We start from the raw sequence: 144,179 nt of genomic DNA, 5'->3' as shown, positions 1-144,179 counted from the left end.
TCCTTTGTGGGGGGTTTTGACGCAGTTAGCGTCAGGGGGGTGTCCAAAGGGTGCAGGGTGGTTCCCGCAACATTGCACCCCAAAACCCTAATTCTGCACTTTTTTCCGCCAGGTATTCATAGGCAAAACTTTTTTGCCTATTACATTGCATTGCGTTATTGCGCCGGCGAAAAGACGCTACAATCGAATACAGTGATAAGTTGAAACCGCTGTAAATTACGTCATCGGCGAAAAAGTATCACCGCAACGGCTTTTCGCTTCTAATTGCATACGGCCCTTAGCCTGTCTTGCAGCTTGATGGTACCGTAATAAGCTCAAACAACATGTCTAATTTGCTACACTCCTCTGGAATTGTTCTTATCACTGTGCATACTGACCAGATATAACTGTGTCACAGCAGGCTTATACTGTATAACACCAATATATTTATCCGCTGTGTTCTCCATTCACTGTTCCCATGATTTTGGCTATACATTGTCATTAACAGTCGCGACCGTAACATTGTTCATTTAAGTGCATTGCTTATATTCTCTTTTATACTACGATTTTATTAGGTGGTATGAATACCCCTAAATTGCTAGAGAGAAATAATTGCTTTCCAGGCTTTGATTGTGGTTGCGAAGCACAAAAAGTTATTTTTGCAACAAAAAGTAAGTTACATGCTTTGATATATCACAATTAGCGCAAAGACAATTAAATACAAAAAGTACAGCTTGATACATACGCATGCGCACCGGTCCCAGTATACAGTCGTCAATCCTGAGGTCTGTGGTCATCCAAGAGAATGGCTACTGACTGGGACCGATGCGCAGGTTATATACCCTACAGATCATTATAACAACAATGTCGACAGACAAACGTAATTCCATTGGTTCTTGCTCTTGGTCTTTGTAGTACGTGGAAATTCATAGAACAGTTCATATGTTGTCACTAGGGGTGGAATGGGTATGATATACCCCCTTCCCCGCTGCCTAAACCTAAGTCCCACGGGGGGGTGCCTAACCCTAAGTCCCCCCCGGGGGTGCCTAACCCTAACCCTCCCTCCCCCTAGCCTAACCCTAACCCTCCCAGGGGGGTGCCTAATCCTAAGTCCCCCCTGGGGGTGCCTAACCCTAACCCTCCCTCCCCCTAGCCTAACCCTAACCCTCCCGGGGGGGTGCCTAACCCTAAGTCCCCCCCCGGGAGCCCTAAACCTTACCCTCCCCCCCACGGCTGTCCGCTCGCGGTGCCCGGCATCACCACGATTGTGATGCCGGACGCCGGTCTCCTGGCATTGGGGAAATGCGGGCGTCTACATCCAGATGCCCGGCATTTCACCCTTGCCGGGATAAGACAGTCGGGAAGCCGGTTGCCGGTATATAGGCAGTCGGCTTCCCGATTGCTTCCCCTAGGGGTATGTCCCAATTCTCCAACAATGTTTTGAGGTTACATTGTCTTTCTTTAACTGGTTTAAGACACTACATACAGAGTATACATTCTAACCAATAATTTCCTATAATCCATAACCATTGAACACAAGATGCGACTCCCTCGCTGATAGATTAGAACATCTGGAAATAAACAGGGTGTCAGTATAGTACCAAACATGACATGTCTACCATGTTGTATACCTTAAATATCATATATGCACACTTTATACCATAATGATTGTCTAATAAAACCTTTTCTATATGTGGTTGCATAAGTAATAGTGAGATATTTACAGAAATACATAAGTATGCGTTGTGCGTCTGAGCACAGCGCAAATGTTGCGGTGCGTGTATGTATTGTGCACAACGCAATTATGCCCTGTGTGTTTGCGCATTTTATCTTACATACGCTAATGTGCATTGTGCGTCTTCATATTAAAATAGTTACAGGGTATGTTCGTAGGTATGTGCGTAAGCATAAGAGCGTCTATGTGTTCGCATTGTGGATACACATGCGATTGTCTATGTGTATGCATGTGTGTGCAAATGTGCATCAGTGTTTGTGTCATGGATTAAAATTAAATATATATATATATATATATATATATACATATATAGCTTTATCCAGTAACTGGTATTTTTGAATGTATATCTGTCTGAATCTAATTACAAAAGGTCATATAAAATTAAGTTTGTTCTGCTCACAGGTGGGGCAAGCCTTGGCCTTAGTCAAGAAGTCTGAAAACTTTAACAAAGGCTTTCTTATGCTTATTTGGAATACAATTGTCAGTACTTCTTAACCACATCACCATTAGACACAAGGCATACAATTGCTAATGATAGTCAACTTCTGACAATTGTTTCTAATTCTACATTCAGAACACTTCCTCTGAGCATATCAGTGTCTGTGTTACACTTCAATTGCCACAGACATACTGTATCTGTATGCGGAGCTTCTCAATATATATGCAAACACTCACAGGACCTCATTCAGAGTCGGTCGTTGCGGCCGCACGGTCGTACGCCACCGATGTTCGCTAAACTGCGCATGCATAAAGTTTGCAATGCGCGTGCGCAAACTAGCTGCTACGATCAGAAATTTCTCTCTCCTTGAACACAGCCAGGTCGGTAGTTTGAGTGACAGAATGAGGTGCTTGTGGGTGGTAACAGGGGAAGGTGCTTGAAAACAGGAGAGTGGAGATCCGAACACAGGCGTGCCTAATTACGCGAACAGCGTTTTATGGGAGTGCATAATTAACAAAGTAATGTCATGGCACACATGAGACATGGGTGGTTTGTACACTGACCTGATCGTAGTGCTTAAGAGAGGGTATGGTCAACCTAAAGCTCTACGACCAGTTCCGATGGTTACTGATGGTCTCGATTAATCCTTATATGGCCGGAGATGACGTGTAATGCGTACGAGAAGGGGGCGTATTTTTTGTCTTATGGCCGCATCCTCCCCTTAGTCGGCCAGCTAACAGTCCGATCTTAAGGACGCAACTTGAGAGTGCATCATTTGAATATCCGGCCCCTTTTCCCTTATGACCGTGCGGCCGCAACGACCGACTCTGAATGAGGTCCTCAGTATCTTTGTGTATTTTTAATTATTTGTCACAGACATACTCCCACTTGACTAAATCTTGAATGACATATATATACGAATTTGTGTGCATCGGCTTGCTTCTGACGCAGAGTAGCGTCCGATTTACTCTTTATCAGCCTATAAATGACTAGATCGCCAGATAATAATTATAAATGATCATAACCAATTATTTGACTCGACAGTCCACCCTTTGATAGCAAACAATATGCTATCACACTCTGATATAAACCTTTTGTAGTCATGCATAATAATGTATTATTCAAGGTTATAAACAGTGCGACACAAGTAGGTCACTGAACCGTTAATAATGCATTTCAAGAGGGTAGAACAACCCTTATATGGCATCTGTGGATCTATAGGGATCATTGGTGGGACGTGGGATCTCATCAAACCTATAAAGGAAGTTTGGGGGGATTGAAACTACATTATCTAGGATGTTTAAAAATAACATTAATAATACATCTATGGATGACCACACAATTTTATATTTCATTATCTGATGGTACACTCTAATTCAGGGTTTAATACAGTTCTTCCTTGACCTTGGTATCCATAATATCATTGCTTACCACCATCATAATCTCTGTTTCTCTGTTTGCTCTTGTACAATTTCCACACTTCAAGACATTAGGAACACACCTGACACATAAGCCAATTACTAGGATGACAATAAGTATGAGGATCAGGAGCTTACCCACAATAGCAACCAGTTCCTGGACCCACTCTCCTAGACCGGAGAACCATCTCACAGGGTTCAACCAAGAGAACCACTCTTCTACCTTTTCCTCTACTTCAGCCAGTGAAGCATTATGGTTCTTTCGAAATTCCCATTTTAGCTGCAGAATTTCATCCATCTTCCGATCTATCACCTCCTTGGAGTCACTAGTATTATTGGTGATGTACGTGCAACACTTGACACCAAATTGGGTGACTAGAGTCACACAGTATCCGCCAATAACAGCTGTTAAATAATTTAACACTAACCTATGTTGCACAAGTTCTTTCTTATAAGCCTGTAACTCCTTACCTGTATACCTGAACGAGTCATCATACATCTCGGTGATATTATCTATTAATTTAGCAAGATCTTGGATGTATCTAAAATTTAAAGTACCCCGAGTGGTCCTGGTGGGATCTAGTGCTACCAAAATTTGGAATCCAGTTGTTTCGCTAATCAACAGTGTGGCTGTATGTATTTCACCTGGTATCATGTTTCTTTTGTCACGGTGTTCAGAATGCATATGGAGATATGGGGATGGTATGTCTTTATGGATACCAAGCATTTCACCATGTATAAGGGTCATAATCTCTGGGAGTACCCTTCCCAGGTAAAATAAACCTTCAGAACTTGGAGAGAGCCACTTATACGCTTTCCTTCCACATATAAAATACACATCGTCTGAGAGTACATAAGCAATAGTATGCATCATTATCATCTGGCACAATTCTCTGACAAATAATCCTACCCCAGATTTTCCCATTTGACTGATACACATTTTAGGTTGTACAATAACTGCACAGTACCCTTCTGGTACTCTGCCAACCATTACCTTGGTAGAACTAAGTGTATGCTTATACCAGGAAGTATCTTCCACTGGTAATGTCATGTATAAATCCACCATCTACTGGTGCATTATCAGCTCTGTGTGAAAAGGTCATTGTCTGATTGTTCCCGGACACCTCCCAATTTCCTGGTTTATTGGAATTGGTGATGTTTAAACATAACAGGGATCTATCCACCTGGTACTGGTGGAGCTTAAAATTTGGAGGCTTTGACATAATAAATTTCCCATCCAGCATCTTCCCCTTATGTAATCCAAGGACCTCAGAGACATTTAACGGGAGTGGTACTAGTCCTACATTACGTTGTCCCAGAGGCACGTGAGAGCACACCCAACATTCAGTCTGATTTAAGACTTTGCCTACCAAGGCATGATAATCCTCTAAAGGATGCCCACCCCAATACTGGTTATACTTGGGCTGGCACCGTTGGAGACATCTCTCATTGATTTGGGACCCACAATATTCACAAATACAGTATTCCTCAGACAATAACCCCTCACACTGTCTCCGAGTTTCTGGGATAACAGATCTCTTAGCAATTACTGTACTGAGTATGGTCAGATACTGCCCTTGTGAATGTATTGCTCCTTCTCCCGACTCCTCTCCATCGATATCACCATCAACCTCTCCCTCCATCATCTGACCTCCATTACAGAAACAGAACATACCGAAACAAACAAGGATGATGAGAACCCTGGATTGAAACAGAAACGCAACCCCAGCCTGCCACTCCATTGCTGAAATAGTGGACTGAAAATTTCCCTAGCTCAGGTATCTCACTGTAGTCTTTAACTCTCCCGGATCAAGCTCGCAATTGACAGGTGTACGTTATCTTCCTCGCCTTGTATCTCCACCGGTTGATTGACTTTTCTGCAGTGAGTGGAATGGACCCAGCTATCTCTCTCTGCCACTTTCAAGGATGTTGTACTTATCAGCAACACTTGATACAGACCTTCCCACTGATCTGTCAGACAACCTAAATGTAAGAAATTTCTGATCATAACAAATTCTCCAGGTTCAACATCATGACAGTTTGTTTCTGGCATATCAGGTGACAACAATTTCAATTTCTACTGCTGCTGTTTCAACTGTTTACTCATTGTTATAAGATACTTTATAGTAACCTTGTTGTTACTCTTCAAGTCTTCCTGTGGACTTACAATAAGATGAGGTTGTCTCCCAAACAGTATCTCAAAGGGGGACAAATTAAGAGGGGGTCTAGGAGTTGTCCTGATGCTATGAAGGACTAGCGGTAAGGCTTCTGGCCAACCTAATCCAGTTTCAGTCATGATCTTACTCAGTTTGTTCTTAATAGTACCGTTCACCCTCTCCACCTTGGCACTGGCTTGCGGTCGATAGGGGGTGTGAAGTCTATTATTAATACCCATCAACTTACACATGTTCTGGAAGACATCACCAGTGAAATGAGTACCCCTATCACTTTCTATGATTCTAGGGATACCGTACCTGCATACAAATTCCTGAACAATCTATTTAGCAGTAAACGCAGCAGTATTAGTGGCAGCTGGATATGCCTCTACCCAATTAGAAAACACATCGGTACAAACTAATACATACTTGAGATTCCTGCAAGGTGGTACTTGGATGAAATCAATTTGTATTACCTGAAAAGGTCTGTCTGTCAGAGGATGTGGGATGGCTTGGTTGGTATTGTTTTTCCAATGTTTTTCCTCAAGCAAGTCAAGCAGGACATTGCCCTCTTTTTAGCTCAGAAAGAGAAGCCCGGTGCACACCAATACGCTCTGACCAACTTGCACATACCTTGCTTTCCCAGGTGAGTCAGACCATGCGCTGCTTCAGCCAAGCTTGGGTAGTATGCCTTTAGTGCCACCGGCTTACCATGTCCATCTCTCCAGAGTCCAGAGGACTCTTGTCCACATCCCTTTGATCTCCAGATTGCCTTTTCCTGAATGGAACACAAATTTTGCATCTCAATTAATTTCTGCGTATCAATTGTCTGAAAAACCATCATTTTAGTAACTGGCATGTTAATTCTTAACCCTTCTGCCCATTTGGCAGCTTCATCTGCCCTGTTATTGCCCAGTGACACAGGGTCTTCTTCACATGTATGGCTTTACATTTGATGATGACTACTTCTTTTGGTAGCTGAATTGCTGTTAACAGTCCTTTTATGTGGTGTGAGTGTGCGACTGGTGTACCTGCTGTCGTCATAAAATTTCTAAGACGCCATAGAGCCCCAAAATCATGTACTACCTCGGAGGCGTACTTGGAGTCAGTGTAGATGTTAGCTGACTTACCTTCCACCAGTTCAGCTACTTGTGCTGAGTGAGGTGGACCAAGTGGTTCAGCTTCTACAACATCATAATCATTTACAACGGCATAACCTGTGCATAATTCTCCTATGTCAGTTTGTCTATGACAACTCCCATCCATGTAAAACGTCAAATCTGCATTTACTAGTGGTGTATCACGTATATCTGGTCTAGCAGTAAAGGTCTGATTTAAATACTCCATACAATCATGTGTGTCACTATACCTGCAGAACTGACCTTCAATCAGCAACTCACCTCTCTCCACCCTTTGTGCATCTCTAGGCACATATGGCAAGTATGTTGCGGGATTTAACGTATTACACCGTTTAATGGTAATATTTGCAGGTGCCATTAGAGCTAGTTCCCATTTTGTGAACCTAGTTGATGAAACATGTCGAGTTTGAGCAGAATTCAGCAGTGCAGACACAGCATGTGGTGTATAAACAATCATATCATAACCTAATATTACTTCCTCACTCTTATCAACCAGAAGAGCTGTTGCTGCTACACTTCTTAAACATGTTGAGAGTGATCTTGCCACAGTGTCCAATTGGGCACTGTAGTATGCTACAGCTCTCCTAGCATCACCATGTTTTTGTGTGAGGACACCTGCTGCGCAACCATCAGCTTCCGTACAATATAACTCAAAAGGTTTTTCATAATTTGGTATTCCCAGGGCAGGTGCTCTTGACAGACTATCCTTAAGTTTAAGGAAAGCTTGCTCTGTTTACTCAGTATGTATGAAATGGTCGGGCTTTGAGGATGACACCAATTCCTGCAATGGTAATGTCAAAATAGAAAAACCTGGGATCCATGATCTGCAGTATCCACACATGCCCAAGAAGTTACGGATTTGCTGTTGGTTTTGCGGCAGTGTCACAGTCTGTATGGCCTGTGTTCTGTCAATTGTCAAATGTTGTAGCCCCTGGGTTAGACAGTGTCCCAAGTACTTAACCTTAGTCTGGCATGGCTGTAATTTGTCCTTTGCAACCTTGAGAGATGAAGCAACAATAGTTTAGTATCATTCAAACATGACATAAATGAATCAGAGCACAACAATAAATTGCCTACATATTGAATTAGAACAGATCCATTGGTGGGTTGAAAAGATTGCAAACAGTTGTGTAGGGCCTGGGAGAAAATACTGGGGCTGTCTATGAAGCCCTGGGGCAATCGTGTCCAAGTGTATTGTACTCCTCTGTATGTAAATGCAAATAGGTACTGACAGTCAGGGTGAAGAGGGACAGAAAAGAATGAAGAACACAGGTCAATGACAGTGAAGTGGGTTGCAGATGGTGGGATTTGCATAAGGATGACAGCTGGATTTGGCACTATGGAGAATTGGCTCTCAACAACTTTGTTTACAACCCTAAGGTCCTGTACTAACCTATAGCCCCTCCCTCCAGCCTTCTTTACTGGAAAAATTGGACTATTGGCTGGGCTAGCTGTATGAATTAAAATCCCCTGTTGTAACAACCTCTCAATTATGGGATAAACCCTTAACTCTACCTCTGGTTTTAATGGGTACTGAGGGATTTTTGGAGCTTGCCTACCACTTTTTGGATTTACAACTACAGGAGATACATTTGCCATCAATCCAGTGTCCTGTCCATCCTTGGTCCAAAGTGAACCCGGTATTTGGGATAACATTTCTTTAACTTGGGATGGGCTTTGTTCTGAAATGATAGAGTGAAGCATTAACCTTTGGGGAGTGTCCAATATATCCCTTACCTCGTGCGCAACCTTCTCTGGGATATCTAGGAATATACTATCAGGGGTACAGTAAATGACACATCCCATTTTACATAACAAATCCCTTCCCAGTAAGTTAGTAGGAGCTGCCGCTGCCAGGAGAAAAGAATGCCTGGTATGCAGCGGCCCGATAGTAACCTGTGCAGATTTGGTTAAAGGATACTGCTGTACTTTACCCGTTACTCCCATTGCTGGTACTGTCTTGTTGGTCACCTGTAAATTTGATGGAGAATTTAGAACAGATCTGGTCGCCCCTGTGTCTACAAGAAAAGTGTGTTTAGTACCAGCTACATCTACTGTCACTGTAGGCTCTTCCCTAGTACTCTCTGTTAACCTGACTGGCTGTAGACTACAGGTATGACCTGACCCCTAGAGCTGACTATCATTCTCCAGTAAAGTATTCACGGCCACTATGTGAGCAGGTGACTGCTTAAAATCTCCTACATTCTGTTGGTATTCTTTTGGTGTGAATTTGTGTATTTTCTTATTATTTGTCCCCCAATTCCTCTCTTGACAGTGTCTACTTATGTGTCTTCTCTGGTTACATGTGTAACATCTTACATTGGAAAGTTGTCGCTGTGTAGGTTATTGTGCGTGGAGAGTTTGTGGTTGTGGGTGGTGTGGGGTTTGTGGCTGAGCATGTTGATATGTGTTTTGTTGTTGTGGTTGGTATGGGTGTTGTGGCTGTGTGTACAATCCTTCTAAAGTTTGAATGCTAAGAGCCATTAGCTTCTCACTTTGTGTTTCTCTCTTCCTGAGGATGTTTTTATCGTGTTCTATAGCTGATTCCCTGAGGGCATCTACAGTAATCCCCCTCCAGTTAGGCTGAGAGGTTTGAACCCTGGTCTTTAGATTGTCTTTAAGACCGTCCATGAGTACCGTGATAGCTACTTCCTATGATGGGTGTTATCTTTTATATCTTCTATACCTGTATATTGGGTGATAGTCAGCAGGTGAAATAATTTGCTGCAGACTCACTCTCTTTCTGTCTAATGGTAAAAATTTTACTCCAGTTCACTACAACTGGTAAATATATGGCTAATTGGGTGACTATATGGGTGATGTTACTTTGATTATTGTCATCAGTTAAAGGACCATCTCCAGCCAATACACAATCTGTGATAAACTTTTTCACGTCGGTATTGGATGGAAGACATGCACGTAATACCACTCGCCAATCTTTGTGGGTTGGCTCATGAGCATTACCTAAATCTTTTACACATTTTTGGCACTTAGCTAATTCTTTTCTAGGGTCAGAAAACTCTGTCATTATTGAATGTAGCTCTGCTCTTGTCCATTGACAATGCATTGCTACATCCCTTGTGGGTACTACACCATGTCCGTCCGGATTCCCATTGGGAACTGTTATTGTCCGGACAGGATGCATACCTTCCGCTTTGCTATTTTTAAGGTTACTTATGGGAACTTTTACCTTGGTACTCTGGGGGTTCAATCTGTTACTAAAACGCACTATATTACCTTCACCAGTTTCCACTGCTGATACAGCTTGTGGAATCATTCCTGTTACTAGATTTGGTGGGGTCACTACTGCTGATACAGTTGGTTCACTTTCTAGGTTTAGTGCTGTCTCTAACAGATTTACTGCATCTACAATGGCTGACATTTCAACAGGTTCATCATCTATACACACATTTTCCTTATGGTTGCTCAGGATAGGGTACAAATTACTTGTTACATTTTTATAATTTTTGGTATCGGCTGTACCGTTGCTTCCACCGCATAGGGCAGTGGGGGCGCGCATGCACTAATGCCTATACCTTGGGCACCGCTACCTTGCGGTGCGTGCACGCTCCCTTGAGGCGCGCACCCGACGCTAACCAGCACCTCGGGCGCACCTCCCTGTGGTGCATCCGCAACGCTGTCTTGCATTGCATGCACGCTCTTTTGCATCGTGCTTGCGACGCTACTTAGCGGCGCGAGCACTCCACTTAACCACGTTTTCCCCTCATGCTGCCACAATTTTAAACAGTCATTATACTTTTTTAGAGATTTCACCATACAGATGCTATCTCTAACATTATTCAACACCTCCACATCAAAACTGCCAATTTTAGGAAAACATTTCACACATTCCTTGGTCATCTTAACCCATACATCATAGTACGTAGTTGCATACGCACCATATTTTGTATACATTATATACATTATATGCCTTGCCGAATCTGTCGGCCCTTCCAAATGCAGCACATCAACTCCCAGTTTCAACCTGGCACCCATCTGGGAAAACACTAAGCACTTTTCACTAGTGAATGTGAACCGGTGAATGATTCCAATAGAGCTATGTTCACGCACTTCTACCCCGTTGTGCACAACCAGCCCGCTAACCGTTATGGACAGCTTGCACAACGAGGTGCACAACGAGGCGTTATTCTTGCACAACGAGGTGCAGAATAACATCTTATACGATTAAACTGTCTTTCTGGACACTTTTCAGCCCTTGTCCGGTAGCTTACCCTTTGTGAGTACTCTCCCCTGTTAGAATTTAAGTGTTCCAATAACATTTACCCTTTTCAGTGATTTCCTCCACTATCCCCCAAGCCACAATCACAGACTGCCCAACTGTGTGGTCCGGTCACAGTGTCCAGAGAACCTAACTGATCAAAGGGCTCTGTGACTACAGTTGGGGGCCAATTTCGAAAAACCCCTTATTTTCGTCAAGGTACAAAATCCCTGTCCTTGCTGCAATACACCTGCTATGTGTACATACTCAGTAGCTTTCTGCCTCGTCAGACACCTACTGAGTCTTTTAGGCCCGACACACGGTACCTCGTCTATAGGTCTGACACACAGTCCCTATCTTTCACTTTACAAGCACACGTCTGCTCACACACACTTTTAGTTTTCTACGCAGAAAATAAACTTTTCACTTGTATGGCAGTATGATACAGAGGTTTTAAACAATGTAATCGCTATCAATATGACAATACTATCAGAACGATTGTTTGTAACTCGTGGCAACAATATCGGAAATACGTATACGCTATTATGCGGATCACACTTTAGCGTCAAGACAGATGATGAAAGAAACAAACTTTTCTCTCCTGCCCCAGGTTCTAGCCAGCGCACTTTGAAAACACACTATAGCGGACACTGAATGGTGCAGGTTTTGAACACAGTGCGTTCTTTCCTGCATATGGAGCCTTCCACCCTTTGTTGCGAAATCGAGATCTGGTCGCTGTCGTGCGACTTCTCGGTAGCTTGCCTCCAAACTATGAGCCCCCAACTATGAATACCCCTAAATCGCTAGAGAGAAATAATTGCTTTCCAGACTTTGATTGTGGTCCCAAAGCACAAAAAGTTATTTTTGCAACAAAAAGTAAGTTACATGCTTTGATCTATCACAATTAGTGCAAAGACAATTAAATACAAAAGGTACACCTTGATACATACGCATGCGCACTGGTCCCAGTATACAGTCATCAGTCCTGAGGTCTGTGGTCATCCAAGAGAATGGCTACTGACTGGGACCGGTGCGCAGGTTATATACCCTACAGATCATGATAACAACAATGTAGACAGACAAACATAATTCCATTGGTTCTTGCTCTTGGTCTTTGTAGTACGCTGTAGTTCATAGGACAGTTCATATGTTGTCACTAGGGGTATGTCCCAATTCTCCAACAATGTCTTGAGATTACATTGTCTTTCTTTAACTGGTTTAAGATACTACATACAGAGTATACATTCTAACCAATAATTTCCTATAATTCATAACCATTGAATGCAAGATGCAACTCCCTCGCTGATAGATTAGAACATCTGGAAATAAACACGGTGTCAGTATAGTACCAAACATGCCATGTGTACCATGTTGTATACCTTAAATATCATACAGTCAGGTGCATAAATATTGGGACATTGACAGAATTTTCATATTTTGGCCTCTATTCACCACCACAATGGCTTTGAAGTGAAACAAACAAGATGTGCTTTAACTGCAGACTTTCAGATTTAATTTGAGGGTAATTACATCCAAATCAGGTGAACGGTGTAGGAATTACAACGGTTTCTATATGTGCCTCACACTTTTTAAGGGGCCAAAAGTAATGGGACTATCATCTCAAAAGCTATTTCATGGACAAGTGTGGGCTATTCCCTCATTATTTCATTATCAATTAAGCAGGTAAAAGGTCTGGAGTTGATTCTAGGTGGGACATTTGCATTTGGAATCAGTTGCTGTCGACTCTCAATATGAGATCCAAAGAGCTGTCACTATCAGTGAAGCAAGTCATCATTAGGCTGAAAAATCAAAACAAACCCATCAGAGAGATAGCAAAAACATTAGGTGTGGCCAAATCAACTGTTTGGAACATTCTTAAAAAGAAAGAACGCACCGGAGAGCTCAGCAACACCAAAAGACCAGGAAGACCACGGAAAACAACTGTGGTGGATGACAGAAGAATTATTTCCCTGGTGAACAAAAACTCCTTCTCAACAGTTGGCCAAATCAAGAACACTCTCCAGGAGGTAGGTGTATATGTGTCAAAGTCAACAATCAAGGGAAGACTTCACAAGAGTGAATATAGAGGGTTCACCACAAGATGTAAACCATCAAAAACAGGAAGACCAGATTAGAGTTTGCCAAACAACATCTAAAAAAGACATTACAGTTCTGGAACAACATCCTATGGACAGATGAGACAAAGATCAACTTGTACCAGAGTGATGGGAAGAGAAGAGTATGGAGAAGGAAAGGAACTGCTCATGATCCAAAACATACCACCTCATCAGTGAAGCATGGTGGTGGTAGTGTCATGGCGTGGGCATGTATGGCTGCCAATGGAACTGGTTCCCTTGTATTTATTGATGATTTGATTGCTGACAAAAGCAGCAGAATGAATTCTGAAGTGTTTCGGGCAATATTATATGCTCATATTCAGTCAAATGCTTCAGAACTCATTGGACGGCGCTTCACAGTGCAGATGGACAATGACCCGAAGCATACTGCACAAGCAACCCAAGAGTTTTTTAAGACTAAAAAGTGGATTGTTATGCAATGGCCAAGTCAATCCCCTGACCTGAATCCGATTGAGCATGCATTTCACTTGATGAAGACAAAACTGAAGGGAAAATGCCCCAAGAACAAACAGGAACTGAAGACATTTGCAGTAGAGGCCTGGCAGAGCATCACCAGGGATGAAACCCAGCGTCTGGTGATGTCTATGCATTCCAGACTTCAGGCTGTAATTGCCTGCAAAGGATTTGCAACAATGTATTAAAAAGTGAAAGTTTGATTTAGGATTGTTTAGTTTGTCCCATTACTTTTGGCCCCTTAAAAAGTGGGAGGCACATATAGAAACCGTTGTAATTCCTACACCGTTCACCTGATTTGGATGTAATTACCCTCAAATTAAATCTGAAAGTCTGCAGTTAAAGCACATCTTGTTTGTTTAATTTCAAAGCCGTTGTGGTGCTGAATAGAGGCCAAAATATGTAAATTCTGTCAATGTCCCAATATTTATGCACCTGACTGTATATGCACACTTTATACCATAATGATTGACTAACAAAACCTTTTCTATATGTGCTTGCATAAGTAATACTGAAATATTTACAGAAATACATAAGTATGCGTTGTGCGTCTGAGCACAGCGCAAATGTTGCGGTGCGTGTATGTATTGTGCACAACGCAATTATGCCCTGTGTGTTTGTGCATTTTATCTTACATACGCTAATGTGCGTTGTGCGTCTTCATATTAAAATAGTTACAGGGTATGTTCGTGGGTATGTGCGTAAGCATAAGAGCATCTATGTGTTCGCATTGTGGATACACATGCGATTGTCTATGTGTATGCATGTGTGTGCAAATGTGCATTAGTGTTTGTGTCATGGATTAAAATTATATATATATATATATATATATTAATAATATATATCCAAAGACAGTCCTGTACGTAACAAGAACAGAGGGCACTCACCAAAAGCCAATAAGTTATTTTCTTTTATTCATTATCTCACATGGGTGAATGGCTTTAATCGACGTTTCGATCCCGGAGGACCTTTGTCAAGATAATCTTCACCTGTATTTATTAGTAGCGGTAGTATCACCAACACACGTGTATCACCCGTGACATCATAACATGTATAAACACACAGGCCCCAATTTATACCATACCTATTACTAGAGCGCGCCTAATCGCCACGTGCAGCACATCAAGGAAGTGACAAACACTTCCTATCACATGGCACCAACATCACGCTATGTCACAATCCGTTGCTATGCAACCAAAGAATGCTAATCTCAGATGTACTATGGACACGTGACAATAATACGCCGAGTCCCGGCGCGTTGCTAAGCACCAGGGAAGCCACTGATCTATCTCATAAGGCTAATGTAAAGTCAGCGTGACTTGTCTATTAAGGTAGCTGCCAAAATAAGTGAGCGTTAAATATAGCACCACTAATAAACATACCAAGGTAATGTACACAATGTTATATACCCAGTATTACGGCGCGTTGCTATGCAACCCACGGATACCAATGACAGGCGTGCAGCAAACACCTATCTAATCGATCTGCACGTCCAGTGCGCTATGTATAGGTGCATTGCTAAGCACCAGAGTGACAAAACATCTAACACATAAAGTTTATATATAGAAAACTGCCGCCGCCAATTGACATGGCAACAAATAAATAAACAAACATCAAGTATTGAACATAGCGCCACTGATCTGTATATTGGGGTAGTTTGCACAAGATTATACATTATGTCATCTGAACTCCAACTATATTGATCACAAACACTGGCACACATAATCCTAATCATAGCTGGTATATAAAGGCATGATATAAGTAAGGGCCCATGATTCATAATCAAACACCAACACAAATATAAAAATACAAAAATACATATATACATATTAAAACGAGACGCATATGATGACCCACTGTCAGTATAGAGAACATGATAAACTATCTCAAAAACATAGTCATTGGGTTGGACTCATTTAATCCACGTGGGGTTAGAGTCCCAAGATGAAAAATCCACCGACTTTCTAATTTACGCAATCTGAGTACCCGATCTCCTCCCCTTGTAAGGAGTGGTACCAGTCAATTAGTCTACACCTCAGGGTGGCAACCTGATGGTTCAGTTTCCAAAAATGTACGGCAACCGGTTTGTCTGATACTCCTGAGGATAGGGCTTGGCGAATGGATAGTCTATGATTAGCCATCCTCTCTCTGAAGCAACGTGTGGTCATGCCCACGTATCCCAACCCACACGGGCATGTGAGTAGATATATGACATGATCCATAGTACACGTTAATTTATACCTAATCTTTATCTGACGCCAAGTCAGAGGATGTGGGAAAGAGGACTACATTGAGACCTATACCAGAACATACACCTACCTGGCTATATAGCCAGAAACCTGGATGCTATAGGTGTACTGGTTGTGTCACTTGCAACGCTATGCAGATGGGTCCCTCTTTCCCACATCCTCTGACTGGGCGTCAGATAAAGATTAGGTATAAATTAACGTGTACTATGGATCATGTCATATATCTACTCACATGCCCGTGTGGGTTGGGATACATGGGCATGACCACACGTTGCTTCAGAGAGAGGATGGCTAATCATAGACTATCCATTCGCCAAGCCCTATCCTCAGGAGTATCAGACAAACCGGTTGCCGTACATTTTTGGAAACTGAACCATCAGGTTGCCACCCTGAGGTGTAGACTAATTGACTGGGTACCACCCCTTACAAGGGGAGGAGATCGGGTACTCAGATGGCGTAAATTAGAAAGTCGGTGGATTTTTCGTCTTGGGACTCTAACCCCGCGTGGATTAAATGAGTCCAACCCAATGACTATGTTTTTGAGATAGTTTATCATGTTCTCTATACTGACAGTGGGTCATCATATGCGTCTCGTTTTAATATGTATATATGTATTTTTGTATTTTTATACTTGTATTGGTGTTTGATTATGAATCATGGGCCCTTACTTATATCATGCCTTTATATACCAGCTATGATTAGGATTATGTGTGTCAGTGTTTGTGATCAATATAGTTGGAGTTCAGATGACATAATGTATAATATTGTGCAAACTGCCCCAATATACAGATCAGTGGCGCTATGTTCAATACTTGGTGTTTGTTTATTTAGTCGTTGCCATGTCAATTGGCGGCGTCAGTTTTTTTTTATATATATAAACTTTATGTGTTAGATGTTTTGTCTCTCTGGTGCTTAGCAACGCACCTATACATAGCGCACTGGACGTGCAGATCGATTAGATAGGTGCTCGCTGCACGCCTGTCATTGGTATCCGTGGGTTGCATAGCAACGCGCCGTAATACTGAGTATATAACATTGTGTACATTACCTTGGTATGTTTATTAGTGGTGCTATATTTAACGCTCACTTATTTTGGCAGCTACCTTAATAGACAAGTCACGCTGACTTTACATTAGCCTTATGAGATAAATCAGTGGCTTCCCTGGTGCTTAGCAATGCGCCGGGACTCGGCGTATTATTGTCACGTGTCCATAGTACGTCTGAGATTAGCATTCTTTGGTTGCATAGCAACGGATTGTGACATAGCGTGATGTCGGTGCCATGTGATAGGAAGTGTTTGTCACTTCCTTGATGTGCTGCACGTGGTGATTAGGCGCGCTCTGGTAATAGGTATGGTATAAATTGGGGCCTGTGTGTTTATACATGTTATGATGTCACGGGTGATACACATGTGTTGGTGATACTACCGCTACTAAATACAGATGATGATTATCTTGACAAAGGTCCTCCGGGATCGAAACGTCGATTAAAGCCATTCACACATGTGAGATAATGAATAAAAGAAAAGAAATTACAGGCTTTTGGTGAGTGCCCTCTGTTCTTGTTACGTACAGGACTGTCTTTGGATATATTGGGACTTATTGCTAAGTCTTGGGAGGCTGCACCCCGCAGTTGGATTTATTGGACGTGAGTGCAGGGCCACTGGATCTTTATATTAATATATATATATATTTAGCTTTATCCAGTAACTGGTATTTTTGATATTATATCCATCTGAATCTAATTACAAAAGGTCATATAAAATTAAGTTTGTCCTGCTCACAGGTGGGGCAAGCCTTGGCCATAGTCAAGAAGTCTGATAACTTTAACAAAGGCTTTCGAATACAATTGTCAGTACTTCTTAACCATATCAGCTTTGGACACAAGGCATACAATTGCTAATGATAATCAAACTTCTGACAATTATTTCTAACTCTACATTCAGAACACTTCCTCTGAGCATATCAATGTCTGTGTTACACTTCAATTGCCACAGACATACTGTATCTGTATGCAGAGATTCTCAATATATATGCAAACACTCACAGTATCTTTGTGTACTTTTAATTACTTGTCACAGACATACTCCTGCTTCTCACACACTTGACTAAACCTTGAATGATATATATATATATATATACGAATTTGTGCGCATCGGCTTGCTTCCGATGCAGAGTAGCGTCCGATTTACTCTTTGTCAGCCCATAAATGACTAGATCGTCAGATAATAATTATAAATGATCATAACCAATTATTTGACTTCGACAGTGGTGACAGAGGAACTCATTCAGACCCGCTCGCTAGATGCGTACGCTCGCTCCCACCGTATGCAAATTTGGGTAAGTGACAGCATGGCAGGTGATCGAACGGCAAGGCATTAGCACGCCCACTATGTCTTGGCGTGTGATCACTCAGTGTATGCAGACACCCACCAGCCATTCTTAAGACGCCCACTTGCGCACATCATCTCCTGGAAGTGCATGAAAACATTGGTACATCGAGCACCATCAGATGCGATTGCAGCACTTAAGGTTGCCTATACCCTACCGCAAGTACTGCGATCACTTCAGAGTAAGTCTGTCAAAGCTGGATAATTGGCTGAGACAGATACTACTAAAATTAAAATCTGCAAGATGCCATTTTGCGTAAGGCAACAGGACGCCATTTTGCGAACGGACACTCAGCGCCATTTTAGCGAATTTCACACATTATAAGTACATACGGCGATGCTATTATTTAACGTCGTGCGATTCCCACGCAATAGAACAATGTTAAAAGTCCTGATTATACAAATACATACATTCATTTAAAACATATATGACCAACCCTGCAAAACACGTACCACGGTGTACTTCACAAACACGTAGACGCACAATGCTAATTAGTGACTATACGCAAAATCCTTACACTTACACACTGCACACTTACATAAAAAGGTTCCGTAGTATTTATTATTGAGTATGTGATATAAGCGACTGTATTTAAGATCTCAGGTTTAGTACATGATAAACAGACCGTGTTTGGTGCTATTCTAAACCACTGTGTATTTGCAGATTTCTGGTTCCATCAGTGAGGAAATCGCAACATGTGCCTGGAAATTATGGATCATAGAGAGATAGGCATTAAAATGTACTCTGTAATGTAGCCAGTTTAAAATTGTTCTTCAGCGGGAAAATAGGCACAAATGGCTTTTGGAGGCTGGACTGTGATCATACAAACTGACCTATGAACTGTATTGTAACAGAAGAACCAGGAAGAAGAACCAATGGGATTATGCCAACTTGTTCTATTGCATTGCCTATCTCTGTAAGGGTACATATACGGATGCTCTATTTCCAGTGGCTAGTCTGCTTGATCTTTCTTCTGACGGAGGCTTCGCATTTGATGCCGGAAATCTGGGACCATAGCGCCTGCACATGTATCGACTGTACCTTGTGATTGTATAATTTGTTTGCGCTAATTGCATTTAGATCACAGCATGTAACTATCTGCTTTTTGGTGAATAATATCTTTTTGTGCTTTGGAAACACAATCAAAGTCTGAAGAGCAATTATTTCTTGTTCGACTTATTACTCTAAATTGCAACACTTTAGAGTGTATAGATAGGTAGGAATCGATAGTTGGGGGCTCATAAAGTGGTATCACGCAGCCATTCACACGGTAACACACAGTTATCGATCTCTCAGCACAAGGGTGGAGGCGCCATATGCAGGAATGAACGCATTGTACCTTCGAATACCTGCTACCACTTTGTTGCTGAGAGACCACTAACCGTTATTGTGTGAGTTCAAGGAGCGCTGATTAGAATCCAGGGACAAGGGAGAAAAAAGTTTGTTTTCCTTCATTGAAAAAAAATGTTCATGTTAAAAGGGGAAGTTGCACAATAGCGTAAGGGTAATAATACGTTTTGTGTAGCGGTCGCATTATTGTGTATACGACTAGTCGCACAATAGCATATACATATTTCCTGTATTACTGCCACGTGTTTAAACATAGCCGTTGAGATTGCATTGTGATATTGATGATAGCGTGATAGCATTGTTTTAAAGATCTTAGTCGTGCTGCCATATCTGGGAAAAAGGTGTGTAGCAGTGAACGTGTGTTGGTAGGGGTAACATGTTTCCTAGTTAGGGGTATCGTAAGCCCCTTAGGGGTAGGCGCCTGGTGTTGGCCTAGTGGCTCGGTATTGAAGTCTATACACATAGCAGGTGTAGTTGTTGTTTTGTGGTAGGTATCGGCTCTCAGGACCTCATTCAGAGTCGGTCGAAGTGGCCGCACGGTCGTACGCCACCGATGCTCGCTATACTGCGCATGTGTAAAGTTCGCAATGCGCGTGTGCAAACTAGCCGCTACGATCAGAAATTTCTCTCTCCTTGAACACAGCCAGGTCGGTAGTTTGAGTGACAGATTGAGGCGTTTGTGGGTGGTAACAGGGGAAGGTGCTTGAAAACGGGGGAGTGGAGATCTGAACGCAGGCGTGCCTAATTATGGGAACGGCGTTTTATGGCAGTGCATACGGTTTATGGGAGTGCATAATTAACAAAGTAGTGTCATGGCACATGTGACATGGGAGGTTTTTACACTGACATGATCGTAGAGCTTAAGAGAGGGTATGGTCAACCTTAAGCTCTACGACCAGTTCCGATGGTTCCCGATGGTCTTGATTAATCCTTATATGCCCGGAGATGACGTGCAATGCGTACGAGAAGGGGGCGTTTTTTTTTAAATTCCGGCCGCTTCCTCCCCTTGGTCGGCCAGCTACCGATCCGAACTTAGGGACGCAACTTGCGAGGGAATCATTTGCATATCCGGCCCATTTTCCCATACGACCATGCGGCCACTTCGACCGACTCTGAATGAGGTCCTCAGTGTGATCGCAGGATTCAGTGATCAGTTAGGGTTATTGGACATTGTGATTGAACCGCACAGTTGTGGCATATTGTGATTGTGAACTGAGCAGTGGTGGACGAAATCACTGAAAAGGGTAAGTGTTATTGGAATGCTTAAATTCTAGCAGTGCAAAGTACTCGAAAAGGGCTTAAGTGCGTGGAAGCAGCCTGGTTATTCTTCCATAGGTGTGTTGGCGCATCCTGTTGATATAGTCCACAGGTAAGTGAAAGTAGCCTTGACATTCTTTCACAGATTTAAATCTCTATTGAAAAGTTTTGTGTTATTTTCCCAAGATGGGAGCCAAGCAAACGGTAGAGATGTTAGATGATGTGCTGCTTTTGCAAGTGCCGATCGGGTCGGCACGGCATATTATGCATACAAAGTATGGTGCGTACGCAACTATGTACTGTGATGTATGGTTTAAGATGATGAGAATGAATGTTAAACCTTTTCGAAGAATTGGCAGCTTTGATAAGATGGTATTGAACAATGTCCGAGATAGCATCTGTATGGTGCACTCTCGCAAGAAAAAGATAAAGTATAACGATTGTTTAAAGCTATGGCAGCACTAGGGAGATACGTGTGCATGCGACGCAAACCAGCGTCGTGTGCACGATGCAGGGGAGAAACTGTGGTGCGTGCGTGCCACAAAATATCACGCCCGCACAGCAAGGTAGCATTGCGGAAGGTAATGTCACTGGTTCACGCGCACCACCTCCGCCCTATGCAGATGGGGGTGAAGGTACAGTCGTTGTAAAAACCCATAAAAATGTAACATGTAACCTGTACCCTCTCTTAAGTAATTATAAGGAACGTGTTGATGATGTATATGATGACCCTGTTGTGATGTCCGCTCTATCCCATGTTGCACAAATGTTAAATGTACCACCGCAGCTAGCACAGATAGCTGCCTCACTAGTACCAGAAATGGAGGTAGCCCAACCCGTATGGGAAGTATTAACTCCCACTTTAACAGTAGCGGAGATTACTAATACCGTACGTAGTAGCAGTAGGCTGAACCCTCAACTAGGTAATTCAGCCAAAGGTAGCATTATGGCAGGCATACATCCTGTCAGGACAATAACTGTTCCCAATGTGAATCCGGATGCGAATGGTGTGGTGCCCACGAGAGATGTAGTGATGCATTGTCCTTGGACAAGAGCTGAACTAAATTCCATAATGACCGACTTCCCTGACCCTAAGAAGGAATTAGCAAAATGCCAAAGATTTGTGAAAAACTTGGGTAATGCTCACGAGCCAACCAATAAAGATTGGCGAGTGATGTTAAGGGCGTGTCTTCCGCACAATACCGACGTGAAAAAGTTTATCACGGATTGCGTATTGGAGGGAGATGCTTCCTTAACAGACGTGGATAATCAAGGTAACATTACCCGCATAATAACTCAATTGGGTGTATACTTTCCGGTAGTAGTTAACTAGAGTAAAATTTTCACCATAAAACAAAAGGAGAGTGAATCTGCAGAAGATTACTGTACCAGAGCTCTGCAGACTATCACCCAGTACACTGGGAAAGAAGATATTAAAGATAGCACTCACCATAGGGAAATGGTCATCATGGTACTTATGGATGGTCTTAAAGACAATCTAAAGACACGAGTCCAGACCTCTCTGCCGGGCTGGAGGGGGGTTGCTGTAGATACACTCAGAGAGTCTGCTATTGAGCACGATAAAAACATCCTCAAGAAGAGAGAGACCCAGAGCGAGAAACTAATGGCTGTTAGCATTCAAGCTCTAGAAGGAATGAATATACCATCACAGCTACCAGACACACATTCACCTGCACAGCTGCACACCCTCACCAATCCTGTACCACCACAAACATAGCCTTACCCTACTTATCACACTCAACCACAAAACCCATACTACCCTCAGCGACCATATTACCCTCAAAATTCATACCCACACTTACAATCTTTCTCTACCGCCCAACCTACACAACAACCTTTTCCCCCACTCCACTCACGACGGTGCTTTAACTGCAACCAAGTGGGACATGTAATTAAGAACTGTAAGGTGAAAAGGGCCACCCCCCCACCAGGGAGTACCTAGATATCAATATAAGGGATATATGCAGAATGCAGGGAATTCTCCACAGTCACCTGCTCCAATTGTGGCCCTAAATGCTGTATTGGAGAATGAGAGTCAACGATAGGGGTCAGGTCACACCTGTAGTCTACAGTCAGTCAGGTTAACTGGGGATGTTAGAGAAGAACCTGTAATATTAATTGATATAGCTGGTACTAAACATTCTTTACTTGTAGACACAGGGACAACCAGATCAGTGATAAAATCCCCAGCTAATTTACAGGTGACCAACAAAACAGTACCAGCAATAGGTGTAACGGTTAAAGTGCAACATTATCCTTTAACCAAATCCACAGAAGTTACTATCGGGCCATTGCATACCAGGCATACTTTTCTCCTGGCAGCAGCGGCCCCTACCAACCTACTGGGAAGGGATTTGTTATGTAAGATGGGATATGTCATATATTGTACCCCTGATGGTATATTTCTAGATATCCCAAGAGAGTTGTGCATGAGGTGAGGGATATATTGGACACTCTACAAAGGTTAATGCATCACTCTACTGGTTCAGGTAAAAATCCAACTCAAGTAGATCAAATGTTATCCCAAATACCAGGTTCACTTTGGACCAAAGATGGACAGGACAGTGGCTTGATGGCAAACGTAGCTCCCGTATTGGTAAATTTAAAAAGCGGTAGGCAAGCTCCAAAATTTCTCCAGTACCCGTTAAAACAAGAGGTAGAGATAGGGGTTTATACCATAATTGAGCGCTTATTACAAAAGGGAATTTTAGTCTGTACAGCAAGTGTAGCCAACAGTCCCATCTTTCCTGTGAAAAAGAGTGGTGGGAGGGGTTATAGGCTGGTACAAGACCTTAGAGGGGTTAATAAGGTAGTAGAGAGCCAATTCCCTGTAGTGCCGAATACAGCTGTCATTCTCATGCAGATCCCACCAAATGCAACCCATTTCACTGTCATTGACCTCTGTTCTGCTTTCTTCCCTGTACCTCTTCACCCTGACTGTCAGTACCTATTCGCCTTTACATATAGGAGTGTACAATACACATGGACACGATTGCCCCATGGGTTCATAGACAGCTCCAGTATCTTCTCCCAGGCTTTACATGACTGTTTACAATCTTTTCAACCTGCCAATGGATCTGTTCTAATACAATAAGTGGATGATTTATTTTTGTGTTCTGATTCGTTTAGGTCATGTTTAAATGATACTAGACTTTTATTGCTTCATTTCTCGCAAACAGGACACAAGGTTGCTAAGGACAAACTACAGCCATGCCAGTCCAGGGTTAAATACTTGGGACATTGCCTAACCCAGGGGTTACGACTACTGACCAATGACAGAATCCAAGCCATACAGACCATGACACTGCCGCAGAACCAACAGCAAATCCGTACCTTCTTGGGAATGTGTGGATACTGCAGAATGTGGATCCCAGGTTTTTCTATTTTGGCCTTGCCATTACAGGACTTAGTCTCTTCCTCAAAGCCCGATCGTGTCATATACACAGAGGAAACAGAGCAAGTTTCCTTAATCTTAAGGATAGTCTGACAAGAGCACCTGCATTAGGAATACCTGATTATGAAAAACCTTTTGATTTGTACTGTACGGAAGCTAATGGTTGTGCAGCAGGGGTCCTCACACAAAAACATGGTGATGCCAGTAGGCCCGTAGCATACTACAGTGCACAACTGGACACTGTGGCAAGATCATTCCCAACGTGTTTAAGAAGTGTAGCAGCAACTGCTCTATTGGTCAGTAAGAGTGAGGATGTAGTATTAGGCCATGATATGATTGTCTATACTCCCCATGCTGTATCTGCTTTGCTAAATTCTACCCAAACCAGACATGTCTCCTCAGCTAGGTTCACAAAATAGGAACTAGCCCTAACAGCACCTGCTAACATCACCATCAAACGGTGCAGTACGTTAAATCCAGCAACGTATTTACCATATGTGCAACAGGATGCACAAAGGGTGGAGGTGAGTCGCTGGTGGAAGGTGAGTTCTGCGGGTATATTGATGCACATGATTGTATGGAATATTTGAATCAGACCTTTACTGCAAGACCTGACATACGGGACACACCTTTAGAAATGTAGATGTGACATTTTACACGGATGGGAGTTGTCATAGACAAACTGACACTGGAGAATTATGTACATGTTATGCTGTGGTAAATGACGAAGACATCATAGAAGCCAAAACTCTAGGTCCACCTCACTCGGCCCAAGTGGTTGAGCTTGTGGCACTAAAAAGAGCTTGTGAATTATCAAAAGACAAATCTGCTAATATCTACACTGACTCTAGGTACGCCTTCAGAGTGGTACATGATTTCTGTGCTTTATTGTGTCTGGGAAATTTTATGACAGCAGCAGGCACACCAGTTGCACATTCCAGACATATAAAAGGACTACTGACAGCAATCCAATTGCCTAAGGCAGTGGTGGTAATTAAGTGTAAAGCCCATACATGTGAGGATGATCCGGTGTCACTGGGCAACAAAAGGGCAGATGAAGCTGCCAAATGGGCAGCAGGGTTAAAAGTGAATGTGCCAATTAACCAAATGTCATTTCAAATGATTGACATGCAGAAATTAATTGAGATGCAAAATTTGTGTACCATTCAGGAAAAGGCAGTCTGGAGGTCTAAGGGATGTGGGCAGGAGTCCTCTGGACTTTGGAGAGATGGACAAGGTAAGCCAGTGGCCCCCCCAAACGTACTACCCAAGCCTGGCTGAGGCAGTGCACGGTCTGACTCACTTGGGAAAGCAAGGTATGTGCAAATTGGTGAGAGCATACTGGTGTGCACCGTGTTTTTCTTCCCAAGCGGAAAAGAGTGCAATGTCCTGTTTGACCTGCTTGAGGAAAAACATTGGGAAAAAAATCCCCACTGAACCATCCCACATTCCTCTCACCGACGAACCTTTTCAGGTAATACAAACTGATTTCATCCAATTATCACCCTGCAGGAATCTCAAATATGTATTAGTGTGCACTGATGTGTTTTCTGATTGGGTTGAGGCATACCCAGCTGCCACTAATACTGCTGTGTTTACTGCTAAGAAAATAGTTCAGGAATTTGTATGCAAATACGGTATCCCTAGAATTATTGAAAGTGATAGGGGTACTCATTTCACAGGTGATGTCTTCCAAAACATGTGACAATTGATGGGTATTAATAGTAGACTCCACACCCCTTATCGACCGCAAGCCAGTGCCAAGGTGGAGAGGGTGAACGGCACTATTAAAAATAAATTAAGTAAGATCATGGCAGAAACTGGACTGGGTTGGCCAGAAGCACTACCACTTGTCCTTCACAGTATCAGGACATCTCCTAGACCCCCGCTCAATCTGTCCCCCTTTGAAATACTGTTTGGTAGACAACCTCATTTGATTATAAGCCCACAGGAAGATTTGAAAAGTAACAAGAAGGTTACTGTAAGGTATCTTATAACAATGAGTAAACAGTTAAAACAGCAACAGCAGAAACTGAAATTGTTGTCACAAGATATGCCTGAAACAAACTGTCATGATGTTTAACCTGGAGAATTTGTTATGATCAGACATTTCTTGCATTCAGGTTGTCTGACAGATCGGTGGGAAGGTCCATATCAGCTGTTGCTGACGAGTACAACTTCATTGAAAGTGGCAGAGAGAGATACCTGGGTCCATTCCACTCACTGTAAGAAGGTCAACCAACCGGTGGAAAGACAAGGCGGAATCGAGGCAGATAGCGTAGACCTGTCAATTGCAAGCCTGTTTCTGGAGGATTAAAGGTTACAGTGAGATACCTGAGCTAAAGAAATTTGTAGATCATTGTTATCAGCAATGGATTGGTCTGCTGTGGTTATTTTTGTGTTTTCTCCCAGATTTCTCATTATCCTGGGTTGTTTCATGATCTCTGGTTTCTGTGATGGAGGACAGAGGACGGAGAGGGAAGCTGATGGTGATATCAATGGAGTGGAGTTGGGAGAAGGAGTGCTAAACCGATCGGGGGTGTATCTGACCAAACCCAGTACAGTAATTGTTAAGAGATCTGCTATTCTGGACACTCGGAGACAGTGTGAAGGTCTATTGTCTGAGGATTATTGTATGTGTGAGTTCTGTGGGTCCATAGTCGATGAGAGATGCATCCAACGGTGCCAGCCTAAGTATAACCAGTATTGGGGTGGGTATCCTTTAGAGAATTATCATACCGTGGTGGGCAAAGTTTTAAACCAAACTGACTGTTGGGTGTGCTCTCATGTGCCCAAGGACAGCATAATGTAGGGTTAGTGCCATTTCCATTAAATGTCTCTGAGGTTTTACAACTACAAAAAGGGAAGACGCTGGATGGAAAATTTCTTAACACCAAAACACCTAATTTTAAACTCCACCAGTACCAAGTAGATAAATCACTTTTATGTTTGAACATTACCAACTCCAATGAACCAGGAAGTTGGGAGGTGACGGGGAATAACCAGACGATGACCTTCTCACTAAGAGCTGATAGTGAACCTATAAATCTTGAACTTGTACACACAATTAGGTTGGGTGGAAGACACTTCCGGTATAAATATACACTAAGTGACACCAAAGAAATGGTTGGCAAAGTATCAGAATGGTATTGTGCCAGGGTTATACAACCAGGAACATGTATTAGCCAGATGGGAGAACCTGAGATAGGATAATTTGTTAGGGAAATGTGTTGGATGATCATGATACATTCTATTTCTTATGTTCTCCCCGATGATGTATATTTTATATGTGGTAGAAAAGCATATAAGTGGCTCTCTCCGAGTTCCGAAGGTTTGTGTTACGTGGGAAGAGTAGTCCCAGAAGTTATGACCCTTACACATGGTGAAATGCTTCGTATTCATAAAAACACACCATCACCATATCTTCACACACAGTATGAACATAGAGACAAAAGAAATATGATACCTGGTGATGTACATAAAGCCACACAATTGATTAGTGAAACAACTGTCTTTCAAGTTTTAGTCGCATTGGATCCCACCAGGATTGCTTGGGGTACACTAAATTTTAGATATATCCAAGATCTTGCTAATTAATAGATAATATCACAGAGATGTATGATGACACGTTTAGGTATACAGGTAGGGAGTTGCAAGCTTACAAGAAAGAACTAGTGCAACATAGACTAGTGTTAAATTATTTAACAGCTATCACTGGAGGGTATTGCATAACTTTGGCCACCCGATTTGGTGTAAAGTGTTGCACATATATTACAAATGATACTAGTGACCCCAAGGAGGCGATAGACCGGAAGATGGATGAAATTCTGCAGCTGAAATGGGAATTTCGGAAGAACCATAATGCTTCAATGGTTGAAGTAGAGGAGAAAGTAGAGGAATGGGTTTCATGGTTGAACCCAGTGAAATGGTTCTCCGGTCTAGGAGAATGGGCCCAGGAAATGGTTGTTAGTATAGGTAAACTCCTGATCCTCATATTGGTTGTCATCATAGTAATTGGCTTATGTGTCAGGTGTGTTCATACTGTGTTGAAATATGGAAATGTAAAGACAAGGTAAACCGAAAGAATGAAATTTTGATGGTGGTTAGAAGTAACAATATGAATACTGAGGTAAATGTAGGACTGCATTACAACCCTGAACTAGAATGTACCATAAAATGATGTATAAATTTAGCCATGCATGAAATGTGTTATTAAAATGTTATTTTAAAACATCTTAAATAATGTAAGTCCCTATCCCCTTCAAGACTTCCTTTATAGGTTAGGTGCATCCCCACATCTTTCCCATGATCTCCAAAGATCCCACGGGGGTATAAGGGTAGTTCTATGTCTCCCCTAGAGACACTTTATTGATGGTTTAAATAATTAAATAATATGTCATAGTGTAAGCGTAAATTAAATTTTTAAAATCAGTGTGATAGCATGTTGTTTGCTATCAAAGGGTGGACTGTCAAAGCTGGATAATTGGCTGAGACAGAATCTATTGAGATTAATATCTGCCGACGCCATTTTGCGAATGGCAACAAGACGCCTTTTTGCGACTGGCCAGTCAGCACCATTTTAGCGAATCTCACACATTATAAGTACATACGGCGATGCTATTATTTAGCAATTCCCATGCAATAGAACAATGTTAAAAGTCCTCATTATACAAATACACACATTTACTGAAAACATATATGACCAACCCTGCAAAACACGTACCACGGTGTACTTCACAAACATATAGACGCACAACGCTAATTAGCGACTATACGCAATATCCTTACACTTACACACTGCACACTTACATAAAAAGGTTCCCTAGCATAAAGGTTTATATTCAAGGTTTTATTTATTATTAAGTATGTAATAAAGCGACTGTATTTAAGATCTCAGGTTTAGTACATGATAAACAGACCGTGTTTGGTGCTATTCTAAACCACTGTGTATTTGCAAATTTCCGGTTCCATCAGTGAGGAACTCGCAACATGTGCCTGGAAATTATGGATCATAGAGAGATAGGCATTAAAATGTACTCTGTAATGCAGACAGTTTAAACTTGTTCTTCAGCTGGAAAATGGACACAAAGGGCTGTTGGAGGCTGGACTGTGATCATACAAACTGACCTATGAACTGTATTGTAACAGAAGAACCAGGAAGAAGAACCAATGGGATTATGCCAACTTGTTCTATTGTATTGCCTATCTCTGTAAGGGTACATATACGGACACTCTATTTCCAGTGGTTAGCCTGCTTGTTCTTTCTTCTGACGGAGGCTTCACATTTGATGCCGGAAATCTGGATCCAGAGCGCCTGGGTATGTATCGCTGTACCTTGTGATTGTATAATTTGTTTGCGCTAATTGTATTTAGATCACAGCATGTAACTATCTGCTTTTTGGTGAATAATATCTTTTTGTGCTTTGGAAACACAATCAAAGTCTGGAGAGCAATTATTTCTTGTGCGACTTATTACACTAAATTGTGACATTTTTCACCAATAACGAGTATGGCTCCCTCCCGTAGCCCGGTCCAGCTGCTTCTTGCCTCATGGAATGTTGGGGGATTGAACTCGCCCATTAAGCGCAAGGTACTTACCCATCTTAAGAAATTACGCCCTGACATGTTTTTACAGGAGGCACACTGGATACTTCGACTTCACATGCTCCCTGGGTGGATTCATGTATTTCAGCTCCATTTCGCATTAGGTCCAGGGGTGTTGCCATTTTATTCCGAAAGGGTTTGCCATTCACTATTTCAGATCAGCTGGCAGACAGACATGGTAGATTCCTTATTCTTGATGTTAATATTCTTCATTCCCGCTTCACTCTGGTGAAGGTCTACGCACCAAACGTGGACTCCCTGACTTTCTTTAATCATCTCACTAGACTGTTGCAGCAAAGAGACAACTACACTTTCATCATGGGAAGAGACTTTAATACAGTCCTCGATCCACAAATTGACAAGGCCCCTCCTCCTCTTAGATCATCTCCCTCAGTATGTAGAATGCTCCCCTCTCTACTAACTTCACTACACCTATCTCATCCTTGGCGCCTTCTGAACCCTACCGAACGGTCCTATACACATCTCTCTGCAGCGCACGGTTCTTTATCACGTATCGACTATCTTCTATTATCTGATGTCTTGATGTCTCGCCTTCACGATACACGCTTGCATGACATCATGTTCTCTGATCATGCTCCCATCACTGTCACTCTTACATTTCCCTCGGATCCCTATCGAGATAACATATGGCGATTTCCTGCGTATTTAGCTTCTTCTGCAGATTTTTGCTCCTTTCAAATGGTCTGATTTTGTAGATGATAATCTCCAACACTTGGACAACCCTGGGCTTATGTGGGAAACCTCAAAAGCAGTGTTACGGGGCCACATCATTGGTTATATGGCAAAGCAAAGCGCGAAGCAGAGAACACTTGTACTTCATTACGAGCATGTTACCTAAACCTTTACTACATATACTTTAGATCCATCCCCTGATAATCTGCGGCATTATAAGCAAACTCACCAGCTGTTAGAGGACTTTCTTCTTTCGCAGGCGAAACGAAGTCTGGAATTCTCCAAACATAAATACTATCGCTAGGGCAACAAAGCCGGATTTTTTTGGCTACCATAGCTACAGTAAGTCACGAAATCCTAGGAATCACATCTCTGCATTCTTAATCCTTCTACTTGTTCCCCTGCTACTGATTCACAGTCCATTTTGTCCCTATTTAATACCTATTATTCAACATTATATTCCCCACAGCCAGTCGACTTAGAACATAGACTTTTGTTAGATGAGGCTCACCTGCCCAAACTTACTCAAGACCTACTCAAGACCAACGTGACACCTTAGACTTGGCAATCACTGAGCAAGAACTTCGAGATACCATTAAGGCCCTGCCCGTTCATAAAGCCCCCGGTCTAGATGGCTACTCAGGAGAGTACTACAAAATCCTCCAAGATGATCTCTCCCCACTTCTAGATTTATTTTGTCATATTCATTACGACTCTCCCCCCCTTTGGTCTTTCAACACCTCCCATATGATTCTACTACCTAAGCCAGAGAAAGATCCCCTTCTTCTTGGTTCATACCGTCCCATTACATTGCTGAATGTAGATTTTAAAGTACTTGCGAAAATCATGGCCACTCGTCTTAACCTCTCTTTTGACTGAACATCAGTTAGGATTCGGACAGGAAGGCATTAAGTTAAAGGCATTCGTGCCACTCTGGCCGCTACAATTGCCTCTATCCAGGACCCCCATGCTCAGGACATGCTCCTGAGCCTTGATACACACAAGGAATTTGATACGGTTCTCTGGCCTCATTTGTTTGAGGTCTTGAGTCGCAGAGAATTTGCTCCAAATTGTATTAAACTACTTAACTTTTTTTTATCATTTCCCCTCTACGTCATTACTGATTAATGGATTGCGTGGCACTCCTATGGAACTGGAACGGGGCACTCGGCAGGGATGTCCCCTCTCCTTTTTAATCTTTCCATCGATCCTCTTCTCCGTATTCTGCAGCAATGGTCTAGCTTTCAGGGAGTTTGTGTGGGTACTCATAGTATTAAACTCATGGTGTCCGCAGATGACATTCTTTTATACATTAACGACCCTCAGCATACAATACCCCTGATCATGCAAAAGTTTGGGCAGTTTAGCAACATCTCTGGTCTTCAAATCAATGCAGACAAACCAAGGGCAATGTTTCTTCACACCACACTTGTCACTCCCTCCTGGGGTTCGTCCGTTTCCTTCTCCTGGGCCTCTTCACACTTAGGGGGTATTCAACTTGGAGTGAAAAGTCCGTGCTGGGCTTTTCGCTCCACATCAGACGTTTTGACGGGGATAAAGTATCGGGCGCATGCCCGCTTTATCCACGTATTCAATTAGGAATCAGCAAAAACGGGAGCCGGCGGAAAGGTAAGTATTGAAAAATCCTGGGAATTTTTGGGAAATGTCCCTGGCACCCCCCTAAAGATGTCCAGACATGGGAGATCACTATGGGTACTCCTGATTTTGGGCTGCTGAAGGTATTCGGGGTTTTTAATAGCCGCAGCAGGTGCATAAATGCGGCTTAGGAAGATGTGGTGAAGAATAGTACTTAGGTGGTTTTTTGGGGAAAAATAACTTGTCCCATCAAATTTGGGGTACTTCAAAATGGGTGCAAGCATATTTTTAAGTCCCTAAAGTAATTTTTTTAAATTCTTCAAAAATGCACCTGCCGCAACCACCCGCAATGAAGAAAACACCTGCCACATTCTTGGGAACCCTCCCTGGATTAATTTCGCTAGTTTAGAAGTTTGTTCCCCCCTAAATTTTTTTTTTACCCCAAAATTAAAGTACTTTTTTGGAAGTTCCTGAAGCCTTTTTTTACTTTTTGACACAATACTTTTAGGGGAGTCTCCCAGGGGTGCAGGCTATTTTTTATTAAGCCTGCACCCCTAAACCCCAATTCTGCACTTTTTTTCGCCATGTAAAACATGGTGAAAAGTTATACCCAAAAAGTTTGAAATTGAATATGGGGATAATAATACGGGATAATTAAAACAGACGATAACGGGTTTTCGCCTCAAATTGAATACTGCCCTTGGAATATTTAGGTATTATTTTTCCCAAAAATACTGCTCAATTGTATAACATGAATGTATCTTGGATGACCCCACTCATCACTGAGGAGCTCCGAAGTTGGAGACATTTGACGCTCTCATACCTTGGTAGAGACTCCCTTATTAAAATTATGACCTTTCCTCGTCTTCTTTATATGTTGCAGGCATTACCCATTCTCCTTACTAAAAAGGACATTCAGTTTATTAACAAATGTTTCAGTTCATTCTTATGGCAGGGCTCGTATTAGTTTTAGGCAGTTATACCAACCTAAATCTAATGGAGGGATCAACTTTCCTAATGTTTTGGTTTACAACCATGCCTCCTTGATGAGATTTTTGATTGATTTGTTACAGGATCAAGAGGTCTATACTAATACATCCCTTGAATCACAATTTCTGCCTACTATGGCCCTAAAATATTTCCTTCATATTCATGATCAAGAGGTTCCATCAGAGGTTCTTGACAATCCATTATTACTGACAACAAGGGCGCCTCTGGCACATTCGGCGTCACAAGTCTTGCCTTAATGCTCACAAATTCATTTATATTCCGTTCTTGGGTAACTTAGATTTGCAAGAGGGAGGGGCAGCTATCCTTTTACGATATGGAGGGCGGGGGGGATTCATAATTTAAGTCATCTGCTCAACTTAGATGTTCGGCGACCCCTGACATTCCATGAGGCAACTGAGGGATTTTAAACTTTAAGGGCTTATCCCCTGGCTTATTTTCAGGCACATTATATAGCTTCCGTGGTGCGGCTGATGATTGCTGTAATCCATTGAATCAATGCCTCTCAGGATCAATAGCCCCACATAAAGCCATCTCCATATACTATAGATTCTTAAGTGAGGATTTGGACCATGATTTAGTCAGCCAGGGGATGCGCCAATGGTTGACACAATTTACAAAGCTTTCTACTGAGGTCACGTACACTGCTAATGGCTAGTTCATATAATGAACTTTTCTTAAACATATATCATAGGACCTATTTGTCCACTCACAGATTATATAGAATGGGTCTAGCCAACTCTCACAGCTGCCCTAGATGTGCCAAGGAAGAGGCCAATCTTTATCATTGTTTATGGGAGTGTCTGGTAGTCCAGGGTTTCAGGAGGTGTGTAAGGCAGGAGGCGGAAAATCACCTGGTCAATTTTGTGCCGTTTAATCTGGAATGGGCAATCTTGGGTATCTTTCCGAGGGGTCAGAGGCTCACCCCGGGTAGCAGGAAATTACTACTTGCCATAAGTGCCACAGCAAAAAAGACCATTTTGCAGGATTGGATACACCCAACCCCCATCAACTTTCAATTGTACAGGGAGAAATTACATTTTATCTTCCGAATGGACTGGGTTGAAATGGTGTTTGAAAAGAAGAGGAGGGTCGCTTTTTCCTTTAACACCTGGGAAAGTTTTATTGCGACTCTGCCACTTTCAACACAAACCCAGATTTATCAAAGTATGCGTCTGACCCAGTGGTATGAAACTGGAATCCTCTTGGGTGATCCTCCTATCACGTTGCCTGGCGGGTGACGGACATTCTTTTCATTTAGTTATTTATTTATTTACTTTCTATCATCTGTGTCTATATTTCAATTTGTATTGGATTGAAGTTTGGGCAAATTGTACGCAGACATGTATACAGACATACATATGCCCTGGAATAAGTGTATATGCTGATAGACACCATATGTATTGTTTTCTCATACTTGTACTGGATTTTTTAAATTTATATAGGACTTACAAGACACCAGAGTAGGAGGAGCAGCATCAGGCTGCTTGTTATTCTTTCCTCTGTCAGCCATAGACACAGGAATAACAAAGCAGTGAACACCCTGGATAAAATAGCACAGTGTAGCATGCAATTGCATTATAAGGTATGTGACAGCACTCACAAGTACATGGGAAATGTGAGGTACAATGAACCCCCAATACCTTAGTATGTCAGGGTATAGTAGAATTAAGGGAAAGATATAAGCTGACAGTATAGAAAGTAGAGATTAGCGCTAGCACAAGTCACATACAAACGCAGAAAAAAACATTACATGTTTACAATGGGCACTAAGATCAACTACACAGACCGCAGTGGCTGGTAGGATATAGCTCTGTATGACCTGGCCCGTGGGAGAGGTATACAGGGAGACTGGACCTAGTGTTCCCAGAGACCTGCTTGCAGAAAATGGTTGCCACATGTCTCTGAAGGGGCGGAGGGTGAGGGAGGAGCAGTCCAGGGAACACCAAAAGTGGAATGACGCCCTGGACTGGGGGATGGGCTGCAGAGAGAGCGCCGTCTCCCCTTGCTGATGTTAACCACCAGGTCCCCTGGCATCTTTACTGCCCTGCGCTAGTATGTTGTATGCCCCAGTGGTCTAGTGGAGTCGTGGACGTACCAGCGTTCACATCAGCGCCTCCGGTCTGTCTCCTGAGATCGGAGGCAAGACTGCGCAACAATGCGAGTCCCCACGAATGGAGTTCCGCCTTACCTGTCCCCTGAATTCCGCGCTGCAGTCTGGGGTACGAGTAGTCTGCTGGCTAGTTCCCCTCGGAGCCCCGCCGGTAGTACCTAGCACAGGCTTGGAGTCACCACCCTGCAGAGGGGTGATGGGGCAGCAGCACAGACATCCGGAGGACAGTCTGGTGCTGCTTGCCCATTATAGTAAAAAATGGACAATAAATTACATCATAAAATAAAAGCTTGGGCTGCTTAATGCAGCCCCATTATAATGGTGGTCCAGCTGCTGTCGGACACCAACGAAACTGAAGTGCCCTCAGGCTGTGAGCAGTGTATAGGGGGAAGGACCGGAGCATCCTGGGATAGGAAAAAGCTTTGCTGTTGGTGTCCGGTCCTCCAAGTCCCACCTACACCCCAATGTCTCCTTGTGGAGCCCTATGGACCCTGAAGAAAAAGTGGTTACAACGTCTCAGTTCAGGTGGCCGTTCTATGCTATCATAGGGCTATCAAGATGACCGAATATTAAATGATCTGCAATGGCAGCTGCGTATTTGTACGTAGTTGTTAGGATTTGCGATAGCACCAGTAGGTGTCTCAATACATATCACGTCGTCTGTAACATTTGCATATTTCCGCACATCAGCTGCGTATGAGATTGCAGCTGCGATCTCTGAATCAGGCCCAGAGTCCTCATACCAGCTAAGTACTCTGTTACTTTCACAGTGGGAACCAAGTACACGGGGCCGGGACCTGGGCCCTCACTGTGCAAAGTCCATATCCTCTCGCTGCAATTCCTAGTAAAGTCTGGTGGGGGTCTTAGCACTATATTTACTAAAGTACGGGTTTTTCTAAATGGATTTGATGCCCATAGCAACCAGTCATATTCTACTTATCATTTATCGTGCACGTTCTCGAACAGGGGTGGGCAATAAGTGGCACTCCAGCTGTTGTAGAACTACACATGCCGGCATGCCCTGCCAGTTTTGCTATTTGACCACACTAAAACTGTTGCAAGACATACTGGGATGTGTAGTTCAACAACAGTTGGAGGGCCGCTTATTGCCCACCCGTTCTAGAAAATAAAACCTAGAATTTGATAGGTTGTTATGGGTAATAACTCCACTTTTAAAAATCTGCACTTTAGTAAATATACCGCTTATACTCTGCACCAGAGTATTTGGTTCCACCAATTCCATCCATTTGCATTTATCATATGTAAGTGTATGTACTCTGATACACTTGCTGTCTGTTTTGAGCTCCAGGGTTATTGCAATATACTCTGTGTATCTCATTGCACACTACGCGTTGTTCCCACAGTGCCTATATATCCGTGCCTCTCATTGCATGCTGCACGCTGTTCCCACAGTGCCAGCACATATGTGTATCTCAATGCATGATAGGTGTCCAAACAGTGCCAACACTTCCATGTACCTTATTGCACGCTAAGTGCTGTACAAACAGTGCCAACACATCCGTGTACTTTGTTGCATGCTACACTGCTCAACCAGTACCAATACCTCTATGTACCTTATCGGCCCTAGCCCAAATTTTTTGGTAAGCAAGTATATTTTTTGGCGCCCCCTATGCAGTGCCTCTTTTACAGTGCCCCCGGTAGCGGCCCCCCCTGTGCAGTGTCCCTTGTGCCCCCAGTAGAATTCCCCTTATATAGTGCCCCCAGTAGTAGTCCCCCTATGCAGTGCCCCCAGTAATGGTACCCCCTATGCAGTGCCCCTTTTACAGTGCCCCCGGTAGTGGTCCCCCCTGTCCAGTGCCCCCAGTAGTATTCCCCTTATATAGTGCCCCCAGTAGTGGTACCCCCTATGCAGTGCCCTTTATATAGTGCCCCCAGTAGTGGTCCCCCCCTTGTAGTGCCCCTAGTAGTATTCCCCCCCTTGTAGTGCCCCCTGTAGTATTCCCCCCTAGTAATCCCCCCTGTAGTGCCCACAGTAGTATTCCCCCCTGTAGTAATCTCCCCTTGTAGTGCCCCCAGTAGTAGCCCCCCCTTGTAGTGCCCCCAGTAGTAGCCCCCCCTTGTGGTGCCCCCAGTAGTAATCCACCTTCCCCCCCCCCACAGTAGAGACGTAATAAAAATAAATAAAAAAACGCTTACCTGAAACCCGCTCCTGGTCCCGCTGCCGTTATCAGCTCCTCCGTCCGCCGCTTTGCATTATGGGAGTGACGTCACGTCATGACGTCACTCCCATTAACCACTGCGGGAGCCGGAAGATGACCGGCTCTGTCAGTGGGAGCAGCAGCCGATGAGAGTCTGTCTGACTCTCATCAGCTGCTAAAGCAAACACACAGCTGCCGAAGCCAGCGGCTGTGTTTGTGCTGTGAAGCGCTGACCAAACTCCGTCCGGTCAGCGCTACACATGCGGTGCAGCTGTGTCACAGAGACACAGTCTGCCCGCGGCCCGCATGGTACGCAGCTGAGGCGCCCATCACTATGCGGCGCCTTACGCAGCTGTGTACCATGCGTAACAGGAGAACCGGCCCTGGTACAGTGCCAATACATCCGTGTACCTTGTGGTACGCTACCAAAATCCCATATTTTGTGTACTCAGCTCTACCTTCGGCATTTACGCCTACTTTGTTAAACACCTCTGGGTATTCTGTGTCTAGAATCAGTATGATTTACTATACACATGGCTGGCGGTTCAAATCCCGACAGCGGAAGCCCGGCAGGAGTGAAAATCTTGAAGCTACAAAATGTAAGTATAACTAACCTTTTGTTTACCTCCTAACCTTCCTTTAGGGGTGCCTATCCCTAACCCCCCTCTAAGTGCCTAAACCTAACCCCCCCTTTTCCGCAGCCTAAATGTAAGTCTCCTGGGGGAGTGCCTAACCCCCTGCGGCTGTCCGCGCCCGGGTTACCTTCGATCGGTAAGCCAGGTGTCGGGCTCCCGGCGTAGGTCTAATGACAGGCGTCGGGATTTCGACGCCTGTCATTTGTACCTTGCCGGGATCAGACAGTCGGGAAGCCGGTGGTCGGGATTTCGTCCTTCGGCTTCCCAACTGCTTCCCCTGTGGTTACCACTTCAAAAAAGCATTGCAGCTATACCTCTTTCGATGTGTTCCCTCATAGAAGCTAAATTCCAAGGCTGAACACAGTTTTAGATAAGTGGAATCCTGAGGCAGAAAAGACTTTTCAGGTGTTGAATTTGTCATGCAGATGCATCAGATGTAGGGATAGGTGCTGTGTGTGTTGTTTCCAAGCAAAGATGGTGACAAGCAACAGTACATTGAATGTACATGAGAGAGAATAATATGAGATATGGTAAGAACTTACCCTTGTTATCGCTATTTCTACGAAGTCCATAGGGTTCCACAGGATACCTTGGGGTATAGGTGATGACGTCAGGCATCGGGCACCATAGAGTTAAGTTTTCAGCCTCCCAGGATGCACTAGAGTCCCCCTCCTATACCCCGCCCCCGAGCCAAGGCATCTCAGTTACGTACCAAGCCATAGGCCGGAGGAGGAGAAGGAAGAGAGAGAAAAAAGATCTGGACACACACAAGAATCACATTCTCACCAGAGGGAGACGGAAAAACCGGTGACCAGAGTAAAGCCCATCTGCAGCACAGGTGCGACAGGGCGGGAGTCCTGTGGAACCCTATGGACTTCGTAGAAATAGAGATAACAAGGGTAAGTTCTTACCATATCTCATATTTTCTACTTCAGGGTCCATAGGGTATCCACAGGATACCTTGGGGATGTTCCAAAGCAGTATCCTTTAAGGGTGGGGACGCTCCTGTGCTGAAAGGAGAATCCGCTGCCTGAAGGAAGCATCCTGAGAGGCAAAGGTGTCAAACGCGTAATACCTCAAAAAGGTATGGACAGAGGACCACGTGGCCGCCTTGCAGATCTGGACTGCAGAGGCACACGTGGAGCTGCCCACGAAGGACCCACAGACCTAGTGGAATGAGCCTTCACAGAAGGAGGAATCGGCAGGCATTCATGAAGATAAGCTTCAGAAATCGCCATACGGATCCAGGCTGCCAAAGTTTGCTTTGAAGCAGGCCAACCCTTTTTACGGAAGCCATAGAGGACAAACAAGGCGTCCGACTTCCTAAACGAAGAAGTGCGGTCAACATAAGTCCTTAAGGCCCGCACAACATCCAAAGTGGCCTCACCCACTGAAAGGCATGAAACTGGGAAACAACTTTGGGAAGAAATTCAGGACGAGTGCGCAGCACTGCCCTGTTCCCATGAAAAATCAAGAAGGGGGGTCTACAAGAGAGAGCCCCTAAATCAGAAACACGTCTGGCCGAAGCTATGGCCAGAAGGAAAACAGTCTTAGCTGTTAGCCATTTAAGATCCACTGAGCCCAGTGGTTCAAACGGCGGTCCCTGTAGAGCCCTCAGGACCACAGCCAAGTCCCAAGGCGCCACAGGTGGGACAAATGGCGGCTGAATTCGCAGACCACCTTGCATAAAGGTGCGCACATCAGGGATTGTAGCAATCCTACGATGAAACCAGACTGACAGGGCAGAAACCTGCACCTTCAAAGAAGCAAGGTGAAGCCCATGGTCTAGTCCTGCTTGTAGAAAGGCTAGCACTCTAGACAGACGAAACCTCCATAACCTCTCGGTCGACACCACTGGAAGAACGAATGCCACATGCGATGGTATATTCTCGTGGAAGACGGTTTCCGAGCTCTTAGCATGGTTCGCACTACAGAGCTGGAAAAACCCCTGGACCTTAACATGGCCGTCTCAACAGCCACGCCGTCAAAGACAGCCGAGTCAGGTCCGGGTGAAGACAAGGACCCTGTGACAGAAGGTTCGGTCGTAGCGGCAACCGCAGAGGACTGTCCACGGACAGACCCCGAAGGTCTGAGAACCAGTGCCGTCTGGGCCATGTGGGAGCTATCAACAGGAGCGTTCCTCCCTCCTGTTTGAATTTCCGGATTACCCGTGGAAGAAGGGAAAACGGAGGGAACAGATAAGCGAACCGGAACATCCACTGGACGGACAGAGCATCCACCAGAGACGCCTCTTCATCTCTTGTGCGAGACCCGTACACCGGCAACTTGTTGTTGTGCCGGGACGCCATGAGGTCTATCTCTGGAAGACCCCACCTGTCCACCAGCAGTTGAAAAACGTCCAGGTGCAGGGACCATTCCCCCGGATGAACGTCCTGACGACTTAGAAAGTCTGCCTCCCAGTGTAGCACTCCCGGGATGAAGACTGCTGATATGGTCGGGAGATTGTGCTCCGCCCATACCAGGATTCGGGACACCTCTACGAGAGCCGCCCGACTTCGGGTTCCTCCTTGCCGATTTATGTAGGCCACGGTGGTAGCGTTGTCCGACTGGACCTGCACTGGGTGATCTTGGAGAACCCGATGTGCCTGCCGGAGGGCATTGAACACCGCGCGGAGCTCCAGAATGTTTATCGGAAGCTCTGTTTCTGCCTGAGTCCACCTGCCCTGGAACAAGTGTGGACCCGAGACTGCTCCCCAGCCCCGAAGACTGGTGTCTGTTATTAACAGGACCCAATTCACCACCCAGAACGGACGACCCTTGTTGAGATGGGTCGTCTGCAACCACCAGGCTAGGGACAAGCGAACCTCCGGAGTGAGCACCATCGTCTGGGACTTTAGACTCTGAGGCAGTCCATTCCATTTGGACAGGATCAGGTGTTGCAGAGGCCTGGAGTGAAACTGGGCATATTCCACCATGTCGAATACCGACACCATGGAGCCCAGTAACCTCATCGCCGAGTGCAGAGACACCCGGCGGTTCTGTAGAAAACTGCGCACCCTCAACTGCAAGGCAGAGATCTTTTCCCCCGTCACAAAGATCCTTTGCTGTCCAGAGTCCAATAAGGCTCCGAGGTGCAGAATACGCTGAGACGGGATCAGGGTGGACTTCTGCCAGTTTATTAACCAGCCGTGCCGTTGCAGTACCGCAATGGTCAGGTCCAACTGGCGTAGAAGGAGCTCCGGAGATCCTGCCACTAAGAGAAGGTCGTCCAAGTACGGCAACATGCGGACTCCCTGCAGCCGCAGGGAAGCCGCCATGAACGCCATCACCTTGGTGAAAACACGTGGTGCTGTCGCCAGGCCAAAAGGTAACGCCTGGAACTGAAAGTGTTCGCTGCGGATTGCAAACCTGAGGAACTGCTGATGGAGTAAAAGAATAGGGACATGCAGGTAAGCGTCCTGTATGCCCAATGACAGCATGTAGTCCCCAGGTTCCAGCGCCAGAATGATGGACCGTAGGGTCTCCATCCGAAACTTCAGTACCCGCAAAGACTTGTTGAGAGCTTTGAGGTTGAGTATCAGACGAAACGACCCATTGGGTTTCTGCATCAAAAAGAGATTGGAATAGAAGCCCCGGCCCTTCTGGGAAAATGGAACAGGCACTATAACTCCAGCCTGGAGCATAGTGTGCAAGACCTTCCGCAGTTTCGTGGCTTTGTTCCGGTCTGCTGGCAGACACATGGTGAAGAATCGAGACGGGGGTCTGTGCCGGAAGGAGAGGGCATACCCGTAGAAGACCACCTTGAGAACCCAAGTGTCTGTCGTGGTGACCGACCAACACCGGGCGAACTGTAGCAGGCGGCCTCCCACTTTGGGATCCCCAAAGGGAGGCCCGGACCGTCAGGCCGCAGGCTTGTCATCTGGCTTAGGGGCCGGATGCCTGGTACTCTAGGCCTGCTTCCAGGGCTTGGCCGATATTTTGGGGCCAGCCTGTCGGGGAAAGGCCTACCCTGTCGGGGAAAGCCTGCGGGGAAAGCCTTTAGGGCCTACCCTGGGCCCTATAAGGCTGAAAGGACGACGTACCTGAACCGGAACTGCAGCAGACGGGAGACATGCCGATTTGGCTGCCGCTAGTGTAGCTACAATTTTGTCCAGGTCCGGACCAAATAGAACTTCTCCGTTAAAAGGCAACGCTTTCATGAGCGACCTGCGGAGGGGAAATAGGGAGACTGTGGGGTACCATCAATTGTCTCGGGAAACCCTGCATGGGTGACGACACCACTGACTGCTGGGACAATCCCATCAGAGGGAAGGCAGGGTGCGGAGCTAACTGGCCCACGAGGGTTGTAAGCGCTTTGGCGAAACAGGCCCAGGGCGGTTCCTGTACCGGAGCTGTGACAGTAATCGGCCGCGTCAATAAATAACACTGCCGACATAGCCCCTCCGCGCTACCGTCCCCCTCCGCTATAGGTACCTTGCATGTAGTACATAAAATCTGGAGAGGAAAGTCACTTTCAGACATGATGGTAAACGTGTGGTAAGTATGTGACCCCTCTCACTGATACTCATAGTATAGTGTGAGACCACCCTGCAATCACCGCACCGCAAGGGCTTTAGTAGAAAAGGATCAGGGACAGTGAAAAAGCTGACAGTAGAAATGAAAGTACAGGCAGCAGTGCTAGCAGAAGTCACATACAATGCAAAGAAATTCAATTCCTGCACTACCAGCGCTGATAATCAACTACACAGACACAGAGCCTGGTAGGACACAGCGCTGCATACACAGGCCTGAACCAGACAGAGGAGAGGTATGCCGGGGGACCCAGACCGCGATGCCACCGCTTCCAAGCTTCCAGCAGCGTTCACCATGCGCTATGTAAGATGGCCACCGAGGAGCATAGAGGCCGGCCTGGGGGAGGAACGCTGCCACAGGGCCAGTCAGCACATGCAGAAAGGGCTGTGTGCAGCGGGGTAGGCGCCGGCTGTGAGACAGGGAAGGCGCGCTCCCCTGGCATGCATTTAACCCCTGGGACGCTGCAGCGCTACCGCTCTGCCGCGGTCCGCTGTCCCAGGGGGGTAGTGGAAGCGCAGGTTAGTATCTGGCTCCACGCTGCAGCCAGTCCCCAGGGAGCCCCCTACCTGGGGACTCTGGACCATGTTTCAGCGGGGACCCACCGCGGGACCCCGCTGCTTACCTGCTGTGCCCCTTAGATCCGGCCATGGTCCTGAACATCTGGGGTCACCGCTAGCTGTGACCCCAGATGCCTACCAGCATCCCCGGATTGGTACCGGCGTTCTGGTACCGGCGGGGGTGTAGGGAAGACAGCATGGACGTCAGGACTGACTGTCCATGCTGTACTTCCAGATGTGCAGCCACAGCTGCATAGAAGAAAACTTCAGGGGCTCTTCTTGGCCCCCCTCTAACAGGTGCATCCGACTCCGGCCGGGCACCAAACTAAACTGAGATGCGTTGGCTCGGGGGCGGGATATAGGAGGGGGACCCTAGTGCATCCTGGGAGGCTGTAAACTTAACTCTATGGTGCCCGATGCCTGACGTCATCACCTATACCCCAAGGTATCCTGTGGATACCCTATGGACCCTGAAGTAGAAACTATATTCCACTATTGAAAAAGCATTGCAATTAAGTGGGCGTTAGAAACACTAAGGTACTAACTTTTGGAGCAAAAATTTTAATTGATTACAGATTGTGCTTCGTTGAAGTGGATGTCTGAGAATAAAGAGACAAATGGGAGAATAACAAGTTGCTTCTTGGTATTGCAAAAGTTTTCAGGAAAGCATAGGCCGGGAAGCCAACTGGCCAACGCAGATGCTTTGTCCTGTTTTTTTGCATAGTGGCTACAAGTGTTCCGCCCCACAGATCAAAACAGAAGGGAGCTATGTAACAAAAACACTGGAAAGGTGGAGATATATATGCTATAGGAACAGGTCAGAGGCCTGTTGAGAGACACTCTGATTATTGAATGTAAGTGCTGTGCTAAAGACTACTGTTTTGTTAGAACTGCTCATACATCTACAACCAACATCTTTGCTATCGGGACTTACACCAGCCCCATGCTTGGTGCAGAAGATCCAGAAAAAACAGAGCAAGGAATTCGACTTACACACTCACAAGACAGAAGAGTTCCGTACAATCGCATGGTCAACGCCCAGTTAGGCCAATGTAAAGTGTGGTCTACTGACAGATATCCAACCGTGTACAGATACCTGATCCGGGACAGGCACAGAAGTCAATTTTTGCCAGATGCGGACACTGATTTTAGCTCTATATAAAGATCATAATTTGATGAACTGTATTTGAGCATTCTTGTATCCCATCCGTGTGTATCATGCCTACCACATAGGGATGTGTAACTCTACTTGTAGTGATTACTTATGTGCCTTAAACATTATTTTGCTTACAAAATCTTGCTGTAATCCTGTGAGCAACAGATAAGAACTAACACTCTAATCTATTCCCAAGCATCACACTGCCACATCTTGCCAACAGTCATCATTAAATTACAGACAAGAAAATCTTACATTTCATGTGTATAATGCATATTGAAGTCATGGCGCTATTCATTTTGTAGTTAACACAAGAAATTTCACTGAAGTCTACAAAAACTGAAATCACCCTGAAACTGAATGCAGTCCACATAAAACAGTATGGGGAACTAAATTCATCAAGTTGCTAGAAATGAAAGTTTTTGGTGTTTAATCATCCAGCAGCCGGCAATAGCAGAGGGACCTCCTGGCCACTCTGCATCCCTGCACCCTCCCCCAGTGGCTGCCATGCAGCCGGTCGCTGCTGATCAGTCAGCATAGAAGGACTCCCATCCCAGTGGCTGCAGAGAGCAGCAGCCACCGGGGAAGTGTACATTGACCCCCTCCCACCTGATGTCTACCTGGCAGGTACTCAGAGGAGCCACTGCTGGGGAAATCAAAGTCGCGATGGTCATGATATTTCGATGACTGATAATAAAGAAAAAATGTATGTTAATGTGTTTTAAAAAAAATAATTATATATATATATATATATATACATATATATATATAGGTTGAATCTCCCATATCCAAAATGCTTGGGACCAGGGGTATTTTGGAATAATTGCATACCATAATGAAATATCTTGAGAATAGGACCCAAATATACACACAGAATGCATTTATGTGTTATATACACCTTATACACACAGCCTGCAGGTCATTTTATACAATATTTTAAATAATTTTGTGGCTCAAACCAAGTTTGTGTACAAAAATGAAATTCATTTATGTTTCATATACACCTTATACATACAGCCTGAAGGTAATTTTATACAATATTTTTAATAATTTGTGCCTTAGACAAAGTTTGTGTACACTGAACCATCAAAAATCAAAGGTTTCATTATCTGAGTCATGCCAAAATTATTCCGTAATTCGGAATATTCCGTATTTCAGAATAGTTGGATATGGGAGACTCAACTTTTTTTTATATATATATCTATATATATATATATATATATAGATATATATATATGCAGTGATCGCGCAGAATAAAAATAATTGTGAGTCCCGGGGACCCCTCACTTTAAAAAATTGGGGTCCTACACTGCTGTTTCTGGGTCCCATTACATATTATGGGGGGTGAGGAAAGGTAGCAGTTGGGGTACAGATTGGGGGTAAAGGTAGGGAGAAGCTGGGGTTGAGGGGGCAAGGGTGAATAGAAACTGGGGTAGTACTAGGGGCATGGAGAGGTTATGGCCAGGCTGTGCTTGGAGTAGGGAGGGAGCAAGTGGAGATGACATCTGGGGCAGTACTGGGGGGCAAGGAGTGGGTTAGAACAGGCAGTAATGGTTGTAGGGAGGGGGCATTGGTAAATAACAGCTGGGGCAGTACTTGGGGGCAAGGAGAATTTTAGGGGCAGGCAGTGCTGGGGCTAGGAATGAGGTAAGGGTAGATTATAGAAAAGCTTAAAGTAGCAGAAGTAGCAGCTGCCCTCCCCCACCCATATTATTTGCGATCACTGCTGTTATATATTAGAATGGGGTCTTCAACCTTTGGCCCTCCAGCTGCTGTGAAACTACATATCCCATCATGCCCTGCCACCGTTTTGAAATAACAGCATGCTAAAACTGTGGCAGGGCATCCTGGGATCTGTAGTTCCACAGCAGCTGAAGGGCCAAAGGTTGAAGACCCCAATTTAAATGCTAAAACTGTTGTACATTTAATAAAGGCACCAGGTGGCATTAACTCATTAACTAATTTGGTGCCACCTGCCCTGGCTTTACACCCAACCCACCACATCAGCACTGCAGCCGCAGGTAGTTATCCTCTGCCCCTCCACTAGCCACAGCACCTGTCGTGTATGTACCGCGGCCTACCTCTATGAATACCTGATTATCTATACACCCTAAATGTCGCTATTTAGCGTTATAAGTCACACAAGAAATAATTACTTTCCAGACTTTGATTGTAGTTCCGAAGCACAAAAAGATATTATTCACCAAAAAGCAGATAGTTACACGCTGTGATCTAAATACAATTAGCGCAAACAAATTATACAATCACTAGGTACAGTCGAATACATATGCATGCGCTCTGGATCCAGATTTCCGGCATCAAAGGTGAAGCCTCCGTCAATAGCAAGAAAATGATGACTAACTAATAGATTCAGAGTGCCTGTATATGTACCTTTACAGAGATAGGCAATACAATAGAACAAGTTAGCATAATCCCATTGGTTCTTCTTCCTGGTTCTTCTTTTACGATACAATTCATAGGTCAGTTTGCATTGTAATAGTTCAGTCTCCAACAGTTCTTTGTGTCCGTTTTCCAGCAGAAGAACAAGTCTAAACTGGCTACATTACAGAGTACATTTCAATGCCTATCTCTCTATGATCCATAATTTGCAGACGCACGTTGCGATTTCCTTGCCAATGGAACCGGGAATCTGCAAATAAACAGTGGTTCAGAATGGCTCCAAACACGGTCTGCTTATCATGTACTAAACCTGAGATATCAAAATACCTGCATTTCACAATATAATTAATAATGAATATAACCTTGAATATTAACCTTAATGCTAGGGAACCTTTTTATGTAAGTATGCAGTATGTCAGTGCGGGGATATTAAGAAAAGATGCTAGTTAGCGTTGTGTGTCTACATGTTTGTGGAGTACACCATGGTACGTGCTTTGCAGGATTGTTCATATTATATGTAATAATAAATGTACGTATTAGTATGACTTTTAACCTGGGGCAGTTGCGGACGCACAACGCTAATAATCATAATGGGGTATCGTACAGTCACTACTATGCGTGTTGTGTTCACAGCGCAACTGTGCGTCTTTAATATTATATGTATAATTTAATGTGTGTATGGCGGGACTTTAAATAATATGTGGTAGCAATGTAATCGCATGATGCTAATAACATCGCCGTATGTACTGATATTGTGTGAGATTCTTTAAAATGGTGCTGGGCAGTCATTCGCAAAATGGCGTCGTGCAGATTTTAATTTTAACAGATTATGTGTCAGCCAATTATCCGGCTTCGACACCTCCCATCCTGGTACCCAGGCCGTTCTACTGCCGGGTGCCTGTCCTATTGCCGGGTGCCAGGGACGTCCTCCCGCCGGGGACCTGTCGAGGTGCCGTGATATCCTACTGCCAGAGCCATCCTGCCGCCGTCCGTGTGCAGGGAACCTCCTCCCGCTGGGGACGTCCTCCTGCCGGGTCCTTTTGAGGTGCCGCTGTTTATGCTTCCGGGTGCTGCACTTCACTCCTGGCTCTCACCTGTTCCAACGGTGAGCAGCCACATGCAGACCAGACGTTGCACGGGGTCCGGCTGGGGAGGTACTGCTTCTACTCCTGGGCAGTGGGCGGGGGCTTGCAGTCCCGGGACAGAGCGTGGTGGGCCGACTGGTGTCTGGAAGGAAGCTGCGTTCTGATTGGGTGAGGAGACGAAGCGCTGTGGGGACAAGTTAAGCAGACGTTGACACTGACTGGCTATTGATTGCTGTGGTGCTAGCAAAGCCACACAGCGCCAGCGCGTCCTAGAGGACCCGCTTAGTTTTTAAAATTGAGTCCCCAACTGCCTATAGCGCGTAAAAACGTGCTATAGCGCATATTTTGCGAACCCTGTATATATATGCATTTTGTTTTAAAAAATAAATTAAATGTGATGTTATAAATAGATGTTCTTCACCCAATTAAATCATAAAAATCAATTTTGGAGCGTTTTTTTTGGGAAAAAAAATCTGTTAAGTGATTAAAGAGCTTCAGTGAGAGTTTATACCTTCTACTATAATACTCACCAAATAGTGTAATCTGGTGCTCTGGTTTGCTTTTCAATGTTATTTGACAAACAGCTAACAGTAGAAACCAGGCACCTGTGATCTTGATCTTTTACACCACAGGTTCTCAAACTCTGTCCTCAGGACCCCACACAGTGCATATTTTCCAGGTCACCTCACAATCACAAGTGAAATAATTAGCTCCACCTGTGGATCTTTTAAACGTGTCAATTAGTAATGAATACACCTGTGCACCTGCTGGGTGACGTGGAAAATGTGACCTGTGTGGGGTCCCGAGTTTCAGAACCACTGTTTTACGCTAAAGTCCCAGGTCTGACCCGGTATTTGGAACATGGCTCCAATCCGGGTCAGACCCCGTTCCCACTGAGGCGCCGACCCGTGTTTTCCCGGGTCGGAGCCGTACACATTGCATATGGGTACAGTGGAACTGGTCTTCCGGCACTTGGAAATGACTTCTCCAAGCGCCGAAAACCCGGAAGACCTCATTCTGTAAATGGGACCCAGGTCACCTGTTTACACTGCAGGGTAACACGGGTCGTTCACATGTTAAACCCTGCAGGCTACACGGGTTGGATTGCTGGGTGAGTCGACCCAGGAATCCTAACCTTGCCCCTTTTACACTAATACCCCTTTTCCACCTAAATTCCGGGTCTGACCCGGAGTTGGAACAAAGTTCCTATCCGGATCAGACCCGGAATGTTGCCGGCGCTGACTCGGGATAGTCCCGAGTCAGCGCCGCTCACACCGCAGTTGGGTCTGCATAGACCCGGCTTTTGCGGAGTGAAAGTGGACGCTTGGAGATGACGTCATCTCCAAGCGCCACTGAAGCTGGACCAATCGGCCGGCTAGCAGTGCACTCCAGGTCTTCGTGACCCGGAGTGCGCTGTTCCCATAGCAGGGTTTCACGGGCTACGCCCGTGTTAAACCCTGCTAGTTACCTGGGTTGGATTGCCGGGTCACTCGACCCGGCGATCCAACCCTCTGCCCTTTTACACCAGGGAGCTGCCCGGGTTAACCCTTCAAAAACCCGTGTTTTAGCGCCGGTGTAAAAGGGGTATTAGCAGCAACTCGGGTTAACCCTGCAATAACCCGGATTTTAGCTGTGGTGTAAAAGGGGTAGTACTTTCTATCCTTCGGTACCGCTTCTTGACAGAAGTAATTTTCAACACTTTATATGATTTGATACACTTATGAGTCAACAAATGTATGCAGATGCAGCTTTACTTATAGCTAATTATCTCGCCTAAATACTTTGCTAGCAGTAACTTAGTCATTTTAATGATATGCATTTATACATGTTGGATTTCACCGATCCTGCAATGCCAGGATACAGGATCGCAACTTTGCGGCGATCCGTCGGTAATGTATGGCCCCTTTAGCTAACCCTCCAACATGACCCCTTCCATCCAGTACAAATTGCTCTGCTCCTGGACTTCCTTCTTAATTGATGATTGCAGCCACCTGTGCTGAAACACCTGTCTCATCTATTACCTAGTTCAACAAAGGTGTCTGCAATAATTCATTAGGTGGGAAGTCCTGGAGCAGAGCATTTTGTACAGGGTGGAAGAGGTCATGTTGGAGGGTATGCTTTAGTCTTGTAGTTGTGCTCCAAATTATTTTACATGGATACTAATAAAGGTGCGCATCCACTACCCAACTATGGAAAGACAGTACGATTGTGACATCGTAATTGTTCCTGATCCCCTGTAGTGCCTACACTGAACGATATGTCGTTCTGTGTAGGCACCCTCCCTCATCCCTGAACATGGCCAATCTGTTGTTATCGGCAGATTGACCGTCATGTTCAGGCGATGATTGATGTCGGAAACAACCAGCGGGAGCGTGCATCGCTGGTTGTTTCCGACATTATAGTGCACGATTATTGAACGATTACGATTCGTAATCGTTCATTAAAATTGTCTAATGTATACGCGGCTTAAGTTTTATATTGGTTATTGAAGAGTGCACCTACAAAAAGTTTATTTTCTCTTTTGTGCTATATTGTTAAATAGCACCAATAAAGCTGAGCTAACCAATAAAAAATAGTTTATTGGGGCAACACCACAATAAACAAGGAGCCATATTCAATTTGAGACAAAAAGCCATTTTCGCCTATTTTTTTGCGAAAATGTCACCTAAATTCAATTCCAGGACAATTTCAACTAATACCTCTTTTCCACCAAAAGCCCAGGTCCGACCTGGGATTTTGGACATGGTTCCAACCCTGGTCAGACCCAGGTCAGGCCCATTTACACTGCACTTTCGATCTGGGTAACTCCCAGGTCAGCCCTGTTCACACTGAACTCAGGTCTGCCCTGCTAAACCTGTGAGGTCATAAAAAGTGGGAGGTGAATGCCCCACAACCACCAATCAGCTCATTTTAGGCATGACCCAGGTCAGATAACCTGGGTTGCACCGTTTACACTGCACCATTACCCGGGTCCATCCTGGGTCCAACCCTGGTAGCTATCTGGGTTGGATTGCTGGGTCACTTGACCTGGCTTATTTTTCAGGGACCCTTTTACACTGAGCTGCGACCCGGGTAGACCCAGCAAAAACCCAGGTTTTTGCTCTGATGTAAAAGGGGTATAAGTGGAAACAATTCTCCAAAAAAGATTCTCCAATCAATAGCAGGTGAAAAGAAATGCAAAATCTTTATTTTGGGGTGCAAACGTGGGGAAAAGACCCTTGGGAGAGGCCCCCAAAGGACAAATCTGAAAAAAAACAAACTAACACCCCAAAAAAAGACATGTCATTTTTGGGGTGAAAATTTAAAAAGTGGGAGGATAAACATAAAAATTAGCGAAATAGAGTTCTTGGGGGTCCCCAAGTATGGGTCAGGTGTTTTGGGGATTGCAGGTGACATAAAAATATGCAAGCACCCATTTTCAAGTACCCCGAATTTGACTGACTACTTATTTTCACCAAAAAATACAGCTTTATGCGATTCTTCACCACTTTTACAAAGACGCTAATAGCAATTTACACAACTTAAGTATCCAAAATAGTTTTATTAGGGCTATTAGTATACATCTATATTGATTCCCTATGTTAATGTATATTTTTCTGGGGTACAGACTGATTTCCCCAATTCTTTGAGTACTTTTCACCTGTTCCACATTCGCCTATTTTCCAATTGAATTAGGTGAAAAGCAGGGACGCGCATGGAATGAATTCGCCTCTGAAACAGGCGAATGAAGCGAAAAATTGGACAGGTGAAAACTTTGCCTCTAATTATTATTATTAGCATTTATTTATATGGCGCCACAAGTGTTCCGCAGCGCCTTACAAAGTACAAAAACAAATTGTATACAAGTGACTTACAGAACAATACAATACAGGACATGGATAATATATATTGCTACATTAGTGACCATATCACCCAGATAAGCAACAGAGCATAAGCATCCAAGTGTTAGGTGCCCTAGTGGTGAGTAAGAAGTAAATGACACTATAGTAAGGAGAAGCACAAGAGGGTAGAGAGCTCGTGAGAGCTTACAATCTAAAAAGGTGGGGGAAGACAAACTGGGTTGACACAGATGGGGTAGATGGGGATGAATGAGCATGTAGCAAGGAGTTAGAATGATAGCTGGAAGGCTTTGATGAAGTAGTGGGTCTTGAAAGCCCGTTTGAAAGATTGCAAACAGGTGGAGAGTCTGATGCGGAGTGGGAGAGAGTTCCAGAGGTGGGGAGCAGTGCGGGCAAAATCTTGGAGGCGGGAGTGGGAGGAAGTAATCAGCTGGCATGAAAGGCGGCGTGCATTAGTTGAGCGAAGAGGGCGGAGAGGAGCGTGAAGGGAGATGAGATCTGAGATGTATATGGGAGAAGATTGGGTGAGGGCTTTGTGAGCGTGAGAACCTTAAATTGGACTCTGAAAGGGAAGGGGAGCCAGTGTAAGGCTTGTAGGAGAGGGGAGGCAGATACAGAATGTTTGGATTTGAATTCCCCTCTAGGTTATAACTTGCATTCTATATTCGCTTAGTTTTAAAGTTAAACAGGAGATGTGACAACCATATAATTATAATATAATCACACCTGCCAACCTGAGATTTTATAGTAAAATAATAATCTGCACGATTATTTTACAGTTGCAAGAGAAGAAACTTTAACTGCTCTAATAACTTTAACGGCGGTTAATTTATAAATGGAAATTAATGTGAAGTGTGGGAGCAGAGCAGGCAGACAGAAAGCCATTAGAACAGTCAATAGAGCAGTGTTGGGGTGAGGCAGCAGAAGGTGCACACTATACACGTATGGCGCTGCCACGCCCGGACACAGCAGCAGATCAGTCGGTGACTCATAAACCGTGACATTCGAAATCAGAGGGCGCGGGAAAGCTACAGCCTGAAACCCAATCACACATTGCAGATATGACGTAAAGTAGGTAAAGCAATAGCGCTAGGAATGCCGTGACGTCGCCATATAGCCACGCTTTCCGGCTTACACAATTTCTGAACACTAGAGTGATGTTTGTATTTACATCCATCATTTTATCAGCAACGCCATTTTGGTGAAGCCATGTCAATGGCGCTCTAGCGCCCGCAATTGATGGTTGTTCTAGAACTCACACAGAACAATAGTAGCTGCATTACGGACAGAAAATCAAATAGAACACGTTCCGCTCTACTGCAGCGGGCGGCAGGTCAGCAATGACCATTCAATGTATTCGTGTTCATGCACACACTGAGAAGGCAATAATTACAGGCAGCACCAGTACCCAAAGCCTGACGTTGCCTTAGTGACCAACAGCAGCAACCTCCGCACTGAGAGCTGCCGCGCAGCAGCAGGCGTCATCACAAGAGGGGAGGAGTGGGCGTGACGCACAGATTGCTGCTGGCTGGAGACTGCCCTGCGCACTTCCTACAGCCGCTCTTTTTTTCTTTTAACAAAACTTTATTGCGACTTTACACAAGTCCCCCAAATCTGCTACCGCCGCCACTGCCTTCCTGCACTCTCCGCCCTTGTTCTCCTCCCGCAAGCACCGCTGGTTGGTTGGAGGGGGCGTCGGTGGCAACAACGCGAGGTCACACCCGGAAGGAAGAGGCTGGAGAGGAGACCGCCGAGATAGGGAGACCGCCTGCGACCAGCGCCGCAGTCATCATCATCACCACCGCCGGTGAGTAGTGTCAGCATTGTGTCACCGCTGCGTGTGTGTAATCTATCTACTGCTCTGCCTCATAGCTATCTATAATATTTATCATGTGTATCTCTTTCCATATTATCTCATACATAGTGTTATTTTATACATTTCAATTGTGCTACTATGCGGCGTATATTTTATAACCGTCTTCCATCTGTACCGATCACATAAGCAAATAATAAATATGGGTTCCTGATCTCTATCATGCATATGTCATTTATTTACCTTTATATTTAAGATCAGTTTAATTGCAAAAGTATATAGGTCCCACATACAAATGTTTTTTTTTTATGTTATTACTGTGTAGAGTGATTCATTGTAACACATATTAGATGTGCTTGTATCATTTTGTTGTTGAGCACTATCTCATGATATGAGTTCTGTAACATAGGGGCATATGTATCAAAGCTTGATCTGAGTTAAAATTGTGAAATATATATCACCAACCAATCAGCTCAAAGCTATCATTTCTTAAACACAGCCTGCAAAATGTAAGTTAGAAGCTGATTGATGATAAATATCTCACAATTTTATCTCACATCAAGCTTTGATACATATGCCCCTAAAACTGTTAACTGGAGTTGTGAACATGAACCATTAGAGAAATTTTTTATTTATATATATATATATATATATCTCTCAGGGATTCGGGAAAAAAAACAGAACGGAACCGAGTAGAACCGAGCCTGCATATCCCTAATAAATATAAATATATATATATATATCTTTATGAAGGTAATATAAGATATATCAATAGCTTACTACTGTAGCATAGCAGATTAACACGTTTGTATACTATTCCCTTCACTATATATATATATATATATATATATATATATATATATACACACTGCATATATAAGCTGTGTACTAGAAAAGATGACTCTGACGCTTAACAATTTTTATATTTCCCAGTACAATAATTTGTCTTCAATTTAAGAAAATTTAAGTTATTTTACTGTTCTAATAAGTTAAAGCATTGAATGATATTCAAACAGAGAAAAATGTTCTTTACATCAATTTCCTTCATATAATTTATTTTTGATGGGCAAAAACACAGTTAACTAGTGGTTGTAAGTGCACCTTTACTGGCATTTCATATGCTATTACTGTCGCTTTTTTTTCCCCTCAAGTTAATTGGAGTTGTATGGTGTTTTCCACCCTATAATTTATTTTTTTGACTTTAAGTTCCTATTCATTTTTTAGTTAAAGATAAGCATATTTTATATGGCAAATAATTGTTCTAAAATGTAGATTATTCTCGATGTATTGACCACTTTAGGTTTTTATACAAAGTAACCAATTAACATTCATGTTTGGCTCTTGACTCATAAATTTGTTCTATCACATTGTTTGGCTAAATATTAAGATACACCTATAACACCATCCAGATTAATGGCCAATTTGTCAGAAATAAATAACACTATCCAGCAATCTCTTTACTACTGGAATTGATTTATATTGTGACAAACTGTGGGGGTGATTCATTTCAGCGGGAATTGAGTAGCATTGGGAGGGAGCGCCAGGAGCTATTCAATTCAGCGCGCTGTTTAGTTCTACTAATGATTTCTTCTCGCACCCTTCTGAGTGCTGGCAATGAGGCCGTTTTCTGGCTTAGGGCTGTATTCAATTTGAAGCGAAAAGCTGTTTTCGAGTGTTTTTGGCGAAAACTTTTCGGCGATGACGTAATATTCGCCTGTTTGGGTTTTACTCCGTATTCCACTTGAAAGGCTTTCTGCCTAGGCGGAAAGTCAATGCAATGTGATAGGCGATAAAGTTTTGCCTATGAATAGGCGGGAAAAAAGTGCAGAATTGGGGTTTTGGGCTGCAACATTGCGCGAACCCCCATGCAGCCTTCAGACAGTCCCCCAAAGGTAAACTGTGTTAAAAAAATTAAAAAACCACTTAAGGACACCCCAAAAAATAACTGAATTTGGGGGCGAAAAAAAAATGATGGGGGACAAAGATAAAAACTAGCGAACTTGACTCTGGGGGGGTTCCCAAGTATGCCCCAAGTGTTTTTTTTTGTTTTGTTTTTTTTTCATTGCCGGTGCTTGCGGCAGGTGGATTTTTCACGATTTTTTTCAACTTAACTTTAGCAACTTTTAAATATGCTATCCCCCATTTTCAAGTACGCCATATTTGCTGGGATAACTTATTTTCTGGAAAAAATATTCCTGAATACTATTCTTCACCACGTATAGAAAAACACTATTTAGCAGCTATTAAGCCTGTTTAAAAACACCAAATACCTTCAGCTAGCAAAATCCGGGGGTACCATAGTGATCCCCCATGCCAGTGCATCTTTTGGGGGGTGTCAGGCTGATTTCCCCAAATATGACAGTATTTTCCACTTGTTCAAGTTTTGCCGGGTCCCGTTTTCACGTACTTTCAAATTGAATACGGGGTAAAGCGAGCAAGCGCGCGATACTTTTCCGCCTACAAAACATGCGATGTAGGCGAAAAGTCTGGGAGGCGGAAAGTATCGCTGGTCCGCTCAAATTGAATACAGCTTTATGAGCGGCTCTAACAGCCTCACGGCTGGCACTTTAGTCAGAGACTGCTGGTTCTCGTGACTAAACACCCAGGTTATGTCGTGAGAACCGGCATTCTCCGTCATAACTGCTTCCCATCACATCGCAGTGAATTGAATAGCTTTGGGAGCTCCCTCCCAGCGCTATTCAACTCCTGCTGAATTGAGTCGCCCCTATTATTCAGTGGAGTTCAGTCTTATGCTAGCTTATAGCAAAATAGAAAAATTAAATGCCCTGGAAACCTTCTGAGACTTGGGTGATTATTGTGCTAATCGATCAGTTTATCTATTGCCCCCACTAGGTTGCTAAACAGCCCAGCTATAACATATTACAGCTACTAATGGGGGGTATTAAATTCAACGCGAATTGAATAGCGCCGGGAGGGAGCTCCTGGAGCTATTCAATTCACTACGCTGTTATGTCGGAGAATGTTGGTTCTCGTAACTTAACAAGGGTGTTAAGGTGTGAGAACAGCTGCGCGCCCGACACTCTTGTCGGATTTCTCCTCGCATCCCCAGGGGGGTGCGAGAAGAACTCCTTAGCCTGCCCAAACAGTGCGGTGTATTGAATAGCTTCGGGAGCTCCCTCCCACGGCTATTCAACATCGCACTGAATTGTCATCTTGTTGTAAAGCAGCGTTTGCCCAAGACTGGGGGCGTTTGATAGAGCCCTGAATGTACCTCCTGCCTGTCCCGTGGGTGGAGGGAAGGGGAACCTCAGGCCTGGGAGCCGTATAAGTAGTAGCTTGGAGTAGTAGCAGCTTGCAGGAGTGTCAACTGGAATCCTGAGGTGAGAAGGAGTTTATACAGTAGGAAAGATGCGGCTTTGGGAGCAGATGGTGTGGCTTGTGTGCCTTGCATCAGCTAAGATTCCACAAACTGCTTCTCTAACAATCCTATAGGACAGGAGAAAACGACAAATAACATTCTTAATCATAAAGGGTAAACTACTCCAATGCATAGAGGCAATACACAGAGAAACGCCTCATGGTTTAATCTTTTTCATGTTTATTTATTTTCAAAACCTTCAGTCCTACTGAGATGAGTGGAAGGAAGAAAGACTAAGGGATCTATTTACTAAGCCTTGGATGGAGATAAAGTACCAGCCAATCTGCTCGTAACTGTAATTTTTCAAATACAGCCTGTGAAAAGGCTTTTAGGAGCTGATTGGCTGGTACTTTATCTCCATCCAAGGCCTAGTAAATATACCCCTTAGTCTGGCTCTCTTTTGTTGAGATAACAGTCCAACATTTTTAGGAATTTATAATGTTAGAGAGCATTAAAACATGGTTTATCAACGTTTCGAATACATAGCATTGTTTCACAGTATTAAAATTACATCCTGCTCACTATATTTTCATTAAAACAATGCAAAAAAAAAACCTGGTTTAAAAAAAATAAAAAATAAATAAATAATAAATATATAATTTTTTTTTATTTTCAATCCTGATGGTCACTAGGTTGCATAAAATGTTTATTGCTCTTATGCATCAGATAAAAATTTGGGTGGTGTAAAAATAGTGAGTTTGAAAATGCAAATATATAGAAATGTATATACAAAGTCCTGTTACTAATTTCACTTTCCTGATTTGATGGACATGTACCATGTGCTGTTAAAAATTAAGGTTCCAACTGCAGGTCAGGATTTCTCTTTAGATGGTGTTGGAAGATGGTTTCACCCGTGACTCTGCAGTAGCCATGGGGACCCTACTGCAGTTGCATTCCTCCTGGCAGATGGTAATGCTGGACCCGGGAAGCTGAGTGTCTCACCAGAGTTACTGCCGATGGATGGTTGGGCACAATCATAGGGACTCTGCTTGAACAAATGAAGGGGTTTCCACCTTCTACACCATTGCTTACACAGCGATCACCAGCAAGGGAGCATCCGGCAGTCTGGTAGGGATAACAGGTGGCCCTGTACCCAGCTGGAACAACTAGAGAGGCTGTTGGTGGTTTGCTGACCTCTGCTTGCGGCCAGGTGTTAAAGACATGGTGTATCTTATTCATATTACTTAAGAGTAACAAAAATGCAATGCACAGTTACACTTCATACTGGCACTGCCATTGCATGCAGGAAATAATTGTGACTCAGATGCTAACCTTGGGAAAATAGATAAAGATGGAAGATTGATATGAATGAGCCCAGCTATGTACTGTGCCACGCATTGATGTGCTTATTCTGTGAGTTTATACAAATTTCTTTGACAGAAATATAAATCCTAAAGGTGCATACACACACAACGATTTTTTGAACGATTATCGTTAAACGATATCGTTTAAAAAAATCGTTCACTTTCTGAGTCAAATGATGAATGATTATTGTTCATGCGCATTCACGTTTGTAGTTCAGTCAGACTTGTCAACTCAACGATTTTCAGTAAGTTAATATGCACAAATCGTTTGTAGTTCATAAAAATCGTCTATTACATTTAGTAAATGAACAACTTTAGTAAACGATTTTAGTTAATTTTTTCAAGGGAAAAAAATCGTTTGCTAAAATCGTTCATTAACTAAATCGTTGTGTGTGTGTATGCAGCTTTAGTGTCTAGGACACAAACAAATTTGTGTGCAGATATGATGAAATTAAGGTGCTAAATTTAGGAAAAAGTATGAAAATCTGGAAATCGCTACCCATAGCAGAGCAGCTAAGTCGCTCCACATGGTGTGAAAAGGATAGGTTTATGAAGATACAATTGGATTATGGACTAGAAATGTGTCCATAAACTCAGATTCTGACTGCCAGTTAAACTGTTTTTGAACTCTCTTGCAAATTGCAGCTTGTTTTGGCCACACTGACAGCTGGTCATGGTTAACATATGATTTGGACTGATTGGATACCTATAAAAGTATAAAATGTGATCAGGTTGTCGGACAACTACATAATACATTTTTCTTTTTCCTTTAAAGTCTATGTAATATATTATTACTGTATACTACTGAATGGAAAAACTCTTTGTCCTGAATAATAATCCAAAAATGACGATGGGCATTATTATTTAGTGTTATCTAAGCATTTAATATAAGTAATAAATCTATGCTTGTATAACTGAATTTGGTCCAGTCATGATGAAGCAAGTGAATCAACTGTGATCATGAAAGTGGTATTATAGTCAATTGCAGTGATTTTTTTTAACCTTTTTTTTTTTAACTCTAGGCACACTGCGCAAGATCTTAAAATTGCCAAAGCACACCATCTGGTGATGCAGCGTGCACGACCTATGAAAAAAAATACATATTGGCTTCCACATAAAAAAAAAAACACACCCATTGGTCTCCACAGGAAAAAAACGCACATACATTGGCCCCTCCACAGGAATAAAACGCACATACATTGGCCCCCCCACAGGAATAAAATGCACATACATTGGCCCCCCCACAGGAATAAAACACACATACATTGGCCCCTCCACAGGAATAAAACACACATACATTGGCCCCTCCACAGGAATAAAACACATACATTGGCCCCCTCCACAGGAATAAAACACACATACATTGGCCCCCTCCACAGGAATAAAACACACATACATTGGCCCCCTCCACAGGAATAAAACACACATACATTGGCCCCCTCCACAGGAATAAAACACACATACATTGGCCCCCTCCACAGGAATAAAACACACATACATTGGCCCCCTCCACAGGAATAAAACACACATACATTGGCCCCCTCCACAGGAATAAAACACACATACATTGGCCCCCTCCACAGGAATAAAACACACATACATTGGCCCCCTCCACAGGAATAAAACACACATACATTGGCCCCCTCCACAGGAATAAAACACACATACATTCCCCCCCCCCCCCCCACAGGAATAAGACACACATACATTGCCCCCCCACAGGAATAAAACACACATACATTGCCCCCCCCCACAGGAATAAAACACACATACATTGCCCCCCCCCCCCCACAGGAATAAAACACACATACATTGCCCCCCCCCCCCCACAGGAATAAAACACACATACATTGCCCCCCCCCCCACAGGAATAAAACACACATACATTGCCCCCCCCCCCACAGGAATAAAACACACATACATTGCCCCCCCCCACACAGGAATAAAACACACATACATTGCCACCCCACAGGATTAAAACAAACATACATTGCCCCCCCCCCACAGGAATAAAACACACCTACATTGGCCCCCTCCACAGGAATAAAACACACCTACATTGGCCCCTCCACAGGAATAAAACACACCTACATTGGCCCCCTCCACAGGAATAAAACACACCTACATTGGCCCCCTCCACAGGAATAAAACACACCTACATTGGCCCCCTCCACAGGAATAAAACACACCTACATTGGCCCCCTCCACAGGAATAAAACACACCTACATTGGCCCCCTCCACAGGAATAAAACACACCTACATTGGCCCCCTCCACAGGAATAAAACACACCTACATTGGCCCCCTCCACAGGAATAAAACACACCTACATTGGCCCCCTCCACAGGAATAAAACACACCTACATTGGCCCCCTCCACAGGAATAAAACACACCTACATTGGCCCCCTCCACAGGAATAAAACACACCTACATTGGCCCCCTCCACAGGAATAAAACACACCTACATTGGCCCCCTCCACAGGAATAAAACACACCTACATTGGCCCCCTCCACAGGAATAAAACACACCTACATTGGCCCCCTCCACAGAAAGAAAAAAAAGACATTGCTGGCCCCCAAAAAACAAAGTACACTGGCTCCCACATAAAATATCAATTTAAATTTTTCTGCCCCTACCTGTTCCCCATTGGCCGAGCTGTCAGCAGGGTGCAGCGTGCAGCCAGGCTGCCTGGTGGGCGCGGGGCAGGCTGGCTGACTGGCGCTGCTGGTGGCCTCCATGCAGGGCCACTCCTAGGGGCCACAGGGCTGACTGGAAACGCGGCGTGCATGACCTGTGATGTCACGCCGTAGTGTTCACTCTAGCTCCGGCGGCAGGCAGGGCGCCGGAGCTAGAGAAGGCACTGCCGCGTGCGCACCTGAAAGGGGCATGGCCATTGAATAGAGGGCGTGTCTATAAGACGCGTCACCCTTTTTGTCACTTTTGGTGGCGTGCACAGCACTTACGGACACGCCGGGCAGCCCCCAAGCGCTGCCGACAGGGAGAATAGATGCCGGGGACACTGCTACCCGCGGGTGAAGATGGCACCCACAGGCTGTGAGGGCAGGGCGCTTTTTTCCCTCCAGAAGAAGGGCAGGGTGCCGCGCCCCCAGAAGAGCTCAGCGCTGACCGGTCCGCAGTATGGCAGATCTGACCGGTGGATCTGACCCCGCGGCACACTTAACCGCTCGCGGCACACTAGTTGAAATACGCTGATCTATTGTCCCTTTAAGGGGCATTGTGGGCCTCTGGTCCTTGCTAGCAATTCCTGCTCTTTCCTTTCTCTGTAAAAAATCTGTCCTTCTCATATATTTGAGTAAACAAAATACATATATGCCCGTATTCAATTTGAGGCGAAAAGTCCAGACCTTTTGCCTGTTGGACTTTTCGCCTCCTTAGCCTGTTTTCCTGTTTTCTAGTTGGCTATTTTTAAACACTGTTCCCCTATTTATTTATTTTTTCACCCCAAAATTTTCATTTTTTTTGGGGTGTCCCCATTTTTTTTTGCACTCTTCATTTTAAGGGGGTATTCCCAAGGGTGCAGGCTAATTTTTTAAGTCAGCACCCCTAAACCCCAATTCTGCACTTTTTTTTTCATCTGCTAAAGGCAAGCGAAAAAATTCTTTTTTTTTTTTTTTTACATGCACTTTTCCCACCATCTACGAAAAAAATGGGAATTTTTGGGAAATGTGCCTGGGACCCCCCTAAAGATGTCCAGACATGGGGGATCACTATGGGTACCTCCATTTTTGCCTGCTGATGGAAGTCTGGGTTTGTAATAGCCACGGCAGGTGTATAGTTGCGGCTATGAAGAAGGGGTGAAGAATAGCACTAAAGCTGCGTACACACACAACGATTGAGTTAATGAATGATTTTAGTAAACGATTTTCTACCTTGAAAAAATGAACTAAAATCGTTTACTAAAGTTGTTCATTTACTATGTTCATTTAAATGTAATGAACGATTTTTATGAACTACAAACTATTTTTGCATATTAACTTAATGAAAATCGTTGAGTTGACAAGTCTGACTGAACTACAAACGTGAATGCGCATGAACAATAATCGTTCATCGTTTGACTCAGAAAGTGAACGATTTTTCAAACGATTATCGTTTCAAAACGTTCAAAAAATCGTTGTGGGTATGCACCTTTAGGAATAGTTATTTTAACAAAAAAAAAACCTATCAAATTTGGGGTACATGAAAATGGAAGTAAACATATTTTTAAGTCCCTAAAATGATTTAAAAAAATTCTGCAAAAATGCACCTGCCGCTAGTCCCTGCAATGAAGAAAACACCTGCCGTATACTTTTTTACTTTAGGATGTGTTCCCACTTTTTTTTTTTTTTTACCCCAAAAAATAAAAAAAAAAATGTAATTTTTTTTTTTTTATTTTTTTTTTTAAACACAGAATGTTTTTTGGGGTAATTTTTAAGGGTGCAGGCTATCTTTTTAAAGCCTGCACCGCTAAACCCCAATTCTGCACTTTTTTTTTTTTTCACCAGCTAAAGGCTGGTGAAAACTTATCCCTGTTTTGTTTTTTTTCAAAGACGTTTTGAACAGGCGGAAATGACGTCCATCGGCGATAATTTATCGCCGATTTCGACTTTTCGCAGCTTGATTGAATACCCCCAATAGTGTAAGGACATGGTTTGCTATAATGTGTCTCTGGCACTGTGCCTTAGCTTTCCATTTATATGCAGTATTTGGTGCTGCAGAGAAAGGGGTTTGCTTCTCATGCAGTTTTAATGAAGGCACAGTGGAAAAGAGAGCTGTTCAATAATATGCAATGTGTCCTATAGCTGCTTGGTTTGCTATATTCAGTAGTAGACATCAGCAATCGGTAACTCCCTCCCTCTGTAAAAGTGTCAGTTGGACAGTGAGGGCTGTGAAGATGACATCCTTTTCTGTGCATCTGCCAACCTCTTTAAATGCAAATTATTTTAAAACGAAATTAACTTCTGCTTTTGTTTAACCAAAGCAAAACACTGGGTTAAAGTACCAACTGCAATGCGTAGTTTACTGCACAGCAGCATTCAGCATAGCAGGCAGGGTATGGGGATAGTCAACTTTGTCACGGAAATCTGATTGCTGTTTGCAATGTTCCTTTGCTGAAAGCAGATATTTGGGAGATTTATTCAAAATAAAAGGCCTGTGAAAAAAAATAAATAGGCAACTGAAAATGAATTGCAATGATTGTACAACTATTTTTCCCATTTAGCACTATACCTTTTTAGATATAACCTTACATAAGACAAGTGCATTATTAAAGAAGTTTCTTTTTCCTGCAGAAGCTGCTTACCATTGAAGCTGCATACACACACAATGATTTTTTCAACGATTATTGTTAACGATATTGTTTATTGTTCAATCGTAAAAATCGTTCACTTTCTGAGTTAAAACGAACGATTATCGTTCACGTTTATAGTTGTCAGACTGACCAATGGTACGATTTTCATTAAGGGAATATGCAAAAATCGTGTGTAGTTCAAAAAAATCGTTCATTACACTTTAAAAAATCTGACATAAAATCGTTGGTAACAAAATCGTTGTGTGTGTATGCAGCTTAATAAATGGGGCACTGCTCTCCCTGCTGTTAAGATCAGCCTTTTTCAGTGCAGTATAAATATGGCACTATTAATTGCAAGATACGTTTTTGTTTTTACAGAAAACTTTTCAGAATGAAGTGGAGTCTCCGCTTCAGTTTTATTAAAACCTCAATCTCAATGCTCCTTCCACTTGCAACAAAACACTGCGGTGGAAAATGGCTTGTGTGTTTTAATATGAAAATGCAATATTTTTCATATTTTGTTCATTTTAAATGCAGTTATCTTTTAGTTTTAAGTAATTAGAATTGTTACTATATTTAGGATTATATTTATTTTGATATTAATAAATGCAAGGTAGTACAAGGCCTGCAGGTGTCACTATTGCAAGTGTCCGTGACTAAAAGTTTTCAATAGGTAACAGCATTATTGTGTTATTCGCAGACTGAGGCTACTAATATGTATAGTGGAAACTGACTTGTGACTTGAGCAAACTTCTTTAAAACACTGATGATCCAAGTGGAATTTTCCAAAATTTTGATGCTTTGTAAATTTGTTTTAAATAATCTGATTTACACAAGTTGAAGATTTATTTTGTATTTTATTTGTATTGTTTCTCATTTATTTTTCTAGTTAATGTCAACTTGAGATCGATAAGCGTAATCCTTTATTTCCTAGGCTTAGTTGTGTAGCATAATTATATGCACTACTACTTTCTGTGGTATTTCGGGCACACTGTGATTTTGTTATCAATTTATCTATAAACAAGACTATGGCCCCTATTTACTACAATCCGTATTTAAAATGCGGTTGTAGTGTGATGTTCCGACTAAGGGCCATATTTAATTGCCAGCGAAAAGTTCCGGAGTTTTCGCATGCCAGAGTTTTCGCCGTCATTGCTAGTTTTGCCTCTGGAAAAGTATCGCGCTCGTCACCGCGATTCGCCCTATTCAATTGCAAATGGCGCGAGAATGCGTCCCGTCGAAAACTGAAATCGTTGAAAATTCCTGTCAGATTTGGGGAAATCACCATGACACCCCCCAAAAGATGCACTGATATGGAGGATCACTATGGATACCCCCGAATAGCCCTGCTGGAGGTATTTGGGGTGCTTAAATGCTCTCACTTGGTGCTATAAAGCGTCTTTGCACAAGTGGTGAAGAATAGCGTTTAGCATTTTTGGGGGGGCCAAAATAAGTAGTCCCAGCAAATTTGGGGTACATGAAAATGGGTGCAAGCATGGTTAAAATATCGCAAAAGTGTATTTTAAAAAAAACGCACCTTCAGCATGCACCTGCATGGGCATACTTGGGGGACCCCCTGAAGTAGCTTTCGCTACTTTTTAAGTTTGTCCCCCAACTTTGTTTTATTTTTTCGCCCCCAAACAAAAGTACTTTTTTGGAGTGTTCGAAAGTATTTGAGTAATTTTTTTTTTTAATGCAGTTTTCCTTTTGGGGGACTTTCCCATGGCTGCAGGGGTGTTTTGCCGCAACTTTGCACCCCAAACCCTCAATTCTGCACTTTTTTCCGCCTCCATTCACAAGCGAATCTTTTCCGCTGCTTGCAAAGCACAGACTTTTCGCACCAGCAAAAAATATTTGCAATTCAATACGGCAGAAAGATTCCAACAGGCGAAATGACGTCATCGGCAAAAACTTTTCACAGAGAACGGCTTTTTTTCGCTGGCCCTAAGTGGCCTATGTATTAATAATCGTGGTACTGCCATAATTATTAACTGTCCAACTCACCAGGAGTATTTACATTTTTAATGAAAATATCCCAGCTATGTACTATGGGGAACTCGCAGGGACAGCAGTTGTGGTAACCGCTGTCCCCGCGAGTTCTATCCCCGACATTTAGGACAAGTCTTTCACAGAAGTGAAAGACTTCCCCTGGGGAAGCTGACACTGCGCATGCGCACAGTGTCAGCTTCCGGGTCTGGCCGGGGACTGCCCCTGGAGCGCCCATAGGCAAACAGAAGTTTACACCATCTGAAGATGGTGTAAACTACCGGTGCTTAACTCCGAAAAGCTTTGCTTTTTTGTAGTTTAGTACATAGGGGTCAGATCGTAGTCCCCGTTGATAATAATGGGGACTGCGATCTGATGTGCTAATTAGCACTTTGCAGGAGATTTCTGTGAAATCTGCAATGTGCTGTTAGTACATAGGATCGATACATAAAATTATGCAGAAACTGCATTGCGAATTTAGAAAATATCACATGGATGTACTAATATCCGCAGAAAAAGCTCTGTCCCTGCGAATCCCATCCACGCACTTCTCCCTGTATTTTTCGGAGAAAATACAAAGAGAATGTATCTGCACAAGTGCCGCCGCCAGATACCGCAAACCCCTCTATGCAGCAGCTGACCAGGATCACAGTGCAGGAGCCCGGAGACCATCTGACCAGAAGCTCCATAGGACATCACCGGAGCAGGTACGTTTTTTTTTTTTTTTGCAGAGCAGGAACTGGGGTAAACCCTGGATAACGCCATCTCCAGGTGGAGATATTATCACAGGGCTTTCCCGGGTATTTTTTTACAATATAGTTTTAGTAAACCTGGGCAGATTACATTTCCCATTAAAAGTATGGGAAATCTGATTTGCCTACTAAAAAGGTGATAATTAGGGTTTGGAGTAGAATTTTGTGAACTACTCCAATTGCTATTTAGTAACTTCATGTGATACTAAAATATTGTGAAAAGCGTGTGAAAACACCGGTGTTCACATTATTTTAATAAAAATGTTAATATGCCATTTTCAGTGCTGGAAAATATTGCTCTGAAACAGTAACAATGTAGATCTTATAGCTGCAGCTCCCTTGTATCCAGTATGGACGCAGTTTAGTTTATTTCTGCCACATAAGCAATAAAGCCATTTCCTACCTACATATTCCTACACACAACATAGGAGGAATACTATTCTCTGTGCAGAATGATATATTTTAGAGAGGCTTGTGCTCGTGTTGTCCTGTGTTCACATAAAGCAAGCGTTCTTCCTAGTGATCAGTAGATTGCTATTTCAAGGTCGTCTGTGCAGGGCAATGCACCATTAATGGTTTTCTAACTGCTCATGAGAACATACTCCTAGGTCATGACAAACTCCTATTTGGTTAATCAAACATTTTCTTTATCCTAAATATTAGATTTTTTTTTTGTATAATTATTTGCAAGACTAATTATTCAGCGTTTGCCTTTTCCCGTTCTTTCAGGGCACATATATTTAAAGAGTACCTGTCATTGAGTCATATTTGTTCTTGTACACTATATAGGAAGCAAAAAAAAAATAAAATATTTCCATGAAGCCGCTGAACCTAGACCAAAGCATTTATTTTATTCAGCGTGTGTAGTGCATTATAAATAAAAGTATTACTTGAAGGAAAGTCACACTACAAGAGACAGAATTCTTGCTCCCACGGTGTGGAGAAAGCCTGCTTGGGAGAAAAGCATAGCAGATAAACAGTGCTTTCGTGTAAAAGTAAATACAATCTCCCGTGAAAACGTTTTATTTATTTTGATATCTTCAAAGTGCTAGGTACTATAAGTACTTTGTGGTAAAGTAAAATAATAAAACAAGATTTGATTACTTCTTGTTCATAGTAACCAAATGTTAATGAGGAACTTTTTAAGAGCAGTGTACTGAGAGGAACTCCACTTGATGAACTGATGAGAATGGGTGCAGTGTGCAACTATTCTTCAAGCGCTTTCAGAGGGGGGGGGGAGGTGTATTTGCATTTTAAAAAAATATTGCTATGCATGGCCTTTTAGTACCCCAATAATGTACCCTCTGTAAACAGAGATGGAGTATAGACAATACAAAGCAACAATTGAAACCAGTCTGTATTTTTAATTTGCATATGCAGTTATGGAAAATTTTGTAGCAACTATTCCCTCATTGTTGCATGTTCACTCCAAAAGCCCCCACCCATAATAAATCCGAGTCCAGTTAACCCTGTTACTAAGTTCAAAGAAAGCAAAATCAACTAATTACTTCCTACCTCCTTATCACCCAGTTTCTCATCTAAGTTAAACATTTAGAGATTCTTTAGCAAAGGGCACCTGATCGTGGTTATTCATCAAGTAGGAAACCTGATCGTGGTCATTCTTCTAGCACTCTCTGACTTTAAAGGTAATTTCCACAGTTGTCATGCTTCAGACACAGATGATTTAAAAACACGAATTGATCATTCTAAGTAACTACACTGCTCAAAAAAATAAAGGGAAGACTAAAATAACACATCCTAGATCTGAATGAATGAAATATTATTATTAAATACTTTGTTCTTTACATAGTTGAATGTGCTGACACCAAAATCACACAAAAATTATAATTGGAAATCAAATTTATTAACCCATGGAGGTCTGGTTTTGGACCCACACTCAAACTTAAAGTGGAAAAACAAACTACAGGCTGCTCCAACTTTGATGTAATGTCCTTAAAACAAGTCAAACTGAGGCTCAGTAGTGTGTGTGGCCTCCACGTGCCTGTATGACCTCCCTACAACGCCTGGGCATGCTCCTGATGAGGTGGCGGATGGACTCCTGAGAGATCTCCTCCCAGACCTGGACTAAAGCATCTGCCAACTCCTGGACAGTCTGTGGTGCAACGAGCGAGACGTGACATCCCAGATGTGCTCAATTGGATTCAGGTCTGGGGAACGGGCGGGCCAGTCCATAGCATCAATGCCTTCGTCTTGCAGGAACTGCTCACACACTAGAGCCACATGAGGTCTAGCATTGTCTTGCATTAGGAGGAACCCAGGGCCAACCGCACCAGCATATGGTCTCACAAGGGGCCTGAGGATCTCATCTCGGTACCTAATGGCAGTCAGGCCACCTCTAGCGAGCACATGGAGGGCTGTGCGGCCCCCCCAAAGAAATGCCACCCCACACCATTACTGACCCACTGCCAAACCGGTCATGCTGGAGGATGTTGCAGGCAGCAGAACGTTCTCCTTGACGTCTCCAGACTCTATCACGTCTGTCACGTGCTCAGTGTGAACCTGCTTTCATCTGTAAAGAGCACAGGGTGCCAGTGGCGAATTTGCCAATCTTGGTGTTCTCTGGCAAATGCCAAACGGCCTGCACGGTGTTGGGCTGTAAGCACAACCCCCACCTGTGGACGTCGGGCCCTCATACCACCCTCATGGAGTCTGTTTCTGACTGTTTGAGCAGACACATGCACATTTGTGGCCTGCTGGAGGTCATTTTGCAGGGCTCTGGCAGTGCTCCTCCTGTTCCTCCTTGCACAAGGGCGGAGGTAGCGGTCCTGCTGCTGGGTTGTTGCCCTCCTATGGCCTCCTCCACGTCTTCTGATGTACTGGCCTGTCTCTTGGTAGCGCCTCCATGCTCTGGACACTACTCTGAGCCATCCTGGATGAGTTGCACTACCTGAGCCACTTGTGTGGGTTGTAGACTCCGTCTCATGCTACCACTAGAGTGAAAGCACCGCCAGCATTCAAAAGTGGCCAAAAAGCATAGGAACTGAGAAGTGGTCTGTGGTCACCACCTGCAGAACCACTCCTTTATTGGGGCTGTCTTGCTAATTGCCTATAATTTCCACCTGTTGTCTATTCCATTTGCACAACAGCATGTGAAATTGATTGTCAATCAATGTTGCTTCCTAAGTGGACAGTTTGATTTCACAGAAGTGTGAATGACTTGGAGTTATATTGTGTTGTTTAAGTGTTCCCTGTATTTTTTTGAGCAGTGTATATACAGTCCTGAGACAGTATAAAATGGAACAGGCATGGCGAGGTGGGTTGGGGGATGGGGTGGTGGGGCTCATGTAGCCACATACTTGGATGTTTATGTAGCCAGGAAGTGAATAGGTGTGTGTGTGTGTGTGTGTGAGAGTATCCTGCATTACGTCTCCTCTCTGACATTTCAATGGATTGTTTTATTCTGTTAAAAGCTTCATCTCTCTCGTGCAGCATGACATGAGAGGCCGTTTAAGGACACAGCTAGTCTAAGCTATAGGAGGATGGTCTGATCCATGCGGTCTTTTAAGGACGCTGTGCCATGTCTATACTATACAAAGATGGTGTCATGTGTCAGGGGTTTTTACTGTTTGGAAGCACAACTATGGCATGATTGATCAAGGTTGTTCTAAGGACACCTACATATGTGTAGAGATTGCTACATCTAACCTCCATTTCTGCTGCCTGTTAATGTTATTCTGATTTGTCTTCCTGATCAACTTGCTGTAAAGATTTTAAATTAAGCTTTATCTCTAATTGATGGAGCAAGTTATTTGCTGTTTGAAACCAATATTTAACTTTAACTGTACGCCGTATATGTGAGTGAGTTTTCTTTGCTCTGCAGTTCTCCTATGTGTTCGCAGTTAGTTCAGTATGGAGCATATGTAAGCTCTCACAGGCAGGGACCTCTTCCCTCATGTGCTTCTCTTTACATTTTCTTCTACTCTTTACTCCCCATAAGGGCACCTAACACATGACTGCCAACTCCCGGCTGCTTATTGTGAGTGCTTTAATCACTATTGCAGCAATGTATATAAATCGTGTCCTTGTCCTGCACTGTAATGTACTGTAAGTTACTTGTATCTTGTTCACTTTTTAGTTCTATGTACGGCACTGCGGAACACTTGTTGCGCCATATAAAGAAAGCATAATAATATCTCTCTGCACCACTGGTGCTAAAGTTCATAATCTGGTTTTAGTTGTCGCCCCACCTCCTCCATGTGAACACAACACACACAGGCTTTCTTTGAGGGCTTCTGAATTACAGAGGCAGAGAAACATTTGGTTAGTAAATTAAAGGGACTCTATAATGCTTTCCAATAATTTGTACAATAGAGAGATACATAGTGGAGAATGCAAAATATAAGGGTTAGTATTTTGACTAGTTTGTATGGCGCGAATTATAGTGTAGAATGGTAGAGATGTAATTTTGTTTCCCTGTAATCCCTCGATCTCTTACACAAGGTCTGCTGTTAACTTGATGTGTTAAAATGTTCTGGGTGCATGTGCTAATAGCAAGGTGTATGTGTGATGATATTTGATGGTATTATCGTGTAGATGGGGATGTCATCGGGCCTAGAAAGGATCAAAAATCTGCAAGATTTGAGAAAAACAGGTAGCAGTCACAACTTTCCCGTGCCCTGTTAGCTGCAAATGAGAGATGTGAAAATTTATGTAAAAGTATTTATACTATACATAACGTGACAAGAACTTGTAAAAATAAAGTATGTGATTTTTGCTATTTTACATAAATAACAGGCAAGCTTATCTTGGTAACTACAGCTGTTACAGTTCTGCAGTGTCACTTGATTAAACATCAATCACATGGTCGTGATTGCAAAATACGCACTATAACGCATTTTTATGTGCTCTAGACATTGAAGGATTTTTTTAGAACTGACTGGGTCCTGCGGGATGCGTTGCGTCATTGAGGTCCTGTGTGCACTGCAGCAGCCAATAAAAATCTGCAACATCTCCACAACCAATCACCTGCGGGCAGCATCTCCTTATCCAGACGCTGCCGGAACTCGCCGACTCCTCCTGCCCGCTTGTATATTACCACGATCCGGTGAGCCAGCTCTGTGAGGAGATCTCAGCCTGTGTGACTCGCGGCTGCTTCTAATAGTCCCTGCAGTCTGGTAACCCTTCTCCTGGCCTCCCCTACGCTTTGCTGAGACCACAGGTTATTAATGGTGCAGGAAACGGCAGTGACTATAACTAGGTGCATGGTCTGCTCCCCTTGGCACTGCTATTATTGGATATCTGTGTCACCACCGATTGGATGTGCACCCCGCAACTTCCCCTGGTGGCCGCTCCTCGCAATGCAGCGCTGCTGTAATTCAGAGGATAACGCAGGGATATGGACTCTGTTGTGGACAAACATCATCTTCCATGGACTTTTGTCCAGGAATGATTCTGTCCATGAAAGATGACGTTTTGCCTCTAAGACCAGATTTTTGGAGGGAAAAATCCGAACTCACTCTGCGTGCAAACTCGAACCTATCCGAGCCTGCACTATATATATAATATATTATTCCCACTTTCTATTAGATTGTTATTTTCTATTTATACAGACATACTATACCATATATCCAGTTTTCTCTTCTATATTGGTATCCAAAAGGGAAGGAAACCTTTATGGGTTTACTACACACCGGTCTCAAGTAAGCTTTTGTGTAAGCATTCTATACTTTGCTGACCTCATAAGTATATGAGTAAAAGAAACCTTGAAGTGATTCATTCACACTGTTTCTAGGTAACATTTCTGTGAGCATTTATTACCATATCCAGACACTGCATGGAGTGCAAGATGTTTACCTGACACACGAGGATTATGGTTTGAGGGGTCTCTCCTATGGTTTCCTTTCAGAGGTGTTGCTGATAGGCAACTCTATGTTGGAATTATTTTTAATACAATATTTTATACATTTTATTTTCATGTGTCTACGGAACCACTACATCTAAATTTATAGGGGCACATGGAGCACTCAGCCACTCACTGACAGCTGCTCTGAGAGGAGTATGAGGAGATCGCTGGGCACAAAGCAGCAGCCGACGACGCCGTGCCAGGAGGAGGAGATGGGCACACATCAGCAGCAACCGCCGGGCCGGAGGAGATGGACACCCAGCAGCTGCCGACGAGCCAGGAGGAGGAGGTGAGCACACAGCAGCAGCCGCCGGGCCGAGGGAGATGGACACAGAGCTGCAACTGCTGCCGGGCCAGGAGAAGGTGGACACCCAGCAGCTGCCGACGAGATGGGAGGAGGAGGTAACACAGCAGCAGCCGTGCCGGAGGGTGGGCTGGCTTGGGGACAGCTGCGCTGGAGAAGAGAGCGTGCCGGCCTGCGGGCCCTGCAGTGCCGGGAGAATGGTGTGGAGGGTGCGCCAGCGCGGGGAGTCACTGCGGCACTGGGATGGGAGAAGAGGGTGGGCCGGCCCGGGGACACTGCAGCGCCGGGAGACGGGGACCCAGCCGCTCTGGCAGACAGTGGCACCGGCTGCCAGGGGGGAAGGTCACTCAGGCTACCCGATCACTGCTGGCCACGGTGATCGAGATACACTGGAGCCTGCAGCCGCGCAGTGCCGCCGGATGCTCGATCACTGTGGCCAGCAGTGATCTGGACACTGCAGGAACAGCCACGTGTGCAGAGGGACGAGCAGGTCCCTCTGATGTAGGCGGCTGCAGGAAGATTGGCTTCCAGTAGCCGCCCAGTGGGCATTTCTGACTGGTCGTATCAGATACGACCATGTCAGGTAAAGCCCAGTCTGGTATGGTCGTATGATACGACCGTGCCAGGCAAGTGGTTAAAGCTGATAGTCTGCACTTTAAAATTATATATAACTGTACATTAAATATGTTTTGGTAAACTGTGTATCAGAGCTATTCAATTGTTTATCCGATAGACACACACTAGTGTTTAACGTGCACAGAAACACAGGGTTTAGCCGTGCAAAACAGCTAAACCCGACTAAACTCGTGGTTTGGGCGTCTAAAATCCTGTTTAGGACGCCCAGACTATGGACTTTGCACACATTTTATTTCTCGGACCTCAGGAGGCTGTGAGGAAATGTCTGCCACGGCTAATGGGCGTCGGACAAACCATTGCATTGCTCTGATAGACGCCCATTACTTAAGACACCCAAAGAAATAATTAAATTCCCCCGATAGTGTCCAAATATATACACCCCTCCCAAGAGATTTTGAAAAGTGTATATAGTCCTTTTTCTTAGCTATCCTACAAATCCTTATCATGTTTAAAGTAGCTCCTCATAGCAATGTAAAAAGAAACACTTGATGCATGTTAGACCAGAAATTATAATAAATTATAGCTGATGTTTAGTGATATTGTCAATGAAAGTTTCTGTTCAGTTTTTGGATACCTTGTAATTCTGGGTTTATGTTCTAATTTTTAGAGCTTTGGTTGGACTTAAGCAGCAGGTGAGAATATTGCTGACTGTTATATCAAAAACACTTGGTTCTGCACAACTGTTCCTTTGCACCCATCGCTAGTGCTATTTTTATCATATGGGCTGTATTTCAATACTGCTAACATAGATAGTATTGATTCCTATTTGAGGTCCATTTACATTGCCATGTATGAAAATGAATCAAATTGTTGCCCACAATATTATTGTTGTGATATTTCAATATATTCTTATTTTCCTATGGTAAGAAGCCTCAGTAGGAATCCAGGGAGGTAATTTAGCGTGTCCCTTTAGGTAAGTCTTAAATTATATGGAACCAAACTTGGCCTTTTCCAGCAACCTAGTTTAGATGAGCCTAGCAATCTATCATGCATCTGTAGTACAGTATAATGTTTCTAAATACTACTTGTAATTCTATCATCTGGTGATAATCAAGTTCAAATCTGTCAGCATACTCTTTTTATTTCCGCTTATGTGAAAGTCTTCCACAAATGCCAACACTGGGACCTTGGTGTATGGTTGCAGGAAGCAGTTTGTTCATATTTCCCTCTCAAGCATTCCTGGCAAACAATCTATTCTGCAGGGACTGTAGGTGAAAAAGTTGGAATCATTGGCTCCATTTTCATGGATACTGAGAAAAGAAGTCATGCTTCCGCATTGAGTTTTACGGAGTTCTCTTTTTAATGCCGTGTTTAAGACCAAGCCCATGCTACATGACTTGCTTTGGTGTATTAGAACTCCTGCAACAATAGTTTATGCTCCTGATTAAAGGAGACCTCCATCCAACACTAAGTGACATATCCAATTTTCAGCGAGGTTTTGCCCACAAAATATTAACGCGGAATGTGCATCCAATTTTAGATTACAGGTACTGGTTGCGTGTTTTTGAGGTGAAAATCCCGTGGGATGGTATTTTTGTGTTCATTCGGCCTATATACGGCACCCGAGGCTGTGTGCGGGGATGGTTGCAATGTAGTGTGTGCGGGCAGAGGGTCCAGGTGCAGGGGCGTCAGAACAATTTTATATTTGGGAGCAAGATATAATTTAATGTTGATGCCCTCTCTCCCTCCAACTTACCTGTTGCTGGGTGGAGATGGGTCTGTAGCACGGGTGGAGCAGGAGGCAAGGGCTATGTGTCTTAGCAATAGGCTGCACAGCCCCGTCACTGTCCGAAGGATGAAGTGTAATGTGGGGTGTTTTAACTTAAAGACCACTCAGTACACCTCCCCCCTCCTTCGTGCAGTGCATGGTCTGTGCAGCCTATTGCTATAATGCACAGCCCTGACCATCCATGGCTGCTGCTGCACTGGCACCTTAGAAATGTTGGGGGATGAGCAATTAAGGACTGATTAAGATAATTGGAAACTTCCAATTGCTTAGTTATTCATTGGGGGGTTTCTGCAGCAGTCCTGAAGCAAGTCCTGACAATTTTTATTTAAAATAAGAATTTATTTAAGGAAAAATTAGACCTGATCTGGACCCTCTAAAAAAAAAAAAAAAAAATGAGCACTCAAAAAAAGTGGGAACCCTTTATCCAATTTGAATACCAAAAATCTTGCAACTGTGGGAAAAACCCAGCAGAGGTGTGTTTTTTTTGTAAACTCGTACCTAATTGAATATGCCTCTTAAATATTTAGTTTAGGGTGGTGATAGGTAAGAATAAAATTGAATTAGCTTTGTTCTAATAGCTGCAATGGTCATAGCAGGACAACCTCTCTCCTTCAGTTTGGTTGTTGTCTGGATTTCCTCCTATGCTTCCCATTAATACGAATGGAAGCCTATGGGGAGGGGACTTACCAATGCTGTTGGAAACAACCCACCTGAATTAGGAGACAGGATATTTTTATTGGAGCCAGTAAATTGGGAAGTGGATATAAGCAAATGCTTATTTCTTCTTCAGGGTCCATAGGGGGTCCACAGGGTTGACCTTGGTTGGGAACCAAATCCGGGCACCACACAGTTAAAGCTTTCAGCTCCCAGGATGCACTGGGTCCACTCTCCCTATAACCCCGCCCCCAAGCCAGAGGCACCTCAGTTTTAAGTTGGTGCCTGGCCGGAGTCGGGTCACCGTTACCGCAGGGGGGGCTGATTAGCAGCCCCTAAGCTACTTTTTATTTTATGAGTTTAAAGTTTTTTTTAATTTCCTTTTTAGACTCTTCAGAGCGGCAGCGTCGGACTGTCCATAGGACTTCCAAGCTGACGCTCCTCCACCCCACCGGCGCCGAGACGCCAGTACAGATCTGGGGATCTCGGTGGGACCCCAGAGTCCGTATTAGCCGGACTCTGCGGGTGCCCAGGACTGCTGCCGGATCGATGGGTACAGGTAAGGCCACGGATCACCGCTTGCATTTATGCAGTCCGATGCCCCCGGTCTCTGGGGACAGTCCGGAGGCGCTGGCAGTGGCGGCGGGCCCCACCCCCAATATCCCGCGTGTCCACTGGACCACCTGGGATTTAATGATTGGCAGCGGGAGCCGGCGTCCCGGGGTTTAATAGCCGGCCTGGGAGGCAGCCTTCCATGTTCAGCGGCTCCTCCCCTCAGCTCAGCGCGCCTTTCATTACTACAGTCTGGCGTCCCTGAGCTGCCTTCTCCGTGGGCCACGCTTCCTCTGAGGTCTCCAGGCGGCCATTTTATTTCTATGGTGCAGCAGAACTCCTAGGACAGCAGTTGGTCCAGTCCCTCTGCGTACCTCACCGTTTGGGTATGTGTACACAGTGCTATAACCTTCCCAGAAACTGAATCTGGGCAGTTGAATGTAGTGCCATTTGCAGTATATTATATGTAATGTTTATGTATATATATTTCTGCATTGTATGTGACTTGTGCCAGTGCTGAATGTCTGTGCTTTTTCTCTCACCTGTCAGTATATATCCTGTTCTTTACAATCTGCCCTAATACAGTTGTACTTAGGGTGGTTCTGAGAAGATATAGATATAATATAATATTTTTTTGGGGTTAACATTTTGTGAGGTTTGTCACATACTGTTGCGTGCTACACGTTGCCATATTTTAGATGGAACTGTGTGTTGCATACGCTGGTAATGGGTCCCTGCAGCTAATCCTAGCATCAGTCAGGGCCAGTAGAACGCTGCTTGATATTTCCACAAGGATGGTTAGTCAGATAGATCTGACAAGAAAATAGAGCACGACACTGTACCCGTTTTTGCTATCCTGCAAGTCATTGACTGCAGGTATGTGTACGGCGGATTTCACTCAAAAAGGGTTATGTATATGGTGCCGTCAGGTGCTGGGCCCCATACAGGACCCCCTTGTGCGGTTTCTTTCTCAAGATTCTGGCCTCAATTGCGGATCGCCTGGCGGCCCACATTGTTGTAACTTACTTGGGTTTACTTCAGCATGCTGCTCTTTCATTTCAGGGTTATCTCGCAGTTTCTTGCTGTTTACTCCTGTGACAGACTATCGCTCCCTACCGGGGTTTTTCACAGTACATGCAATTCCCTCAGGTACCACTACAGTCTGTCATTTCCCTTGCAGGGATTATCACAACAGCTACCCTGGATGGATGTCGTTTCTATGAAACACAAAATGGCGTCCTGTGGTTACTTCCCAGTCTGCACTGCTGTCTAACATGGTTCGTCAGCCAAGGGTAAACTGGATAATGTATCGGACTCCTTCCCTCTCACATGAGGGGGATCCTCAATCAAGTATTATTATCCTTGCTTTGGTGCTGGCGGTCAGGTCCATCCTAGTTATAGAGGATGTCGAAACCTGCACCTAAATGAAATCGCCCTCAGTTTCAGCATTGTTATCTTTGGCTGGGTTCCCCTTCTCTGACCAGCGTGTGGATCACATGGCGGGAGTCTGGCTATCGCCACAAAACAGGCATCACAAAAGCGTTTGGCTTCATGTTTCCCATTCCCTGATGGTCATTACAAGTAATAGGAGTCACCTCCTGGGGTGGATTTTCATGTTACTCGTCTGTTTAAGAGCGCTACTACGCCTCCCATTCCTGCCCGGACGGATTCTGCGGATCTGTAGGTGGTAACTTTGCCTGAAATCAATATACTTGCTTTCAGAGACTGTTGCCCGTCCAACCATGGCTTTCGCATGGTTGGCTAATGTTATTGAGTCCTGGGCTGATGCATTTGTAGAGCTGTTTCCCTCAGAAACTTCTGGGGATCAGATGTCTTTTCTTGCTCACATAAAAAATGCAGTTTCATATGTGGGAGTAACTATATTGGATGCCAGTCTCCTCACCTTCAGGGTTTCAGTTGCGACTGTATCCGCCGCCATACACTGTGGCCGCGCTCTTGGAAGGCAGAGGTGGACTCGAAGGGTCCTAACTTTGACAAGATTGTAGCATCGTTGGAAATATCACTGACTGCTAAATTTCCGCCTTCAGCTACTCCCACTACAAAGCCTCGGACTAAATCTTTTAAGTCTTTGTCCTCAGGGACAGCCTAAAGGCCAGTCTTTTCCTAGGCTGTCGGCCTCCATGAGGGCCCGCTATACCTGGTACTGCGCAGACCTGGATATCCAGACGTCCTGCTTCTAAACCTAAGGATAAACCTTCAGCCTGACGGGACAGGTCTTCATCCTGGGGATCCCAGAGTGAGATATTGACTTTTTCAGTTCGCCCAGTGCTGGTGTCAAGTCACCATGGATGCTTGGGTAAGAGTTGAAGTCTCTCACTGGTATACCCTCTCATTGCTTAGATGGCCTCCCTACATGTTTTGCTACACAGGCCCTTCTTCAGACCCGAACAAGGCCTTAGAAATCCAGAAGGCTATACAGTACTTGCAGTAACCAGGGGTAATTATGCCAGCTCCACTATCTCAGGGGACTGGTTATTCTACTTTCTTTCTGGTGCAGAGGCCGAATGCTCCTCATTGGCCTGTCCTCTATCTCAAATCCCTGAACCAGTTCCTAAAGGTGCCCAGGCTCAGGAGGGAACCCCCTACGCTCCATCATCCAAGCTATGGAACCTGGGGCCTTTATGGTATCGCTGAGTATTCAGTAGGCATACCTATAGAGCCCTTTCATCAGCGTTATCTCATGTTTGCTGTGCCACAGCAACACTTCCAATATTCGGGGACTGTCCACAGCCCTTACCAGATTTATGGCTTTTATGACAGCCCACCTGTTCAGGGTATCCGACTGCTCCAGTATCTGGATGGCCTCCTGCTCTTAGGAAGGTACTTTAAAGCCATTTCAAGTTAACCATTGGTTCCTTTACAATCACAAATGGTTAATCAACTGGAAAAAAGTCCTCCCGGGAATCCCTCACAGGGTATGATTCATCTGGGAGCCCTGCTGGATTCTCAGAATCGGAGAATCCTTATGTCAGACAAGATCTCTACTCTTCAACTACGAGTGCGCGGATGTCTCCACAGTCGACGAGGGTCATTACTCTCTACTGCGGGTTCTGGAATCCAGGGTGTCTACCTTCGAAAGGGTGGAATATGCTCAGTTCCATTCCAGGCCTCTGCAAAAACTGATCCTCTCCAAATGGAACGGGTTTCTCCATCGAGTCACTGTTCAGATGCTGATGCTCTCTCCGGAGGGGAGTCTGTCTCTGTCTGGGTGGCTATGGCCATCTCATCTAGAGTAATCCTTACAACCGGCACCAGTCTCTTGGGCGCTGTGACCGGTCCGCACTCCTTTCAGGGCAGTTGGACATCTGTCAATTCCGCCCTGCCAATCAATTTATTGGAACTTCAAGCTATCTTGGGCCCTCGCTCTGGCCTAACATATACTTCACGGTAAACCTGTAAAGGTTCAGTCCGACGATGTCACAACAGTGGCTTACATCTAGGAGACACTCGTAGTTGGGCAACATTGATAGAAATGTCACACATTCTGACATAGTCCAAGGGTCTTCTCCCGGCCATCTCTGCAGTGTTCATTCCGGGAGTGCTCCATTGGGAAGTGGTCTTCCTCAGCGTTCACGACATGCATCCCAGGGCCAGGTCTCTTCTCCAAGAGCGGTTTCAACTCCTAGTGAGCAGAGGGGGCCTCCCAGAGGTAGTCCTTATGGCCTCCTGACTCTGTCACACACTGCCGGTGTTAGAGTACAGAACTAGAGGTACCGAAGCATCCTTCAGTGACGCATTGTCAGTGAAGTGGACCTTCCACTTTGTGTACCTGTTTCCTCCGGTCACCCTTCTTCCTCGAGGTCTTCGGAAGTTCAATCAAGACTGAGGTGCTGTCCTGCTGGTGGCTCCAGATTGACCCAGACATCACTGGTACTTAGATTTTCAGAGTCTCTCCATCGACACTCCATTCCTGCTGCCTTAATATCCGGACTTGTTGTTTTGGGGGTCCTTGCCTTTCCCTGGACCTGGATCATTTGTCTTTGACTGCATCCCTACTGTGGTCCTAAGGCTTCTCTGGCTCTGTCATTTTTGGTATGTTTAGAGCGGTTAGGCCAGCCTTTGCTGGGATCTACCACAGAATGTGGCATACATAATTCTTATGGTATCGTACCTGTAGCTATGATCCTCAGGTGTTTAGGATTTCCAGAAGTTCTGGCATTCCTTCCAGCTGGCTTGGGTCTAGCCCTCTGCCTGGCCTTCCTGAAAGTGCGGGTCTCTGCACTGTCAGTATGGTTCGGATGTGGAATTGCTCCACTCTCTGGTATCCAGACCCTCCTTCAGGGTGTTTTCTGAATTCTACTTCCCTTAATCCCCCCTAGGGGTTTCTTGGGATTTGGCAGTGGTTCTTCGTGCCCTCCTGGGGCCTCCATTTGAACCACTAGTTTTGATAGCCCTTACGTGGTTTATGACTTAGACTCTTTCTTATGGCGTTTGCATCTGTCAGGAGAGTGTCGGTATTGGGAGTGTTCTCATGTGGCTCCCTCTTCTGGATATTTCACCAAGACCGGGTTGTGAGTCGCACTTGCTCTGTGTTTCTAAAGTGGTTTTTAAGTTCCATGTTATTCAGGAACTTATTGTACCATTTCAGTCTCCAGTCCTCTCGGCTGGGGTGGCCTCATTGACTGACTATAGTCCGGCCTCTCCGGATTTACGTGGTCCGTTCAAGTTCCTTCAGGAAATCGGACTCCTTATTTGTGGTCTATGGATTTCACAGGAATGGATGGCCGGCCGATAAACAGATATTGGCTAGATGGATTCGTATGTCTATCTCAGGGGCCTACATATAGGAAGGCCTTTCTGTTGATGCTTATTCTACTCTGGCTGTGGGCGGCTCGCGGTGGCGCCTCGGCAGTTCTGCCTTGCAAGGTGGCCACGTGGTCTTCTGTCCCACACCTTTCTAAGGTTCTATGCATTGGATTCCTTTGCCTCTCAGGATGCTTCCTTTGGGCGACGGATTCTCCTCTCATCACAGGAGCGTCCCCACCCTTATAAGGACTGTTTTGGGACATCCCCCAAGGTCAACCCTGTGGACCCCCTATGGACCCTGAAGGAGAAAATGAGATATGGTAAGAACTTACCCTTGGAAGACCCTATGGACCCTATGGACTTCTTTCTATGAAGTCCATAGGGTCCATAGGGCACCCGCCCTGACTCACCTGGCTTCATATGGGCTGTGTTACTGGTCACCGGTTTCCCATCTCCTTCTCTGTGAGTATGGTTCTTGAGTGTACCAGTCTTCTCTCTCTTTCCTACTCCGGCCTTTGGCTAATTACAAACTGAGGTGCCTCTGGCTGGGCAGCGGGGTTATAGGAAGAGTGGACCCAGTGCATCCTGGGAGCTGAAAGTTTTAACTGCGTGGTGCCCGGATTTGGTTCCCAACCTATACCCCAAGGTCAACCCTGTGGACTCTATGGACTTCGAAGAAAGAGAGATAACAAGGGTAAGTTCTTATCTCTCTCATTTTTTTTTAGATAGTGTTTTAGTCTATTATTTTGAATGTGTGGACAAATAATCAGAATGTTTTCATGGCATTACCAAGACGACTATATTTCATAGCAAAATTATCACTGCATGACTATTCTCTAGTTATCTCGATTTCCTTTTACCTTGATAGAGTGGAAAAATACAATACATTTCCATTAATGGGTTCCTCACACAATTAGAGGAAACAATCAGTAGTCACAGTGGAGCCATTCTTCAGAGGAAGCAGAGAACTTGTGCTATATTTGTTTCTGTTTCTCTGACTATTAGCTGTAATCTTTTAGGTAACACACACCATTAACATCTTTCCTGTATTTATAAGGCAGTCTCCCTATTTCTAAAGCTAGGTACACACCTATTCAGTTATCAGGGAGATCATCCGATATCGGCTGATTGGCCTGTTAATTCTAGAAGTACGTATTCAAAAGCGTTAGTTGATAAATGGCATTAAACGTTCCTGCAAATGGTCGGGTTGGGATCTGTTTAATATGCCCGACCACCTGATCTATTGTAGAATGTACACACTGAGCTAGATATAACTCGGTGTGCACATTGATCAGATACTCGCTTCGAGGACCCTTTCCCTCTCCTAACCACCTTATTTCAAAGGTGCAATCCTATCACAGCACCATGCTTGACGTAACTGAACTCTTCAGAATGACCCATTTTGTATTACAAATGTTTGCATATGGAGACTGCATGGCTAGGTGCTTGATTTTATACACCTGTGGCAACGGGTTTGATTGAAACACCTCAATTCAATTAACAGGTGTGGCCAAATATTTTATACTCCATATAGTGTATGTATGTGTGTATAATGTATGTATGTATGTATATATATATATATATATATATATATAATTTACTGCAAGTCCCCCAAATGGTTGATATTTTTTTTTTTATCACGTCATGTAAATAGCTATTTAAACTTTTTTTTTTTTTTTTTTCATTTTTTTATTATTAAATCCGGCTTAAATAGTTATTTACATAATTTGATGATAAACAGTTTTGTTGATATTGTTATTAAAAAATAATTAGCCAGTTAAGTGGTTAAAACAGGTGTATGGTGATGTGAGGAAAGTGGTATGAAATGTTCAAAAATGGACGACAAACGTGCACAGTTTTGGGTGGGAAGTTTTCAGTCATCCACCCTATATAGTACGGAACTTTCTCCCAGTGATTTTCACTCTTTCCCGAAGTTCAAAGAGTTTCTGGATGGAAAATGTTGAAGTGATGATGAATTGAATGGACTTGAGACAGATATGGTAATCACCACCTTCATTTAAGCATTTATGTGGAATAATAGACCTAATTAAACTAGGTACACACTAAACGATGTGTGTACCAAGCGATCCCACGGAAGAACCCCCCCCCAGCCGACGGGCCCACATATCGAGCGGCCGGTACACATTAGAAGATCCAGGTTCCTGACCGCCCGATGTGCCGGCCCCTGCCGCATCCCACTGCATGGGGTCGTCAGTCGCATCGGCAGACTGAGTTGCATGTAGGGCTGACCTGACGATGTGGCTGACGACCCCACAGGAGCGTGCACCTCCCGACATAGTGGGCACGATTTGAACGATCAGTCGAAGGTCGACGAAAATATCGCTAAGTGTGTACCCAGCCTAAATGTTTTGTATTACCGGCAAACTGTCTTTACCTACTGGATTACCCTCGTATTTACTGTAACTAGCAATTATTTTAAGTTTGTTTTGTATTAATATCTGAAAACTATCAAGTAAAATGTGCTTATTTTAACTGTGTATATAGTATTATGATTTCCAGTTATTTGTTGTTATATGTAGAGGTCAAAATAAAAAGATCTTTTTAAACACAGCTATGACATTTGGGGGCAATTCAATTCTTTTATGAGGCGCCTTAACTAATGTGTGCCCGACGGAGCACTTAAATTGTTGCTCTATGCGGACACGCATAGCTGTGGGTAGACAACATTTCTGCTCGCAGCCTCCTGAGGTAGCCCAAAGCAGTACTTTAGATGGGTTTAGCTCCTTTGCACGGTTAAACCCAGTGCTGTCAGGCAAGCACAACGGAGTAACAATTGAATTGCTCCGTTGGGTGCCCATTAGTTAAGCCACCCAATAAAAAAATTGAATGTCCCCCTTGGTGTACACTTACTTGAAATGTACCATAAATGCTAGGAAATAAAATGCTTGTATTTTTTATTTTTTTTAAACACTAGAAGTATATAAAGCATATAGGGACTGATGCATAGTTGATCATAAACGAGTTTGCAAAGTGTATGTTGTGTGAATTTGCACAATGCATGCAAGTGTGGGCGATGCAGATTAGTAAGCATAACGATCTACATTTACAACCGAAGAGATTAGACTGGGTAGTAATGTTCAGTGAGTGAGTACCAGAGCTGGGCATGAGCTGCAACTTTCTACATACTTTTAATTATAGCGCAAATGCAGCTTTGTGACTTTTGTAATAGGATTGCGTGAAAAACTGCGGACACGCGTAGCCTTAATAAGTCGTAAAAACCTCACAACTGATTGAATTTTTGTAAACACTGCAGATTTAATAAATTATTTACATTTTTTCTCGGTTAGGGAAAAAGTTTGTATTACCTGCACTAATAATGAGCAGAAACCATCTCCCCTAATAGTGTTATGGATGCAGAGGATTTAATTTGTTTAAACTACTAATTCAATATATTTATTATAGCAACTTGCAGGTATTGTTTTGCTAACCAGTTGGAATGAACGGGAGGTGGACTGCATGATGTATCCTTAGAACTCCATTCGTTCGAAAATGTGAGAATCAGAAAGGCTGGCAATGTACTATATTCTTCTCAATATGGGCGTAGTTTTGTTGTGCAGCAGTCATTGACCTGGATGCTTATGGGTCATTCCATGAAATTTATATGAAATTATCCCTAATAAAATCAGCAACATTTATTGCCGCTATATTGTTCTGTCATATGAACACTATTTACAGCTGTGAACTTCCTGACCACCTGGATATGATCTACCATTTGGTACTGTACTAGATTGCTTTATAACACTTATTACTATTACTATCTGTAATTTTAAATGAGGTAATATGGAACTTCCGGTGGGCGGGGCATCTAGCATGGCCGCATTTTACCTGAGCTCCCTGGGTCCTGAGTAGAATCCTTTTTACTAATACTACTCTCCTTCTTTGCCCAGAAAGCTGACTTTGCCTCAAGGCTTTTATTAGCTGTGGGAGAGTGTACATTTACTCGATTGGACCTCAGGGATAGTTATCCACTGAAGTCTGGCCGTTAACGTGGACAGACTGCATGACCACTGACATTGTTGCCGCGAAACTACAGGGAACAAGCTACCTCGACTCTGCTGTGTTACAGCTCTCTACACGCTGTCTGAGACTCTTTGCTGCTTCTCTGTTGTCATATAGCCTGGGGAAGTGAGCCGCGTCCCCGGTACAGAACGATACCGACTTGCCTGTCTGATCTCCTCGACCCCCTCCACTGAAGCATAGCTTACCGGCTGCAGTGTGTTAGTGTGTGTAAATACCCGGCTGCTGGATGTCCTGCCTGTGACAATCTCTCCTCCTGCTCATCCTAGCGACTGCTTGCACCGTCCTCCCCTGTTCTCTGTGGAAGGATTCCTCTGGCTGGAGCCTGCCTGTACTTGTCAGCGGTAAAGGTGATTCTATTATCTGTCTTTCCTGTGCTCTCCCTAGCCCGCGGAGGGTGTGTGCTGGCTACTAGTGCCCTACCTTTCTGTTGTCTGTTTGGCTGGGACAGGGAATCCCTATACCTACCTCTACATTCTTGCTCTTGGCCACTTCTCCTCCTGTGTTCCTGCGAAGCTGATTGAGTCTGAACATCCTGCTGTTGTCCTGGACTTGCATCGGGACATTGTATGCACAAGAGACTACTAATTTCAGTGCAGGTTTCACGGCAGATTGCTCTTGCTGTGATTGGGACTGCTTTTTGCCTCTGACAGGGACTGAGTTCTAGCTGCATTGTATGCTGGTGAAACTGGTGACAGTGACTGCTGCTTTGGGACTCTCATGCTTCCTCCTTCATCCTCTTTAATCAGGTTTATGTTTACGTCTACTAATTGCCTTCTTTCTACACTCCTTTTAGTTTTGTTATTGTCCTCCCCCAATTTCTGTCTTTGTCCCCTTCAATCAGATGTTTGTTTCTCTCGCTCTCCCTCCTTACCCTCGTCTTGTGCTTCCCCTTACTCTTACCATTTCTTTCTCATTCTCTGCTCTATTTTTGAGTTTTACTTTCTTCCTCCCTATGTGAGTCTTCCATGGAATTCATGCTCTGATCTCCAACTACATACTAAGGGATTTTACTCTGTTATTTTGTGATTCACATATCACACTAGGTTTGAGCCACACTTATTCTATATTATAAACACAAATATGATAATGTGACAAACTTCCTTTATCATTACATTTTTTTTTGCTGTACTCCTCAGTATTTATATGTACATTGGCCCTGATTCAGAGCCGCTCGCTCTGACTAAAGCGCTCGCTCTGAATCAGGGCCCTCCTCCATTAAAATGGAGCGTCCTCCTGGACGCTCGTATAGCTGTGGGTGACCACCCACAGCATATACGAGCATCCAAAAAGATGGTCGCGATGGTCTTGACCATCGGACTTGCGACGGAAACCCTGCGGTAGGGTTTCCCAGCCACAAGCCCTGGAGTGATTTTGGCTCTATCAGAGCCAAAATCACTCCCACTGACATCACTAGTGATGTCAGTGGGGCCGGCTTCAGACGGTAGGCGTTCCCTTTGAGAACGCCGCCTCCGTCTGGCCGGCACGCCCACCAAAGGGGGCGTGCTGTCAGTCACCATCGACAGCACGCCGCCTTTGGTGCGAGACCCGGAGCGACCGCTTGGCTGTCGCAGTCCGGGTCTCGCGCATGCGCACGACGGAGCTCCCTCCGTCGTGTGCATGCGCAGTGGGGACCATCGACCCACTTGCGAGCGTACTGCCGCTTGCGAGTGGGTCTGAATGACCCCCATTCTCAGCTAGTTTTGTTGTTGGAGGGTTTGCTCTGCCACCTAGTGGTAAATACAATAGCTGTAGTCTCCTGTCCAACACTTAGTGGGATCTATCTTTCCCCATCTCCTTCGTTTTATCAACATCTGACACTACAAGACTCGCAACTCAATTTGCGATGGAGTTATCGAAGATCGTGATACCCTATCTAGAAGACTGGTTTAATCGCCTGTCGTCTCTTTTAGGTCCTGGCCCAATCCCATTGAACGGAGTCTGTATGTAATGCAGCCGCCGGATCACATACCGACAGCGGCAGCCTGGCGGGTCGAAAAATCCCGACAAAAGGCAAGTATCCTAACCCCTCCCTTAGGGGTCCCTAACCTCCCCCCGTTAGTGCCTAAACCTTACCCCTCTGGGGGGCTGCCTAAACCCCTCGTCCAGCTATTCCAACTCTGTTACAACGTAACTCTGAGTTTAATGTATCTGCCTCACTTAGTCTGAACCTTGAGTATGAAACTATTCCTGCGTACTTTTCTGAGGAAACCGACGATAATTTCGCACTGCCACCCTCCCAACATTTAGTATTTTATAGTCGCGAGGGGAGCCCTGCTTCTCGTTTTTTTTACAAATCGAGATACACATCATGAGGTAGGTAATGTATCAAAGTATGCTTCACACTCCTCAAATATTCCAAGGCTACAGCTATTCACTTCATTTTTATATCAGTGTTCTCTGCCATACACTGTATATCTGCCTCCACATTCTGTTTTGATATATAGCCCTCTTGTTACCCCAAGCCCCCCATTGTACATTTCCACATTGTTTCTGAGAACCGTTAGATTTATGACGTAAATACTGCGTAAACACTATTTCTACTTCAGGGTCCATAGGGTATCCACAGGATACCTTGGGGTATAGGTGTGACGTCAGTCGCAGGGCACCAAAGAGTTAAGCTTTCAGCCTCCCAGGATGCACTAGGTCCCCCTCCTATACCCCGCCCCCGGGCCAAGGCACCTCAGTTTAGTTTGGTGCCCGGCCGGAGTCGGGTGCACCTGTTGGAGTGGGGGCTAGAAGAGCCCCTGAAGCTTATTCTTCATGCAGCTGTGGCTGCACATCTGGATGAACAGCATGGACAGTCAGTCCTGACGTCCATGCTGTCTTCCCTACACCCCGCCGGTACCAGAACGCCGGTACTGATCCGGGGATGCTGGTGGGCGTCTGGGGTCACAGCTAGCGGTGACCCCAGATGCTCCGGACCATGGCCGGATTCAAGGGGGACAGAGGTAAGCAGCGGGGTCCCGCGGTGGGTCCCCGCTGATCACATGGTCCTTAGTCCCCAGGCAGGGGGCTCCCTGGGGACTGGCTGCAGCGTGGAGCCAGGCGTCCAACCTGCGCTTCCACTACCCCCTGGGACAGCGGACCGCAGCAGAGCGGTAGCGCTGCGGCATCCCAGGGGTTAAATGCATGCCAGGGGAGCGCGCCTTCCCTGTCTCACAGCCGGCGCCTCCCCCGCTGCACACAGCCCTCTCTGCATGCTGCCGACTGGTCCTGTGGCAGCGCTCCTCCCCCAGGCCAGCCTCCTCTCTGCTCCTCGGCGGCCATCTTCTCCAGAACGCATGGTGAACGCTGCTGGAAGCGCTGGACGGAAGCATCGTGGTCTGGGTCCCCCCGCATACCTCTCCTCCGCTGTGGTCAGGTCTGTGTATGCAGCGCTGTGTCCTACCAGGCCCTGTGTCTGTGTAGTTGAGTGATCAGCGCTGTTAGTGCAGGAATTGTTATTTCTCTGCATTGTATGTGACTGTGCTAGCGCTGCTGCCTGTAACTTTTCTTCTCTAAACTGTCAGCTTTATTACTGTCCCTGTTCTTCTGCTAAAGCCCTTGCGGTGCGGTGCTGCAGGGTGGTCTCTCGCCTATTTAATACTTAATTGGTGAGAGAGGTCACATACGTGGTGCCATCATGTCTGAAAGTGATTTTCCCCTCCGGCTACAGTGTACCACGTGCAAAGTACCGTTAGCGGACGGGGAGGGTAGCGCGGAGGGCCTTTGCCGGCAGTGTTTGTCCATGGCGCGGCCTATTATGGTTACAGCACCGGTACAGGAGCCGCCCTGGGCTTGTTTCGCTCAGGCGTTAACAGCTTTAGTGGGCCAGTTAGCTCCGCAGCCCGCGTTTACTCCGAGGGGTTTGTCCCAGCAGTCTGTGGTGTCGTCACCCATGCAGGGGTTCCCACGACAATTGGTGGTACCCCACAGTCTCCCTATTTCCCCGCTCCCGGGTTCTCAGGAGCCAGCGTGGGTTAACTCCCTGACGAGTTCTGTACAGCACTTGTCGGATGTGTTGCAAGGGGAGTCTGTGATGCGGCCTCATAAAAGGCCGGTGGCGTCTCTGTCCGCTCCTTATGAGGATGACGAAGGGACGTCTGATGATGGGGAGATTCTTGATCCTTACGATCAGGAACCTCTCCATACTAAGGACGCTGATGCTAAGTCCTTAGTATGTATTCCTGGACTTATTCGGGCGGTCCGCACAGCCTTGGTGATTGAGGACGAAGTTCCCCCAGCGGCTAAATCTAAGTATGCCTTTTTCAAAGATGTGAAGGGCGATGCCACAGTCTTTCCTCTTTCGGGTCAGTTGGTGGACCATTTAGAGGAGGCGTGGAAACAACCTGGCAAAAGATACCAGCCGCAGAGACGCCTGGCGGTGGCTTATCCGTTCGCCGATAATTATTTTGCTAAGTGGGAATCCCCTCCACAGGTGGATTCTCACGTGACCCGTCTTGTCCGTAGTGCCACATTGCCGATGCCATCCATGTCCTCCCTTAAGGATGCTACGGACCGCAAGGTAGAAATCTGCCTGAAGTCCGCTTATTCCCTTGCAGGGGGGGCAGCACGGCCGGCTATGGCCATTTGCTGGGTTGCCAGAGCGATGGAGCGCTGGGCGGATTCATTAGAGGCTTCTTTTGAATCCGACTGTCCGGCCGAACAGGCGGAGTTGATTGGCAATCTCCGTGATTCGGCCACCTACATCAACGAGGCGGCTCTAGACATTAGTACTCTGGTGTCTAGAATTTCTTCAGCAGCGGTAGCTGCTCGTCGCACCTTGTGGCTGCGATCCTGGAAGGCGGACGCAGATTCCAAGAAAGGTCTGGAAGCGTTGCCGTTTACCGGAGAAGTTCTCTTCGGTCCGGATCTGGATAAGATTGTGGCCACGCTGGCGGCAGCCAAATCTGCTTGTCTCCTGTCGGCCGCTGCTCCTTCTGGTTCGGGACCATCGTCCTTTCGGTCATCTAGGGCCCAGGGCAGGCCCAAACCACAGTCGTTTCCTCGACAGGCTGGCCCTAAGAAATCGGTCAAGCCCCGGAAGCAGGCATGGAGTACCAGACGTCCGGCCCCCAAGCCAGATGACAAGCCTGCGGCCTGACGGTCCGGGCCTCCCTTTGGGGGATCCCAGGGTGGGAGGCCGCCTGCTACAGTTCGCCCAGTGTTGGTCGACCACTACGACAGACACTTGGGTTCTGGAGGTGGTTTCCCACGGATACGCCCTCTCCTTCCGGCACAGACCCCCGGCTCGCTTCTTCACCACGGGTCTCCCATCAGACCGGAACAAGGCTACGGAGCTGCGGAAGGTATTGCACACTATGCTCCAGGCTGGAGTTATAGTGGCGGTTCCATTCTCCCAGAGGGGCCAGGGTTTCTATTCAAATCTATTTTTGGTACAGAAACCCAATGGGTCATATCGTCCGATTCTCAACCTCAAAGCACTCAACAAGTCTTTGCGGGTCCCGAAGTTTCGGATGGAGACCCTACGGTCCATCATTCTGGCGCTGGAACCTGGGGACTACTTGGTGTCATTGGACATACAGGACGCTTACCTGCATGTCCCTATTCTTTGGCGCCATCAACAGTTCCTCAGGTTTGCAATCCGCAGCGACCACTTCCAGTTTCGGGCGTTACCTTTTGGCCTGGCAACAGCACCACGTGTTTTCACCAAGGTGATGGCGGTCATGGCGGCTTCTCTGCGGCTGCAGGGAGTCCGCATGTTGCCGTATTTGGACGACCTGTTATTGGTGGCAGGATCTCCAGAGCTCCTGTTACGCCACTTGGACCTGACCATTGCACTGCTGCAACGGCACGGCTGGCTAATCAACTGGCAGAAGTCCACTCTAATCCCGTCTCGGAGGATTCTGCATCTTGGAGCCTTATTGGACTCGGGACAGCAAAGGATCTTCGTGACGGAGGACAAGATCTCTGCTTTACAGTCAAGGGTGCGCAGTTGTCTGCACAGCCGCCGGGTGTCCTTACACTCGGCGATGAGGTTACTGGGCTCCATGGTGTCGGTGTTCGACATGGTGGAATACGCCCAGTTTCACTCCAGACCTCTGCAGCACCTGATCCTGTCCAAGTGGAACGGGCTGACTCAGTCTCTGAAGTCCCAGACGATTGTGCTCACCCAGGAGGTTCGCCTGTCCCTTACGTGGTGGTTACAGACGACCCACCTCAACAAGGGACGTCCGTTCTGGGTTCCAAATTGGGTCCTGTTGACAACGGACGCCAGTCTTCGGGGCTGGGGAGCAGTTTCGGGTCCACACTTGTTCCAGGGCAGGTGGACGCCGACAGAAGCGGAGCTTCCAATCAATATCTTGGAACTCCGTGCGGTCTTCAATGCTCTCCAGCAGGCACAGCGGTTTCTCCAGGGTCGCCCGGTGCAGGTCCAGTCGGACAACGCTACCACCGTGGCCTACATAAACAGGCAAGGAGGAACTCGCAGTCGGGCGGCTCTCGTAGAGGTCTCTCGGATCCTGGTTTGGGCGGAGCGCAATCTTCCGGCCATATCAGCGGTCTTCATCCCGGGAGTGCTCAATTGGGAGGCGGACTTTCTAAGTCGCCAGGACGTTCATCCGGGGGAATGGTCCCTGCACCCGGACGTTTTTCAACTACTGGTGGACAGGTGGGGTCTTCCAGAAATCGACCTCATGGCGTCCCGGCACAACAACAAGTTGCCGGTGTACGGGTCTCGCACAAGAGACGAAGGGGCGTCTCTGGTGGATGCTCTGTCCGTCCGGTGGACGTTCCGGTTCGCATACCTGTTCCCTCCGGTCTCCCTTCTTCCACGGGTAATCCGGAAATTCAAACAGGAAGGAGGGACGCTCCTGTTGATAGCTCCCGCGTGGCCCAGACGGCACTGGTTCTCAGACCTTCAGGGTCTGTCCGTGGACATTCCTCTGCGGTTGCCGCTACGACCGGACCTTCTGTCTCAGGGTCCTTGCCTTCACCCGGACCTGACTCGGCTGTCTTTGACGGCGTGGCTGTTGAGACGGCCATGCTGAGGTCCCGGGGGTTTTCCAGCTCTGTGGTGCGGACCATGTTACGAGCTCGGAAACCGTCTTCCGCGAGGATATACCATCGCGTGTGGCATACGTTCTTCCAGTGGTGTCGACCGAGAGGTTATGCACCGCGGGAGTTTCGTCTGTCTCGGATTCTCGCCTTCCTGCAAGCGGGACTAGATCATGGGCTTCGCCTTGCTTCTTTGAAGGTACAGGTTTCGGCCCTATCTGTCTGGTTTCACCGTAGGATTGCTACAATCCCGGATGTGCGCACCTTTATGCAGGGTGTTCTCCGCATTCAGCCGCCCTTTGTTCCACCTGTGGCGCCTTGGGATTTGGCTGTGGTCCTGAGGGCTCTCCAAGGACCGCCGTTTGAACCACTGGGCTCAGTGGATCTTAAATGGCTAACAGCTAAGACTGTTTTCCTTCTGGCCATTGCTTCGGCCAGACGTGTTTCTGAGTTAGGGGCTCTTTCTTGTAGACCCCCTTTCTTGGTTTTTTATGGGAACAGGGCAGTGCTCCGCACTCGGCCCGAGTTTCTTCCCAAAGTTGTTTCCCAGTTTCATATTAACGAGGAAATCGTTGTTCCGGCCTTTAACTCACCGGGTCTTTCCGTGGGTGAGGCCTCTTTGGATGTTGTGCGGGCCTTAAGGACTTATGTTGACCGCACTTCTTCGTTTAGGAAGTCGGACGCTTTGTTTGTCCTCTATGGCTTCCGTAAAAAGGGTTGGCCTGCTTCAAAGCAAACTTTGGCAGCCTGGATCCGTATGGCTATTTCTGAAGCTTATCTTCATGAAGGCCTACCGGTCCCTCCTTCTCTGAAGGCTCATTCCACTAGGTCTGTGGGTCCTTCGTGGGCAGCTCGACGTGGTGCCTCGGCAGTTCAGATCTGCAAGGCTGCTACGTGGTCTTCTGTCCATACCTTCGTGAGGTATTACAGGTTTGACACCTTCGCCTCTCAGGATGCTTCCTTCGGGCGGCGGATTCTCCTTTCTGCACAGGAGCGTCCCCACCCTTAAAGGATACTGCTTTGGGACATCCCCAAGGTATCCTGTGGATACCCTATGGACCCTGAAGTAGAAAATATGAGATATGGTAAGAACTTACCCTTGTTATCTCTATTTCTACGAAGTCCATAGGGTTCCACAGGACTCCCGCCCTGTCGCACCTGTGCTGCAGATGGGCTTTGCTCTGGTCACCGGTTTTCCGTCTCCCTCTGGTGAGAATGTGATTCTTGTATGTGTCCAGATCTTTGTTCTCTCTCTTCCTTCTCCTCCTCCGGCCTATGGCTTGGTAACTAACTGAGGTGCCTTGGCCCGGGGGCGGGGTATAGGAGGGGGACCTAGTGCATCCTGGGAGGCTGAAAGCTTAACTCTTTGGTGCCCTGCGACTGACGTCACACCTATACCCCAAGGTATCCTGTGGAACCCTATGGACTTCGTAGAAATAGAGATAACAAGGGTAAGTTCTTACCATATCTCATATTTTTTTTGGCCTGCCTACTGGTGCACATTCTCGGCAAGATTCCTCCCAACAATCCCATGATTTAAAAGTATTGGTCTGTGTACCATAGATTCTTTGTTGCATTTCTCTGATCCTGTCTGGCACTTAAATATACTTTCTTATTTCATAAATGTTATTGTTTAACTAAGAAAAAAAATATATATATATATATATATATATTTATTATGTATAATTTTTTATTCTACGGAATCACTCTGTAATTGTTATTTTTTTAAACCTGGAACATAATGAGTACCATTTAGAATACTAGACTAGTACTTTCCGATACCACTTTTATTGCTATTATACTGTTGTTTACTTTATTACAATATAATAAAACCGTAAAATATAAAAGACTGCAGGCCAAATCCGTACTTGCTTATAGCATTATCCATTTACATTGACTAGTTGAACTAAGAGTCTAAACTTGTCTCCTATTAGTTGTTTTTCATATAAATATTTCACAATGTTTAGTGTAAGGTTTTAAGGGATGGGGACTGGTGTCCAGTAATTACTTCCCATTTTTTTGTTAGTTGGAAAATGTAGAAATGGTAGTGGTGAAGCTGAGCATTATGTGCAGTCGTTACTTTGTAGGTTTCCTTAGTACATTTGTTGTAGCAACTTTGTAATATTGTAATCAATATATGTCAACTTGTTGCATATGTAGTATACACTATTTGTAGTATCTGTAACTGATGCTTGTGCTTCAATAAAAAAAAAAGTATTAAAAAAAAATAGGTAATATATATTTTCCTTTTTATATATTAAATTGTTATACTGAATATCATCTATATTAATATTTTATAATTGTTATTTTACCTGTACTGTTCACTTATTGGTACAAATATTTCTGGGTCCTAGACCCTATTTTTGGACTTTTGTAAAATATGTCCTGTATTTAACTGCAGTTTAAACTATCATTTATAGAGAGAAATATACTTTTTCACTACTGAATCAGTGCGATTTTTATGAAATGAAATCAGTAACAAAACCAAATTATGAATTTATAAATAGGAAACGATCATAACAATTTAAGCACTATAAAGGGAGTATTATTTAATACTAAATATAACTCCATAACCGCAGATGCTTCTTTGCAGCAATTTGCTGATCACAGTGAATACGCTTGGAATTTACTCTGGCTTTATGATTAATTGGAGTAAATCCACTATTTTTTCAATTAGGGACGTGTCTGCTATTGCTCAACCTCCGGCTCATTCTCTCCAGTGGACTGATTTGTTTTAAATACTTGGGTGTCTGGGTATCGTGCACGCCTCAAGACAATGTTCGTTTGAATCTCACACCTATCACTGAAATGTTTAAAAGTAAAATATATTTGTGGAATAAATTACCCCTTAGTTTGACTGGCAGGATAAATTTGTTTAAAATGATTATACAACACAAATATCTTTATACTCCAACATTCCCCCATATATATCCCCAAACACGTGTTTCAGGTAATTAATGCCCTTCTTTCCTCCTTTATTTGGGGTGACAGGAGGGCTAGAATTAAACTCACTACTCTGTGTAGGCCCAAGGGAAGTGATTGTCTGGCCTTGCCTCTCCGTTTGTACTATCCGGCGGCTCAGCTGGCCCATTTAGTCGCATGGGTTGACTATACCAGTGGGGGGTGTCTCCCGGGTTTTCTGAGTGAGCAAACCGTGACTGCACTAACCCAGTTACATTTTCTCCTGGTTGAATAATGTAAAAGGACATATGCCCCTAGTCTTAAGCAGGCGATTGAGGTTTGAATGGCTGCGAATAGTCTGTTTGGTCCTCAGGGATGGGACCCGGATTTACCACTGTGGGACAATGGGGGATTCCCTGAGCAGAGCGGCTTTGATTGCAAGACATTCTGGCCCCTTATGGCGTGACTTTGCTAGGTCACATCAATATGCCTTTCATAAAACCTTTGATCAGATTAAATCTGAATTTTGTGTGCCTAATTCTGCTTTTTTTTCGTTGCCTACAGTTATGTCATGCCTTGGGTGCCCAGTACGGGGACTTCCCTCCCTCCATTCTTGATTCTCCTGTTAAAAAATTACTGTTCTCTGTGGGTGCCTGTAGAGTGGTGTCTGCTATTTACTCTATTTTAAATGCACATTCTTATAATGGCCTTGAGCAGTCTCTAAGACCTAGATGGGAAGCTGACTTGGGGGCTCTTTCAGACGAACAGAGGACACTTATGCTTGGTGGTACTCGGGATGCTACTGCCTGTGTTTGCTACCAGCAGATATATTCTGTGAAAAATAAAAAAAATGTACTCAGTTTAGTCTCTTTTTAATATGGAGATTCGGGCAGATTCCAGAGGTTGTAGATGTGGGTCAGCAGAGGCGACTTTTTGGCACCTCCTTTGGGAATGCCAGGCTCTGTACCTTACTACTCTATCTGCTTTCCCCCCCTCCCTTGACCCACTTATGTCTTTTTGGTTTCTCCCTTGAAGAATTGCTTAATGTCATATCCCAGAGGTTCCCAATCTTTTGTGAATCATGGCGTCCTAGAGTAACGGCATTGTTTTTACGGCACCCCCTAAGCCAAACGTTTGTTATTTACAAATTCAGAAAAAATGAAGTAAAATAGTAAAGTGAAGTAAATTGTGCTACCTGTCATCCTTAGGGTCAGTTATGTAGTGGGTGACAGGTTTAAGCTTCTGTTTGTGCACAATTTACATTACATTGACCATTAATAATTTGATTTGGTGCTGGACCACCATCAACCTGCAAGTGTTCTGAGGCACCCCAGGGTGCCACGGCACACAGTTTGGAAACCACTCTCATAACCTATAAGTGTTTTTAAGTTGTTATACCTGGCCATGGTTATTATAGCACAGGCATGGCTCCGGGTTGATTCTCCTCTTTTTCACAGCTGGGTCTCCTTAGTTAATGATACTGTTAACCATGAAAGATTTCTCTATACAGCTAGAGGAACTTTGCCCAAATTTCGCAAATTATGGTTACCATGGTACACATCTCCCCGCCTGACACTGGTTGATTTGGTGGGCTGCCAGCACTTGTTATTGTACTACGTTTTTTGCTGCCACACTGTTTTTAATATTTGTTTAATACTATGTTCTGCACTTATATATATGCTGTATAACCACATGTTAATGTGATTCTTTTTTATTCATTCTGTGATCGTTTGAACAATACTTTGTACTGCTGTTTTTTGTTTTCTATATTTTGTTTCTGATTTAAACAGAATTTGAAACCGTGCTCAATTAAAACATAAATTCTTATACGTAAAGGTTTACATACAGTATGGGTATCAGCCCATTTTAAGAAAAGTTCTAATTCAAATGAATGCGAATTAAAACATTTTTGGGACATTCAATTAATCCTACTAAAATGGCGTACTAGAGATATTGAGAAGGAGACTATCACAGGCAGAGATGAGGCAAGTCCACCAATTGAGCACCCTTGTTCCCAGGGGATTAAACGGTGAATTTGATTTTAAAGTGTGTTTTTGGTATAGGTTTGCATTTGTTATTTGCACCTATTATATGCACCAGCACTTTTTTATTCTATTTCTTCACTTTGTGGAATAATCTTTATCTCTACATTCTTTGCACAAATATTTGCAATTTTGCACATATACAGTATATGTATGATTTTAAATAGTTTTTTATTGATACTGCTTTCTATTTATTTAACTTTTTATGCTCTTCTTGAATGCAATGTTTTATTACCTTCCTTTGCCAAACTGGAGGCTATATCTATGGACAAAAATGTAGACCTAAAAGGAAAATACAGGATAATGAACGTTTGGAGACTGTTTATTTGTTGTAACAAATTAATATGTTATATTTTTTTCTATGTGAAAACAGCGATGTAATACATGTAGTTACTTCCGGGTTTGAATGGAATGCAAGCGGTTGCGTCATTTCCGGAATGACGTTTGTTTTTAAATGTACAGTTGTGGTGTGGGAGCCGGGTTGGAGGACCACTTCCGGGTCTTGTTGAAATGCAGGCGGCCGTGTCACTTCCGACTCTAGACTCCCCTGCACATGCCGCATTGATTAAAAGACGCTGATTAGCAGTAAATGTCGCCAGTTGAATTTGAGGGTTAATAAAGGGAGAATTATGTGAGCACAAACACGCTTCTGATGAAGGACCCATTAAGGTGGGAAACGTGTCAAGCGTAGGTCACGTTTACCTGACACTCCAGGGAAATTTCTAACACAGAAGGACCCCTGTGGTGGATCTTGTATCCGGATACGAGACTCAGCCTTCCCATAGACCTGGGATCACGGTGATTTATTCCTACTGAAATCACATTGCCTAATTGGAGTATTTCTATATGCTGTTTTATTATTTGTCTGTGTACTCCTATATTAAACCTACCCCTTATAAAAAGGTTACTCGACTATTTTCGTTTTGTTTCTGTCTTCCCTAACTGAGCTCTATAAGAGCAGGGGAGACATCTGTCTTTGCAGATCTGCAGAAAGAAATTATATTGGGATCTGCATGTACCAACAATTTTTGAACTATTGGTGAATATTGTTCATTGTTAACCACTGAGCGCCTGTTTGTTGTGAAGTTCGTTCTTCTATTATATTTTGTTTTTGTTTCATTGAAAATATACAGAAAATTAAAATAAAATATATGGCCATAACCTTTTTTTTAGACTCTCTTTTTTTTTTTGTTACTGTTGGTTCAAACGTTTTCTATGGAATGCGCTATAATACCGCAGGCCTGCCTTTCTGCATAAGCAAAGCATCTCATCCAGTCTGACAGGCATCACTTTGGTCCCATCCTCTCTAGGATCAAGGTATTGCAATCCAGGTAATGGCAGGGACAAAAAGGTCCTTTAATATTTTCAACTCAGAACCACCATAGTGTGGTACATAATCTATCAGAGAGCTCTGGCAAGTGAAAGTTTTCTATTGAAATGTTTACTTTTGCGTAGAATTCATTTTTGAGCCCTCGCCTTGTTTTAATTTTGCTTTGTACCTCTTAATGATTTAGAAGATATAATCTTATTCATGTTTCAATAAGTTGCTCTGGGGAGTCAGGTTACTAAGGAATGGTATCTTTCTCTTTCATCCACTAGGGGAGACTGGAGTTGCTTACGCTGGGGGTATAGAGGCGTGGATAACTGGAGCCGGCACTTTAAATAATTTAGAAGTGTGAAGCTCCTCCCCCTCTATTCCCCACCAGCCCTCAGTTTAGAAAATGTGCCTACGGAGCTGGTCACAATTTGCTGTGCTCCAGCAATACATTTATTTTATTTTATTATTTTAATAGCATCTTTTACACTTTAATAGTACCCTTCGCCACCTCTTGAAAGGTGGAGTCCAGGTACCTGGCGCCCTGTTATACAGGAAGGAGTGCACAGTGCTTATTAAAAAAAGCAACTGACAGCTCCTTATCGCCACACAGCACTTCTACAAGCACTGAGGACAAGACAGTGTGAGAAGGAGGAGTGCTGTTATCAGAGAGGCCATCCAAGGGAAGCAGTGAGTACATCAGCTGCACATCCCCTGGCTCCTGTCCCCGCTGCCGACGCTGGCTTCAGAGCATAGCGCTATAGCGCTGCTCCACATTACATACTCCACTGAGTATCCTCCTCCCCTCTCCCCGCTGACACCCGCGGCATAACGCTCCTACTCAGCGCGACTACCATTTTCAGAGCCCTTAGGGCATGAAGAAGGGGGCGGAGCCTAACAGCGCGGCTTCTCTGTCTCCATTCAGAGCGGCAGCGGCTGTTTCACATGTGTCTGACTGCAGCTCTCCAATTTAGGAAGAGTGTAGCAGCACTACTACAGAAGGGCTGGGTTCTCTTGATTGCATCCCTGGGAGCCTGTGAGCACAGGGGAGTGTACAGCAGGGAATCAATTCTGTGGGAAGGGAGTTGTGTGATCTCCTCTGTTTCCCAAACTAGCCTTCTGTCTTCTGTATCTGTCCCTCTGTATGGGTGACTGTGGTTGAATGTCAAACTCTTTGCAAAAGATGTTTGTTCAAACTGTAAACTATACAAGCATGTTATATGATGCTTGTTTAGTAATTATCCGCCTATGGTTATTACTGACTCTCCTGCTCCTCCATGGGCCGCTGACATGGTACGAGTGATGGCTGACTTAACGTCACAGTTGGCTGAGGCTCACACCTCCCAGGGTGTCGGGGTTAACCAAGTCTCTCAACATCCTGGTACAGGTTATAGGTACCACTGTTTCTACTCCCTCCACTTCCTACCAATAACGCCCCCTAACGACTGTTCTCCAGTCAGAGAGGGTATGACAAGGATATCCTTACAACAGAGGATACTAAGGAACGTGATTGGAGGAAGTTTGTATAATGACTGTACTCCTCAAGATTTTCTCTGCCTTTTGGCTAAGATCAAGTGGAAAAGGCTGCAATAAACAGGCAAAAAAGTCAAGAGAGTCCCATGTAGTATCTGTTATTATCAGTTTAATATCTGATACGCCCCCTATCTGTGGGCCATATATAGAGTCTGCCTCTACTGGGGTGGAATTCTTAATTCTGGCGGTCTACCTGTGGATATAGTTCCTGCATCCCAGGAGTGTGTATTATTTGAGTACGTTACTCCCTGTGTCAGGGTCAGAACAGCAGTACTCAGTTAGCCTGGAACAATTACAATGTAATTGGACGCTACCTATCTTCTCAGTGACCAACAAAAAGGTTGTCTGTTTTTCAGTTTTCGCGGCCCTAGGGACACTCCACCCTGAACACGTCTGATCTCGGAGGGTCAGGCATGGTTAATGGGAGACTGCCTGGGAATACCAGGTGCTGTAGGCTAAAATAGTCTGGAATCAACCATATCAAATTCCTCAGCGGTTCCTGTTCAGCTACCCATTTCCGTCATCCATGATAGAAGAGGGGGAAACATCTCCCCCTGTTGACGCGTCTGCTCACTGTCCCTTTAAGAAAACTACACTCCCAGTACGGGCTGCCTCATTGTTGAGGGACCCTTCTGATTGCAAGTTGGAGTCTATGCTGTTCTCTATTTATACTGCAGCGGGAGTTTAACTTAGACCTACGCTAGTTACCGCCTGGGTTAACAAGGCTATGATTTGCTGGGCTGACCAGTTGATTGCGTTGATCAGGTACTACCAGGGCACAGTTATGCCCTTCTGGCAGAACACATGGTGAGTCTGCAGTTTACCTGGGAGAAGCTTCTAGGGAGCTCTCATATCTGTTTATGCTATTTCGAACTGCTGAGCCCTTTGGCTGTGCGCTTGGTAACCTGATGCAGAATCCAAGCGTGCAGTGAAGGGTTTACCATACACTGGTGACATGCTTTTGGCCCAGATGGATATCCCAGGCCACAGTGGGGGGAGGGGGGCGGGGGGAGTGTGTGTAAGTCTTCCTTCCTCTCTTCGACTGCTTCGGCTCCCAGAGGATCTTACATGGGACCTTCGTTTCTTTCCTTTCATGTGCCACATTCCTTTCGTGGTAGAGCCAGAGGTGCTCCCACGCTAGCAAGAGGCGACAGAGGTAGTGGTCATCCACACAATGTTGCAGGTCGACAGGAACCTAAGCCAGCTGAGAAACAGGTGGCATGACGGTCCTTCGCCCCACCTGGGATCTCCGGCGGTGGGAGCCCGTTTTGCAGAAATTTCAACAAGTTTGGAACCTTTTCAGATCAGTGGATTCAGAGACTGATTTCCCTACGGTAACGAATAGACTTCGAAGTCCCCCCTCATCTCGGTACTTCCCTACACGTCTGCCAATACCTGCAGACAGGGCCAGGGTTCTATGGGAGGCTATCCAGTCTCTACTCCGATTCTCTGTGCTAGTTCCGGTTCCAGAACATCGAGGTATGGGGTTTGTACTACCAAATCCGGATGGATCGGTTTAGGACCTCTAGTCCTTTAAAACCTGTATCTTAAGATATATATCGTTTCAACATGGTGTCCCTGCAGTCCATCATTGTGTGGTTGAAACCAAGGGAGTTTCTATTATCCCTGGATGTCAAGGACTATCTCCATCGGTATCCCTTCTAACAAACCATGCCTTACTGATATATCACACTCTAATCCAACACGGTTGGATAATCAACTTCAAGAAGGAAGCAGTAGAAAGAAGGTGTCCCTAATTCTTTGTCTGAGTCTCTTAGGGAAGATGGTAGCTGCCTTCAAGGCACTACAGTTCGGACGGATCCACTCCAGAGTGTTTCAGCTGGACCTGCTGTCACAAGGTCAGGGTCTCATCTGCTTCTACAGCGACAGATCCGTCTGAGCCAGGTTACTAGAGTAACCCTCCTCTGGTGGACACAATACAACAGTCTTTTAGCAGGCCAAAAATTCGGTATGGTTCTGGATCATCGTGACAACGCATGCCAGCCTTCGAGGATGGGGAGCAGTAGTCCTCGATTTTCACTTTCATGGTCGATGGTCCCCTCTGGATCAGAAGTGGCCCATAAATGTGTTGGAACTCAGAACGATCTACTATGCTCCGATAGAAGCAACAGAGTTGCAAAAGACACGCCCGGTAAGAGGTCAGTCCGACAATGCTACGGCCGTCGCTTACATCAACCGCCAGGGCGGGACTGGTAGTCGCATGGCCATGCGAGTAGTATCTCAGATTCTCCGGTGGGCTGAGAAGAACTCAGTAATCCTGTCGGTGGTATTCATCTAGGGTGTGGACCACTGGGAAGCAGATTACCTAAGTCGCCAGGATATACATCCTGGGGAAGGGAAGATTCATCCAAACGTGTTCAATGCGCTGATACGTCAATGGTGTTTTCAGGTGGACCTCATGGAGTCATGGATGAATCTTCAGCTCCCACTATAAGTGTCAAGAACTCGCGATCCACAGGTGGAGGCAGTAGACGCTCTGACAGTTTCATGGATCTACCACTTCTTCCTTCTAAAAAGGATAAGACACGAGTCAGCCTCTCTTTCTCGTGGCACCGAACTGGCCTCGGAGTAGTTGGTTCTCGGACCTTCGGTCCCTATTTGTAGACGACCAGTCGTCCCTTCATCTGCGCACGGATCTTCTAAAGCAGGGTCCTTTTCGTCCACTCCAATTTAGCGCAACTGCGTTTAACGGGGTGGCTCCTGAAACCGATATCTTTTAATGCAGAAGCATCCCAGACTCTGATTCCCACCATGCTACACGCCAGGAAGCCAGTTTCGGCTGCGTTTTATCACATCTGGCGTTCTTATATCGAATGGTGTTCCAGTCGGGTCTTCCGTCCGGTTGTCCCGGTTTCTGTTTTTTTCTTCAGATGGGACTGGATTCTGGTCTTCACCTTTTGAACTTTCAAGGTACAGCTTCTGCCCTTTCTATTTTCTTTCAACGAAAATTGGCCCTCATTCCTGAGGGCAGACAATACTTTAGGGGGTCTTGCTTGTGTAGCCTTCTTTTGTACCACCGATAGCTCCCTGGTACTTACCTTTAATTAAGCATTTGTCTTGGAAGAGTGTCCTCCTCCTGGCTCTAGCTTTGGCTCATAGAGTTTAGTTTTGGGTGTTCTGCCCTATAAGCCACCTTAGCTTGTGTTCCCAGGGTTGGGTCGGCTTTCCATATCAATCAGCCTATTGAGTACCGTCTTCGGTGGAGGACTCCGGTTATTCTTCTACTTCGGATGTAGTTAGAGCTCTCTGCATCTATATGCCAAGACAGCGTCCCTCCGCAAGTTGGAGTCGTTTTTTGTCCTCTATGATGCTGTTCGGACGGGTTGACCAGCGTCTAAGCTGACGTTGGCACGTTGGATTAGGCTGATTATTCTTCAGGCTTAGATTAGTCCTGCCTGCGGCCTCCTACGTCCATTCGACTTATTCCACACGTTCTGTGGGTGCATCATGGGCGGCCGTTAGGGGCGCCTCCAGGTCACAATTGTGCCGTGCGGCCACTTGGTCTTCAGTTCACACGTGGGTTAAATGTTAGTTTTGATACGTTTGCTGCTTCACTATCAAGTTTTGGCCCTCTGGTTCTGCAGGTCCCACAGAGCGCTCCCGCCCGAGGGGAAAACTTTGGAAAGTCCCCAGCGTAAGCAACTCCAGTGTCCCCTAGTGGATGAAAGAGAAAATTAGATTTTGGTACCTACCGGTAAATCCTTTTCTCTGATTCCACAGGGGACACTGGACACCCACCTCTGCGCTCTTAGCCTGCCTGTTCGGTTTGTTCTGTATGTTGTATGCTTTGATTATTGTATGTTCTTCTCTACTCTCCTTTTTTACTCCGCTTGTTCTCCATATCCTCTCGGTCTTCATTTTCTAAACTGAGGGCTGCTGGGGAATAGAGGGGGAGGAGCTTCACACTTCTAAATTATTTAAAGTGCCGGCTCCAGTTATCCAGGCCTCTATACCCCCAGCGTAAGCAACTCCAGTGTCCCCTGTGGAATCAGAGAAAAGGATTTACCGGTAGGTACCAAAATCCCATTTTTACATATATATGAACTATCGAGAGACCGATTCAGAGTTATAAATTGGCCACATTGCATGCATGGAAATAAATTTAATCTTTATTTGTATGCAGACACACACACACACACACAATACTATTTGGCCTTCTGCATCTATCAGTCTGCTTGTAAAAGTTTCAGTGCACAATTGCATTAATCAAAAATTTCTAAGGAGAATATTATCCGCTGGGTGGAATTGTGATTCAGCCCGGGTTGGGGGATAGAGCGGACCAGGAACAGACTTATCACAACAGGTAAGCAGCAGCCCATTGTGAACCATCCACCCCTCATAACTTACTCACTGCTTGGCGGGCATTGGGCAGAAGATGGAGGCTGTGAGACTGCAATGCTTGCCTCCAGTGCTGGGTGGGCCAGGGTCGATGTTTAGTCGATGCCTGGCATCCTCCTTCCTGTTGTGGAGGATTTAACAGGGTGGTCTAGAGTCAAGGTAGATTTGGTGACCGCCATACTCCTTCCGGTGCGCGGCACTATTACAGGGGGCTTACTACTGGGGGCACTATTACAGGGGGCTTACTACTGGGTGTAATATTGCCCACAGTAGTAAGTCCCCTTGTAAAAGTGCCCCCAGTAGTAAGCCCCCTGTAATAGTGCCGCGCGCACACAAAACAAACAAACAAAAAAACAAGAATACTTACCTAAGACCCGATACTGTGTCCGCTGCCGTCCGCCGCTCTTCGGAACTATGGGAAAGACGTCATGACTTCTCTCCCATAGTGCCCCTGGGGGGAGAGCTGGACGCTGCAGCTCAGGGGTGAGCTTCAGCTGCTGCTGCGGGCAGCCGGGCGCGGGCGAGGGGGCTTGGAAAACTCTGTTGCCAGGACTAAAATCGTAGTCGCCATGGCAAACTGGTGACCGGGATTTGTCGAGCCCTGGCTTATGCTGTGTTGCTTATTTGGGTGTTATGGTCGCCAGTGTAGCAATGTATATTATCCTTGTCCTGTATTGTATTGTACTGCATTGTTACTTATTTGTTTGTGCGTTGGAAGGTGCTGTGGAACACTTATGGCGCCATATAAATAAACTATATTAATAATATTCTTGTGCCTTTGTGAGCAACAGTATGTCAGTAGAACCATAAGGCAGCTGAAATTGAGAATTGCAGTGGACACCCATAGTCTCTTCCCACTTCACAATAGTGACCCACTAGCCTAAAATTCTTTGGTATCAAAAACCACTGAGGAGGTGGCGATGAAATTGCAAGTCTCCCTAAGGAAGAGGCCAAATGGATATACCATCTTGATACCTTTTGCTCAAGAGGGTTAATCATCATTTTTGATTTGGGATATCTTCTGTAATGACTCTTCATGCCACTACTTATACACTTCCCCCTCCCCTCCCCCCCATTTCCATTCCATATAGATACCATAACAGCAGTGAATGAGCCACCACCATGCTGAATGCTCAAACCTTTATTATGATTATTATTAGAAAAGTACGGTTTTGAGATTTTTTCATACAGTTTTGTGCACTTTACTAGTATGCATTTTCTTAATCTGCACATTAGTAAACAAGTAGCATGTATTTCATGAAGACATTAATTATAATATAATTTATTTGGTAGTGTATGGGGAGTAAATAAACTCTCACAATCCCTACATTTGATATATAAGAAATATAAACCTGTACAATTCTTGAAACACACACAGCCAATGAAAATCATCAAGTTTGGTATTTTATAAGGTTTTAAAGTTTTAACACTGGTTACAGATGCGTACATAAATATACAGTGAATGTCTTGATGAAGGTTATAATTAAACAATGGAAAACAAAGGAATTTGTATACCTGGAAATCTCTAAAGCTGACTAATACCATTCAGTGAGCAAATTAAGAGGAACTCAACAGCTATTTAAGAAGTTAACTGTGTGTAAGAGCCATCCCTGACTAAGCCCCATGAAACCGGTTGGAGGAGTCTATACACTAAGGAGATCCAGAATGCTGGAAACCGTTGCACAAGGAGCTGGAAATAGCTGCTGTGTGTTCCATAGTGCGGTCCAGCAACCAGGAAGTACACATCGGCGCCGGGTTGAATGAAAGCTGTAGTAGCAGGACCATCACCGCTGCTATCCGGTCCACTTTTGTGGGAAAGGGGTAACTCAAGAACCGCATATTATGACTGACACCATCCCAGGTAAACACCTACTATCTATTCTGGCTTATTTAGTGTCAGGTCTGACAAAGTTTGTGTTCCCAGACTAGGACTTGAGGCTGGTATAGAGGCGGAATGCAAAAAGCTAGGAAGCCTTATGAAATTCTTGCACATGAGCAGTATGTAGAGAATCTGGTATAAAGGTTGGATGCTGAGCTGGTACTGGCTAAGCTGGTAACCAGGCTGGGACAGGTTATGCTGGTTGCCAGACTGGGACTGTCTAAATTGGTTACTGGGCTGGGACTGGTTAATCTGGGTGCTGGGCTGGGACCGGCTAGGCTGCATTTTAAGTTGGAATTTGTATCAATAAACAAGCTGAGTGGTATGCTGGTAGCTGACTGGAACCAGTAGTCCTACTGCAGAAAAGTTATAAGACCGGAATTGGCAGTAGTCTTTGCTGGCTGGGACCAGTGGTGTTTCGCAGGAAGAACAACCAGGCTGGAACTGGCAGAACTGTTTGCTGGCTGGGACCAGTAGTGCTACTACAAAAGATAATAGCTGACCAAGGGTTCTGGAGCCGAGGGACGTGGCTGGTGAGCGACGTTGCACTGGCAATATTCCAGCACTTCACAAAGGACTTTATAGGGGCTGCTGAGTTCTAATTGGTGGATGGAGTCATGTGGCCCAGGCTTGTACATTATTGTCTAACTGCAGTCAGGTGACCCATTTTAAGATGACTGGGCCAGCGGGGAAAGACCAGAAGATGATGATGGGTCACATGTGGCAACACTGCAGCATAGGACAGCACGGACCAGAAGGAGGACAGCGGAAACCCTGGGACCCCCGCAAGAGACCAGCGAATATGTAAGTGCCGGAAGACAGCAGCCCTAGTCCTCACATTTGACCTGTTTTGTTTAGGATAATAAGGTCTCTGGACTTATCATCACAACCACCTGCTATCCTGTGTAATTAACACCAGAATTACCTTGTGCTGTATAGGATGTACAGACACTATATGGAATAATTTTTTCCCACCCTGATCTATACTGGAAACATCTGAATTGACCCATTGTATACCTAGCATTGTATAGCCAGGTTTACAAAGCAATTTATAGGCTATACAGCTCTGTAGACTTTGGAATCGGTATGTAATGCCGACTGATCAAATACCGACAACTGCAGCCTGACAGATCGAAATCCCGACTGCTGCACTTTTAAGTACCATAAACCTCTTCTCTCCCTACTCTTAGTGGTGCCTAACCTCCCCCTGTTAGTGCCTAATCCCCCCCACCCTGCACCATAAACCTAACTCCCAGGGGGGTGCCTTACACCAAGGATTTTGACGCCTATCTTTAGTCCCATGTCGGGATATCTGTGTTGGGATATCGTCGGGCGGGATAGCGCCCGCTGTATCCTGACTGCATCCCCTAGACTCTTACCACAGCCGAGGCTGGTAAGGCTCATTAGCTCTTGATTGTTTCATTTATTATTATTATATATGATAAATATAGATAGAGAGAGATACATATAACTGATAGATATAGATAGACATCTAAGTTTCTACCAAGTATGTTTATTATGACATTTAGTATGAAGCTTGCCTTTAATGTGATTATAATTGATTTTTTTTTTTAATGCATATTTTGTGTGACACACTTGAGAATCTGGCTATTCGTTCAGCACAAGTATTGCTGTTTTAATTATTGTGGAATAAATCCTTTTTTTATTTTGACCATAGTAAGCTGCATTTTGGTTATCTATTCTTCCCCACATCTTCCCTTCCCTTATACCCCCACCCCCAACCCTCCAGATAGGTAAGTGCCGGTAGCATCCCCTACATGATATATATGAAACACTTCTGTTTAGCAAATAAACTATTGGATATTGAAGGATTAGGTAAATGGTTCGTACTTTGCTTTTTTGTTGTGGTGGTTATATATTTTGGTTTTCACTAATATAAGTACAGGAATGTTCCGCCCATGAGGCCAGGTGAAAACCTTGTCTCAGGCAGAGCCATTCAAAGATGAGAGACTTTGTGGGGTCTTTCATACTAAGCCTTGGCGAGAGTTGAAGTGGATGGAGATAAAAGTATCAACCAATCAGGTCCTAACTGTCGTGGCAGTTAGGAGTTAATTGGTTGGTAATTTATCTCTATCCACTTTATCTCTCTCGAAGGCTTAGTATTTTTTTTTACATAAGTATGCAGTTCCTGCATAATTGTATGAACTAAAAGCACAATGCAGAAGATTTCACAGAAATCTCCAGCAAAGTGTTAATCAGTGCTGCAGATCACAGTCCCCATTATTATCAATGGGGACTACGATCTGATCCCTATGTACTAAACTACAAAAAACGAAGCTTTTCGCAGTTTAGCCACGGTAGTTTACACCATCTTCAGATGGTGTAAACTACTGTAAGCCTATGGGGGCTCCAGGGGCAGGAGATATCTTTCGATCTCTCTTCCGCAACCCCTAGCCGGCTCTGAAAGCTGACACTGTGCGCATGCTCACAGTGTCAAGTTCCCCCAGAGAAGTCTTTCACTTCTGTGAAAGACTTCCTCAATTTGCTAGGTATATAACCCATTTGTACATAGCAATGATATTTTCATTAAAAATGAAAATATCCCCTGCAAGTTGGACCGATTAATAATCGCGGCAGTACCGCGATTGATACATAGACCCATAAGTCCCCAACATGCCATTCCGCAATGTGAGGACTGACAGTGTGAGAGGAAGTATAGCCTCTCCCTCGCTCTTCAGTGTTTACTATTGTGCTCGCTCCTGTAGAAGGTATGGGTTTAGTGCGCAAGTGTCACCAAAGGGTTTGAGCTCTCACTGACTCATGAATTGAGGGTTGTCTGTCATTTAATAGTTGAATTCTTACAAACTGTAACTTGCCTTATTGAAGCCATCCTGTAACTTTGTCCTTCTGTATTACTAATCTTTTGTATTTTCTTTTAGGTACAAAAAAAATGTTGCGGTTTAGTGTACTTCAAGTCTGTCCGAGCTGTGCAGCTTACTCTCTAATGTAGCTCTACTACAACAGTGACTGGATTTTACACTTGGATTTGTTAAACAACTGAATACCAATCATGATCTCTGAAATACTTTGACTCAATGTTTTTAAGCTGTTTTGTTGATTGTGCTGCTGACCTCTCTAATAGCTGCTACACAGAGTTGATTTTCAATTTTGGAGCCAACACCTCAGTAGTATTGGACGTTATTTATTTTTTCATATTTTTGGCTACGTAGCAAGTCTATATATATATATCTTTTTTTTTTTTTTTTTCGGACAACCGTAAACATTAATGGAATGCAATCATGTCCACCCAGGAGGAAAGGCAAATCAATACTGAATACGCGGTCTCCTTACTAGAGCAGCTAAAACTGTTCTATGAGCAACAGCTACTAACGGACATCGTATTAATTGTTGAGGGCACTGAATTTCCATGTCACAAAATGGTTCTTGCTACATGCAGCTCTTATTTCAGGTATGTGATAAATATAAAAAAAAGTTTTATAGATAGAGCAAACCCAGTCACTAGAATAGCATTAAACAATATTTGCATATTATAGTATATGTCTCCTTGTTTATACTCTTAAGGTGGGTGCACACTGGCAGATATATTGACCGGTCACTTGACCTTCGGCGCGCACAGATAATACGTTCCCGGCCTTCCTCACCCTGCCCGGCTAATGGGAACTCTAAAATAAATATATATATTAAATGTATGTGTATAAATATGTATATGTGTGTATGCATGAGTGTATGTATGTGTGTATATATATATATATATCAGCCAGCACATCCTTTGCCGCTAAAGTCAATAATAATCATGTTTATCCAGCATCACTGCAAATTACATCCAAAGACACATGAATATCAGTGCATCCATAAGATGCATTTCCAAAAGTCCAGGTGTTAAAGGAGACTCACTCAGTAGAGTGATGCATTTCAGCCAAATGGCTCTATAGCCATGCAATATACTCATCAAGGCAGTAGAGTCACAAGCACTGCTGCATTTTCTGGGAACTTGTGACTCTACTGCTGTGATGAGTATATTGCATGGCGCAATATAACCATTTGGCTGAAATGCATCACTCGAATTGTGCCTTGCACTGATATTCATGTTTCTTTGGATGTAATTTGCACTGATGCTGGATAAATAGGATGAATATTATTGACTTTTGCTACAAAGGATGTGCTGGCTGCTTTTTTACATAATGCTAACTATTTGTACCTTGCACTTTGTATTTATATAATTGAAGTGTGTGCTGCTGGTCTCAAGTGGAACTAATATCTATATATGTATAATGTGTTGCACGCTACTCCTGTAGAAATAAGGCACTCTCCAGATTGTTTGTGTTTTTAATTTTTTTATTTTGAAGTTGTTTTAATATGCCATCAAGCCGCCAACGTTTCGATTCTGTTGCGAAACTTTCTCAAGGCTGAGTTTTAGGCAGTATTAATAATGCACTTAATGGGACATCTGGTCAGTGTAGCACATGTTTGCAAACGTACTACACTGACCAGATGTCCCATTAAGTGCATTATTAATACTGCCTAAAACGAGAGAGATTCGCAATAGAATCGAAACGTTGGCGGCTTGATGGTATATTAAAAAAAACTTCAAAATAAAAAAATTCAAACAATCTAGAGAGTGCCTTGTTTACACAGGAGTAGAGTGCAACATTAGTGTGGGACAACCCTTGGAGATCCCCGAAGAGCACACTAGAAGCTTATATAGTCAGAAATCCACTGCACTCGCCACTCCCAGATTTGGGGTGCAGACCTGCACTCTCCATTCCCAGGAATGGGGTGCAAGTGGCTTGTGACCACATTGCTTAAATAAATAAAATCGGAAAACTCAGCACTCACCATGTTTAAACACTCACAATAATGTATAAATAATGGGGTTTTGGTTCATGGATTGATCAATGCATTTAAGCCTGCAGCCCACATCACGGGACCCCACTTCTCTGCAGGTCCTACACTATCTGTCACATTGATGGAAACCTGTTAGCTGCTATCACATAGTTTAAACTGAAAAAATGTTACCTGGTTTAAAGCTCACCTGTCAGCTAATGGCTTTTAAAGGCAAGGCAGTCACCAAGCATGCTCATATATTTCTACTTCAGGGTCCATAGGGTATCCACAGGATACCTTGGGGTATAGGTGTGACGTCAGTCGCAGGGCACCAAAGAGTTAAGCTTTCAGCCTCCCAGGATGCACTAGGTCCCCCTCCTATACCCCGCCCCCGAGCCAAAGCACCTCAGTTTAGTTTGGTGCCCTGCCGGAGTCGGGTGCACCTGTTGGAGTGGGGGCTAGAAGAGCCCCTGAAGCTTTTTCTTCATGCAGCTGTGGCTGCACATCTGGATGAACAGCATGGACAGTCAGTCCTGACGTCCATGCTGTCTTCCCTACACCCCGCCGGTACCAGAACGCCGGTACTGATCCGGGGATGCTGGTGGGCATCTGGGGTCACAGCTAGCGGTGACCCCAGATGTTCCGGACCATGGCCGGATTCAAGGGGGACAGAGGTAAGCAGCGGGGTCCCGCGGTGGGTCCCCGCTGATCACATGGTCCTAAGTCCCCAGGCAGGGGGCTCCATGGGGACTGGCTGCAGCGTGGAGCCAGGCGACCAACCTGCGCTTCCACTACCCCCTGGGACAGCGGACCGCAGCAGAGCGGTAGCGCTGCGGCGTCCCAGGGGTTAAATGCATGCCAAGGGAGCGCGCCTTCTCTGTCTCACAGCCGGCGCCTCCCCCGCTGCACACAGCCCTCTCTGCACTGTGCTGACTGGCCCTGTGTCAGCGCTCCTTCCCCAGGCCAGCCTTCTCTCTGCTCCTCGGCGGCCATCTTTTCAGAAGCATGGTGAACGCTGCTGGAAGCCTGCATTGGAAGCATCGTGGTCTGGGTCCCCCCGCATACCTCTCCTCCGCTGTGGTCAGGTCTGTGTATGCAGCGCTGTGTCCTACCAGGCCCTGTGTCTGTGTAGTTGAGTGATCAGCGCTGTTAGTGCAGGAATTGATTTTCTTTGCATTGTATGTGACTGTGCTAGCGCTGCTGCCTGTAACTTTTCTTCTCTGTCAGCTTTATTACTGTCCCTGTTCTTTCTGCTAAGCCCTTGCGGTGCGGTGCGGTGCTGCAGGGTGGTCTCTTGCCTATTTAATATATAATTGGTGAGAGGGGTCACATACGTGGTGCCATCATGTCTGAAAGTGATTTTCCCCTCCGGCTACAGTGTATCACGTGTAAAGTACTGTTAGCGGAGGGGGAGGGTAGCGCGGAGGGCCTTTGCCGGCAGTGTTTGTCCATGGCGCGGCCTCTTACGGTTACAGCACCGGTACAGGAGCCGCCCTGGGCTTGTTTCGCTCAGGCACTAACAGCTTTAGTGGGCCAGTTAGCTCCGCAGTCCGCGTTTACTCCGATGGGTTTGTCCCAGCAGTCTGTGGTGTCGTCACCCATGCAGGGTTTCCCACGACAATTGGTGGTACCCCACAGTCTCCCTATTTCCCCGCTCCCGGTTTCTCAGGAGTCAGCGTGGGTTAACTCCCTGACGAGTTCTGTACAGCACTTGTCGGATGTGTTGCAAGGGGAGTCTGTGATGCGGCCTCATAAACGTCCGGTGGCGTCTCTGTCCGCTCCTTATGAGGATGACGAAGGGACGTCTGATGATGGGGAGATTCTGGATCCTTACGATCAGGAACCTCTCCATACTAAGGACGCTGATGCTAAGTCCAAAGTATATATTCCTGGACTTATTTGGGCGGTCCGCACAGCCTTGGTGATTGAGGACGAAGTTCCCCCAGCGGCTAAGTCTAAGTATGCCTTTTTCAAAGACGTGAAGGGCGATGCCACAGTCTTTCCTCTTTCGGGTCAGTTGGTGGACCATTTAGAGGAGGCGTGGAAACAGCCTGGCAAAAGATACCAGCCGCAGAGACGCCTGGCGGTGGCTTATCCGTTCGCGGATAATTATTTTGCCAAGTGGGAATCCCCTCCACAGGTGGATTCTCACGTGACCCGTCTTGTCCGTAGTGCCACATTGCCGATGCCATCCATGTCCTTCCTTAAGGATGCTACGGACCGCAAGGTGGAAATCTGCCTGAAGTCCGCTTATTCTCTTGCGGGGGGGGCAGCACGGCCGGCTATGGCCATTTGCTGGGTTGATGGAGCGCTGGGCGGATTCATTAGAGGCTTCTTTTGATTCCGACTGTCCGGCCGAACAGGCGGAGTTGATTGGCAATCTCCGTGATTCGGCCACCTACATCAACGAGGCGGCTCTAGACATTAGTACTCTGGTGTCTAGAATTTCTTCAGCAGCGGTAGCTGCTCGTCGCACCTTGTGGCTGCGATCCTGGAAGGCGGACGCAGATTCCAAGAAGGGTCTGGAAGCGTTGCCGTTTACCAGAGAAGTTCTCTTCGGTCCGGATCTGGATAAGATTGTGGCCACGCTGGCGGCAGCCAAATCGGCTTGTCTTCCGTCGGCCGCTGCTCCTTCTGGTTCTGGACCATCGTCCTTTCGGTCATCTAGGGCCCAGGGCAGGCCCAAACCACAGTCGTTTCCTCGTCAGGCTGGCCCTAGGAAATCGGTCAAGCCCCGGAAGCAGGCTGGAGTACCAGACGTCCGGCCCCCAAGCCAGATGACAAGCCTGCGACCTGACAGTCCGGGCCTCCCTTTGGGGGATCCCAGGGTGGGAGGCCGCCTGCTGCAGTTCGCCCAGTGTTTGTCGGTCACTACGACAGACACTTGGGTTCTGGAGGTGGTCTCCCACGGGTACACCCTCTCCTTCCGGCACAGACCCCCGGCTCCATTCTTCACCACGGGTCTACCATCAGACCGGAACAAGGCTACGGAGCTGCGGAAGGTATTGCACACAATGCTCCAGGCTGGAGTTATAGTGCCTGTTCCATTCTCCCAGAGGGGCCAGGGTTTCTATTCAAATCTTTTTTTGGTACAGAAACCCAATGGGTCGTATCGTCCGATTCTCAACCTCAAAGCACTCAACAAGTCTTTGCGGGTACCGAAGTTTCGGATGGAGACCCTACGGTCCATCATTCTGGCGCTGGAACCTGGGGACTACATGGTGTCATTGGACATACAGGACGCTTACCTGCATGTCCCTATTCTTTTGCGCCATCAACAGTTCCTCAGGTTTGCAATCCGCAGCGACCACTTCCAGTTTCGGGCGTTACCTTTTGGCCTGACGACAGCACCACGTGTTTTCACCAAGGTGATGGCGGTCATGGCGGCTTCTCTGCGGCTGCAGGGAGTCCGCATGTTGCCGTACTTGGACGACCTGTTATTGGTGGCGGGATCTCCAGAGCTCCTGTTACGCCACTTGGACCTGACGATTGCCCTGCTGCAACGGCACGGCTGGCTAATCAACTGGCAGAAGTCCACTCTAATCCTGTCTCGGAGGATTCTGCATCTTGGAGCCTTATTGGACTCGGGACAGCAAAAGATCTTCGTGACGGAGGAAAAGATCTCTGCTTTGCAGTCAAGGGTGCGCAGTTGTCTGCACAGCCGCCGGGTGTCTCTACACTCGGCGATGAGGTTACTGGGCTCCATGGTGTCGGTGTTCGACATGGTGGAATATGCCCAGTTTCACTCCAGACCTCTGCAGCACCTGATCCTGTCCAAGTGGAACGGGCTGCCTCAGTCTCTGAAGTCCCAGACGATTGTGTTCACCCCGGAGGTTCGCCTGTCCCTTGCTTGGTGGTTACAGACGACCCACCTCAGCGAGGGACGTCCGTTCTGGGTTCCAAATTGGGTCCTGTTGACAACGGACGCCAGTCTTCGGGGCTGGGGAGCAGTTTCGGGTCCACATCTGTTCCAGGGCAGGTGGACGCCGACAGAAGCGGAGCTTCCAATCAATATCTTGGAACTCCGTGCGGTCTTCAATGCTCTCCAGCAGGCACATCGGTTTCTCCAGGGTCACCCGGTACAGGTCCAGTCGGACAACGCTACCACCGTGGCCTACATAAACAGGCAAGGAGGAACTCGCAGTCGGGCGGCTCTCGTAGAGGTCTCTCGGATCCTGGTTTGGGCGGAGCGCAATCTTCCGGCCATATCAGCGGTCTTCATCCCGGGAGTGCTCAATTGGGAGGCGGACTTTCTAAGTCGCCAGGACGTTCATCCGGGGGAATGGTCCCTGCACCCGGACGTTTTTCAACTACTGGTGGACAGATGGGGTCTTCCAGAGATCGACCTCATGGCGTCCCGGCACAACAACAAGTTGCCGGTGTACGGGTCTCGCACAAGAGACAAAGGGGCGTCTCTGGTGGATGCTCTGTCCGTCCGGTGGACATTCCGGTTCGCATACCTGTTCCCTCCGGTCTCCCTTCTTCCACGGGTAATCCGGAAATTCAAACAGGAAGGAGGGACGCTCCTGTTGATAGCTCCCGCGTGGCCCAGACGGCACTGGTTCTCAGACCTTCAGGGTCTGTCCGTGGACATTCCTCTGCGGTTGCCGCTACGACCGGACCTTCTGTCTCAGGGTCCTTGCCTTCACCCGGACCTGACTCGGCTGTCTTTGACGGCGTGGCTGTTGAGACGGCCATGCTGAGGTCCCGGGGGTTTTCCAGCTCTGTGGTGCGGACCATGTTACGAGCTCGGAAACCGTCTTCCGCGAGGATATACCATCGCGTGTGGCATACGTTCTTCCAGTGGTGTCGACCGAGAGGTTATGCACCACGGGAGTTTCGTCTGTCTCGGATTCTCGCCTTCCTGCAAGCGGGACTAGATCATGGGCTTCGCCTTGCTTCTTTGAAGGTACAGGTTTCAGCCCTGTCTGTCTGGTTTCACCATAGGATTGCTACAATCCCGGATGTGCGCACCTTTATGCAAGGTGTTGTCCTCAGTCAGCCGCCCTTTGTTCCACCTGTGGCGCCTTGGGATTTAGCTGTGGTCCTGAGGGCTCTCCAAGGACCGCCGTTTGAACCACTGGGATCAGTGGATCTTAAATGGCTAACAGCTAAGACTGTTTTCCTTCTGGCTATTGCTTCGGCCAGACGTGTTTTGAGTTAGGGGCTCTTTCTTGTAGACCCCCTTTCTTGGTTTTTCATGGGAACAGGGCAGTACTCCGCACTCGGCCCGAGTCCAAAGTTGTTTCCCAGTTTCATGTTAACGAGGAAATCGTTGTTCCGGCCTTTAACTCACCGGGTCTTTCCGTGGGTGAGGCCTCTTTGGATGTTGTGCGGGCTTTAAGGCCTTATGTTGACCGCACTTCTTCGTTTAGGAAGTCGGACGCTTTGTTTGTCCGTAAAAAGGGTTGGCCTGCTTCAAAGCAAACTTTGGCAGCCTGGATCCGTATGGCTATTTCTGAAGCTTATCTTCATGAAGGCCTACCGGTTCCTCCTTCTCTGAAGGCTCATTCCACTAGGTCTGTGGGTCCTTCGTGGGCAGCTCAACGTGGTGCCTCTGCAGTCCAGATCTGCAAGGCTGCTACGTGGTCCTCTGTCCATACCTTCGTGAGGTATTACAGGTTTGACACCTTCGCCTCTCAGGATGCTTCCTTCGGGCGGCGGATTCTCCTTTCTGCACAGGAGCGTTCCCACTCTTAAAGGATACTGCTTTGGGACTTCCTGTGGATACCCTATGGACCCTGAAGTAGAAAATATGAGATGGTAAGAACTTACCCTTGTTATCTCTATTTCTACGAAGTCCATAGGGTTCCACAGGACTCCCGCCTGTCGCACCTGTGCTGCAGATGGGCTTTGCTCTGGTCACCGGTTTTCCGTCTCCCTCTGGTGAGAATGTGATTCTTGTATGTGTCCAGATATTTGTTCTCTCTCTTCCTTCTCCTCCTCCGGCCTATGGCTTGGTAACTAACTGAGGTGCCTTGGCTCGGGGGCGGGGTATAGGAGGGGGACCTAGTGCATCCTGGGAGGCTGGAAGCTTAACTCTTTGGTGCCCTGCGACTGACATCACACCTATACCCCAAGGTATCCTGTGGAACCCTATGGACTTCGTAGAAATAGAGATAACAAGGGTAAGTTCTTACCATATCTCATATTATATATAATAGCAAGGGTGCAGCACTCGTCGTCGAAAAAAAAAGACGCTCCAAACTTAAGTTATATGCATCAACGTTTCAGTGCTTTTTATTGAACTATCTTCAGGATGTAAGGCAACAGAAATTTACATCTTACCTTTATACACCTTCACCCCTAAGTGGACCGGGACCTCGCACCCGCCCAGCGTCCATGGTCAATGACGTCATTGCGACATCCATGTGACACTCAGTAAACCATCACCACAGAAACTGATATACACAGCACTATAACAGAAGCAAGTACAATCATTATAAGACCTTAATAAAAATAAAGCAGCTAGCAGGATATGAATCCCCGCAAATACATAATATATTATAAATAGCAACAATTAGACAAATCAATACCTGTCACAGGGAGAGAATCTAATTGTTAAGGTAAAGGGACACAATACTACTAGACACTTAGAAAGCGATATACTTTGTTAACTCTATAGCCAATGTGTCATGCCACTATTGTTAAAGCATGAAAATGAAATATTTTCATTCAGACCACGGGGCGCATTTGTACCCAATCTGTGAATCCAGCGGGCTTCGCACTGGAGAAGTAAGCGACCCCTATCCCCACCCCTTGATAGCGGAGGAACAAAATCAATCATCCTATAGCGCAAACTAGCTAGTGTATGACCTTTTTCAACAAAATGACAGGCCACAGGGACTTCACTGTTACCGTTAATTAAGGCTGTTCTAAGGTTAGAACGGTGCATTGCCATTCTCTCAAATTTATATTGGGTTTTCCCAATGTATTAAAGCCCACATGGGCAGATGATTTGGTATACAATGAAGGTGCTATTGCAATTCAAAGAATGTTGGAGGAAATACTTTTTCCCAGATAAAGGATGGTAGAAAGTGTCACCCGTTAGTAGGTATCTACAGGTTACACAGGGACATTTAAAACATCCCGTTTTATTAGATAAAAACTGTTTGGGACCTGTATCAGATGATTTTTTTTTTTTTAGAAATATCTGGTTTGACCAATAAGTCACGCAGATTACGGCCTCGAGAATAGCTCGGCATTAAGTCAGTATTAGACAATGGTAGCATTTTCTGGTTTAAATAGATGCCAATGTTTTTTGGCTATCCTATTAATATTGGGCGACAGTACATTTTATCTATTTACTCAAGGTAACACTTGTTTCACAGTATGTTTGTTACTTTTCTTGAGACAATCATTACGATCGAGGTCTAATGCACTTTTCTTGGCATTTTGGAGAACTTTATTGGGGTATTCCATCGTACAGAATTTCAGTATTGACTTCTTAGATGTCAAAATTATGAAATCCAACAATAAACTTGTCACCTCAGTATTCATAAAAGCTACGGATCGTAACACACTTTTACACATGCATAGCTGCCACCCCTGAAACCTTAAATTGGGTCTACCTTACTCACAAATGGTGAGGATATTGAGGATCAATAATGTTAAATAAGTGGCCATTATGCAGATTGATGAACTAATACTGACATTTTGTAGGAGGGGATACCCCAATAAAGTTTTCCAAGATGCCAAGGAACGTGCATTCGACCTCGATCGTAATGATCATCTCAAGAAAAGTAACAAACATACTGGGAAACAAGTGTTACCTTGGGTTAATAGATATAATTTACTGTCACCCAATATTAATAGGCATCTGATTAAGTCAGATTAAATGCTACCATTGTCTAATACTGACTTAATGCCGAGCTATTCTCGAGGCCATAATCTGCGTGACCTATTGGTCAAAGCAGCTATTTCTAAAAAAATCATCTGATACGGGTCCGAAACATTTTTATCTAATAAAAAGAATGGATGTTTTAAATGTCCCTGTGTAACCTGTAGATACCTATTAACGGGTGACACTTTCTACCATCCTTTATCCGGGAGAAAGTATTTCATCCAACATTCTTTGAATTGCAATAGCGCCTTCATTGTATACCAAATCATCTGCCCATGTGGGCTTTCATACATTGGAAAAACCCAATGTAAATTTTAAGGAGAGAATGGCGATGCACCGTTCTAACCTTAGAACAGCCTTAATTAACGGTAACAGTGAAGTCCCTGTGGCCTGTCATTTTGTTGAAAAAGGTCATACACTAGCTAGTTTGCGCTATAGGATGATTGATTTTGTTCCACCACTATCAAAGGGTGGGGATCGGGGTCGCTTACTTCTTCAGTGTGAAGCCTGCTGGATTCACCGGTGGGGTAGAAACGCGCCCTGTGGTCTGAATGAAAATATTTAATTTTCATGCTTTAACAATAGCGGCATGACACATTGGCTATAGAGTTAACAAAGTATATCGCTTTCTAAGTGCCTAGTAGTATCGTGTCCCTTTACCATAACTATTAGATTCTCTCCCTGTGACAGGTATTGATTTGTCTAATTGTTGCTATTTATGATATATTATGTATTTGCGGGGATTCATATCCTGCTAGCTGCTTTATTTTTATTAAGGTCTTATAATGATTGTACTTCCGTTATAGTGCTGTGTATATCCGTTTCTATGGTGATGGTTTACTGAGTGTCACATGGATGTCGCGATGATGTCATTGACCATGGACGCTGGACGGGTGCGAGGTTCCGGCTCGGTCTCACTTAAGGGTGAAGGTGTATAAAGGTAAGATGTACACTTCTGTTGCTTTACATCCTGAAGATAGTGCACTGAAACGTCGATACCTATTAAGTTTGGAGCGTTTTTTCCAGAACGAGTGCCGCACCCTTGCTATACTATTTGATTATGTGAAGGCACCGTCCAGAGTTTATTATTGTTGTTTGGAGTGCCGGATTGTTGGAAACTAATATATTCCAAAAAGTAACCTCCGGCACTCCCGTCTCTTCCAAGGGGGTTCCTTCCTATGGAGGTGGCGCACCAACCATAGAAAATATATATATATATATATATATGTGTGTGTGTGTATATATATATATATATGTGTGTGTGTGTGTGTGTGTATATATGTATGTGTATATATATATATATATATATATGTATATGTGTGTGTGTGTATATATGTATGTGTATATATATATATATATATATATATATGTATGTATGATATTTTCTCCTAATCTTGCTGTTATTTATTTTGCAGGGCAATGTTCATGAGTGGATTGAGTGAAAGTAAACAGACCCATGTACACTTGCGGAATGTGGATGCTGCGTCTTTGCAGATTATTATAACCTATGCATACACGGGTAATTTGGCAATAAATGAAAGCACTGTAGAGCAGCTGTATGAAACTGCATGCTTTTTACAGGTAAATGACATTAACATTTTTTTAATTTTATTCCACTCCTCTTCTGGGCAAAAATTGTATGTGAAACATTTCAAGTTGTATCAAGTTGTGTTTTTTTTATATCAAAGCGTTTAAAAAATGTCAGTGAAGTAGTATTTCTACAGACAAAGGTGTACTAGGGCTGTGTGCTTTTAGCAGAGCATAAAGATTTGTACTATTACATTTAACTACATATGCGATGTCAGCAACTGTCCATTTTGCATCAGAAATGTATCATGATCGTCAGTCACAAAACTGCCTTGAGAAAGGTGCACTTAACTAATACTGGGCATTATTACTCATTGTTTTATGTGCCTTTTCTCTACTTCACAATTTTGTAGATTTTATGAAAGGTTTAGGTCTGTGGATGTGCAGCTTCTATAATCGATTTTTATACCTTTTTATAAAAAATTTCAATATTTTGTGAGCTGCTTAACAAGGTGCAATCTTGTATTACAGGTGGACGATGTGTTGCAGCTCTGTCGAGAATATTTAATAAAAAAAATCAATGCCAAAAACTGTGTGCGGCTCATGAGTTTTGCTGATCTGTTTAGCTGTGAAGAGCTGAAGCAGTGCGCGAAGAGGATGGTGGAGCACAAGTTTACCAGTGTCTACCGCCAGGATGCTTTCATGCAACTGTCAAGTGAGCTTTTGATAGACCTCGTAAGCAGTGACAATCTGAATGTAGAAAAAGAAGAGACTGTTAGAGAGGCTGCAATGTCTTGGCTAGACTACAACACTGTGTCGCGCTCCCAGTACTTGTCCACTGTGCTAAGCCACCTCCGTATTGATGCTCTCTCAGAAGTTATTCAGCGGGAATGGTTTCAAGGATTGCCACCAAATGATAAGTCTGTAGTAGTGCAAGGACTTTACAAATCCATGCCCAGATTCTTTAAACCAAGGCTTGGCATGACAAAAGAAGAGATGATCATAATAGTAGAAGCGGCACTAGAAAACCCTGGTTGTTACTCTACAATCTGTTACAGTCCTCAGGCAGAGAAAGTTTACAAGCTTTGTAACCCACCTTCCGAGCTACACAAAGTTGGGGCTCTGGTGTCTCCTGATAATGATATTTTTATTGCTGGTGGACAAGTCCCCCTTAAAACCACCAAAAGCAATCACAGCAAGCCGGGCAAACTTCAGGCTTCATTCAGGACTGTGAATTGTTTTTACTGGTTTGATGCCCAGCTGAATACTTGGATTCCAAAGACCCCCATGTTGTGTGTTCGTGTTAAGCCTTCGTTGATATGGTGTGACGGATACATCTATGCAATAGGAGGAGATAGTGTAGGTGGAGAACTCAATCGAAGGACAGTTGAAAGATATGACTGTGAGAGGGATGAGTGGACAATGGTGAGCCCTCTTCCAAGTGCATTTCAATGGAGTGTTGCTGTAGTCGTCCATGATTGCATTTATGTAATGTCCTATAATCTGACATACTGCTTCATTCCGAGGTCGGGTATTTGGGTAGAAATGGCAAAGAGGCAGACCAGTAGATGTTTTGCTTCTGCTGCAGCCTTTGATGGCAAAATATTCTACCTCGGGGGTCTGCAAACGGACAACAACTCTGGATTAAGGCTCCCATCCAACACTTTGGATGGCTCTTCCGTAACAGTTGAAGTGTATGATATCCATAAGAATGAATGGTACATGGCTGCCAATATTCCCGCCAAACGATTTGCTGATCCCTGCGTCCGAGCAGTGGTCATATCCAATTCCTTGTGTGTCTTTATCAGAGAAACTCATATGAATGAAAAAGCAAAATATGCCATTTATCAGTATGATATGGACCTTGACCAGTGGTTTTTGCGACAGCAGATATCTGAACGTGTCCTTTGGGACTTGGGAAAAGATTTTCGTTGCACTGTAGGAAAGCTCTATCCGTCATGTCTAGAAGTATCTCCATGGAAACCTCTAACGCATGTTTTCTCACAAGATGGTGCAGATGACTTTGAACATGATGGACACATGGTTACATTACCCCCTGTATAGCTGGCTGCCAGCAAGAGACTGCATATATGCATGGATCTCCATTTCCTCAACTCAAGTTCTTTAGAACTATACTAATAAGGAAATGGACGTGGAAAAATAAGTTTGCGTTGCTTTTTTTTTTTTTTTTCAAACCTTATTTTTATGCCCTACTTAACATATTTGTAATCTTTAATGCATTTATATAGGGAGACATGCTTCCATTATCAGAAATATTTGACCAGCTAAATGAAAAGAAAACTGTGTATTATACCAGCCTTAGCATCCGGTTTACCAAGAACATTTAAATTCTATCCCTGTGAACATTTAAATTCTATCTCCCCCTCACTGCAAAAAAGATTTTCATGCGATTTTGCAAGTATAGTTTCTTTCTGGGAAAATCTTCCATTATCCAGTTAGCAATCCATGCTGGACTATACATACAAATGTGCAGTGTGACCCACCTTACCATGGGTAATCTCCAGGGATAAAATGTGCTTAATTTAGTTTTTTTTTGTTTGTTTTTAACTTCAAGATTGCCTCCTCAGTATTCATACTACTGTAAAAATAGCTTTCCTTTTCATTTATATACATATATATATATATATATCTATAATATACTCCTAAGAGAGGCATTATCCTTGTTGTGTGATATCATCTCCAGAAGAACATATCTCAAGCTTTTTCTTGCAGTGCTATGTAACAAACCTAAAGCGTGTGATGTCAACTAATGACCCAGAGCAAGTTTGAGTAGTAGAGGAAATATGCAGTCAACCTGCAGGTTTAATTTTTTGCAAAGTGATTTATCACCAAAGTCCCACTTAAACACGTAATCAATATTATATTATGTATAAATATATATATATTTTTGCTGAATTCAATCCTTCCTGCTGCGTGAAATGTAGTAGTTCATTTGGTAACACAGGTCAATAAAATGACTGCAGGCTCAGTCAGGCTGTTTAAGGAGCATGTGTTTCTGTCATCAATAAACCTGTACATTTCTGTTGTAGAATACAGGTCTTCCAATATGGCCTTGTAACGTTCTTTGTGGCGTATCCGGGCATCCAACCCATTTGCCAGCCCCTCATAGTACGGGTCCCTGTGGAGCTTTAACCCTTTTACAGCAGTCTAGCAGTAAAGGGATTAAACAAAATGGAACATTCACCTTCTGTAACAGCGGTGTATGCTCACTCATTCAAAAACCTGCTGCTGATATCTTTTCCTTCCCTTCCCACATTTGTACATTTAGTGTTGAATTACCAGGTTATATCATTTTTAACTTAACAAGCATTTACTGTAGTGTGATTGTGTATTGGTATACCCTAGAATTCTTCTTTTTTATTTTTTTTGGGGGGGGAAGTGAAAAGAATTGTTCAAGAATAACTTACTTGGCACTCTAGTGCACGAGAGAGCAGATGTCTAGTGCTGCTCTGGCATTACTATCAATCCCAGGAACCACTAGCAGTAGAGGGGCACCATAGCCAACTTAACATGAGCACGGGTGCTTCATGACAAACCCTACTAGCATGTTCAGCTGCATCATGTTCTGGCACTGTATTTTGAATGAAATTAATTTATTAAAAAAAATGAAAGTGGATTGTGTTGTGATTTTGTTTGCCTATACAACAGTACAAAGTTAATTTATCAGTCACATAGCACTGTGGGAAATCCGCAGTCTGAAGAAATAAAGGGTAAAAAAAAACTCCTTTCTCAATGTGGATTATATAAAACAGTTTATTTTTAAATGCAGTTTGCAACTATAGTGTATAAAGTTGATTTTAGTCACAGGTGTTTGATCACTGAAATTTGATAACGAAAATTGTGTAGTTTTAAATAGGAAGAATCCTTTTTTTGACGAGGATATTCTTGTGTAATAGTTGGAGAGGAAATGTTATTTTCTTTACGTGTTCATAATGGAATTATTGTGGTATCATCTCTGATTAACACACAATCTCAAAGTATCTGAATTACCTTAGTGAACAATTATTGACTGGTAATTTGTAATTCTCACACACACACCTCGTTTTAATACTTCGTTTCACATTTAGCTACTGTTACACCTGAAGACTTATTTGGGTAAGTATACCAGATTTGCAATATTCAAATCAGAATAAAGTTGCATTAGTATGCATGTTGATCATTGGTGAACAGCAAGTTTTAAAAAATCTGTGTGAGTATGAGGTCTGGCCTTTTGTCTGAACCTTTATTTTAGTGGCTTCCAGCTCTGTTCGAGAATCTTTGTTTTGACTCAGCTTCCAGTATCCTGCACTTACCCATTGCATCTGACTCAGCTTCCAGTGTTGTCCATTCTAGTACATACTGACTCTTAACACCAGCTACCTCCATATAAGTGTTAATATAATTTAGCATTTTAACGGCGCCTTTGCATACCTAAGATGCCACTCTACAAAGTTTCTAAACAATAAAGGCTGTTTGGTGTTGAAGGCATAGGCTGATCTGAAACTCAAGTCATCAGCCAACTTGCCAACCAGGATAAGGAGTAAATGAAGTGGATCTCTTGGAAGCAACAATATCTATTCAATGTAGTATAATACCTCTTTTACACAAAAGTTCCGGGTCTGACCTGGGGGTTGGAACAGGATTCCAATCTCGATCAGACCCGGAACTAACCCCTTTCAGACTGCGGCGCCGACCCAGGATATTCTCGAGTCAGCCTCGTTCACACAGGAGCCGGGTTTGCAGTGACCCGGCTCTTCTGGCTTTGCAGTGGACGCTTGGAGATGTCATCTTCAAGCGCCACTGAATCAGTCCAATTATGCAGCACGATCCGTCTCAACATTACCCGGATTGCTCAGTTTACACTGCAGGATGGCACAGGAACGACCCGTGGCCAACCTTGTAAAGTATGCGAGTAGGATTCCCGGGTCCCTGGACCCGGGTGGTTCCATTTACACCGACAAAAATCCCAAGTTGATGTGCATCAACCTGGCAATTTTAGGTCTGTGTGAAAGGGGTATAAGTTTAATAATGTTGAAGTGGTGAGATCTATTATGAAAATGATTCTTTTTGGGTTAGAAGCGGTGGCTCCGTCTGAGTAGAGCTAGTGCAGGCACAGGAAACTGTTTAGTGGCAATCTTGTGATATAATTACATTATCAAGACTGAGAGCTCCACCACGCATGGCAGTTAATTTGATAGGCTGCCTGTCACAGCAGTTAAGATTGAGTCCCGACCAAAGCCTGGTGATTTTAACCACTCCAGTGTCGGATGAAAAGTTAAAAAGTGGAAAAGAAAAATGAAGAGAAACCACCACAGTGGCTGCCCTGTCTGGGGATTCTGCCATAGGTCCACATATTATAAAGACGAGGGCTGCAAGTTGTGCTTGACTGATTTAGATGTATCTAAAAACACTTTTGTAGCACACTACATAAAACTCTGTTGTGTATCTAAAATGCCTGGTAATAGGACAGTGCAAGCAAGTAAAGATATGTATCTAAGACTAAAAAATGTGCATTCTGAACAGAGCAACCAATTGCAATAATTTTTAGAATTTTGGGGATGTGCAAATCTCACATAATCATGAAACTCAAATATAATCAAGACATACATATGAAGAGCATTAGACAGGTGTGTTCAACGACTTATGAAGGTAAGTGTCTGTCTACATGGTAAGAGCGCTCGCTGTAAGAGGTTGTTCTGACCCAGCAATCCTACAAAGAGTGAAAAACTAGGAAACTACCTGCACTGAGGACACTAGCTGATCTTAATCCATTCCCTATGTCACATACTAATGCCACTGATCCATTTAATCAATGGGGGAAGGTGAGGTAAAATATTGGCAGTCCAACATCTTCATTTCAAAATTATGTTTAATTTTTGTTTTGATGGCTGTTATAGAGGGAGGTGTTCCATGTTTTCATAGCTGTGCTATAGCAACAAGCTATAAGAATGTGTCGAACGTTTGTTGTGGTGAAGAAGGACAGCTGGGCAATGCTTAAGCATGGACACTGCAGGTGTTAAAATAATTAGTTATGGTAGACTTGCATTGATAAAACTTTTTTTTTCAAGGTTCATAGGGTCCACAGGGATACCATTGGGTAATGTGGTTGGAGAGATCCAGGCACCCAGTTAAAGCTTTCAGCTCCCAGGATGCCTCGGGTCCTCCTCCATTTATACCCCACCCCTAACCATAGGGTCTTCAGTTGCGTAACCCAGCCTTAAGGCAGGAGAATGAAAGAGGAGAAGGAAGAACAATCGTACACCAGACACACACTCAGACAAGATGAGGGAATCCGTGACCGAAAAAAAAAAAAATAACCCAATGAAGCCAAGTGTGTCAGGGTGGGTGCCCTATGGACCGTGAATAAAAAGTTATCAAGGTAAGTCTCATAACTCTAATTTTCTTCAAGGTCCATAGGGATCCAAAAGGGGTACCATGGGAATGTCCTAAAGCAGTTCCTCTAGGGTGAGGGATGCTCCTGAGCCGAAAAGAGAACTCCGCCCAAAGGAAGCATTCTGAGAGGCAAAAGTATCAAAGGCATAAAACCTAAGAAAAGGTGTGGACAGAAGATCACGTGGCTGCCTTGCACAATTGTTCAGCAGAGGCACCACGACTAAATGCCCACGATGGCCCTACAGATCAAGTATAATATGCTGTCACCGTACTTGGGACAGGGAGATCAGCCTGTGTGTACACCTGAGTCATACGTAACCATCTCGCCAGGGTCTGCTTGTAAGATGGCCATCTTCGTTTGTGAAAACCATATAATACAAAAAGAGCATCTGATTTTCCAGCAGAGTTTGTACGCTCCACATAGATACGGAGAGCACAAACTACATCCAGGGAGGCTTCACCTACAGAAAGGTCTGGAGCCTGAAAAGCTGGAACTACAATTTCTTCATTCACATGAAAACGGGACACTACCTTAGGAAGGTAACCCTCCCTTGTACGAAGAACTATTCTACCTGGTGAAAAATCCAAAATGGGGAGCGACAACAGCGCTGCCAAATCAGACACACTGCGTGCAGAAGAGATAGCGAGGAGAAAGTGTCTTTGCTGTCAACCATTTCAAGTCTACAGAGTCCAGAGGTTCAAATGGGGAAACCTGTAGCCCTTTAAGAACCAAAGTCCTATCCCATGGTGCAACTGGTGGGACAAAAGGAAGCTGAACTCGCAGAGCTCCCTGAAAAACGATTCTAATATATGGCAAAGAAGCCATCTCTCTTTGGAACCAGACAGAGTGCAGAAACCTGTACACTCAATGTAGCCAGGTGGAGACCAAGGTCTAATCCAGCCTGGAGAAAAGCCAGCCCGAACCAAGGAAACCCTAAACACTTTAGAGTCATACTTCCTACGGGAACACCACTGACCAAATGAATTCCAAATTCTGTAAAAGATGCGATCAGAGGAAGGCTTTCGTGCCCTAAGCATCGTTTGAATCACAGAGCTGTATAAACCCTTGGCTCTTAAGATGGTAGATTCAAGAGCCACGCCGTCAAATCTGGATGAGGTTAGTCCGGATGTCTGCAGGGACCCTGCATTAGCAGATTCTGCTGCAGAGGTAGAGGATACGGACTGTCTATGGACAGTTTCTGTATGTCTGAACCAATGACGTCTGGGCCAAACCGGAGCCACCAGTATTACTGTTCTGCCTTCCTGCTGAGAACTCTTGGGAGGTGGGAAATCCGGGTAAAGAGATACGCCAGCTTGAAGTCCCATCTTACTGCCAGTGCGTCCATGAATGCTGCTGATGGGTCTCTGGACCTGGACCCGTACCTGGAGACTTTGTGGTTGTGACGAGAGGCCATGAGATCTACTTCTGGTAGACCCCACTTGTTTACCAGGAGCTGAAACACCTCCTTGATAGAGAGCCCACTCTCCGGCGTGTGTGTGTCCTGACTACTTATGAAGTCCCAATTGAGAACTCCCGGTATGAATATTGCCAAGGTGGCTGGAAGATGACGTTTTGCCCAAATCAGAATTCTTGTCACTTCCTTCATTTGCTGCAAGACTTTGCATGCCTCCTTGATGATTGAGAGCGGCTACTGTTGTCGGACTGGATCTGGAGCAGGTCCTGTGCCATGATCAGTGCTCTGTATACTGCTCGCAGTTCCAGAATGTTTATTGGCAGATGACATTCCTGATTTTGTCCACCTTCCCTGAAAGGTGTGATGACCTGTCACTGCCCCCCATCCGCTTTTTTCAGATGGTCCTTTTTCAGCCACCACAGGAGAGCAAAGCGAATCTCTGGAGGATCCTCTGGGACCTTATTAGATGATACTGTCCGTTCAACCTGGAGAGAAGCGATCTGCAGAGGCCTGGAATGGAACTAAGCATACCCCACCATGTCGAAGGTGGATACCATTGATCCCAGTACCTGCATTGCTGATAGAATGGATACCCTTCACTTGCGTAACAGCTTGCGTATCCACGATAGGGCTGTAAACTTGTCCTCTAGCAGAAACACCCTTTCTGCCTGGGAATCCAGAAATGCTCCCAGATGTACCATCTGCTGTGTTGGAAGAAGAGATGATCCAATTGATCCAGCTGTGCCTTTGTAGACTATTTTCAATTGAAGATGGTGTTGCAAAACAACTGGAGTCTGTGCCAATATCAGAAGGTCGTCCAGATATGGAAGTATTCTGATACCCTGACGCCTTAGGTAAGCCGTCATGACTGCCATAATTTTGGTAAAGATCCGAGGGGACGACAGACCAAAAGGCAGTCCCTGAAATTGGTAATGGTGCTGCAGTGTAGTAATTTTTGGTGGGATGACGTAATGGGAACATGTAGAAACACATTCTGAATGTCCAGGGAGACCATAAAATAACCAGGCTCCATTGCCAAAATAATTGACCAGAGAATTTCCATACGAAACTTGGGAATATAGATATACCTGTTGAGGATTTTGAGGTTCAGGATAGAGTGAAAAGCCTCATTTGATTTCTGAACCAAAAACAGATTGAAATAATAACCCCTTCCCTGTTGTGACACAGGGACTGGGATTATTACCCCATACCTGCAGTAGGCGATTTTCATAGCTTCCTGAAGGGCCTTGACTGCACCTGATGAGGGATATGTGCAAAAAAACTTCTGGAGAGGATGCCTCCTGAAAGTGAGGGCATACCCCTGAGAGACCACTGCTCGGACCCAGGCATCTTGACGCCAATAATCCGCAAATTGAATGTCTGCTTTCCACCCTGGGATCACCCAGGAGGAGGCCCGTTCTGTCAGTAAGAAGGTTTATCGCCCTGTTTAGAAACTGGACGTTTTGTTGTCCCCAAACTCCTAGTTTGTCGCCTTGTTGTCTTGCGAAAACTTGCTGATTTGGAGAAAGAGTTTTCCTTTGGAGGTCGAAAAGGCAGAAAGAAAAAGTGCTTAGGTTTTACTGTAGGCATAGATGGCAATCCTGCTGATTTTGAACTGCCAGAGCAGAAATTATCTGGTCTAACTCTGCTCCAAAAAGTATCCTTCCCTGGAAAGATAAAGTTTCCAGAGCCTTCTTTGATCCTGTATAAGCCTTCCAGGATCTTAACCAAATGGCCCTGTGTGCTACTACCGAAGCTGCTGATGCTTTGGAAGCTAAAATTCCAGCATCCACTGCAGCTCTTCCCAAATAGGATGCTGCTTCCCGTATATGGGAGATGAACAATCTTTTCCATGGAGAATCTTCCAATGCCCCTGTCCATTCTTCAACAGCTGGACGGTTAACTGCTCCAGAAGCTGAAAATATCTTAAGACATGCTTCAATCTTTCTGTCTGTAGCGTCCTTCAAAGGGGATGCTGATGAAATGGGCAATGTAGCATTTTTAAGTAAGTGCAATACATGAGCATCCACAGTAGGAGGTACCTCCCACTTAGTACATGTAGAAGCTGGGAAAGGATACAACGATGCTAATCTTTTATTAACCTAAAACAATTTATCCGGGATAACCCCTTGCCTCCTCGGTAAGCTCTGAGCTGCTCAGCTGTAGGAAACTCCGTTTTGACCCCCTTTTGGTGGCTATTAAACAATGGAGCCTTCTTATTAGGGGCTGGGTCATCATCCTGAATATCTAGGACTGATTTAACCACCTTCACCAAAGAAAGAACATCCACTGTGGCTGGAAGTTCCTCCTCTCCCGAGCTAGACTCTGGAGAAGAACCCTGCGCATCATCTGATTCCTCTGATGATGCTTCTGAATCCATAAACTCAGCAGATCGTATGCATTTAGGCGCCTTTAGTAATAACCTTATTTTCAACATTTGACGGTCCCATACTCTGACTAGAGTGGCCATACACATTCCAAGAGAAGGATGCATAGGAGGTATAAACATAGCATGCTGTGAACACCCCATATAAGAAGGCATTGTGGGAGCAGCCATGCGATCCACAAACTGCTTCTTTACGTGAGACAAAGATGATACCCAAGATGGCTCTTGTATACTGGACTGATGTGGCTCTTTGTAACAGGCAATTCACAAACCATCGTTATCAACGTCCTGTGAGGACATACTTGTCATACAGGATTTACCTGGAATCAGCACAGGAGCCTCTGTGTCCTGTTTACTTTGAAATATGTTGAGATAAAAGGTAAAGGAAACCATACAAATGCAATGTGACAGCCTTCACAAATTCAATTGAAATGTGATGTACCCAGAAGAAAAAAAAACCCACCCCAGAGGGATGGAGAGAAAACACAGTGATAGCTATAATTGATAGAAATAAAGGACAGTATTAATACAGCAGCTAGCAAACAGTCACATACAATGCATATGTAAATCGCAGTATACTCTTAAGGTGCCCACACACATTGCGACATTTTACACGATTTGGCCGATTTCGACTAATCGTGACGACGAATCGGGTAAAAAAAAGTACAAATCGTGAGTTTATACTCACGAGCACGATGCCGATGCGCGTCCCCGCTCGTTGTATATCGCATCTTCTGATCTGCCGTGCTGTAGGGCAGATTAGCCAACCATGAACACGATGGAAGCAGATTGTGAGGGAGGGTTTTTTTTTTCAAAGCCCGAAGGTGTCGAAACATGTTAGGAGGAGTGGCAATGGAGGTTCACCTGAGTACCTAAGGCTGGTCAATTATATGCACCTACAGCAGTGGAATACCCGGGTTCCATCCATCCATCCTGCGTTATTGGGCATATTATGTGAATGCTGTCTATCATCCATCTGGTACGAGGGCTGACCCCCACTTTTTTTATTGTGTTATTTGTCATTAAATATTATTTTTACATGGACCTACTGCACCATATGTAGTTTCTTCTTTGTTCATGTGGGCATCCTTCATGGTTGAAAAGGGAGAAAGAAACCTTTATAGGTCCATCATATATTTGCCTCAAGTAAGCTTTTATGTAAGCACTTTTCCTGATCCCATCTATGCATATGGGTCAAAGAAACCTTGAAGGGATTCACCTATATTTCTTTTAGGTAACACTAATGTGAGCATTCACATCTTTATATTCTCACATGAGGTGTAAATTTTTCCATCTGACACCTGAGGATATCGGTTTGAGGGGTTTCCTATATGGTTTCCGTTCAGAGGTGTCATCTATAAGCAATTTATTTGAATTATTGCTAATACTCAATATTATGTGTTTCATTTGCATGTACTAATGGGATTTCAACACACGTATTGATAAGAAGATTTGGTTACTTCCAAGTTTTTGTCCTTCATTGGAAATTATTTGAACAGTCCATTGGAAAAGTGTCGGCGCAAGGATTGTTTATTTTATTGTATTTTTGTTTTTATAGAAATTTGTAGTTGGCATTCACCACTGCCATGAGAACGATGCTGAAGAATCCTTTGTAGTTGTAGTAGTATGATCCGGTGTTGGCAGGTGGGTTGATGCGGATGTGTTTCCCATCGATGGCTCCTCCACAGTTAGGGAAATTCCAACGTTGTTCAAAATCTTCCGCGATGCTGGTCCACTCCTCCACGGTGTTAGGAAACTGTAAAAATAGTAAAAAAGGGGTTAAAACATGACTAAAGCTGGCCACACACTAGACCAACTTATATCCAACCAGCCAACTTGTTGATTGGTTGTAATGAAAATTTGGTAAGGAATGGAAGTAAATGATGATCAGCAATTTGCTCCTAAATGCCAGAATACAGATGAAAATGGTCGTCAGACAAGTTTGTTAAATGTTTGATCTAAACTATTTGCGCACACAACAGTTTTTGTCCATATTCCAGCGTTTGGGAGCAAATTGCTGATTTGATGATTTCACAGCTCATGTGAACAGCACATTGAGAAATCTGGATACAGATATCCAAAGAAATGTTCTAAGGTTAAACTACGACCTGTTGAGACTCTGTATGAGCAAAACTATCTCAAATTCTACATACATTGCAGATCCAATGCTATTTTCCCCTGCCGCAAATAGGTATGTCCGCCCCCCCTCCCTGCCCAGTTCGATATTACTCCCCCAGCAAGCACCCCAAGCACCAGCACCACCTTGTATAATGCTCTGCTGGATGCAGCAGATGAGTCACTCTTGCTTTTAATATCACCAAATTTTATGAATTATAATAGGTGCTTGCTGCATGGGATAGGGTGGTGATGACACCATTTGGACAAGGTCACTACGCACATGGCACAAGTAGACATTGCTGGAAGACGGGGCCACAATGTGTGCTTGTGCCATGTGTGTATTGGCCTGTTCAAACTGGCGTCTGACACACCCTATCACATACAGCCAGCTACCTATTGGGATTCATAAAATTTGGTGATATTTAATTTGGTTGTTTTTTTTGTCTTGCTTTTAATGTCACCAAATTTTATGAATTCTAATAGGTGCTTGCTGCATGGGATAGGGTGGTGATGATGCCAATTGGACAAGGTCACTACACACATGGCACAAGTACACATTGCTGGAAGCCGGGGCCACAATGTATACTTGTGCCATATGTGTATTGGCCTGTTCAAACTGGCGTCTGACACACCCTATCACATACAGCCGGCTACCTATTGGGATTCATAAAATTTGGTGAAATTTTGTTCTTTTGTAAAATTGTTATAAAAAAAGGATATTGCACACAGTTTAGTGCACACTTTCAGTTGCCTGCAGGTCAGTGCACATTGTACTAAAAGAAGGCAATTTTTTGCTTTATGTTGAGTAAAAAATAAAAAGATTTCTTTGCACAAGAAACCAATGTGTGGTGTTTTTTTTTTAACTTACCTTGCAATACTGGTACTGTAGCACTTTTACGATGGCTTTGCAGGTCTCCAGAATGATGACGCCCAAGGACTGAGGTGAGATGAGTGTCCCAAACTTTAGGTCTTCCAGTGACCTTCCTGTAGTCAGGTACCTTAGGGTAGCCACCAGTCTGTCTTCAGCAGGGATTGCCCTCCGCCACTTTGTGTCCTGTCTCTGGATGTGGGGGGTCACCAGATGCAGCAATTCTTGGAAGCTGGCGTCATTCATGCGCAGGTAGTTCCGATAGTCGTCCGGGTTGTTCTCCTTGATCTCCATCAGCAGGGACATGTGAGAGCGGGTATCCCTTTGTAGCAGCCACTCCTTGGTCCAGCATGCTCTCATCCTTCTTCGCTGGGCCCTCTTCCTAATCTCCCGGACCCCAGCTTCAGCGACCAACACTCTATACTGATAGGGACGCATCAGTACAGAATTCAGGAACAGGATAGAATGCAGGTAGGTAGCACACACTTGCAGGTAGAATAAACTTTGTAAAAGGCAAGCCAAATACAAAGAGCACAGTAGCAATGTACAGGATTCAGCAGGAATACACCTAGCCTCATCTAGTAGCAGAGCAGAATGTACACAAAGTTTAAAGGGTGCCTGCTTTTTATACTCCCTAGATAGCCCCTCCCATTGTTATGGCTATTTAAATTTCCCACCAATAGTCAAGAGCCTGTTTTATTTTTTTTTTAAACTCACGATTTGTTATATCCAATCTCACGATGCGTACGATCCGATAGATCGTGAGATCGTAAGACAGATTGGGTGTCTTTTTTTCCAAAATCGTGATCACGACGGCAAGGGAGCTCCCGTAAAAGTTCATGAGGAAATTGGCCATAAAATCGTATCGTGAGGACATAGTTGTGTGTGGGCACCTTAAATCAACTACTCAAACACGAGGCATGGTTGGATATAGAGCACTGTATACCTTAACCACGGGAGAGGTATACATGGAGACTGATCCACATCCTCCTGAGACCAACAGTAGCACACTGATAGCGGGCTGTGAGTATCTCATACACGTGGAGGGTAGGCGGAGCAACCCAGACACGCAAAACCTTATTGAAGGTCAGGGTAGCGTCTACCTCCCCTAAACTGCATCAACCAGCCGGGTACGCTGGCCTCATGGCAGCAGATGTGCATCTGCTGCCGATTCCTGGCGTCAGACGATAAGGGCTCTGTGTGATCTAGTGAGGACGTGGACAATCCCGGGCCCTGACTGCAGCGGCTTCTGGTGCGTCTGACGCCAGAAGCAAGGACTGCCGTGCGCGATTCCCCATAAGCAAGGAATCTCCTTACCTGTGATCTCCGTGCGTCCAGTTGCAGTCCAGGTCCCAGCATCGCTGCTAGCAAGCTAAGCCGAGACCCGCCGAAATTACCAGCACAATTACTGATGTTTTGGCTCGGCGAAGGTAGATGGAGTCGCATTATCTGCGTCTTAATACAGATGCTGAGTACTGCTGACTCAAACATAAGAAATAAAATAAAAGGCATCCTGGGAGCTGAAAGCTTTAACTGGTGCCTGGATCGCTCCAACTACATTACCCCATGGTATCCCAGTGGATCCCTATGGACCCTGAAGAAGAAACAATGGATGCCCAGATTCTCAATGTTATATAATCCATATCAGTTGAAAAATGGGACAGTCCCAAAGAAAATGGATTCCATCGCCAAGCTGGCCACAGTTACCCCAGCAATACCTGGATTGAGTTTCTCTGCAGTCAAATACAAGCAATGGATTTAATTGTATTCGCATCATTGAAAGATTGCTACAGCTGACATTTTGAAAAAATTTTAAGAGATTTGCTTCCAGTCACACTTGGGCCAAATTCTTTTAGAGGCGAAAAGCCGCGATTGGCGATAAGCGCAATGTTTTTGCCTCATTCTCGTGTTTTGGGGCGAAGTTTTTGCCTGCTTACTCAATGTGCGCACCCGCTTTTCACCTATTTAATTGTAAAAAAAGGCTAACGCATATGGGCGACTGCAGCGAATAGCGGAACTGGCGAAAAGGTCAGTTGTACCCCCCAATAAAGCCTAACTCACCAGGGGAATCAATATAGAGGTGTATTCTTAGCCATAATAAAAGTAATTAGGGATCTTATTTTGAATTAAAGGGCTATTATATGCATATTTGCATAAGTGTGGAAAAATTATATTAAGCAATGTCTTATGAAAAATTGCTGTAGTTAAACTGGGGGTACATAAATGGATACTAGTGTATTTTGGGTTTGTAAAGTGCAGAATAAAAAACTGTTAAAAATACACCTGCTGCAGCTTCCTGCAATCCTAAAAACACCTGACCCATCCATAGAGCACCCCAAAAAGGACATCCCAGTACTTTTAGCCCAATTTTCAAACACTTTTTACATATTCACCCCAAAAATGACATGGCGTTTTAGGGAGTATTTAGAAAATGTTTACATTTCTTTTGCCTAATTAGTCAGTAAGGGGGAATGGCCAAAGGGTTCTGAACCTTGTCCCCACTTTTTTTACTCAAAAATAGGGATTTTGCACTTCTTTTCTCCTGCCTTATGGGGGAGAAACTTTTTTGCATGTTTTTGCCTATGGAGTTTTCACCTAGGCGAAAATTATCTTGAATTGAATAGGACGATACTTCGGAAACAAGTGAAAACCATAGATCGCAGCTTTTTGCCTCTAATTGAATACGGGCCTTAGTTACAGGTGGAGGTCGCCTTCCAATTTAGGGCTGTATTCAATTAATGGCCTTTGGCGAAAATTGCAGTTTGCCGAAAAAAAGCCAACATTTTCACCAATAAACCTATGAAAACGGCAAACTGGCAAAAATGGAGAAAAGTTTTCTCAGACCAGGAGAACAAAAAGCGACCGCACACAATATTTAAAACACTTGACACATCCATACTGCCTCCCAAAAAAATAAGACCCAATATGTTAAAACCAATTTCAACAATTTTTTGACAAAGTACGCAGTTTATGAAAAATATTTGGGGTCATTTATCATTAGGGGGTGGGGGGGGGGTGTCCAAAGGATTCTGAAAGAAATCCCCACATTTTTAGCCAAAAATAGGGATTTAGCATTTTTTTTTTTCCTCCTGGTCTGGAGAGAACTTTTCTCCATTTTTTTTTTTTCTCCGTTTTCGCCTGTTTGCTGTGTTTGACTTTTTTTTTTTTTTGGTGAAAATGTCACTTTTTTCCTGACAAACATCTGTTTTCGCCGCTAATTGAATACGGCAAGGTAATATAATCTCTAAGAGGAATATGGTGATGATCTTCAAGTTGTGAGAATGACAGAGTAGTGCCCTGGAATACAGGATGGCAATGCCATTATCAAACCAGTGTGTGAATTATATGAGCCAAGCTCAGCAGATAGGTTAGTGGAGGGAAGGGGCTACTATGAAAAATGTCCCAGTAATTTGTCCCATGCCTTAAGTGTGGCAAACTAAGCTCTAATAGTATGTAGATCAACTGCTGGCTCTGCTTGGGCTACCACCAAAGATCCCTAATGGAATGCGCCATGCATATTGGCCTCTATCTCAGTCTAATGATGAAAACCAGTCCCAAATTTGGTTCATAATGCATGCTGTACGTATACAGTTCTAGACTAGAAGGCATGAGACTATGCTCTATTTAGGCAATATCAAGTATTTTCTATCAAGTCTATCTGTTTTAATCTTCCAAACAAAACAGTTGATAACTGCATAAAATGTATTAAACCATGAGCAAAGGAGTGTTCTGGGAATATAATGAAATTGATCTAAAATTTAGAAAGAATTCTAATTTTATTGCTGTTAAGCTAAATAAGTCCATTGTTAGTTTAACTTCGGCTTCCAATGCACTGGACTTACTTAATGGAGGTCTGAACTGAAGAGTCTTGTAATAAATGGCAGTGTAATCGGACAAGAGCTGTGTAGTTTTAGGGTCATCCTTCAATGTCGTAAAGGTGTGCATAATAGTAGCGCGTTTGCTATGTCCAGGGCTCAAGCTCCCCTGGAATAGAATAAGGCTTTACATTGTTATGCCTGGCCTGTCTACCTTGCACAGCTCGCTCTATTGCCCTCAGAACAGAATTTCTGGTTGACACAAGATATAGGGCCTGATTCACTAGGGATCACTACTGCGATAGCATCTCCGTAATCGCACGCAGGTCTGCTGCAAAAATATGTTAAATGCAATCGCAAAGCCGTTGCAGACCAACATAAAGATGCCCACTTCCCCATCCGTAATACCTTACAATCCAGCGAAAACATCGGTACCATCAAGTAACATTACGCACAATTACAGCAGGTCATACATTACTCAGAAATTGCTAACCTTCCTGCACGTAGTGAGCACTCAAGCTGCGTATGCCATCGCAGTGGCTGATTTATGCATGCCCATGTAACTGCGTTCAAATGGTCATTTCTCCGACCACTCCCCCGTCACCACCCCCAAGCGTTCACTGGCTGTCACTTACTCTGAGATGGCTCTCGTGATCGCAGTGTGCTCGCAATGATACCTATGTGCACAACAATTGGCCATCTGAGTACGCTTTAGCAGTTGCAATCCATGCTGAATCAGGCCCTTAGTCCCCGGGATTATGTTCATTTAAGAATTCTTTTTTTTTTTTTTTTTTTTTTTTGCCCCAACCGCTCTCATTTCGTTTATACTAGAACAGGCAACTGGTACATCTATGAACTTAAAACTGACAGGGTACAACAGAAATTTGCTATTGATGTAGGTTATGGTTTATTTGTATGTAAATAATCCTCTAACGAACTTAATGAAGCCTGTAAGGCCCGTTTAGCTTCCAAGGAGGTTCATATAGATTCTAGAGCTTTTGAGACCATGAAAGCAAGTGGGTGCTGTGGGATAGTATAGAGTTTGCAGCTAAAGGCAGCAATTTTCTTTTTATATGGGATCATCTTGTGTTTTAAATTTGTTTTGTTATTTAAAGGCACATTAAGCTATATTTTTCAAAAGCTTTATTGTTTTACATTGGAGTTGTAAACAAATATATGTACAAAAATATTTTTTGTACATCCTTTGACTGTTAAAATAAGTTAAGCAGCACAATTTGTTTAGTTTTTCCAGATATTGGGGGAGATTTATCAAATCTTGGAGATAAATAAATTACTAACCAATCGGCTCCTAACTGACATTTTACAGGCTTTGTTTAAAAAAAGACAGAAGCTGATTGGTTGGTACTTTATCTGGTACTTTCAAGTGTTACTGCACTTTCTCTCTCTCCAAGATTTGATAAATCACCCCCATTGTTTTATATAACATGTTTGTGCAATTTGTGTGATACCTTCCCAACTGTAGGCAGAAGTACTTTAATGTATATTCTCTTTATAAGAGAGAAGGACCTGCAATGACCTCATGGTTGCCTGATTTGTGTCAGCAAACTGTCTCACTTTGATATGCATTTACCTAAACATGGGACACAAAAATACACTATTGTCATTTATTTTACTGCAGACAAAAGAAATAAAGGAATATTCTGCGATTTGCGTTCCCTTGAGTGACTACTTATTATAGTTGTTAGCATAAGTTTTAGTAAAGAAGTTGATTCTGAAATTTCTTTTAAAACTGTGTTGCTATAATGACGATGTGCTGGAAATTTTCATTACTTTATTTAAGTCCTATGGTACAGGCTTTGTCAGTTGTGTAATAAATGTTACCAAATATTACAATTTCAAGTGTAGTCCAATCCAAGCACCAAACACATTCTCATAGGTCAGCACCAATGAGTATTTGAGACTTGAAACCTCATTACATGGAAGTAACCAACGGCGGCAATAAAGGATTACACTGTAATCCAGTGTACAATCCAAAATATACAGGAAACACTTACTGTAAGAGTGAAGTAAGAATGCAGTATAATTTTAGACATACACTATATTTTTTATATATGGCTAACAGTGACAGAGTACAATAACAATTTACAAATTATTATTAATCATGGAAAATCCTTCTAAAACCAGAAAGAAAATTAAACTTAATATTTACATTAATCCTTTCCTGGATAAGGACATAAATGTACTCCCTGGCTTTTGTCAAACCCGGAAATCCTGTTTAAATCTGGCTCAGTGTGTTGGTCTGAGAACCATACTTGAACTACGATATCATTGACAACATCTGGTTCCTGTGTAATAGTAACCACAACAAGCGGTTATCAGTCATTAAAGTTATTGTGCACCCACCCTTCATCTTTTTGATTCCTTGTAATGCTAACACTTTAATTTTATTTTTGTTTAGTGGAGGACAAGGATCCTGGTTCTGCTAAGACCCAGGCTCTCCATATACTGCCCCTTTTGTTGGAGCACGTTACTGACCTCTAATCTTATATTATTGTAAACTTGTTCTTTCTGTAAAAAGAAATAATAATAATGGAATGGTCTCCCTTATGAGGATAAAGTCTAATAGTGTAAAAGGTGAACACTCACAGATCATTAGTTATAAGACTAAAGGGGAGATGTATCAAGCCTTGGAGAGAGATAAAGTGGAAAATTTACCCAAAGCATCCAATCAGCTTCTGTCATTTATCTAGCGCTGTTTTTAAATTGACAGAAGCTGATTGGTAGCTTTAAGCAACTACTCAACTTTATCTACATGGCTATATTTTGGTGATTCCACAAAGACCATAGTTTTTGACTGGCATATACTTTCATTATAGATCAAAATAAATACAGATGTGTCCTGCTACATCTTTGCCCATAGCGTGCCATACAGACTTCTAAGTCTCGGCATGAGAATAGCGCAGTGAGACTTGACATCATCCATGGCATGCAATACACAGCTTCACCACTGGGTGACCAGTGCTCCACAGATTAAAACTGCAGTGCTGAATAACACAGCAGTGGATGGATAAAGTATGACACTACAGAATACAATAGAACAGTAAGCCCTGACAGACGGACCAATCACATACTGTAGAGTGTTGCAGAGAAACTAGTACTAGGGTCTGGGTAGCATCACTGAACTACAAGTCTCAACCCAGAAAGAGATGTCTGGATTACAAACTGATTATGCGTTTTATGCCGTACACTTGTGGCAATGTCGGTACTGCTGTGACACAAGGTGCTTGTACAACATGTCCCTACTCGACACATACAGTAGCCATAAGTGCCGGTCGCTGCGGCACAGCAGAAAGTGGTGTGCGGCCCTCATATACTGTAGTGATTTCATTTCTTAGAAACTAGTAGTGGTGTCTGAGTGAAAGACGTGTCTCTGGATTACAAACTGACTGTTTTATGCTGCACACTTACGGAACTGTCAGCGCTGTCTGTGTGGCAGCTGCGCATGGGATCCTGCGCATGCCCAGGGGAGATGGTTGGGAGTTGAGACAGTGCATCAGCACTAGGCTGCTGCGCTGTGTGCACATCCAGTGATCGATGGATGGGGGGGTTTTCACTCCCCCGCTCCAGCCGATGAGATGTTCATACTGTACGTCTCATTGTTAGTGCTCCCTGCCTCAGCAAGGCAAAGAGGTTGTACAACATGTACCTACTCAACATATAGCCAGAAGTGCCGGTTGCTGTGGCACTGCAGAAAGTGGTGTGTGACGCTCACATACTGTAGTGATTCCATGTCTTAAGGTGCATACACATACAACGATTTTATGAACAATTTTCTGTCAGATTTTTTAAAGTGTAATGAACGATTTTTTTGAACTACAAATGATTTTTGTAACTTCCCTTAATGAAAATCGTTCAGTTGGTCAGTCAGAATAAACTACAAATGGGAACGCGCATGAACGATAATAGTTCATTGTTATACCTCCAGAAACTGAATGATTTTTTTCAACAATTGCACGATAAACGACGTCATTAACGATGATCGTTACGTGTGTATGCACCATTAGAAATTAGTAGTGGGGTCTGAGTGAAAGAGGTGTCTCTGGATTGCAAACTGACTGTGCGTTTTATACTGCACACTTGCGGTGTTGTCGGCACTGTGGCGGCTGCTGGTGCCTGCACAATGACGGTTGTGGGATCTATCGCATGCCCAGTGGAGTGGGCTGGGAGTGAGACACAGTGCATCAGGTCCCTTCCCCAAAGCAAGCAAGAGCTTTTCATTAACATAATAAAGGACGCTTTGTTAGCCATTTAAGTAGTCGGCTCAAGGTCTGCCTGTCACGGCTTGGCGTGCGCTTGGACCCGGAGTGGAGTCGGATGAGGAATGAGGACTTGTTTGCTGGTACTTGAAGGCAGCCGGCCTTAGGGGAGTATGACTCATGAAGCAGTGGCACGCGACGGGATCAGAACCAGGCTGCGAGACACTGGCGGAACTTAGAGACTCGGGGTAGGCTGGGTATAGCAGGTAGACGGGATCAGGAGACAGGTAGTAACAGGAGCAAACTGCACCAAGGCTGAGAGGGGAGTCTGCAGAAACACACTGGTACTGACACTTTAAATGAGCAAAGGAGCACAGAGAACTAGCTCACAGCATACGCTGTGATAGACGTTGCACTGGCAACTAAAGAGCCTCTGGACAGCCCTTTAGTACCCTCAGGTAGTGCAGGATTGGTTGCTAGCCTCCCCAGCCCAGACTGAACCTGATTGGCCAGAAAAGACATGTGACCCAAATCAAAGATGGCCGCGCCCAGTGGTCACAGCATGGAAGCTCTGCCAGTCTCAGCCCCTCTCACCTGCCTCCAGATGGAAGCCTTTGGTCTGCGGAGACTCACAGCACCCAGTGCTATTCTCCTGGAACCTGCACCTCTGCTGGAAACACCATGCCACAGCGCCCGGAGCGGTAAGCGCCGCGATCTCAGCAGCCTGTCACCCCTGGTCGTGACAGTACCCCCTCCTTTAGGAGTGGCCTCTGGACACTTCTTCGGTTTACCATGATTCTCAGAGTGAAACTTAAGCACTAGGCGAGGAGCGTAGACATTCTCAGCTTTCACCCAGCAACGTTCTTCGGGACCGTAACCTTTCCAATCCAGTAGATATTGGAGTTGCCCATAACGAAAACGAGAGTCCAGGACCTGTTTGATCTCGAACTCTACACCCCGCTCAGTCAAGACTTTGGGGAAGCGTGGCAGAGTCTTGCGAAAGCGATTCAGGATGAGAGGTTTCAGCAGGGAAATATGAAAGGAATTTGGTATTTTGAGGTAGGACGGAAGTTTTAATTTATAGGTTACTGGATTGATCACTTGAACGATGGGAAAAGGACCGATGAAACGAGCAGCAAATTTCATAGACGGCACTTTAAGGCGAAGATTCCGAGTGGATAGCCATACTAAGTCACCTGTTTTTAGGTTGGGCACCGCTCTCCTTTTTTTGTCCGCTGTTAATTTATATCGAAGAGAGGCTTTTTGTAAGGAGGAATGGACCTGAGTCCAAATCTGAGACAATTTCTGTAGGGTGGAGGTCACTGCTGGTACATCGAAGACTGGCAATTCTTGAAACTCTGGTACTCTGGGATACAGTCCAAAAACTACAAAGAATGGGGTTTGCCCCGTAGATGAATGATAGGAGCTGTTATGGGCAAATTCAGCCCAGGGTAAGGTGTCCGCCCAGTTGTCTTGTGATGAAGACATGTGAATTCTTAAGAAAGTCTCAAGGTCTTGATTGACCCTCTCTGTAGACCCGTTAGACTGAGGATGGTAAGCTGTTGAAAAATTCAGTTTTATTTGAAAGATAGAACATATAGCTCTCCAAAATCTGGCTACGAACTGTACCCCTCTATCAGAAACAATCTCAGTTGGAAGTCCATGGAGACGGAAGATGTTGTCGACGAATAACTGAGCCAACTCTGGAGCAGACGGCAACTTCTTGAGGGGAACGAAATGAACCATTTTGGAGAAACGATCCACTACTACCCAGATGGTGGTAAACCCATTAGAAACAGGTAGATCCGTTACAAAGTCCATGGAAAGGTGTGTCCAAGGATGGGTTGGTACTGACAGAGGTAGGAGTGTGCCGGCAGGAACCTGTCTGGATGTTTTATGTTGAGCACACTGTGGACAGGAGGCGATAAAAGCTTCAATTTCCGACTTCATAGCAGGCCACCAGTATGATCGTTGCAGGAATTCCAAGGTCTTGCGTATGCCCGGGTGTCCGGCAAAACGAGAGGTATGAGCCCACTTCAAAAGCTGCTTGCGCATATCTGAGGCCACAAATGTCTTCCCGGGAGGAGGTTGAATGCAAGTGGTAGTGAATACTCTGGAGTCTAGAACTGGAGTTTCCTTATGACTTTCGGAAGATGCGTCGGAGGAGAGTGATCGAGAGAGGGCATCTGCTTTTTGATTTAGTGAGCCTGGGCGAAAAGTTAAAGTAAAATTGAAACGAGAAAAAAAATATTGACCATCGAGCCAGGCGGGAACTCAGGCACTGAATATTTTTTAGGTGTAGGAGATTCCGATGATCTGTATAAACGGTGATGGGATACATCGCGCCCTCAAGAAGGTAACGCCACTCTTCAAAAGCTAGTTTCACAGCCAATAATTCCTGCTCTCCAATGGGATAATTCTTTTCTGCTTGGGAAAATTTCTTTGAGAAGAAGCCACAGGGATGAAACTTGCTATCCTCGAGTTTCTGGGATAGTACTGCCCCTACCGCTTCAGAAGAGGCGTCTACCTCAAGAAAGAATGGGTAGTTAATGTTGGGTTGTCTCAGCACGGGGGCGGAAATGAAGGCTTGCTTTAAGAGTTGAAAGGCAGTTTCAGCCTCTGGAGGCCATCGGGATGGATTTGCCCCCTTGCAAGTTAGGGCGGAAATGGGTGCCATGAGAGTGGAAAATCCTTTGATAAACCTTCGATAATAATTTGCGAAGCCCAAAAATCTTTGTACTGCCTTCAAAGAATTCGGACGAGACCAATCCAATATTGCCTGAACTTTCTGGGGATCCATTTCAAGGCCGGCACCTGAAACGATGTAACCTAAAAAGGGAACTGAGGGAACTTCAAATACGCATTTTTCAGCTTTGCAGTACAGGTGGTTCTTTCGTAGGCGAGTTAACACCTCCTTGACTTGGGATCGATGTCTGACAATGTTGGAGGAGAATATCAGAATATCGTCGAGATATACTACCAC

The 144,179-nt window shown here is 44.5% G+C and overlaps 1 protein-coding gene and 1 pseudogene across 2 annotated transcripts; both read left to right on the top strand.

The window, feature by feature from the left end:
* The first annotated feature begins 53,127 nt into the window (after positions 1–53,127).
* Positions 53,128–123,708, top strand: KBTBD2 (kelch repeat and BTB domain containing 2). 2 transcript variants are annotated; one of them, XM_088464413.1, is made up of 4 exons: positions 53,128–53,522; positions 108,709–109,238; positions 119,873–120,038; positions 120,516–123,708. In XM_088464413.1, the coding sequence occupies exons 2-4, from the start codon at positions 109,069–109,071 to the stop codon at positions 122,046–122,048; spliced, it is 1,869 nt and encodes a 622-aa protein (XP_088320539.1). In that variant the 5' UTR covers positions 53,128–53,522; positions 108,709–109,068; the 3' UTR covers positions 122,049–123,708. The 2 variants fall into 2 exon arrangements, with proteins under 2 accessions (XP_088320539.1, XP_088320540.1); XM_088464414.1 differs by having other exon boundaries at positions 53,129–53,522; positions 109,081–109,238.
* Positions 99,658–99,710, top strand: LOC148535229 (U2 spliceosomal RNA; annotated as a pseudogene).
* Positions 123,709–144,179: the final 20,471 nt, after the last annotated feature.

The sequence above is a fragment of the Taudactylus pleione genome, unplaced genomic scaffold, assembly GCF_031769625.1.
Source record: "Taudactylus pleione unplaced genomic scaffold, aTauple2 ptg000054l, whole genome shotgun sequence".
NCBI lineage: Eukaryota > Metazoa > Chordata > Amphibia > Anura > Myobatrachidae > Taudactylus > Taudactylus pleione.
The sequence above is the reverse complement of the archived record's forward strand: the minus strand, read 5'-3'. Positions and strand labels throughout refer to the sequence as shown.

Coding starts and splice junctions, on each gene's coding strand:
- KBTBD2 (XM_088464413.1), top strand. CDS start 109,069: ATGTCCACCCAGGAGGAAAGGCAAATCAATACTGAATACGCGGTCTCC. Junction 109,239..119,872: donor ACATGCAGCTCTTATTTCAG/GTATGTGATAAA, acceptor TTTATTTTGCAG/GGCAATGTTCATGAGTGGAT. Junction 120,039..120,515: donor AAACTGCATGCTTTTTACAG/GTAAATGACATT, acceptor CTTGTATTACAG/GTGGACGATGTGTTGCAGCT.